This window comes from Zosterops lateralis, assembly GCF_965231275.1.
Source record: "Zosterops lateralis genome assembly, chromosome: 2".
In the NCBI taxonomy this organism is placed as follows: Eukaryota; Metazoa; Chordata; class Aves; order Passeriformes; family Zosteropidae; genus Zosterops; species Zosterops lateralis.
In genome coordinates this window covers 90,400,031-90,544,209 of record NC_139763.1, presented here as the reverse complement: position 1 = coordinate 90,544,209, position 144,179 = coordinate 90,400,031, and the positions used below count along the sequence as shown (strand labels likewise).

Genomic DNA, 144,179 nt, shown 5'->3' with positions numbered 1-144,179 from the left:
GCATCTCCCCATGGGCAAGAGAAATGGTAGATCAAAGGTACCAGAGCATAGAAACAGATAAATTGTAAAGGATGTTTCTAACACTAAAAAATAATTATAAACCATGAAAGTTAAGACTCTAATTTCAAAATATTGGGAAATTCAGAGTCACAATTGCCTTGGTGAGTCTATGCCTGCTAGTTGCATTCTGCTAAGGTCTTTAATTACATCAGCACACAACACAAGACATAAAGCTTGGAAAATATTTACATTACAGCTCTGGATTGAATATATTCAGGCATAGAAATGTGACGTATCTTGGAGTGATGCTGAAAGAAGGCAGAGATTGTTGTGGGACTGGTGTTCAGATGATGATGGATCATACAGCTTTTTATAAGCTGAGTGTCAGGAGTGTGCAGCATAAAGCCTGGACACAGCACAAAAGATTTGACTCTAGTTGACTTTGCATGAAATTACAGGAATCCAGTATGGAATTGCATACTTTGACCTTCAGACAGGACACCATAGCTAAGACCTTTTATTAAAAATGATAAGGCAGATTTAAGGTAAGATTTTCAGGATGGCTTCTGCCAAGGCTGGCACTCCAAGAGGGAAAACGTAAGAGCAGTCATCACTGCCAGTATCATTTATGATACAAGAGGTATGGACAGTGTTTGCAGAGGCCATATTGAATCACAGTGAAAAACTAGAACAGTGATTTTGTCTGGGTTTAGGATTAAGGGACTTTCCACTCATGTGGCTTTTGTTTTTTAGGTTGTCAACGGACAGGATAGTTGTGTCACTGAAATATGGAGATCCAGGCTTCAGAGGACACCAGGTGTAGGATTATGCACAACACCTGACTGCCCTTTCCAGAGCAAAGTGTTGACATCCCTGTCTGAGAATACCTTGGTCCAGTGTCTGGTTCTCTCTGTCCTTGAGGGAACTATCCTTGTTGGATAAGCTAGCCACATGTAACTGAGAATTGTGTCAGATCTAATGCCCCTTTAAGGTCTCCCTGAGGACTGCTGGGAGGCAGCAGGCCTATGTTTAGAAGACCTCATAGGAAACTTGTTTTGCCAGCAGAAGTGATGAGGTTTGCTGTATCAAAATTAGTGTGAGCTCTGGGTGCTGCCTTCCACTGGCCCAGAGACAGAGTCCTATATACTTGCTGCTTGTGACCTTCACATAAAATACCAGCTGTCTTCCCCTTCTCTTTGACTCTTCAAGGTCATGAGAACATGAGATTCAAGTCAGTTGAAGCCAATTTGGTGCCATTCCCACTTTCTCTGGTGATGTATCCAGAGCACCCCAGATGTGCATGCCACACAGACCCTCTCACTCAATTCTTTGTCTTCCATCTCGAAGCCTTTGCTGTTCTGTGTCTGTGTTTACTTAAAAGACTGTTCTGGCATTGATGCCCAAAGCATGTCAATGAGGAATGTTGGAAAACTACCGGTACATATCCCCAAAACTGTCACTGAAGAAGAGGATCACGGAGCCTGCTAGCACAGAGACCTGGTAATTCAGGGGACACTAGTCCTTTCATTTTTGTACCACATAATTCCAAAACAAATAGGGAAGATCAGCAGTTCTGGAATCAGAAATGAGTACAGGGAAAACTCCTTCCTCCTTCTCAGCTTGCTACCAGCCTGTAGTGGTCACGGAATGAAATAGGTCTGGATTTTGCATTTTAATAGTCATTTTGTGTTTTACAGGCTTGGATATGTCAAAAGAAGGGCATCTTCTAGAGAGATCCTTTTTTATGTGCCACAGTTTGTTCCTGAACGCGCACCAACTGGCTCCATGTGTTGCTCTGTCTGGCATCTCCCCAGAGGAGGAGGAGGAGGAGGAATCCCCCTCCAGTCCTCTCCCAGGAGGTGACCTCCATTCTTGAGAAAGACAGGGATCAGCTGAGCCAGCAGAGCATGTCCATAAGGCAGCTGGGGAGCACAGGAGGTGCTGCATGGCTTCAGCAGGGTCCTGTTACACAGAGCTGACCGCTGCGGGAAGAAGGGAAGAGGCCTGGAGAGCACAAGAGGGGCTGGAGCACACGAGGTAGTGCCATGCCTGGTGAACACCACCTTCCTGGTTAAAATAGGTGATTTAAATTAAAGGAAGGTAATTAACATTATTTTTAGGTTGATCAGTGTGTGGAATTGGTATCCTAGGCTTATGAAGGGTCTCTTAGTGCTGGAAAATAAGACAGGAAAAAGTGAAGGAAAATGGGAAAATTGAGTTGGTCATGATGATAATACAGATATAATTTATTGATGGGATATATGTAGATGCATACACACACGCAATAGCACATACAGAAGATACACATACAGATCCTGGATTTTATGCAAAATAAGAAATATTTCAGTTAGCCAAGTTGTTCTGATGGATCTGAGATATCCAGTGCAGATTGACTTACTCAGTATTTGTGCTTGCTAATGCCAAAAGCCCATATGCTGTCACCTGACTGTAAGCAAAACATTAATAAAAATAAAGCACAAAAATTAAAATAAAATTACCTTTTGTTGGAAAAAGATGAGACATAGCTCATACCTTGATGTTGCTACTAAAATTCTGTGTCTCAGGATGTGGAATTTTCTGGGAGAATGTTCAGTCTTGTAGCTGTGATTTGTGCACAAAACTGACCATCATGAGAAGAATCTTGATCAAAGTGGTCATTACAATAATACCAGGGACCATAATGTGAAGGCATCCAAAAACTGAAAAAAATATCTTCCTCTAAAAGGAAGCCAAGAGCCTGTGCAGTTCCTAGAGAATAAAACTTGGAAAGTAGCCCAAAAAAAGATCTATTGCATTGGTGTAGTGTACTGGTACATGGGGCACAGTCCAATGGTAGCTTAGTCAAACAGTAACTATGAAAGTCTAAATATCTTAAAATTAAATTATCTGACTACTTTGCAGACAAGGTTTTTTTTCAGCAAATCAGGGAGCTTTCTGAACACTGGATTTAATTTCTCAAGTTTTGAAGAATTGGAAGGATTCCAAGGAAATATTAAGAAGCTAGTCTGCTGACATTTTAAAGAGATAAATGGCATAACAGGGGAAGTTATAGGTCAGTTAGGGTGATATTGATGCTGGGAAAAAATAGCAGTGGGACACAGTCAAAAAACATTTGAGGTACAGGAATTCAATTAGTGTTGGTCAGTGGGGCTGCATGGAAAATAGATACTACTAAAATAAATTCACTTTGTTCATTGAAAAGATTGTGTTCCTGGCTGACAAAGCTAATTCTGTCAAGCTAGGGTTCCATTCCTTCAAAAATTGACTTTGAAATATTTTGAATTCTGATCAAAACTAGTAACCTGCCAAAGCACTATTCCACATAGTAAGGAAATCAGAAATTATTGAAGTGACTGAAAACTGTATTTACTAGTGGGGAAATCTTCAGTAAAGGTGTGTGTGTTTCTAATGTGGTCCCACAGAGGTCTGGGTTTGGTCTATCACTGTTGAGCATTTTCACTGATAGTCTCAAAATAAGTATTAGAAGCATTTTTAATTAAGGTAACTAATTGCACGAGATTTATGGCACAGTAAATAAGGATGAGAGCTTCTGATGGATGCAAAAAAAACTGGATACTTGTTGGGCTGAAAACAGCTGAACATACATGAATATGTCCAAATGTATATACAGCAACAAAAGTGTATATGATGACACAATTGTGAATCACAAGAAGAATATCATCCATGGTGGGGGCTGGGAAGTGCTCAAAGAGCAGCTGTGGTGGGACTATTTCAGGGAGTGTTTTGGAATTACACCTCTGGGGAAACTGCTAAGCTGGGAAAGTTCCTGTGTTGTACAAGGTCACACAGAAATCTCATGTCCCTGACATCAGCTGTTCAATTTGCCTACTGAGAGCCTCCTGGCAGGCAGGCAGGCAAGGGCTCTGCTCAGGTTAGCTGGAGAGGAAGCTGTGAGAATGCCTCCCTTGAGAGAGCACATGCAGTGTGAGAACACTGCCAGACACTTTCTACCTTCTTTAGCAGAAAAGTGGCCTTTGGATGTAGCTCACATTTTTAGGGGGAAAGACTGGAAATCCTGGAGGAAGGAAAGGCCAGCATGATTTGAGCAGGGATAATAGTCAGGTTGAAAAACTGGAAAGACTTAATTTGTGCCTCATAGAGCATCAGCATGAAAAAGGTCTTTGTTGGACCTATACTAAATATATATATACATGTATTATGCTTTCTAGAAAGCTGTGAAGTATAGAGGTGAAAATTCATTGTATCAGGCATAAGCCACCTTTCTCATCCTGGTGGTATCCACTAAAAGACCAAAAAGAAACAGGCAGGTAGACTATGGGAAAAGACATGTGAGCAATTGTTTTCTTGTGTGTGAAGCTGTCTCCTCATCTAGAGTAAAGTTGTTGAAGGCCCTTGGACCTGGCATTAGATTTGTGTCCCAGTAGGCACCAGATTCTTGAAACAGAACGGTTCTGTGCTGGCAAAGGCAAGGTGATTCCATTTCTGATGGGAGCCTGTGTTGTCACGAGCTCTTAGGAAGAAAAATATTATCTTTGGCTCATAGCCTTACATGAAGGGCCACATTTTAAAAGTGACCTTGACCTGCCCTTGAAACTTGCACCTGCTGTTCTGCAAGCACAGAGTTGCTGGGCAGAGATTTACTCTCTTCCATTCCTATAATTTGACTTTGCAGGCAGAGATACAGCCAGGCCCTTAATGAGAGCCATTAAAAAGTTCACAAACACACAGACTACTGTGCTGCTTGTCTGCACACAAACTTACTGTGTTTGAATTTTATGGCACTTTGGATTTTGATTTCAAAATAATGTATACTCCATACTTGCACATGGCACACCTGGGCATGTGAAAATTAACAAGCTGTTTTTGAAATGTCCTCCAATGTTTACATTTCATTCTGTCAAATGAACCATACAAGAATTTGCTGGTAAATCGAAATTTGGTGGAATGCTTTGATTTGCCTACTGTTGGACTGCTCTGTGACCACATGGACGGAACTATCCAGGTAAAATACAACTCTGGTTAACTTCTGGTAAAGGGATTGTGTCAGATGACAAAAATAGTTGTAAGCAAAGATGCTTACAAATGTTGTAAGCACTGACTTCCAGATGAGTAAAGAAACCAAATCTGTCCAGTATAGAAAGGAGAGATTGAGTAGGTGAAATGATAACAAGAGCAAAGGGCGTCCCTTTGAATTTGAACATCAGCTTCAGATTTGAAGATTAGTCTAAGGAGATTTTTTTTTGTCATGTAATTCTTAATTAATCTGTAGTGGTCACAAAAACCATCTGAGATTCAGCAAATAGTTAAATGAAATTCAAATGTGGGCATGCTGAAGGACAATACTCCCAGGCACATGCTGTGATTTTTGGAGATGGTTTGATGCAGGGCCAGAAGCTCGACTACAGGACCCTTGTGGGTCCCTTCCAAATTAGCATATTCTGTGATTCTGTGAAGTTATGGCAGAAGATAATGTTTACAAAACCAATAATATGAATTCCTTTTCTACTGGTAGAAACTAGGAAGGAATGAGCTTTTCTCATTATTGCATTTCATAGGCTTATCTACAGAAAGGACACCAGGGCATGTGTCATTTCCATTTGATCGGGTGTGAAAATCCTTTCTGGAGGTGTGCCTCCAGAAGCAACTAAAAAAGCAAGAATTTTAATAGCCAAGCGTAATTTTATAGATCCTTGAGATACTTCTGTCTGAAATATCCATTTGCAAACAAGCAGAATTCTTGCTGCCTCTGCTTTAGTTGTATTGTCATATGGCAGTCTTATCCAAAACTTTCAAAAATCAAATGTGATCAAAACAACAATTTTTTTGTCTTTCCATATTATACCTTATAACCTTCCTTCCTTTCAGAGCATTTTTGTGGCATAGCTGCAGATGTTAATACAGTTGCCTAAATTCTTCAGGCCTTCCCTTGGGATAGAGTTCTTGTTTTTCCAAAACAGACACAGTGCACACAACACCTCATCAAATAGTCAGCTACGCCTTTGATTTTATAGCAAATAACAGATCTTTTACTGGAAAGCAATCTCATCATATAAACAGTAGCTAAAAAACATATGTAACTATCCAAATACTTCAGAATTGTCTATTAAAGTAGACTTCTAGTTGCTGAAAGAGCAATACATAGAAATTCTGAGACCTCTAAACCTCTGGTGTGATTCAAACCCATTGCATGATACATACCAGTGCAATGTCTGCTTAATACTGTGGCCTTATCAAGTCTGTTGACCATTCACGTTCTCTGGAAGCCTGGGATGATAACAAAACATATGTGGGCATCTTTTCTGAGTAGCCCGACAGATTAAAATGTTGTCAGTACTGATACACATGTGCTATATGGAAGTTCAGAAAAGACCTTTGAGCAAACTATCAGAGATGTCACATCAAGCCTGCAATGACTGGTGCAGAAGATCAGTTCTTTTAAAGCAGAAGATCTGATAAGTTATGGCACTCTTACTGTAGAGTCACAGACCCTGCAGAGTGACATAGAGTTTGAAAAGGGAGGACCAACCTCATCAGGACTGCTAACAGGGTTGTGTAACAAAAATTACAAAAACAGCCCAACTATTCATGAGGTGACAGATCAGACTGTTGCACAGTAGGTTGTGGCCAGCAAAGTTATTGTCACAGTTGAGCATTTTCATATTTGAAAAGTTAAAATAAATTATGATAAACTTATCCTTATTATTATAAACAAATGAATAATGTAAATGCAAACATATAGCAGTGATACATAGCACAATGTATTTTATGTAGTACAGTAAGTACTGTAATAATCAGTAATACACTAATTACTGTAGTGTAAATAACTAGATTTACACTACCTTGATATAAAATGGGGTTTAGAAAATTTCTTTTATGTAATGCTATTGGATATCAAAAAGGGGAAGAAAACATGTGTTGTGGTTTGAAAGCAAAACAAGTGAGAGGCTCCAAGTCAGAGATACAATTTAATAAGAAAAAAGGTAAAAAGGTAAAAAAAAATAAAATAAATGCAATAACACAAAGGACCACTGACAGAGTCAGAATACAACCTAAGCAGGATGGTGGAAACAGTCCAGATGAGGTGGTCTTCCTGAAGCAGTGATCCTGTAGACAGGTCTGGGAGCTCTGGTCCTCTGGGAATCCAGTAGGTAAGGGCTGCTTGTCCTGTTCCAAATCCCAGCTTATATCCAGGTGAGAATGCTTGGCTCTTCCCCCTGGGTGGAGCATCTCACAATGGGATGATGAGTTGTGAAGTGGGTCCTTGATGGCCCATTAAACAGAGATAACTCCTGGAGGGAGTTACCTGCGAGTCATGGGCCAGGTGTTAATGGGCCATTAGCAGAAGACACCCCAACACTAGAGCACTGCCCCACTTGGTTTCAATAGTTCATGAAGATGGTGATAGAATGAATACTTTGTGTACATCCTACACTACAACCCAGGACAACATGATAAAGAGTCTTTTGCTGTGAGATGGAATAAGTCAGAAAGCTGCCTGAAAATGCTCAGAACTTAAAGCAACAGGCTGTGGAACAGAGAGGAAAAGTAGGGTAAAACTAGGAAGAAAATGGCTCACTGCAAGGTAGAAAGGAAATTATCTATTGTATGTAACAGCCAAATGTGGAAACAGTTTTGAAACATTTTCAGAAAAAGGTGAAGGACATTTATGACAAATGTTTATCTAGAGTGCCTGTTGCTTGTTCCAAATCTGTTTAGGTATCATAGATTGGAGATGATATTCTGTGGATGTTAAAAATTAGAGTAGAAAATAAATAGGAAGAACTGATACCTTCTGATGATGAAGAAAATAGCCATGTAGAATATGTCCACATGAACCAAAAGGCAGGCACGTTCATCTGTTTCTGAGAAGATCTGTATGTCTGACTGCAGAGTTCGTCACACCACACATCGTGAGGGACAGAGGAGCTTCTCATGCTCATTTTCACTCCTGTAAACTTTTGCTCATGATTGTGTGTGTTGCCATTTGAGTTTGTGTGCATACCAATCTCTCTAGATGTCTTGTGGACCTCCATAGCTTTTGCTGTTGTTGTTGTTCCTAGTACGGCATCTTGGTGTCACTTGTAGCGTTTGGCTACTTGTACCTGTAGGGTCAGTGAAACATATGACTTCTGAAAGAGAGGGGAAGAGTGGTATTCCTTGGTAATTAACCTAGAGCAGGAAGAGATTTCTCCCAAGAAGGGAGAAGAGGTTACACAGCACAGCTACATCTGATTTGTTCTCGCAGACATCTCTGTTTAAGCAGAAGCTTGGGCTGAAACTGTCAAAGTTGTCAGGATTCTGTGATTACAGATCATGGTCACATCTTCATCAAGGGACACCAATTTACAGCTTTCCAGGTTCCAGCTCCTGGGCACACTCTGATTATGACCTGATTGCATGTCTAGATGAGGGCTGGTATTCACCGATCCCCATCCAAGCCTGATTTCTTTAGAACAAGGGAGATGTGATGTGCCTCGAGTTCTCCTGGTCTACATAATGCAGGCAATTTAGGGACACAGGAGCCTTTTGCAGGGAGAAGCATTTGGAAGTGCTCAGCACCTCAAAAGCTGCTCAGAAAGGCCTCCCAAACACTCTTACTTCAATACTGATTCAAGTAAGGGTCAGTAATATTTGCTGAGGCTGAATTTGTCACTCTCACACTCACCAGGTCTGCTGGCAGTTCTGCCTGCAAAGGACCCAAGAAGAAACCTCTATTGGTTCACCAGAAGCATTGTTACCTCTGCGTGCTGGTGAAGATTAGGAAGCCAAGTGGGAACAGACAATACTCTGTCTTTGGCTCCAAAGGACCCTCCCAAGCATCTGAATCTTACATCTAGCCCATTTTCTTCCGCCCCTGAACCCCCCACCCTGACTACCTCCCATCCTCTGGCTGCTGAGCTCCACTGCTCCCGTGCAAAGCTGCAGCCCATTTAAATCAATTCTGACACCTAACACCTCTCTGTTTTCTCAGCCTGCCTGCCCCAAATATTTCCCTCCAGCCTTGACAGAACGGGTATTCACAGGGCAGCTCCAGAATAACAAGTTTCCATTTTTTGAGACGGTTGTATGGGGAGCTTTGTGGTGTGGCACCTGGCCAACTGGTGATCATTTAGCTGGGGTAGCTCACTATTGGGTAGTTAATTTGACATGCTGAACAGAGTGGCTGGGCTCTCTCTGAAGCCCAGTCAGACACTTCTGGGTTCCCAGTATTAAATTATGCGTGATGTGCAACGCCAAAATATCTTGCACTTGCGTGCAAACCTTGACTTCAGGCATGTTCATCATCCCAGCAGTGGCTCATTTGCTCTGACACAATCAATTTTCTCCAGCAGTCGCTGGGACCATTTCCTGGTTTACAGAGAGATGTGAGTTGTGTTAGGCTGTCCACAACCTCTGCATCACTAAGCCGGGAAAAATAAAAAGGTGAAGACATAGTGGCGACAAATAGTGGTGATGAACCCATAAATATAAGGCTGGGAAGAGCAGGTCCTTTCTCGTTGGTAACAGCCCAGGACTCTGGATTGACTGCTTTCCCAGGAAATCTATCAAGTGTAGAAATGAGAGCATGGTTGCAGAGATGGATTCCCACTTTACACATGCTTTTTCTCCATCTCGTTTAGGGCTTGGACTGAATAATCGTTATCACCACATGGTAGCTATCAGGGACTAGCTGACACATTATAAAAACCTAATGTAGCCAATGCACATTGGAGTCTTTGCCAGCACCTGAATTGTTTGCCAGAACACTTTTGAGATAGACTGTTCTTGTGGTATTTGTATCACTGGCAAGAACCAGAAACAGAGGAAATCTGGAAAACATTTCTCAGGCAAAGAAAAAAAAAATCTGTGAAATGCTGTAGAGTCTAAGATGGCACTGAAACTCTGGCTCCTTATTCAAATGGCTGTAGAGCTTGGGAGTCTTTTGGGGCCTCAGAACAGTATTTCTCACTTTCTGATTGTGTTAGAAGTTACAATTGCTTGGGCTTGGTAATTTATTTCCCCCACAATTTTTAGACCACTCCTTTCTCAAAACCTTTGCTTTGTGCTTTGGCATTGCTGTCCTCCTACCTGAGGAAACAGGAGAATTGTGCCTACTGAACTCAGCTGCTTCAAAACCAGTGGGAAAATACTCAGACTGTTAATGAAAAATGTATTCTTCTCCATCATGTGGAACTAGCCTATCCTGTCTCAGTGCTGTCCCCAAAATGCATGCGACATCCTGAGGTCTCCAGGGAGCATTTTCTATCTGATTAGGCAGTTGCATATTAGGATGACAACTGGAACATAAGCCAAAATAGCCATAAAGGAAACAGAACTGTCCCTCTGGAACAGATTTCCACCACCATTCATATCCATCTCTCACACAGAGCTAGTTGTGCAAAGTGCTGTAACAGGACTACTAGAGACCTGCAATGCCAAACAGAAATAACTGTCTCTCAATAAACACAGTTGGGGTCTGTAGCACCCATTCACCAGGAAAGTCTTATATTTCAGAATATTTTTTATGCTATTGAATGGACAACAAAATACAGTTTTTCACTGCACCAGAAATATTGAGACATCCTGACTGACTTCTGCCTGACATGGCTTACTGAGATGAATGCTTTTCCTCAGATCAAAACCATAGCTATTTTATAAAATAAAAAACAAACTGGAATGCTTCCACAGCAAGGACCAGTTCATCTTTTTTTGCAAGGCCTTAAGAGCTGTGGCAGACCTCTTGAGACCTTCTGTGTCCCCTGCATCATTTGTGGGCAAGGATCTGAGCTGAATTTCCTCTTGCCATTGCTCTATTATGACTCTCCCAGGCACTTTCATTTTGGTGAAAAAATACTTGATTGATTTGAATTGCTTCTCTTACTTTTGGGAATATTTATATTTTCTCTCCAGCCTGGGCAAAGAATGTTGCCAAATATCTCAAGCAAATTTTGTGGAAATGCTAATGAAAAATCCCTTCAATCAATTGTGTAGAAATGGATGGATCTACCCTGTAAAACTCTGTGGTGAGACAACTTTCAATGAGAAATTTGAGCCTGGCATTCCTTTGAGTTGTGCTTGATAGAGTTAAATACATAATTTTTGTTTCTTTAGCTTTTACTCACTTCATTAAAAATTTACAGTAGAAAATTCCATCTTTCATAATAATCCAATGGACCACTGGAGAGTCAGTAAGACTCTGCCTTCAAAAACATGCAAAGAACTGGGAATGGAAGGAATGTCTAATCAGGTTGCTACTAATGCCATGTGGCAAAATATAAGAAGGAAAGAGGGAGGAAAATGTGCAGGACTCAAAACCAGGAGGGTTCCAAGCAAGAATGGTGGTGTATCCAAATAGAAAATACATATATTTTGCTAGAAGAGTGTTAAATTCCATGCTGAGAATTCTTATCTCTTGATCCCATGGAGCACATGCATTTTGGCCACAGTGCTTTAGAATGTTTTGCTGTCATATCCACAAAAATTGAACCATGAAGTTTCTATCCTTCGTCCCAGGGCTATGCAGTCACATTTATAGCAGCATTCATGAGAATTACTGGAGCAGACCCTCATTCCTTTATGTAGGGATGTACCTGTGGCTCCTTGTACCCAGTTCAGGACTTTATAATAATTCTGTGATCACAACTGCATTAGCCTGAGGCCAGTGTTTCTCACCTTTGCAGGGAGGCTGCTTCACAGCCAGTCCTTTCTTCTTGTTTCAGATATTTGAATGGTCTCCTTCAGCTTCCTCTGTTCACTTCCACAAAGAATTTCCCATCCCTTTGGATTTTCCAGCTGCTAGGAAGCCTCAATAGGACTGGATTTTCCAGCAGGAAAAGTTAATGCCTCTGGCTGGTAACAGAGCTGTACCTACAAGGTAAGCAAAGAGTGAGGAGGTGATGTTTGGAGGAGGCAACATCCTTTGGGAGGGAGCTGAGAGAGTCATCAGAATGGACCTGCCTTGTTCTCCTTTTTCTATAACATCTTCCTTTAAGATGTGAATTAAATGGTGGTGGAAGTAGGAGTTGGGCTCTTGGCTTGCAGAAGAGCTGTTTGTGCTACTGTGTCTAACCAGGCCTGGGGGAAAAGGAAAAAAAAATAGTGTTCAGAAAACCCAGAAGGAAACCAGAAACTACCTGTGTCCTTAATGACTGACTGCAATTACCACGTGGGTCCCCTGCTGGGTGCTAAGTGACCATGGAAATGCACACCATGGTCACACTGAGTGGGAGCTGAGAAGTTGAGGAGTGCTGTGCTGACATGGCCCTTCCCCTGTGTGGCTGGAGGCATTTGACACCTAATCGTTTTTGATCCAAGCAGATCACCTTTCTGGGGAGTAGCTTTGTCACTGGCAAATAGGAGGCCATATGGTACCAAGGTGTCTGGCAGCCTGTGGACTTTGGAGGTGAATGGAAGAGCTGGTGCTCAGATGGAGGTGGAAGAGCTGACTCTTTTCAGATAAAGTGCTCTTAATGTGAGATTTTTGGAGCTCACTCTTCAGTGTCTCCTGTCACCTCATGACCTACCACTTCCTTTTTCCTCAGGATTAATTTAATTTGAACATCAGGGTCTGCACCTTAACCTTTCAGTCTGCAGGGAGTAGGGAGAGGACCTGCATCTCAGTAAAATGTTAGCAGTGGCTGATACCATAAATCAAAGGGATTTTAGAATCTGATGACAAACCAAATTCTTGTCAGAAAAGAGCAGAGCTGACCCCTCCCAAACTGTCATCGAAGCCGGGTCATAAAAATCACAGCTGTCACCAAAGCATGCCGGGCCTCTGGGGGACATGCCATCCTGGGGACTCATCTGCTGCTTCCATGGCCAAATTCCAAGCCCTCAGGCACATTCCACTTGACATTTTGTCACATCTCTTGCTGGTGCATCTGTTCGGGGGTATTAACTCTTACTAAATCACTTTATCCCTTTCTTTTTTTTTTTTTTTTCTTTTTTTTTTTTTTTTTTTCTTTTTTTTTTTTTTTCTCTCAGAAAAAACAAGACTGTGGGAGATGCAGAGGTCTGTGGCACAAAACAGAGTCCAAATGTTTAAAACTTGGCAGCATCTGGAGTAACCTGTAGGCCACGTTACTACAGCAATAACATCAGAAATACAACCTGTATTCACATAAACTTCGAAGAACAACTCTAGCTCACATTTGTACATACAAAGCTACAAGAAATCTTCCCAGTTGTGTCCCTTTGAGCTTTGTCCACAGATATATCTCTGTCTCCAAAGCAGATGGGTGAGCATCAAGTCAAATCATGGTGACTGTGGACTGTACACTCTGCAGTGGCAAAGTGCAAGAGCAGAGACATTGAGGCACATTTCTCAAACCATTTGGTGGGGTCCAAGCTCTGAGATGCCTCTGTGTGTGTGAATCAAAGTTTCTCTATCCTTCATGTTCATAACCATGCACAGTCAGGAAAATTCACAGCCACAACTTGTCCAGCAGGGATGGCAGCAGAGAGGCTGTGTCTCCAGGCATCAGAGGGGCTGTAATGTGCTCAAGAATCACTGTTCCAGAACCACAAAATTTGAATGTGTGTGGGATAAAGGTCAGCTGGTTTCATTAAGGATGGGAATGACAGCCATCTGGCCTCAGAGAACGTGGAGAGTATTTGCTGGACTTCTCATGTTACTAGTGACAAAACTTCTAAGAGTTTCTAAAAATAATATGTGCTAATTTCTTTACATGCAGTGTCCTGCATCCGGGATGAGATAGTTCAGTACCAACTCTTGTGCTAGATAAGAGGTAATAAATAACCTAAAGGTCTATATTAATAAAAAAATACAGTAATAATAATAATAACAGTAACGACAACAATAACAATAATAATAACAATGACAACAACAACAACAACTGAATAATAAAAGCTAATTAATAAACCAATACCTAATACTCCCCATACAAAGCCTTGTTGAGTATGGGTCTCTTTAACAGCAAAACTGTAAAGTCCAAAGTGTTCAGTGCACATTGTATTCCTGCTATACAGACAAAATAAAGTATGATATTATGCATGCAGTAAAAATTTGCAGTCTGTAGCAAAGTAATGTATAAGACAGAAGCTACTTAAGTTAAACAACAAAGTTTTTGAACTTACTGAATCATACTCTTTTCACAAATCATGTGAATCTGGGAAAATTTGAAAGTTTTGGACAATTCATTTGCTCATGGGGTTAGGAAAGGATAGAGCCATGAGAAAATGTTGAAACTTGCAAATGCCCATTTAGTTTCCAGGATGAGAGCCCACAGTTTGTAAATCAAGGGCTCAGAGTAAGTCACTTGCATTGAACTTCTCTGTAGAAACCTTACCTCCCTTTGCCCTCAGTGTGCTGCAAATGCCCTCAGTTATGTATAACTCTCTAAATGAACAAGAGCTGAAAGTGAATTCTCTTCATCTGGATTTTGCCTAGTTCCCTGCAGGTATCAGAAGGGTGTTTCTCTTTGGTCTTCTGATGACCAGACACGTTCTAGTGTGCTTTCAGGCTTCTGAGGTAAGAAGTAACATTCGTTTTCTTGCTTTGCTCTTTCCTGAAGGCCGAGAAATCACAAAAAATAAAAGGCAGCTCTTTGAGTGGGAGCTGCTGGCCTGTGCTCCAAAGCACTTCTGCTGCAGGTGCCTGGGGGTGATACCCTGTGCCTGTTTGTGCATGGTCACAGTCCCTGGGTTATTTGAGATGCAAATGGGGCTTCCCTGAGCTCACACTGGCACAGTCTCACCTTCTGCAGCGTGGAGAGCACTTTGTTAGCAGGACTGTGCTTGTGTTCAGGGAGGCTTCCCTGCTCCTGTTCGGTTGCAACAACAGGATCTTGCCCGAAGATTCTGCTATGCCCTGCCCTTGGCTTTGTTCAGGCTTTGGCCTTGAAACTGAATGTGAAATGATGTAGACAACGTGTACCACAGGTCAGTGATACACAGGAGGCCTCAGCAGACAGCCTGGTGGGCCCTTCTTCCCTGTCAATCTGTTTAAATACTCCCAAGAGTAACTTGAGAAGGTTCTGAACAATTACTAAAATTAAATATTTTAAGGTCCACAGACCAGGTACATTTCACTAAAGAGCTTAAAAAATACTTGCTGAAGAGGGCTCTGAGCTAATACTCTTGCTATTTCATGGGTCCTGGAAGAGTGAGACAGTTCCAGATAACTGGGGAAAAAGTTCATTGTTGTTCCTGTGTTCAGAGAGATAAATAGGATTGCTCAAGCATACACAGGCACATTAACCCAGCATCAATCCCAGGGAAAATTATACAAAGACACATAGGAGACATGGCTGGTAAGGAATTAAAGGATGTAATTAAATACTGATGCAATAAATTATGGTATTAAAATATTGAGAGCAAATCCTGTTGGAAAAAATTAACATCTCTTTTTAGAGAATGATTATGAAGTGACTGATAAAAGTATGCTTGCTGGACAAAGCACTTGATTTTGTGTGATAACTTTCTGATGTAACCTTCAACTTGTAGAAATGTCTACAATTGTTGGTAAAGAATCTCCCTCTAAAACTGTGTGGGTGGCTCTCTCTCTGTGTTTGTCTCTCTCTTTAATAGGAGCTTGTTTTGTACAGGATTTTTCCCATTTGGAGACTCAAAAACATATGTTTTCATTTTGGTGTATATTGAAATATTTCAGTTTGCTAAAGGTAGGAAAAGCCTAACCATAGCTGTGTCTGAAATCCCATTATTTGTGAGAAAATCATGAGGACTCTCAGTGCTTACTGGAACAATTTTGAGTTTATCAGTCTGCAACTAAATCATTCAGACAATGGATTTACTCAGCAGGCCTCTGGAGTTAGAACAGCACATCTAAAGAAGAAATCAATAGCTTTGAAAGCTTCAGGCCTCTGAAGCTGGAACCTGAACCAATCTATAACAAATGGAAAGAGGAAAGAAGATCTTACCAGGCACTTTCCCCAGTAGCATCTTATCTGCTAAGCCTTCTGCTGCAAAAACTCTCCTTTGAACACAGCTGTTTCAGGCAACCAGTGCAAACACCAGGCTAGTTACAGTAGCACTCTGCCTTCTTACAGCAGTGTGCAATGCCCTTGAGGATTAATAACACCCTCTCTGCTGGCACCACAGCTCGGTGCAGGTCACAGAGGTCTCACCCCTGGCAGCACATGCTGTGTGCTGGGTGGGTTAGAGCACTACAGACCAACACAGCACAGTGGAAGGAAGTGCTCTCACCCATATCCACATTAGCTTCAAGTTTGGTCTTTAGGTTCCATAAGTTTTCCTTAAGTTGCTTTCAAGGGGGAAAATGAGAGCATAAGGGTCCTTGTTCCTCTTCATCCCCATTCCTTCTCACCCCCATTGTCACCTCATTACCTCGGAGGCTTTCTCAGTCTTCTCCCTATCCTCAGAAACCCTGAGTGGCTCTTCCCACCTCATTCCCTAAGGTCCCTCCTTCCTAAACTGTCTTAACTCGTTTTTCCTCTTTCTTTTTTCCCTTTCATTTTCCTTCCGGGCCACCCATAGTCCCCATCTACCTCTGAGATTCCCAACTGTGGCAGGTTTCCACATTCCGCACCCTTGCTCCTGCTAACTACTGAGTTTTAACCTCTTGAAAACAATCTCTTACTCCCCCATATCCTTTAACCTGTTGCATCTGGCAGCTGGTGGTGACACAGCTGCAGTGGCAGAAGGGACCTCCAGGGAACTGCCCACTCCAAGGGCTGCCACTGCAGCCCCATGAGCTCTCACTCTGTTCCTCAGCTGCCAGGTCAGAGAGAGTGGGCTTCTTTTTCTTTGTTGGGGACAGCTGTGCGGGTATTTTGAATATTGCATCAATTGCCATTCACTGGTTACTCCTGAACTGCTCTGATCCAAAAGGAAAGGAAATCAAATGCAACTGTGTTGATCCTGGGTTTGCTGCTTTTATCCTTCAAAAGGCATTTAAGAAGTCACGCGCATATGGCAGTGAAGAACCATCACAGAAAAGGATCGCATGTTGCACAGTAAATATTGACAGATATGCAGCAGATTTCTGTCCCACTCCTTTCTTTTGCTCTCTCTCTCTTCCTCTCTTCATTCTTCTATCTCAACAGCCAGCCCTGTTTCTGCTTTCTTCCATCTGGCAGCTCTCACAATAATCTCACCCACCTGTTAAATGAGAGAACGTCAAGTTAAATTTACAACAGGGCCTGGAAACAGGATGCTACAGAAAAGTATTTTAATTAAAATCCTCTAATTGAATGCATGCTTCCTTGTGAAAAGGGAGCTGCCAAGAAGGGCTTGATGTCACCACCTCTACCCCCATTTGCTACGAAAGGAGAGCAATTGAAACCAGCTCTCAAGGTGGAAAGAGGAAAGGGCATTTCCAGGGAGTTTTCCAGGGTCACCCCTGCAAAACTGTTGGATAGTTCATGGGAGGCTTTTGCCTTTTCACTAGAATCAGAGGTGAAGATGGTACAACAGCTGCACTGCTTCTGTCAGGCACTTTGCAAAGTAAGAAGCTGTCGTGTGTGTAAGAATGGGGGCAATATCTGTGTGAAACCTGAACTCTGGACAGAAATATGACAAATATAATTCCTGTCTGATGCAGAGATCACCATTGCACAAACAATGTTTGTGTTCTCCTGGGAACACTGTGCTCTGCCTCGCTAGGCAATCAAGTGGAGTTTTAAGACCTGGTTTGCTGCAGTTGTTGGAATAGACGCAAGAATGGAGAGCAAAGGGTTGATATGGAAAGGAAGGTGGCAAGACACATCGAGAAACAAATGTCTGGGGTTCCCATCCAGAGAGTCTGGATGACCATACCTGTTGCAGCTGTTTGGTAACTCCAGACGTGTCACAGGATGAACAGGAGAAGAAAGCCACTCACTGAGTCAGTGTCAGGGAAAAAAGAAGAAACTTTATTGAGATTCTGATGTATATAGTCTTTGGAATTTGATCAGCGATTGGGGGACAAGGCTAACACCTCTCTGACCTGACAGGTCAACCCAGAAGTCCATCAATTTGTCCTTCCCCCTGTAAAGGAATGCATATTTACAAAACATCACTCTTTGTTTATTTTTCAATGCGTGAGAAAGCTCCAGTAGAAATGTAAAACATCAGAAGGCAGAAAAATCAGGGCAACACAGACACAGCCCAGAGAGAGAGAAATAACAGGGTGGGTAGGTCTGAAGAGCCAAAGGTGGGAGGCAGGAGGAAGTATTTAGGGAGAAGAGGGAATTAGCAAGTGCTGTAGAACTGCGTCACTGCCATGTAACTCTAGCTCTTCTAAATACTATGCAAATCCATCAACACCATATACTTCCTGTAAGCACGAAACCTCTGACTTCTCTTTCCTTGTTAGACAGTGGTTAACTGTTACAAAAAGCGAGTTACAGAGGATAAAATGCACAGCACATGCCTGTACGTAAAGGCACAGTGATACTAATAACAATTAGCGACATTCTGCAATATTTACAGGTTTTTCCATTAAGCTGCCCACAGCACGTGGAGGGGAAGTTTGGCACCACCTCATTCCTGTGCCTCCAGGCTGGTAAAGGTCATTTCCCGCAGGCCTCAGGTCACAGAGCAGAGAAGTTCCCGGCACCCTCAGGTGTTAGCCAGCCCTCCTTCCTTGACAACAGAGAATCCTTTCATAAAACACATTTATTTTACATTTTGATATTTTAATGCTTCATTGGCCTATTTAGAAATTGGAAAATCTTACATCCCCTCTTGAGAAATCTGGCAGGCACGTTTGGCTCACGCTGGGAAAGCAAAACCACTGGCAAACCCTCCAGCATTTGCTAAAATTTAAAAAGGACAGTCCAAGTGTTAAAGGCATTTTGGAAAGGTATTCTTTATGGGAGTGCTGGGGACTCAAAGAATGAAGACCTAGAGAAGAGTAAATTTCTTTTACACAGGAAACTCTGAGTTGCAAGGGTGACTTCCAAGACAAAAATACAGCTCCCCAAAATGGTACACAGGTCAGGAGTGTAAGGTAATGGAGAATAGAGAAGCCAAGACTTTTGCCCTAAGCTTTTTGAGTCTCACCTACATACTTAGCAGCAGCTCTGAGAAAGTGTTTTTGAGTGCAGTAACAGTTTGCACACCAGGAGCAGCATTTGCCTATTCTTCATCAACTCACATCACCAAATGTGCTCTGGAACATGCTCCGAGCATTGCTTTGGTAATGAGGAGCAGAGCTGGTGGAGCAGGAGAGCAGGGCCAGTACTGCAGATGTGGGTAGGCTACGGGTAGGGACAGTGGCTGGAGAGAAACTCTTCAGATGGTTTGGAAGAAAACTACTGGCAATAGAGATGGCTCTGCCAGGCAGAGCTCAAAATGGATATTTTTATACACGTAATATCTTCTGCAACCCAAGATAAAGGCAATGTCCCATAGATGGTTAGCATGTGTTTTAAAGGAGGACCTAGTGAAAATATTCACCGGCTGAAGAACACTTCTAGTCTTAAACTAGCACATGAAAATGGAGAAATGCCCTTGAGAACTGAACAATATTTTTGTAAAAACATTGCTTTATATCTGTATGAACCACAGTGTGCTACAAAAGGTATTAAATTAGCTTGGGAGTAGGGTTCAGATCCTCAGCTGATAAAACATTTCTGTAGTTTGAAAAACTTGCATTTTGTTTCCTAGGAAATCTCAGGAATTTGCCGACGTACAATGAAATAATAAAATACTGCCTAAAATCCTTTAAGTAACCTACAGCACCACCAAATCAGCCATTCACCTGATTTGGACCATATGAATCTTGTAAGTAATTTTCAAGCAGTCAGAAGGCAACAGCTCAGGAGCAAGAGACAGCAAAATAGAGCTGGTGCTACACTACAAGCCTTGCACAGTATGCTTAGAGTGCCAGGAATATCCTCTCCTGCCCAGTTGTTATCAGGCTGTTAAGCTGATATATAAAAGAGTGAGAAGTGTTGTCACTTGCAGCTGGGATCAACAAGGCTGACTGAGCTCCAGAGCAGTGGCTATAAGTAGGAGAGTCAGTGTCATTGTCAAGGAAGTTTTAAAAGTGGAATAAAAGATAGAAAGGAAAGAAATAATCAGGGCTTCAGAGAGAGCAAGACTGAAAGGAAATTCCCTGCAAACATTTAGGCATTCCCTGATGCTCGTGATGGAGAAAGGGTAAATGTGAGCAGTCTCAGAGACTGTGCAAGACCCTGTTGCTGCTCTAAATAAAGAAACACTCACCTGGGTTCAAGTAGTGCCCAGCTGAGGAACTGTCTGCAAGGGGAGGTGAAAAAGGTCAGTGGGTGGTTGATTTGGATTTCTTGGTAAATCCCAGCCCTGTGCTGCAGCTGACCTAGAGAAGTGGGGGCTTCTCTAGGTACTCATAAGAGGCAACCCTGCCAGCACGCAGGGAGGGCATCTGGCTGCCTTTTTGTGGCTTTTGGCAGCCTCAGTAACTGCAGACAGCATCTGAGAAAGAAGTGGCAACTGAGCTCGCCCTTCACTTCTCAAAGCTGTCACTCTGAGTTGGATGTGACACCAAGCTGTGTGGCCAGAGCCCTGTGTGGGTGTGAGAAGCTGGCCCTGTCTTTGTCAGCCTACATCCCTGGGGACCCAGCTCCAGTTTCTAATGCTGCCAGGCTGGTGTTCCTCGCTGCTCCACTGACTGCTTCTAAGGAAAATGTTAATCACAGGGATTAGTTACAAAGAAAAGACTGTGAAGCCCAAACCACTCAGGTTTGTAGCATTGCTACTGGCACACTCCCCAGCTTGAAGCATGATGGTAGTCTGAGTCACTACCATCAGATAAATGAGTGTAATATTTCTGCTGAGGGAGCACTGAATTTTGCAAATATTAAGGTTTTAATAGAAGACTCATCTAGTGTGAGTGCATCTCTGGGAATACCACATTGTCAAATATGGAGTGGAAGCCAGAGATAAGGGTGCTCTAGAAGACCCAGGAAGTCACCCACATTGTGACACCATCAAAGGGCTCATTTGAAAATATAAATCTCTGGGTTGCATACAGCTGCAAATGGATCTGTGCCCACTGCTGAAGTGTATCAAACTGCTTGAACCCCTGTTTGGAGAGGGCACGAGCACTTCCCATTGCTTAGCAATTGCTTATCCTTCTCCCAAAAAGTGGGTGCAAGCTCCAGAAGAGGGGGCTGGACCCATTATCCCTAACCTTCAGCTGTAACCACCCATCCCTCTGCCTGCCAATGATCATATCCTACAGGGATTAGTTTTGGAAACCTGATAATGTAAGGAAGAATCCCAGGTGTTTTTCAGAGGAGAGGTTTGACTCTTTCTCTAGCAAAAGACAGACAGAATGTATTGGAACTTTTGTCACATAGTGTAAGTTCACAGGTTATTTTGGTGATCAGCTGTCTAGAGCCAAGCTGTGTTGCTGGGTTCTGGGAACATCTTCCATTTTTCTTGTACTTTTGAAAGGTGATGAAGAACTGGGTGGTCCCAATTCCAAAGCCAGTAACTCTTTTCCCCCATTGGTTGTGTGCCCTGTCAAGTTCCTTGCTCCTTTACAATGGTGACAAAGAGCATGGAAGCAGCCCCAACCTCTCCAAGGCTCTTCCCTCACCTCTCTCACAATTTTCCTCAATGATGTGCACCCCTCATCTCCTCTGCAGCCATTCACATCCTCATTCTGTACCATTCTCCTCTTGCATCATGCTTCTCTATGCTCCATCAAACTCACCCACATCACTGGACTGGTTTTGGCCTTATCCCTCCTGCACTCTGGGCCCTCTTGTGTGCTTCCAAGCTGTGACCTTAGCTAAATACACCTCCTCATGTTGCCCTCTCTCTCTGCCCCTACTTCTCAGGCTCCCCCTAATCCCCTGTCTGGATTTTTAAGAAGCTGCCCCTTCCCTCTGCCTTTCGAGGCTCATTCTCCTCTACTTCTAAGTGACTGGCTGCCTCTTAGAGGCTTTTGTTTCCATCAGCATCCAGTCAGTGGAAGACTATTGACATCTTGGCAGAGGATGGTCTCAAATCAAAGTTACTGGGAAAAACTGCTCTGCTTGTCAAGAGTCTGATAGCAAATATTGGAAGATGGAGCTGTTTTACTTACTGTCAGCTTGTGTCAGCTGATCCTTAGGGAAAAAGATCAATATTGGATAATTCAAGACTCATCAGATATAGTCCTCTCTCTGGTTCTTTGCTTGGGCTCTCTGCTTTCTCCTGATGGTGGCTCAGCCTTTCCTCTCTCCTCAATGACTTTTGCTTTTCCTTTTCCCTACCACTATTTTCTCCCTGGTGTTCAGATTAGAATGAGGAGTAAATTATCTAAATTGAAAACAAAAGAAAAATAATGAGTCTCAAAAAACACCCTCAAGAAAATGTCCGTTTACAATTATAGAAAAAGCTAATCTTGAGCTGTACAAACCTTGGAGAAAGACTCAAAAACAAACTGCATGTGAAACTGCAAACAGGGTGGAGGGGAGAAAAAGGAAAATGCATGACAAATCCACATGAAGTGTCCCAGACAGCTTTTGTCTGCACAGAAATGGTTTTATGGGATTCTCTGCAGAAAAAAGGAACAAAAAAATTAAGGAGTTGGGTTCAAAAGATCAAGTTGCATTTTCATTGATCTCAGACTTGTAAGAGCTGCCTCATCAATCACAGTTGCTTAAAAATTCCTATTAATGGCCTCAAGTGCTGGGGCTGCCCATATGGTTCATCTTTGTAGCATTTGAGCAACTCCCTGGGAGCAGTATGAGATCTGTCAGTGTCAGAGCCAGGCACTCTGTGCTCATCTCTGCATTCCTGCAAGTGGTGTAAGGAGAATAACTATCACTACAAGCCTGAGGAGCTCCATCTGATCCAAGATACAAGTAACAACAGAGGATTAGAAAATAATGAAACCCAAAAGAGGATGAGAAAAGAATGAAACCCAAATTATTTGGCTCTCAGAGATATTGGAGAACTGCAGATGTGGGTGGAAGTCCCAGTCTGTGGTCCAGGGGATGTACAGGACAGCCCCAAGCCAAGGTGCTGCATGGCATTGCACAGCAGTGAACACTGCTTGCTCTCAAGGAGCTGAGAAGAACATAGTCGTTGGAGGCATTCAGACTGGACAGGAAAATTCAAAGGACGTTCCCCCAACATTATGCTGAATGATGTGGGTTAACTCTGGGGTAGGCTGGAGGATTTATCAGATACAGCTGGAGCTTGTATTGTCCTGAGCAGCAGAGTGAGTGTGGTGTTCAGACAGAGCTCTGCAGGTGTCCAGGCAGGAGCTGTGCCCCTCCCTGCTGCCTCCTGGGCATCTCGTGTGCTTTGACATTGGCTGCTGCCTTTGACATTGGACATCCATAATAGTATGGGTAGAATACTAGGAATGCTCTCGATGAGCATTTTCCCCTATTTCAGAGGACTACCCCATCCAGCCAAACTGACTTCACACCCTTAATGCTGTCAGTTTTCCTTGGAGATAATTCTGATCCAAAATTCAACAGATCTGTCTTTCCAATGGGCACATTTTTTTCTTTGTAGTAAGTTCTCCTTCTTTCTTGCATTGGAGAATTGTCATGAGGACAGATTTTTGAACTGGATCTTCAGCTCAAGTACACATTGGATTTACGTAACAACAAAATAACTCAGAAATGTACACTGAAAATAACTGTGCCTGACTTTGGTAAGAGCTAAAGCATTCACTTTGCCACTGTTGTCCCGAAAGCTGAGTTGTGTTTTCAGAGGCAGGGAACAACTCTCCTGTGAGGAAAGGTTGAGAGAGTGGGAGCTGTTGATTCTAGAGAAGAGAAGGCTCTAGGAAGACCTTATAGCAGCCTTCCAGTACCTAAAAGGGACCCACAAGAAAGGTGGGGACAGACTTTTTAGTAGGGTCTGTTGCAATATGAAAGGGGTAATGGTTTTAAACTACAAGAGGGTAGATATGGACTAGAAATATGGCAGATCTGTTGTTTATATTTGTTGTGGTTTTGAAAGCAAAATGAATGAGAGGCTCCAAGTCAGAGATATAATTTAATAAGAAGAAAGGTAAAAAGGTAAAAGTAAAATAAAATAAATACAATAACACAAAGGATCACTGACAGAGTCAGAATACAACCTGAGCAGGATGGTGGAAGCAGTCCAGGTGAGGTGCTCTTCCTGAAGCAGTGATCCTGTAGAAAGGTCTGGGAGCTCTGGTCCTCTGGGAATCCAGTGGATAAATGCTCATCGCACTGTCCCAAATCCCAGCTTATATCCAGGTGAGAATGCTTGGCTCCTCCCCCTGGGCAGAGCACCTCACAATAGCATGAGAAGTGTGAAATGTGTCCTTGATGGCCCATTAACAGAGATAACCCCTGGAGGGAGTTACCTGTGACTCATGGGCCATTAGCAGGAGACAGCCCAGAAGTCATTAGCAGAAAAACACCCCAAAGGCGTTAATGGGCCATTAGCAGAAAAGGCAGGGGGCTTGGGAAAACACTAGCCCACCTGGTTTCAACAGTTCATGAAGATGGTGATAGAATAAATACTTTGTGTACATCCTACACTGCAACCCAGGACAATATTTTTTTACAGTGAGGTGGATGAAACACTAGAAGAGGTTGCCCAGAGAAGTCATGGATGCCCCATGCCTAGAAATATTCAAGGTCAGGTCTGACAGGTTTCTGAGCACCCTTGTAAAGTTGAAGACGTCCCTGCTTATTACAGAGGGTTGGACTAGATGACTTTTAAAGGTTCCTTCCAACTCAAAGCTATGATTCTATGACAGGTATAGTTGAACGATTTTTGGAATCTGAAAAAAACACCAGGGACCAGCAGATTGCTGCTTTCATGGAGAAATTTTAATGTGAGCCATGACTGTTGACATATTTGTTCACCATTCTATTCTTACTGGAATGGAGTAAAGCTGCATCAGGCAAAATCCCTGTTCGATGTCAGGAAAAATTCTTCACTGAGAAGGTGGTCAGTCACAAGAAGAGGCTCTCCAGGAAAGTGATCACAGCACCAAGCCTCTAGAAAAAGCATCTGGATGAAGCTGTCAGTTATATTGTTTAGTTTTAGGCATTTCTGAGAGGAGCCAGGTGTTGGAATTGATGATCTTTATGGATCTCTTCCAAGTGGAGATATTCCGTTCTGAGTTGTGGCAGAGCAAGTAGGAGCTGTCAGTACTGCCTGGAGGTCCTTTGAATTGGCAGGGTCTTGCTGCAGAGAAATCTGCAAGGGGAGAAGAACATTCACAATCCCTATTCCCCTCGTGCTCTTGGTTGACCCCCAAAAGCATCACAGATTACTAGAAAAGGCTGAATGAGGCCAGTAGAGTGTCAGAGAGTGATCACTTCTTCTTCATACAGGCTGAGAGTTACATGGGATGCAAAGCTTAGCTCCTGCTCATGCCACGCCAGGGCTGAGTGAAAGAGCACCTCCTCAGGTCTGAGCACAGATGCCATGAGAAAAGTCATTTGCCCCAGAAGCAGCAGAGCTGACAGGTCAGCAGCATCAACTCCTGCTCTTCAGAGAGCCAGCCTGCCACAGGGAAGTGCTTCCAAGCAGGATTAAACTGGTTGGACTGAGGTCTGCCATGGCTCAGGGACATGCACACTCATTCTTTGTATGCCCCCTGCACATATAGACAACACACAGCTCCTTTACAATCAAGCTGTTTACAATGCTGAATTTCAGTGCACACCCACTATTTCACACTTTTTCACCTCATCTCAAATGCTTGGGCAACAAATTTTTGAGGGACAAAAGAGGTTGCCTGTCTTTTCTGGGTGTTTTTTTCTTGCTAGTTCTACGAAGTTTCTCTGTAGCTTCAAATAAGCCATTCTGATTATTTTCACTTGGCCAGTTTGATCCTGCATTGTGCTCACAGGAACAAGAATATTTTTTCTGGTGGTGGTGGCTGCCTCAGGATCCCGGCAAGATGCCATAGTCTGTGAGATGAGAAATGGTGACCTCATGGATAGGGGAAGGGAAAAGAGGAGGCAAGACTGATTTTTTGGTTTTCTACATTTAAATCCCATCAGGCTTTGTGTTTTCATTTCAAATTCTTTCCAAAATACTGTATCTATTTTCTTCCAGGATACTATGACTGAAATGACTTTATGCTTTTCCTCCAATGATTATTTTTTAAAACCAAAAGAAATTATTTGTTTTCTGAAGGATTTAAAACTTCTCCAATAAAAAGTACCCAGAAATAAAGAAGGAAAAAAGGTAATAATCAAGTGCCGTAGAAATCAGCAAGTCACAAAAGAGTTAAAGTTCCTTCCACGTGGCCAAGTTAAATAAGACCTGGAGGGACACATGGTTCTCCCCCCAGCACCCCCTGAGATCTGGGGTGTGGGCTTGTGAAATGCCTGGGAGGCAAAGTTGGCCCCCATTGTGTTTTGTTTAATTTGGCTGCTTGAAGTATTCACTTTTTTTTTCTTTTTTTTTTCTTTTTTTTGTAATTTGGCTCTTCCTGCAGCTCTCACACCTTCCTTCAACATAAATGTCCTTTACGTTTTCAATGTGCCTTTCCCAAGCCCTCCATTCTATATTGTTGGAGCAACTGCCTCTCTTTCTCTGTGCACCTACACGTGGCTGTGGGCACGGGGCTGTGTTTATCCCCACACAGAGGGAGAATCAAAACCAAACTGCAGAGCACAAGTGCTGTGTTTCCAGGGTGCACTTCTCAGCGCCACAGTCTTGTCAGGAGCCAGGAGTTGTGTCCAGGAGATTTCTGCTGGCCAGCAGCAGGACTGCTCTGGAGCAGAGTGCAAAGATGAAGTTTTCCTGCCTGTGCATTGCAGCCTCAGCTGGAAATTCTTCCCCTACCACCTTGCCATGGGTCGGTGATAAAATACTAAGCTTGGTCCCACTAAGCCTGCATGTCTGGGTTGTGTTGCAACAGGGGAAATACTGCTCAGACTTGACACCTGTGCTTGGTGGTGTCAGCCATCACACAGCATGCTCTTCCCCCCATCTGACTTAACTATTAAAGCATAAATCTAGATACATTACCTTCATACAGTGCCAAACTGGCAAAGATGGGGACTTTGTCATCACTTCTGCCAGTGATAACAGTTTTGCGATAATGCAGCAGCTGTTGGCACACATGGCCAAGGGCAAGTCTTTTTTTCAGTTTACTATCTGTCAAATGGGGATACAATGCAGGGACCAGCAAGGAAGCTACAGGGATTTCACAGTTATTCTCTAACTGTTTTGGCCATGAAAAGCTGAAGATATATTTTAAAATACTATCACAAAAAGGAGGTTACAGGGGTTTTTTTTCCTGACTATACAGAGCAAAAAAAGAGATGTTTAAAATTTAATCAACATAAAACAGAATTCAATAAAAATTTTGAGATTTTATTTTGTTGTTACATGCAAGTCTGTATTTAGACATGTATTTAGACAAATTTGCTGAAAAGCAGCCAACTCATTCTCACACTGAAGGAGATGAGTTTCCATTTGCTGCATTAGAGATGTGTTCACTCTAAAGCATGTACATGTCTGAAAAGACAAAGCCCCAAGTGGGTGAAGGAAATACAGGGATAGGAGGCATTCGAGCTGCTGAGACCTGACACCTTTGGTAGCACATCCACTCGTGTCACTGCAGACTCTCTCTCAGGAGCTGCTGGGTCAAGGACACCTTATCCATGTCTCAGGACAGTGTTGAGGACAGAATTTCCATTTTACTCTGTATGCTACCAAAATATTCCTGGGAAAAAGGCTCCGTCTTCAATGACTCTTTGGGATTGAAAACAGCAGCCGATAACATTTTTCTTACCATTATTGCTGTGAAAAAAAACAAAAACAAAAACAAAACCAAAAATAGTCCAGAAGGAAATCTGAAAAAGTGCAGTGAGAAACCAGTGAAACCAGGAAATGGAAATGGATGGCTGGACACTTTGGGATTGCTACAGGCAGCTCTGGTTCAGTGAGATTTGCTGGGTTGCTGCTTTGCTGGCCTGGGAGATACATTAGAAGATGATATTTAGAATTCATAAATAATCTCACTATATTTCAGCTGCCAGCATTCTGGGAAACATGGGTAAAAGTAGAGGAGAAATGAGTTAAGGAACCCCCCAGTGGCACAATTGTGGCAATAGATGAAGGGAGAAAAAACCATAGATATTACGCATGGATGAACACAGAGAATTTTTTAGGTTTGGATTTAAGCTCAATTGAAATTGAGCTTGCCTGTTTGCCTTGTAAGGCCAACTCATGGATGCCTTCACTCCTTCTGTTGTAGAACTGTTAGGCTTAGAAATGGAAAATAGCATCAGCAATGGGCATCCAGTCCACCCAGGTCCATAGTCCACCCAGGACTGACTGACCCCAAAGACTTCCCCAAGGTTTACAGCTGCAACTCTGTTCCACAGCTAAAATTACCTTGAAAAGCCACTTTATTTATGATTCCCCCTTGAATTTCCCTTGTATTGTTCTATCTTCTCTTCACAACTTGTATAAGATGAAAAGTAAATCACAGCTGAAACAGGGTCAAGGGATGCCCTGAATGTGGATCACATGGATTTGTATGAGGCTGTGATTGCATTTCTTATTTCTTGGTGCCAATACAATGAATGTGGAATAGCCAACCAGCTTAGACCAGAAAGAGATGGACATCAAAGGATCCCTTCACATCAGGTATCATGGCACACTCAGACACTCACAGGGTGGATATGGCCAGAATATTAGAAAGGAGAAGCCAAAGAACTAAGGCCACACGACAACTAAGCCTTGCTCCACCTCCCCGCCTCTTTCACTTTGTGCTATTTATAAGCCTGAGTTGACAGCTTGAATTATGGTCATGTTAGGCAGATATTTCCAGCCTCACATTTCTCTTATGGCATCAAAGGATCTCCCTACCATGTCCTGTGTGGTGGAAAACACAGGTTCCAAAATTATTTAGTTCCCCAGTTTGAATTTTTGCATGAGTGGACCTGTGACAGGAGTCAGGGTCTTCGTATTTTGACAGAAACCAAGCATGATAAATCAAGAATGACTATGAAATAGATTTTTATCTCCACAAGTTCTTTGGATCAGATTGTTTCCTTCCCAGATCATGGCAGTGATGGAAAAAATCTTTCCAAGTTACAGAGGCTGACAGCTGAGATAACTCCTAACATGTCATGGTGCTTTTGTCGCCCTAAATAAAAAAGAACAATTAGGTTTTGCCTAAAACCATTTATGTTGGTGCATAGGCAATGTAACCAGTTTTATGTGCTTTCAATTGTGTTTAATGGTAAATAGTGCCTGAAAATTGTTGTGTCAACAACAAATTTAATACAGCACATTTCACATTGAAAAAATGAATGTGTTTCCTTTCAAAGGTTCATTTTTCTGTTGATATGATTTCTTTTCTGTGTTGTCAAAAGCTAGAGCATCTCAGGCTTTGGATAAGTTCAAATTATCTATTCAAGAAGGAAAGCAGCTTATTATTCATTATCTAAAAGTAACTGAGCTATTCACAGAGTATCTTTTCAGACTATGTTGCTTCTTTTGCTATGTGACCATAGCCAATTCTCTCTTGTTTTGGATGTATGCACTTTATATTTCTCTTTTTTTTTATACAGGTTTTTTCATGTTAGATCAACCTTTTTTTACATAATCTTTAGCAGTTTATTCTTTCCTTGGTTCACCAAATTTTTGTGTTAGTTTCCTCTGTTCTTCTGTAAAACTTGAGTTTGTAATGTTTACAGAGTTAGGAGTTGGAGTATTTTATGGATAACACTACAGCTGTAGGAACTCATGTAAAAAAGTGCAATACTATATAGAAGTGGAAGGGATTTTGATTTAGTTTTCTAAACAAATATAACACTGCCAACTCACACATGGAACTCACAAGCTCCAAAATATATGTCTCTAAGTGTTCTGGCATGATTGCCATTGAAACTTCTTCATCTTCTAGCTTTCTTTTCACTGGTGATAATGTATTGGCATTTGGACAGATCTTGTATATATTTCAGGAATCACAGGTATTGAGCTTCGACCTTTGAATTTTGGTTAATTATCCACTGTAAATCTTGGGTGACATTGCTGCCCTTGTCTTCTTCCCCATTTTGGGTAGCTTGCTAGCAAAGCTAGACTTCTTGTTGGAGCTGGAGTAAGAGAACTGCCACAGCAGTGCACTGCAGTCTTGCTGCCACTCTCCTGTTGCTGCTTGCAGGGTTTCTGCTGGTGAGTCACCCATGCTGTGGTTTTGCTGAAATCAACACCTTCCTCAGAGCTTACCAGTTTCACTGCCATTGATCATGTCCCTGGCTATCAGTACAGGGCGTTCTTTGCACCCTTGCTCTCTTGTTCCTCTAGCACTTTTACACACCCCTCAGCATTCAACCTTCTTTCTAACTAATCTTCATGTTTCTGTGTACAGATTTTTGTGTGGCAACGTAATGTAAACCATGGACTACAGTGCTGGCCCTGGCTTGGATGGTTGGCAGGATAAATCCATATTATGCATAGTCAATTGTACTGCAACTTGTTCCAGCTTTACTGAGAGAGACAGATGCAGGTGATTACATCATGTCTCCAATCACTAAATCACATCACCTATTTAATATAGCTCAGCAACTGCAGTGTTCCTTTGTGCCTTTTCCTGGGTTGGTTACACCAACTTAATGCAACTGTATTCACATGCAATTACCTGACTGCACATGAAGGGAAATGTTATAAACCAGCTCAAGTAGGAAAAGAACCCAAGGCCGCGTCAACCTCCCTGAAAGTCACTGGAACCCCTAATTCTTACAAAGGAAACACCGGGAAGACTGTGGGTGCTGCAGAACGTCCCCAGGGCTGCCATCAGCATAGTCTGGAGGGAAAAGTCCCAGCCACAGGCCCCTTCACTGAGAATAACTATGTGAGTAAAGCTCCAAATTTATTAACAGCTAATCAGCTTCTTGGCTGAAGCAGCACCACCCTCTCCATTATCCTAAGAAGGGCAATGGCCTCTGCTGGCATCTGGGCCAGCTCTGTGTCTCTGCAGTACAGCTGCACCCAGCCAGATGGAAAACAGTGTCCTGGGCTGTGCACAGTGCTGGATGCTCAAGGGCAGACCCAGCTACACAGAGCCTAGGACTGCTCCTGGAAGAGTCTGAGGTCAGCCCACAGAAGTCCCCCTATCTCACCAGAGAAGGGCATTATCCAGCTCAGTGTCAGAGCTTCCAAAATGCTCAATGAATTCAGAACATTACTGTAATAAGAACAGCATCTCTAGGAACTTCAACCAGTCTAAAATTACATGCTCCTAATCCTTCTCCTCCACAGCATGCAATGAGTTCCACATTGACTCAGAAAAGAAATGAACTCAGTGCTCCAGAGATGGGTCATTACACAACCATCCCCACTGGGGAGGTTTATCACTCCTCCCAAAATCAGCTGGCCCTGACCACTGTCCAGCACAGAAGCCACGCTCACCAATGTGCTGTTGGAAGACAACATGTGCAGCCATGGGAACTGCTCTTTTCCAGCCCCATCCTCTATTCAGACAGGCTAGAGTTGTTGGAGGTCTTTAGAGCAGAAAGGAGCTGATATCTGAAGAGCTGTACATATGTACTCCTGTAATTTGTGGCCATGTTACACCTCTGGGGTGGTAAGCAACAGTGGGTGATGTAGCAAGTAACCCTTGAAAGGAGTTACATGGATTTTGGTTGTATTCTGTACAGTTTCCTAGATAGCAATTACACACAAACTATAAGAAGCAGTCAGAAAACTGAGTGAGCCACTTTTCCAGAAGTTTTGTGGGTCATCATCAGGCAATAGAAGCTCCTCCCAGCTGCCTCACAGAGAAGTTCTCAGAAATTATCCCATCTGTGGATTCAAAATGCTGGGCTACAGACTTGCCCAAAAAGTCTGCTCCTGCAGTCTGCTTCTCTATAGAAGAAAAAGTGCTGAAGGAGTCAGATGTTCCCTGGACAGGATGTCAGATGTTCCCTGGCTTATTTATAGCAAACTGTCCCTTGGCCATACCACCACCCTCCTCACAAAGTCCTGTCATTGCTTTTATAGCTGCATTTCTACTACATCTGTAAATGGGCATGGTCAGGCATTCCTCTGCCCAGCCCTTGGCTGCATTTTCATGTTGTTGCTTCATTTAGAATGATGTCCAACAAGCATCCAGCAAAACCAATCTGCCAGTGCTGATCTCACATGGGATACATGCTCTAGGTCAATGCACCTATTCAAGCTGGGGAAAAAAAAATAATCTGAAGACTTTTTAATTTTTTTAATGTCAAATGCCATCTGCCAGCCCTCACCCACCTCAGTAAAGCTTCACCCAGTATGCAATAAATGAGGCACTCTAGCAGATGATCTTCTGCAATTTTTGCTGTAGTGTATTGTATGGCCCCCAAAATATAAAACACTTCCCAAAGCATTAACTTGGCCCATTCAACTCAGCAAACTCTAAGCCCATTCGATTGTAAATTACTCAAAATTATCATAAGGGGCAATTAGAAGAAGAAAGAGAGAAAGACAGAAAAGACACAGAAAAAGACAAATACAGCCACCATTCCTGGTTCCTGCAGTGTTCAGCTGATAAAAATTACAAGAGGAAGTAGGATCAAGACATGTCCTTGCTGCATGCCCTTTGACTGTTCTGGGTCCTTCCCTCATGTGGGACTTCTGGTCATTTTAGGAGCTGGATTAGGAGCTCCAGAGATGAATGCATTGCCTCTGGTGTGCCAGGGATTGGCAGCCACTGCCAGCATGAGATACAGGCTCTAGGAATAGGGTGTGTGGGACAGGGCATCCCCTTGCCAGGGCAAGACCCGACCTGCCCTTTCCCCTCATGAACACAAAATGTTTCAAACCAGCAATGCTTCCAGCCTCTCACGTACTTCAGAGAATGTCACAGCCTGTGCAACTTAATTTGTATTTATGTTTGTGCCCTGAATATTTTGCTTTAGCACATAGTGCTTACATTACCTCTGGGAACACTATGTTGCATTGGTTTGTGGTGTTCTGGTATTGCTGAGCTGCACTGGCTGTGGTAATATTTATGTCCTGTGCCTGTCAGTGTGCTAAGGAATGACACTAAATAAAATCTGTAGAGCTTACAAACCCACCCTGATTATTTTGGTGCCATTCTTTTCATTTCTGTAACAAGTTGTCAGGTTTGCACTTGGAACAGCCTGTACTGTAAGATGAGGGATCTCCTACCATTGAGATTTCCACTACGATTTCTATTATTTGGATCAGGCTTTTAAAAAGGGACACTTCTTCAAAGAGATACATGACATTTGACCTTTTATATTTGCAGCATCGAACTGGGAGATGTTTCCCTTCTTACCTCCTGGAATGGAAACTAGAAGCCTGCATGGGCAAAGGCCAAATGGGCCACCCCAGGAGAGGTGGAGTTGAGACTCCATGGCTTCTGCAGCTCTGGGTAGATCCTCTGGTGTTTAATAATATCCATATGCAAGATGAAACTTGTGGATGGAGGCTTGAATGCAGGACACCTCTTCCTTGTGTGGCTTCTTTGAATGAGATGTTACACTGTGCCCTTCCCTGCACTGGGAAAATTAACAAGGTCCCTGCCCTCTTCATTGTCTCTTCTAAAGAAACATGTGAGAATTTCCATCCAAAAGCTGCTTAAAGCTGGCCAAAGCGTTCAAACGTTCGTTGTAAAGTAGAGAAGGAAGGAAGGGGACAGGAACCACAGCCCTGCTGCCTCTGCCACCCACACACACATGCTCTGCAAATGAGCAATCAAAGGGCTCCTGGATCGGAGCAGACTCTGCCAGGAGGGCTCTCAAGCCCTGTGGTCAGGGCAGTCACCCATGGAAAGGGGGTCTGCCAGGAGTGGCTCCTGTGTGTTCTGCAACCCAGGCTGCCCCCAGGCCAGCTGGACCCTGGTTGCTCTCCTGCTGATCCCAGTGCATCTCTCCCATTGTCCATTGCTATCACCTCTCCCGAGGAAGCTCCAGTAAAAAGTGGCAAATAGCCCAGGGCCTTGTGTCTGTGCGTGGGTGGCAGGGGGAGAAGAGCCACTGCTGTACAGGAGATTCCTGTCACACCTGGGTCCACTGCAAATACAGTGCTCACCTCATCTTTCTGGAGTGGTGTCAAGGCCTTAAGCAGGTTATCTGCTCAGGGGAGTGTTACCCTTGTGCACCTAAACAAGCACTAAATAAATAATTTTAACAACTTTGTCCTGTTATTTCTGATACTGCCCTCCAAACACTGCTGTGCTTTTGCTTTGCACAGTGACTGCCAAGGAAAAAGTGTAATATTTTTTGTCCATTTCAGTATTGGCTTGTTTTTTATCCTTAAGAGATGTCAATGTAATTTTCACAGCAGTGTAATTTTCACAGCAATTTATGTGTGCACTTGCAACTTTACATCTCAGAACAGAGAAGTCTCTCTCAGATTTTTTTCCTATTAGTTTTCACTTTTGATGCATATTCTGACCTTGCAGCAACAAAACACTGAGAAATAACTACTGTCCAGCTAACTAAGCTCTCTCATTTATAGATGCGCCCCATAAGAGTTAAATATATATGTCTTTAATATGGACCGTGAATGCTTGTCCTGGGGTCAATATGCTTTGTACTAAAAGCAACTTCAATTCATACTGATACAGTAAGATTTTCTGAAGAATATAGTTGAATCAGGAAAAAAGTATTCAATAACATGAAGGATCACACTGCTGAAGAGTCTGGGTAATCATTCTAAAGCTCTTACTCAAGAATTCCTACTAAAATGCATGGAAACCTAGATACCAGTCCCTCTCACTATTATTTAAGTTGTGACCTGCATATCTGTTTTGGTTTTTTGAGCTATCATTTCCAGTGATAGTTTTTTATTCTTTGTTTGTTTGTTTAGTCTAGATTAGACACATGTATTTTGATGCAGACAATGATTTTGATTTTGTTGAGTCTCTTCTAGCTGAAATACAGACCAACTCACAAAGAATTAAATTGGTTAAATAAGAAAGAGCAATCTAATGCAAAGAGCCAGCAGAAGAAAATACTGGTTCACAGAACATACTATTAACCTGTAGAAATTCTTGCCATAAAATGGAATTAAAATCCAAAAGCAAACATCAAAGCACAGGTTGAAGGGCATTTCTGAAGGATTCTGAAAGGATTTTAGAAAGCCTCTAAAACTCCCTGGTAAAGATTAAACCAATAATTCATTATTAAGAGTAAAAAAAAGACAACAAGGTGAAGGACAGATTTTCCCCATCCACAATCCCCCCCTACTCTTTTCAGCAGCATCCAAGGCTAGACACAGTAAAGCCAGAATACACCCAGACAGACTAGTACAGAACCAGGAATGGCATTGGTATATTTATCTTCCCTTGTAAAAACAAAAATAAAGAAATGCTTGCAGAATGGATATTTAAAGGTCTTTCTACCTTTCTGGTGTTTTTTCAATATAGGGGGAAAAGAAGTTTATTGACATAAGGAAAGCTGTAAACTCTGAAGCCATAATTTACAGCCAGGTTTGAGGGGGCTTCAGCTTCCCCACAGCTTTCAGTGTTAATGTCTCAATCTCATATTAGAAATATAGTGCAAATAAAAAAACCTGGCACATAGCCCCAAATTACATTTTAAAATTAAGTTTCAATGATAAATAAATTATATTGCTATCTTAAAGTACCATTGACTGTACTGACTGTGAAAAATGGTTCTGAAGAGCTTCTTCAATAGTCAAAATAACAGCTCTAGCTATTTTTAAGATACACTTCCTGTGAAGAAGGCAACTTACAAATTCCAAGGACTCAATTTTTCAAATTTCTTGGGAAGACAGAATTTTTTATTTTTATTGCAATATTGCTGGACTTCACAATCTAGCACCATATCTTCACACCCTCTGTTGTGCAAACACATGTGACAGTATTTTAAAAATGTCTGTCTCTAGAAAACCACTGAGGAAGCCTCACAGACACAGAAGAACACAGAGGGAACAATTGCAAAGATTTATTTAGCGCTTTCTGTGCTTGGCACTTAGAAACAGAGTTCCGTGCATAGGGCAAATCTTTATACAGCTTTTTCTTCATACATATTTTACATACCATTTTTATTGCCCTCTTTTATATTCATAATATTGAATACCCCACTAGGCATATAAATACATTTATCTACAACACCTCACAACAACTCTCAATAATATCTGTATTCTGTTACCTGGTATTTGCATTTTCACACAACTTATATGCATAGCTTGCACCAAGCTACAATTGTTTTCTTATTTTTAAAGGATTTGAAGAGAGAAGAGGAAAAAAAAAAAAGAACAAGGAAAAAAAAACCAGAAAAAATATTTTAAAAGGCAATGATCTATTTGGTTAAACAGAGACCATGTGGCAGGTGGAAGGTTGGCAAATACTCAGCCTCACTGTTTCTGAAATGCTAATGGTTTTCTACGGCAACTCTCGCATGCAAGGTCAGCTGCACTCCTGTAGAGCTCTTTTCTCATCGCCCTTCCCCATGAGCTCAGTCTGGACAGTTTCTTCCCACTGGGATGAATGCTGTGGGAGGAACACATTCCCCACAAAGGCTGTCATCCATTCAGTTTCACTGCATCACTTTCAGTCAAGTCAACAGAAGCTGAGCCCCCCTCCCCCCATTCATCCCTCCAAAGTTCCATCCCCACTTCTGTCTGAGGCTCGTTTGTGAGCTAAGACTTTTCTCTCTTCTCTCTCTCCCATCTCCACCTGCAGGCTGGGTGCTGGTGAGCTCAACCTTCATAAGGAAACAGCTGTTTGGGCAGAGCCATGGTGAAAACGAGAAACCTCTTCAGAAGAAGCTCCAGCCCAGTAGTGCCATTCCTGTGCTACAGTGGAAGAAGGACCCACAGGCCTTGCTGGTTTCAGAAATGGGCTGAGCCACTCCAGCTGTGAGGAACTGTCTGGGAAGGGGGAGGTCTTTAGAGCCATAGGCAGTGCAGCTTCAGAGGATGAAGCCCTGGGAGACTGCCCTTCTTCAACACTCGGAAGAGACAGCACAGGGAATGGGTCCCTCCACGCTGAAAGCTCACACTGCTTAAAGCTAATGCATAAACAGTAAATTCAGCTGCTTCTCTCCAGCTTCTCATTAAAGTCACGCCCTCTTCTCTGCAATGTCCAGAAAAAGCAGATGCTCTGTGCCAATCTGGAGGCCCTGGGCTACAACAATCTGTGATGGCTGTCAGTCAAGGCTCTCCAGAAGGTTCTGGGGCACACCCCTAGATGGCTTATGTTCTTGTTTATCATTACAATATTAGTTCCACTATAAGTTTGAAGGCAAAGGGATGGGTCCACCCTTGGGAAGGATGCAGGTCCGGCTGCCTTCGTGCCGAGGAGAGGCTTGTTAGACCATGTGCACGGACATCTGTGAGGAGGAGCCCTGCACCGCCCCGTACTGCCTGTTGTCACAGCCCGCTGCTGTCTGCTGGTTGCTGGAGGGAGGGCTGATCATGTGCATCCCGTGATCCATCCCCGTGGAAAGGTATTGCCTCTCTCCAAAGGCCCCGCTGGACGGGGAAGAGCAGAGTAAAGTGCTTTGGGAGGTGGTGAGTTTCTCTGGGCTCGCTGCCAGCCTGGGGGAAGCGGGGAAATTGTATCCATAGAGGTTGTAGGGGTTGTGCAGGGAGAAGGCATTGTAGGAGCTCTGCTGCATGTGGCCACCGCCGAACATGTGTGAAGAGGAGGAGGTGGAGGCAGGGTTGCCTGCTTGCATGACATACTGAAACTGGGAGCTGGGGAAAGATCCCAGCTGGCCACTGTACGCCTCCATCTTGCTGTTGCTGGGCAGGGAGGAAGGAGCTGGCATTCCTGAGATCAAGGAGGGAGTCCTCTGAGGCATGAAGGTTTCGGAGGGCTGCGAGGCAGAAGCGGAGCTGCTCTGCAGCCGGTTGTAGCCCCCGTCGCTCAGCCCTGGGTAACTCTGCAGCGCTGCCATGTTGCTCCTGGCACACGGAGGGTAATCAGACAGGTTGAGGTTGCAAAGCTGACTCTCCCGGCAGCCAACATTGAAAGTGTTGGGGGCCAGATGGAAGGCTGGAGGAGAGCAGGATGGAGACAGGAGGTGAGAAGAAGCGGATGGTGATGGGGTCCCCGTGCTGGAGGTGGTCGGGGATGTTCCTGTGCTGCCTCCTGCAAAACAAAACACATGGGAGAACGTTCAGCACCCAGAACCACATCTGCAAAGTGAGACAGCCTCGCTGAAAAACAGCTTAGTTCAATACAGAAGCAAGGGTGGTAAAATGGCCACTGGAAAACTCAGCCTTTCTTGGCAAGGGCCCTCACTTTATTAGTAGCATCCCTTGGTCTTTCCTTCTGCTTTTTTGTTGTGACTTTGGTTTTCAACAGATGTTTTATCCCCTTTTAAAATGGAAGAGAGAAGCAAGCCTGCCACACAGTAACCCAAGGCCCTGGGAAAAGCTGTGAGGAAAAAAGACTCCATCAGTCAAGAGATCTGCCATTTCCAGGCATGTTTATCTAGTTCTTTTTAGGGAAGAAAAGAAAAAAAAAAAAAGAAAAAAAAAAAAAGAAAAAATAAAAATAAAATAATAAAAAAGGTAATTTCTCCTCTTTCCTGGTCTGCAGGAAGACCACCAGTCACTGAACTGTATGGTCCCACTGCAAACACCCTTTATCATCTGCTCAGGGGCTTGTGGTGGGAAGTGGCTGAAATTGTGTTGGACTTCTGCACCATTCAGCATTTTTGTCAGCTGGCTCACAGTGCAACAGCGCTGATTCAAGCCAGAAGTAACACTAAAATGAAAGGACACAGTTTCAAGCCATATCCTGCTCCACAGAGCACAGAAAGGGGATGTGTCAGGATTTTCAATCATGTGCTTAAAATTTCAAAGGGATTCCATATGTTGTACCACTGATGTTAACAAAATATTGATATATATGCATGTCGGTAGTATCAGTGCATTATACAATATTTATGCTGGGAATGATGGAATTGACCATTCTGCACAGCAGGGATGCTCACATGTTCTGACCTGGGAAAATAATACTGTGTAATACTACCAAGAATGGTAGCAAACTGAAAGTAAATGTCATGAAAAAGATGATAGCACAACTCCGAGCTTAACAAGAGATTATTTATGGGCAACATTCTGAATTGGAGGCAGTTTCCTTGAACAACCAGGAAAATCTGTGCTTAAAAGAATTCAGTTTTCTGATGTGAAACCTTTTAGTTTCTTTTGATTATTCTCTTTGTATGAGATTCTCTTTCTCCGCTAGGGCAACCAACACTGGAGAGTCTTGTAAAAGGACCAAAGAAGTGCTGGTGAAAAACTTTTCACCAAGGCGGTGATTGCACACTGAGGATAAAAAATAAGGGACAACTTTTTCTTGTATCACCTTATGGAAAAAAATCCATCAGGATTTTGAGACCAGTCTAGGACTGCTGGAAAGGAGAAGAAAAAAAAAAAAAAAAAAAAAAAAAAAGGAAGAACTTAATGACTTCATGCAGTGTTGCTTGATGAAAAGAGAATTGAGATGCACTAAAAAGACATGCTCTGTGTCAGTATATGATGGTGAAAATGAAAATGAAATTATATCTGATTCTTTCTGACACATCTAGGGTGAAACAGAATGGGGAGTGAAAATGTAACCTTGAGATATTAATAATATTTGTGATTTTTATTTTTTTTTTAACCCAGATTCAGAAAAAGAGAAGAAAAACAGTGCTGGGTAAGCACAGCCTGGAGTGATTGCTGTTGACCCAGGCAACACTAACAAAAGGCAAATTTCTATGTTGCTAAGTCAAAGCAGTCATTCCCATTACCAGCCATGGGGAGGGATGCTTGCCAGTCATTGCTGAGCCACTGACTCCATTTGTCATTCATTCAGAAGCATAAAAGAGAAGCATTGCATCAAATCTCCATTAAAGCAAATGAGAGAAATTGAATTTTCAAATGCCACCATGGACTCTGCATTCACTTCCTGACAATACTGAAATGCTCAAACTTGCTCACGTATTTTGGCTCCAGAGTTCAAAGACTTGTTATGTAAGTTTCTAATTTAGCATTTATTTTAAAGGCTACACTTCCCTGGTTCATTTAATTGTCTCTGTCAGACAACCTCGGGCTATTTTGGCTGTGGTAAGTAAAGATGGTCCCTCCTCCAGCCTTTCTCCCTGTCTCTCTGTTATGGGTTGTCGACACTCCAGTAGGGTCAGCAGAAGGGAAGGCTGGCCTCTCTACACAAGGAGTTCCATTCCAGTCTGTTTTAATTGTAATTGCTGATAAAGGCAAGATAGAACACAACTACAGACATTGTTTTGGTAGCTCTGCTTTAAAGAGCACAACATCCAACAGGGAGAACAGGCAGACTGCTGAATTAATGTATCATCTTCTAGTTATCCAAGCCCAAACTACAGAGATCAAATGATCACAAAAGAAATACAGCACAAAGTGACATTTATTTAACCCACAGTAATCCTGCTTTTGACTCTTTACACCATTTATTTCATGAACAAATTGCAGAAAGTGACTCCCTTGCTGACAGTGTCTGGAGAATAAGTAAAAATGCATAGGTATGAGTATTTAATGATCTGTTTGAAATAAATCACATAGAATAAATTATTAAATACAGTGTATTAATTCCAGTCTTCCTTTGCCCCAGAGCTAAATTTTATCAACTCAGTAGCAGAAAGGTTACAATCCAGTCATACCCATAACTGAGGCTTTGGCTACACAGAGTAAGCTTTGCTTGTTAGCAGTTTCAAGAATTGCACATTTCAGGTCACCTCCAAAGAGGGATTGGGTGATTCTGCTTTGAATAATCCCTATTTTCAGGCCAACAGGAAAACCCTGAAGTGGCAACACAACAGTTAGGAAACAGAATAAAAAAGATTTTTTTCTTTTTCTCTGTAACTTAAAAATGATAAGGAGGTAAGACATCCATCAATGGGAGCAAACACCAAACCTCACAATTCTCTTTCAATTCTCTTACAATACCAATGCCAACCACAAGCACAGGACACACCACACTTCTGCTGCAACAGAGCAAAATGCAGAAGCAGGAAGTTCCTGATCATGTGTAGAGTAATCTTTACACCTTTAAGCGGAATAGGAAATAATACAAAGCAAGGCCTGTCTCAGCTCATTCTCTTCAGACCAGCTCCACTCTGCTCTGAAGGACATTTCTTAGCCATCTTTGTTGGCAGCCCTAAGTATAGGGCATACACAACCTGGACTTTTGTGAAGTTATAACTTGGTCTGTAGTTGTTACAAAGTCAGCCAAATCCCCCTAGAGATGGCAGCAAGCCCAGCAAATATATCCACACCATACCACAGCCTTGGATACACAGATGTGTGTGTCATTTTAATGGAAGGCATGGATACAAACCAATCTAGTTAAACTGACACACAGAACTATGTTAGGTCTGGCTTAAGTCAACTGAAACCACATTTAAGCAAGAATAAAATTAATCTCTCAATAATTGTCCTCTGTTCCTTTTCTCTACCCACCATTTCCCTTGGAAATAGTTGCCAACACCACACTCATTTACCAGCAATGTCAGAGTATCTCTCACCTCCACACTTACCATGATTCCAGAGTGATTAATTACTATTTTGGGCAGCCCCCGGAAGATAATTGTTTGGCTCTGCAGACATTGGTCCCACATAGGTGCAGTTATTGAGTCAGATTTGTATAAAATAGAAGGTTCAGATTTTTAAAGGTCCCTCCTTTGCATCTGAACCCTGGCCCACATGGCAGGTGAAAGTTTCTGTCCTCACAGTGTCCTGCTATTCTGTCCAGGGCTTAGCCAAGCAGTGGTGTCATCCTGAAAGAAGCTTGCTCTCTGGGCATACAAGTGATTACTAAGTTGACCTTATCAAAAGCCAGAAGCATTTTCAATGAAGGGAACTGGAGAACAACTAAGGGCAAGAGAAGTTAAAATCTGCCAGCTGGGACCAAGAATTAGGGAAAAAGAATAATGAAATCATGGTGGAAGACAGGGAGACCATGTGGAAAGGGTGGGATGTAAAGACCAACCCTCCCCTTCTTGTCAGTGTTTCCTCTTGTGACACCAAATAGAAATTATCTGTTTACCAGTGTCAGATATATGCCCACAAGGCTGAGGGAAGAAATTACAGCTTTTCCTCTGGGTATCAACATGAAGTGTCATTAAATTATCATCTCAAGTAGCTTATGACTGGTATTTCCTTCCTGTCATGTGTGTCAATCTAAGACTCAGTAATGGTGCTGTTTTCCTGTAGGTTCCAAATAAACCTTTGCTTTTGCTTTTACCTAGACTCAGCTTGTGTTAATGAAAATTTCAGGCCAAACTTCAGCCCAAACATACATAGTTTTTAGGCATGATGTGCCTTAAAATGAAGGCTTAGAGAATTCTGGAAACATTCATTTTGCCAGGGCATCTGAAATGCTACAGGGACCTCTTCCACAGAAGGTAGGTCACGTAGAGAACTTCTAACACTGCAGTGTAGATGGAAAATGCATCTGCCAGCAGACAGCATTAGCCAAAGGAGCTTTCTGGCAACAGCAAGACAGTGGGGAGAGCGTCAGTGCCAAGGGAGTCTGAAGCAATTGTGCATGGAAAATTTTCTGGGATCTCTCTTACGAATGACACCATACTATTCACTTGACCCACAACTTATCCCAACCTCCTTTATCTGAAAGGTGCACATAAATCAAACTTTGGACTCCATTGCAGCATATTTTCCTTGCTAAAGTTTCCAGGCATTGGATGCTGCCATCACCTGCAGGGCCTCCATACAGACCTCTTGGTCCTTGACGTCCTTGCTCAGAGCAGAGCTGCGGTCAGCACAACATACCCAAACATAAATGCCATATCCTGTGCAATGGCAGAGTCTCACCAGGCAGACAAGAGCTTTAGAGAAGTTTAGGCAACTTGGCCACAGCCTGCAGTTCTCAGCATGGCTGGTGTCACACAGAGGTGACCTGGTATTCACTGTCACATTGCAAACAGATGTGTCCTCAGTTTGTGCCTCACTTTCTAACAGGGATGGGAACAGCAAGGTGGTTTGTCTTAAGATTTTACGTTTTGATGGGTTAGGCAGCACAAAGTTACTCTTTGAGTGCAAGTGCTTCTCAGAGAGCTTAGCCCACTCCCACCTACAGGCCAGCTTAGCTGGTGGCCAGGAACCACAGGGTCAGCATGGCCAGCCCATGGCCAGCAGGCTGTGCAGAGCCCACGGGACAGTGTGCAGCCCACAGCCTCAGCCAGGCCATTTCCTTCCACCTCCATATGTGAACAGGCCCTAATGCTTGGATTGGTAGGTGCACAACCTCACCTATCCATCTCCTGGAGGAGCCACAGCCTCTCTTGTGACCCCTGCCCAAGATGTTGGCATATTCATCATGTGATAGGCACGTGTCCAAGTACCTGGGGGTGCAGGAAAAAGGGACTGTGGCCACTAGTCATTCACTTGGTTCACAACTCTCCTCCTGGCACTTAACTTGAGTAAATAAGTCCTCATGATAGGTACTTTATATTCACTTGGGCACAGATCCATGATAATGCAACTCTCCAGCCTTCCAAATGAAGCTGGCCAGGAGCTGGGATGTGTCTGGCCAGCAAGGACCACAGAGGAGCCTATCCATGCAGATGTATTCCAAGTCATTTCTGAAAGGTCTGGTTTTTGTGAGGACTCTACAGTATTGGACACATAGGGTCCTTCTAATGCACAGGAAAGAACAGCTCTTACTAGTGTTTTGCAGTGCTCTATCCTCAGACACAACAGTAAATAAATGTAATGGCATGCATGCAGGAAAACAAATTTGAACAAAAAGGTAAATCCTGGTCCCATCCTGTGCACTTGTACACACATGCACACTGAAAGTATGGCATATGAAATTTACTCTCTGCCTTCAAAGTTACTTCGCCTTTTGTCACAGAACAAAAATTAAATGTGTGAATTGCCCAAGGAAGTGAATCTGAAGGAGTAATGAGGTCAGGAGGAAGGGTTTGTGCAGATTGTCAGGTGGTTTGACTGATAGATTATGAGGCCAGAGTGTGCCACTGTAACTATCTGATCTCATGTCCTTTTGGAGCCAGGCATAGCACAAACCTGGATCCATTTCTGCTTCAAGCAGCACATGCCTCAGTCCTGCTTGATGTCTTCAGACATCTAAATGCCACAATATCAGCTGTCACTCCTGCTCTCACCTATCATGGCAACTTTTTCCTTGCAAGTATAACTGGCAGACCAAGGTCTCTGCTCCCATTCCTAGCTTTTCAAAGTTCAAACCTAAAACATTCAGGACTGGAAGATTCTTCATCACCATTACTACCCCTCAGAGTTCCCTCTTCACTGCCTTGGAAAACTAAATGGCTTTGATGCTTGTTCCTTTTCTTCTCACTAAGGGCAGGGTCACCTGGCCGGTGACAAGCTGGACACTCTCTTAACTCCTTCCCTATTTTTAGGAGTGAGAACTTCCCACTTTCATGGGAATGAGAGCCATTTCTCTCTTCACCAAGTGTAGCTGCCTTTTTTCTCTCTAGAGCCCTTGGCCAATTATCAAATTATGAATCCACTGGTAAAATCTTTAAAAGGCCCAAATGAGACTCAAAACCTACTGTGTGCCAAGTTGCTGGGTTGTAGAGGAAACATAAAGAGTGCTTTGTAGTTCTTTGGGACACAGCTCACAGAGCTCATAGAAAAAAAGATAATTACAGCAATAGATTTAAGGGGGAAAGTATGTACTGTATGGCACAAAAGTGAGGAATGAAAGGAAATTTTGGTTAAGGTTAGCAAATTATAGAGAAGGACTTTTTTAATAAGTTTGCCTCAAGTTACAAGAATCATTGGAATTAATGGTAGATCTAGAACAACTCAGAATAATACTTTACTTCCCTTTACATCCTACAGATTTCTGCAAGGCAAACTGAGCAATCAGCAAGTTAGAGATAAAACTTGTCTTGGTCCTCCAAGATAAAGTATTGTCAAGATCTAATGGTAAAAACCAACTTTTTCCTAATGTGGACAAAAAGTATGATTCAGGACATGTGATTTCCATTCCCATCCATACCCAGAGCACCAAGACAGCTGAGGAAAAACATCAAAGCACTGTGGCAAGTTCAAGGAACAAGTAATTTTCTATTAATAAGAAAATTATGTGCTACTCTTGGGAAACTGTGAATTTTCACAGTATCATTGCCCACCTCTAGCCATTCATGTAAAATCTGATCACCACTCATCTGATAACAGAGACTTCAGTCACTGGAACTCAAGGTAAACACCTCTGGAGTAACAGAGCACTTCAGGCTCCTTTCAGGACATCAGGAAGTGGCACAGCCTTTGACTTCCAGCTTCTTGTGTCACATCTGGGAGGGTATTTTTATTTTCCAGCGAAGCACCAAAAATGTCCCTTCTCTAAAGGAAAACTGTCTTCAGCTCAGCCTAGAAGAAGCTGGAACAGTTTGTTCCCTGATGCTTTGTTTAAATGAGGCAATCTAGGAGCCATTTGAAGTATGTAGCAGAAACCAGCTCTTGATCCCAATAACTCTGGCAACAATCACTCTGTTTCCAATCTCCTCTTCAAGGTCAAAAGAATCAAGCAGATAATTGAGTCCACCCCCAGCTCTCTGACCTCTGCCAATAGCCTAAACTGTTTACAATTGATTTCCAAAGGGAAGCAGCATCCAGATTATCTTGGTGGCATTGCTGACAGAACTGATGGCTGCCTTTGGGAGGCAAGGGGCCAGTCAGATAAATATGTAGGTGGCTCAAACTCCCTAAGCATGAGCAGCTCCACTCTTTTGGGAGACACTATTTTTGGGATCTAGGATCTCAGATAAAGCCAAAAGGATCTTAATAATTATTTACTTCTTTCTGCCTCCAGGAGCCTGTGATGCCTTCAGATGAAGTTCTGGAGGGCTCAGTCTTCCTGCCACTTGAAACCAGCAAACATTTGTGTATTCAGGATTTTGTTTTCACATGGGTGCAATTGGGGCAGCTCTCTGAGCACCACCCTTGTGGAGGAAGAGTATTATACGGAATAAGTCACAGGCAGAACAGACAAACTTTGGCAAGACAGAGGTGGTGCCTGCCCAGAAAGGGTAATGTTTACAGAGAGAGAAGCTAGAAAAGCAACAACACCTCAGCTCGAAGTATCTGTCTCGCTTCTGCTGATAGCTGGTGCAGACTTAGGGTCTGTCTGGAAACATCATTACTACAAGAAAACATTGTTCCTTTCCAGCAGTAAATGAGACCTTTGAATCTCTTCCACAGAGAGCAGAGGGAGCCTTTCGTGTGTATCCTTGTTGACACAAGACTCCAGGATTAAGATATTCTCCTGTCAGAAGGAGACAGTAGGACCTGTACTCAGTTTGTGCATGCATGCTGCTCTAGAGATAGCAGCAGTTGTTTTACCAGCAAGGAACACACCCCTCTTTCCCTCCAGTACCCTTGTAGACAATTTTCAATGCTAATCTCAGGAACCATTAATGCCAATTTTGCAGACCCTCTAAGAGGAGGACTCTACTCTACCTGCAGTCCAAGATCTATGTAGATGCTCAAGTTGATGGAGAAAGGTTGCATCTATCCTTTGGTGGAGTTCCTGGCAAAAGCACTTATTCAAGAAAAGAGCCCATTTGAAAGGAAAGCTGCCTTGAGAGGTGACCAGTCAAGTTTAAGATGTTCGACTCATGGGTTTGGTATGCAGGTGTCAGGACAGCAGTTTAATGACAAAGTGGATTTTTTTTGTGCTGCAAGCCTAGTGATAGATCATATCATGTGACTCTCATATTGGTCCTGAAATTCTGCTTAGGAGGTACTTCTTCCTACCAGCTGCCAGGGTACCTTTGATTTCACTTCTTGATAAGTCACCAGCTTTTGTAGGAAGGAGCACATACTGATCACTCTTCGAATATTGCCCCAGTGCCTTTTTAGCCTCTATGTCCTTGCAAAACGTAATCACTGATGGTGATCTGTTCATCACAATATCCTGTAGGAAACTGGATATCACAAATGAGCCAGCAATAGCTCTTTTTACTCTTAGTGACATAATGCAGAGTTACTGGAACTCCAATTTTCATTTTTCCTCTTTTTTTTTTTTTTTTTTTTTTTTTTTATGTTCCCTTTTAAAATCAAGAAACTGGGCCACAAATTTTTAATAATGAGAATCTGGATGAGGTTCAATCTAAATTTTGAAAATATATCCCAATTAAAGACTTTAATAGATTCTTGGCTTTCCGTGTGTCTCACTGCCATATGCATTCAATAACCCCAAGCCCCCTTCCCCCCTAGCAGTGAGCAGACTGTAGTGTGGGTGATACCATTCCCCAGAAGGTCAGCTGCTCCTGGACTGCCATTTTCAGAGCATTTCGTGCAAAGGTTTTTCCCAGGGGGGAGACTTCTTTCTTCCAAAACTGGCTGCAGACCTGCTGTGATTGTGTCCAACATGGTGCTCACTCTTGCGAAGCTGCAGATACTTTTGGATTATGCGCTCCAAAAGAAAGGTTTTGTTCTCAAGCCAGGGGATTTCACTAACAGAAGCATCATGTTCTTTTCCTTGGTAGGACAACATGGTGACCACTCAGATCACAGACCTGCAAGGACTTGCTGATGTGCTGTCCTTCAATGGCAACACGTGCAACTAAAGCTCACGGACCACAAGATTCAGCTGCACCAGACATTAAACTCTCCAGTTTGCATGGCAGCTGAAACCTATCATTGTGCAGATTAGAAAGTTATTCAATCCCTGCATGAAACAGCTGCATCCAGCACACCAAGTATCAATTTTGGTGTGTCGGTGTAGCCCTTGCTCCACATAAAGCTTGGGCCAAACAAATGAGCAAAGCACTAGGATGTAGGTCGAATGGCAGGATAATGTGGAAAAATTTGTAAAATCTTTAGATAGTTGTATCACATAGATGTGTCTGGAATACTCTGTGCAGACTTATGTTTAAAGAAACGATTAAGAACCTGGAAAAGTTCCCACTAAAAGCAAAATTAAACGATTGGTGCTATTCACTTTGAGAGGCACAGAAGGGGGAGATAAAACCCTGCAAAACACATAAATGTATGGAGAAGGTGGATGAGAGGAAATATATTCTTAGCTCTTAACACCCCACAAAAAGGGATAAACGTTTAGTTAGAGCAGAAAACTTAAAGTCTCTTGCATGATTGCAGGGTACCAAGCAATCTCTATTGCCCTTGCTACATTTGTTCCCATCACTACTGACCACTTTGCAGTATTCTGGGGATTTGTACCTCTTAGGAACTACACTAATTGATTTAGCTCTGGATAAGTTAGTGCTGGAACCAGAGTAATACAGGGATTGTCCTTACTGGAGGGCATGTTTGTAGTTATCAGCTTTGAGATCAGTCAGCTCCTCATTTCAGAATACACACTAACTTTTCCAAACTGGCAGGTGTGGCTGTAAGTTAAACACTCTCCAACAAAAAACCATCACAGCTATGCAGTTTTTATCATTCAAATCTCTAACCTGGCCAACTAGTTCAGTTGGATTTGTTAAACAAAAGCATCTTGGAAAAGTCAGGTAGCACATTTATTTCATGAAAAAATTACCAAGTGACAAAAGAAAAGGCAAAAATCTGTAGAAATCCATAGCACAGAAAAATTTAGCTTGAAAGCAAGGGAGACACCATATTTATGCTACTGATGCCCCAAGCTTTTGCCCCAGAAAATGTAATTTTCCCTATTACAGTAGGGATGTATGGATCTGTCTCAGAAAATCAAAACTGAATTACATAGTTCCTACAGAGAGACTCTTACAGCACATCCTTAAACTTCATGTAGCTATGGAACCTACTTTATTTTTTCCTATCACCAAAGACATATCTTATTTTAGTATTATTATCTATTCTCTCTCTCTTCACAGGCTGGAAAACCATGGCTTGCTCCTCATCAGTCCTAGGCATGTGGCCACTCTTGCTGCCCTCATCTTTTCTCTCTGCCCTAAGAACTCACTCTTCTTCAGCTGCAGTGGACACATATACTCTCAAAGGTTTCCTGTAGCCCCCATGCAATTTCCCAATAAACATTTCAGGGGATAAAAGGAAAGGTTGCATTTCCTCAAATATTTATTCAGAAATGGCACATATTCACCCAGCTTTCATGAAATCAGCAGGATCTAGAATTAAAGTATCAGTTTATTAAAAAAAACCCTGAAAGCTTCTAATTAATAAATACATGAATTAGAATGAAATGAGATGACACTATGCAACTCACAGCACTGAAGCTCCAGAAGAGGGAGAGAAGGAAACTGGGGCAAGTCACATCCATGTAAACTCTCAGAGGATCTGAGGTTCAATAGTTTATGCTGATCTCAGCTCTTGAACAGCAGTGATTTACTCACCTGGCACCCAGTTCATGTGCTTGAAATCAAGGAGACAAAGAGGTGTGGGCGTGATATATCCTAGTTGTCCTACTGGAGGAAGGAATCACATGTGGCTTAAAGCCACCTCAGCATTTTTTGCTCTTTCTGCCAGCAATTCCAAGGACTCCATACCAGCATGTTTGTACTTGCCTTTGGGGGCTATCCCAGCAGCCAGAAATTAAAATAGAGTGTTTGTACCTTAGCTTTGCACCTATTTTTGAAACCAGGAGTCAGCTTGGTATGGCAGTTACTAGAGAGATGAGCACTATGAGGGTTGGGATACTTCTGATTTATTACTTCACATGGCTAAATGCAGAGTTCAAAAACCCTTTTGTAATGAGTTGTTGGGTTTTGAGATCAACCTATGAACACAGCTTCACTTAAGGGCTGCCCTAGGCTTTGTTGTCTCTGATGCAGTGGTGGTGGTCTACACAGGCCCCACTGGTTACAGGGTACTGGCTTACTTCCTGGTTTTGCAGCTGCCAAACTATATTATAACAAGCTAAAAATACATTAAATATTTTCCTTTCCTAATATTACCTTACCACGTAAGCAATAGTTGGACTTGCCACTAGGATGTTATCTGATAACTGAGGGGAGGGAGGCAGGCGAGCCCAAATAGGGGGTGAGACATTGGAGAGAGGCTGCTTCAGTGACTGTGACCAGGAGGAGAGGCTGTTATGTTTCTATTTAGGTGGGTGATGAAAACATTTCTAAATCCCTGCTTTAACCCATCTCTGACCACATGCCCCACCACAAGTGCTCCTCAACACAAGCCCCTGAGCTTGTGCAAGATCTCTCTGGCCCCATGCTGTGCTATTCAAGAAGAGTTGGGTGGTCAGGTGAAGACCATGCATGGGGAGTCTAACAGAGCTGACTGGAGTATGCTCTGCCCTACTCCTGTGCTGTGCCATCAGAAAAATTATTCAGCAGGTGACCTGGGCCCTGGGGTGTTGCACGTGGAACTGGCATGGGGGACAGTCAGCAAGCAAAAAGAGATTCCTCCGCTGGACACATTTCTGATTCTGCCTTGGTGATGGGGCAGCTCCAACAGCCACCACTGTTCCCATGCATCTGGAGGAGAACACACCATCCCCAGGTGGATTCAAGTTCTGGAGGGAAGTTTTGAGGGTGGTGTCAAGCTTGAATCTGAAAGGCTGGAGAATCTGCTACACAGGGCATGCATTTGGTTTTGATTGTTTACCTTTGCTGGTGTCACATTTGAACACCATTTTGAATTGTTTCTTTTCTTACATGTATGTTGGAATTTAAAAAAAAAGTATCCGGCTGCTGCCTTGATATCTCTTTCTCTGTGATCACTGTTTTTAACTAGAAATAGCTGCACTGAAGCAAATGGGAAAGACTTACCCTGCAAAAAGCAAAATAGTAACATGGCCTGAAACTAGAGATGAAAGCCCTACTTAACAAATGAGATATGTAAAGGGCAGAAGCTATGAAAAGACACAGCATGAACGCCTGGCCTATCCAATAATTCCTCCCAGATTCTTACTAGCAGGAAGTGTCTCCAGCAAGGCCACTGTGTTTTGAGATCAAGGTAGCATGACCCCAAAGGGAGATACATCCTTGGTCTCCTAAAGCTTCCTGAGGGCAATCCACTCCCCTTCCCCTTGTGTTTGCATACAAATGGCAAATGTAAACTGTAAGTGGAAAACAAGATGTCTGACATGGTTGAGCATTTCCTCAGTCTTTCTGTGCTCTCTTCACATTTAACTCATGCTGTGTTCTTGAGCTGGTTTGCCCAACCCTAAAATCCTTCCTGCTCCTTCTACTAGCTCTTAAGACTCTAGCTCTAGAGAGACCAGGGAACCCAAGCAATTCCATTGCACCCCATAAGGCATGGCCTGTCCTCTGTTTCCATCCCCCTTTCTGCTCTGTGTCCTCTCAATTCAGCCAAGAGCTCAACAACATGTGTGACATCCCCATTCCAGTCGCTGGACACACAGCAAAGAGCATTGCTGCTTTTATGCCCTCTTCTCCTGCTCTTTCTACAGGTCTTTACAATCTTTGCTAGCTCACCTTGCTGCTTCTGCATGGTGGTGAAATCCTCAAAGGTGAGAGTGCGCACAGGGGGCCTCCAGAAGGCGTAGGTCTCCATGATGGCCTCCAGCCCCGTCCTGTGCAGAGGAAAGAAAACAAGGAGTGAATATCAATCAGCTGGGGATACAGGCACTGAGGAGAGAAGGCTCTGACCTTGCTTAGCAGGCTGTGAGCAGCCACTGAAAGGTCACCTTGGCATCTGTGAATTCCTCAAGTGAGTCTTCCTGCACAGATGCTGACCACGAGAGTAAAATGAAATTTCCCCAGCCCAGGATTTCAAAAGCTCCCAACAATCTCTCAATGACTTTTTCATTTCTAGAAAGAATCTCAAGCTTCTGTCTGCTTTCAAGGGGACACATGACTGTTAGCTCATCAAAGCATACATCAATTTATCATTGGGTGGCTCTCCACACTTTTTGGATGTAAGCTGTCATGCAAATAAAGGAGGCCTGGGATTCAGACTGTAGAATCAGAGAGATTTTGTGAATTGCCTTTCCCTGCCACTTAACAGTTCTGGACACTGTTCTGAAGGGCTACAAGAATCCATTACAAAGGGAATATTCTTGGTTTTGGACTTCAATTAGAAATGTAGAAGATACTCCTTCTAAAAGATCAGTTTTATATTTGCTTTGGGTCTTTAGCTCACCAAAAAGACATATCAAAGAGAAAAAGCCAAAAACTGAGTGAGAATTTTTCTTCTTGAAGGGCCAGGGCGTCAGATTTGTTCTTGTTGTCACCACAAACTCCTAGCTCTGCTGGAAGTCTCTTAGTGCCAAAGGCTCAGTGAGGACATAGGTGTATTATCAAACTGGAGTTTCTTCCTAGGAAAAGTTCTCAGTGGAAGCTGCACACCTCTCTGTTCCCCATTCCTCACCTTCCCCTGCCTGTTTTCCCATAGTAAGTTACAGCCCTTGCACTGACTGAATACCAGTAGAGATTCTTCATCAAATGTGAGAACATATCTCCTTTCAATGCAAAAGGCTCAACATCCCCAGAGCCTCTCATCAGATGTTGAGCTGACACTGGAGCTGCCTTTTGCTTCTGAAAATGTCTTTCTGCACGTGCCTCCACTCACTCAGTTAACTTTCCAAAGTCTCCCCGGAAGCTCGGATGCTTTAAATACATTGGAGTTGGCAAACCAAACTCTGTATTTTAAGAGGAGGTTTAGAAGAGAGGTTGTTGCATGGTGTTTATTAGCTGCTAAGCTGTTAGAAGTAGAAACAGAAGACATCTCTGCATAGCAGTCTCACACTAGCGCTGAGCACATTACAACAAAACTATTTGGTTAATACAGTGGCCTCTGCCAGCTCATGGAGCTCAGAGGCAACAAGGCAGGGCAGAATTTGAACCTGTCAACTAAGCCGAGCTCTGTGTGCAAAAGCTGCCCTTTGACTACCAGTACCACTCCCAGGATTTCCTCTGCTCCCTGTGTGTGAAAGTCACACATGTTCAGACTCCATCTGGTTCTCAACACACACAGCCAGGAAGAGAGCAGTACCTTTTTTGCAGCCTCATTAAATGATTCCCAGCCCAAACACTGAGGGAAGACGTTTTGGTACTGTATATCCAGGGGGCATAAAATGCCCTGAGCAAGCTTGCAATGCAACTAGACCTGTTGTTGAAAGGAGCTGCCTTGATGATTAGAACCACGTAATACATCAGAAATGCAGACTGAAAGTTCCAGCTGTGCTCCTCCAGCTGCTCTGTGTCTGCCACAGGATCGTGTGGGGAAGCAGGGAGGCCAACTTACTGAAAGCAGTGGACATAGTCTGGCTCAGTCATTAGATCCCCAGGTACACAACCCCACTCTGCACCAGCACTGGGCTTCTAGCTCTGGTCTCACAACTCCCTGCCAATAAAAGCCAGTCCCTAATGGGAGGTGGCTCATGGAGACACTAAAAGCAGATTAAAACTATTACCCCTGCCTCTCCCTAGAGCCTACATCATTATCACCTCAGCAACTGAGTCACAATTCAAAGTTTCTAGTTCACCATCTAATGCTTTCCCCTGTACCAATATAGTTCTCACAGGCACGGTGTAATTTCTACTTCTAAAAGAAAAGGAAAAAAAGAGACTAGCCAGGACATCATAAAAAGAAGAAATAAAATACTAAATTGGGAATTATATACTGCTTTCAAGGGTTGGACTTGACTGTGTCTGTGAGCTGATAGAGGGTAAATGGCAGCACTGAGAGTGCCAGGGCAGCTTGTAAAGCTGCTCTATTACTGCCCTGTATGTCAGGGAAAGGAAAGAAGCCAACGCCAACAGGGACCTACCTCCTCCTGCTCCAGGAAAGCAGTTCTGCAACAGCCCCCTTGCTGTGAAAGCTCCTGTCACCCTTCCCTTTCCACACTGTGACTGCTGGTAGCAACAGTGTGGCCTTGCCCTGCTATGCTGAGGGCAGTGGGATGCCACAGGTACCTGAATAATGAATGTCAAACTCCACAGCTGGCCCTTCCTGCCCCAAATGTGAGTCTTTACTCCCCACAAGTTTGCATATGTCGAACATGTGTGTAAAACATCCTTTCTGAGCATGTGGGTGATAAAGCTCAAACTTATGTCCACCTCTCCTATGCACAAATTTAAGCCTCTATATACTAGACCAATCTTTTTTCCCCATTAGTTAGTGGGTTTCTTTCTTTTTTTAATCTTTGATTTCTGCTTTTGGGACTCTTTTTCTCCATGCAGAAAAAAATGTTGTGGGTGTTTTTGAAATAGCTTCTAAGCAGAACACATCCCTACTGAATTTTCACATCCTTCCAGACAAGATCCATGAGACAGCAGCTTCATGTGCTAACCTGCTAGAGACCTACTACACTACATATGGAGTCTTGCAGAGGAAAAGCATGCAGTCATGCTAAAATCAGCTCTTGGTGAGAAGGCACACCACCTTTGTGTACTGATTTCACAACCCTATCCCCAGCCTTTCTTCTGTCTGTGATGTACTCCTATTTTTGAAAGAAACTGTTGAGGTGATGAGGTGGGAATCAAGAAATCTAATCCCTGTCAACTCCAACAACTGTCTATGCCATAGCAGTTTGACATTGGTGTGCTCTCCTAGTCAGCAGAAATCCTGGTGTGCGTTCCACCCTCTAACAAGGAAAAGAATCCCCACCTGGCCAATGAAGAGACATTTTGGGACAATAATAAATGCTGAAAAAAAAAATTGTTTTCAGCATTTCTGAAATGTCAGGAAATTTGGAGAGCCTTTGCTGAGGGTTGCTATCAGCAAGTGTGCTGAACATTATCCATGTGGCATCTACTTTCTCTTCCAAAGAGCTCCACTAAAAAATTAACTTCAAACTATCTATCAGGCCATAAACCCTTCCCTCTCACACCATCTTTATGAAGGAAGTAAAAAAAAAAAAAATAAAGTATCAGAAGAGGTCTCACTGCCAGCATTTTTTTAATAAGGTCAGTCCTTTAAAAGGTATCCAAAATTTGCTCTCTCTTTTTCATTCATTCTTTTATTTTTAGTGCTATAAAATTTTAATAATAGGCAATAAATGAAACAGTTCCATTGTCTGAAAAATGAAACGAGCTATCTGTGCACCTCCATAATCCATCCCATATGGCTGATCTTGCCATTCCCACTGCACATAGGATTCAGGACATCATTTCATTGTTTGCTGAGGAAGCCAAACTATTGGCTCCAAGTGCCCTCCTGGCTCTCTTATCCTAAACAAAGCACAAAGAGCATTTCTAACACAAACAACTTTTATTCACCTCAGCTGCCCACATCTGAAAGGAAAGTGCTGGTTTTCCTTCAGCCTAGGGTTTTTTTCTTCCATCACCCTGTTGAGTTTCCTGACTGTTTTCCCTTCTGACTTCCTCCTGGATAAGGAGCTCCTGCAAGCATCCCACTGTCAGATGAACTTTACCCAGTCTCTAAAAATAATCTCCGTGGCATTAAACCTGCACCCTCACTACCCAAACATTTGGCTAGCTATGTTCCATATGTCAAAAACTGGTTTCTCATTCTCTTGTAGTTCAGGAAAGCAACCAAGTCATAACCTGCCTCATTCAGACTTTATGTGGGTATCCTTTGACCACCAGGAAGCTTCTCTTTCAACCTCAGGAACTTCTCTTGTTGCATTTCTACAGATTCTTTATTTGCTTTTGCAACAAGTGAAGAAGACCCAAAATTAAGGTAGAGAGAATCTCTACTAAACAGGAACTAAGATGTGGCCTTCAAGCACAAGCTACCTCTGCAATCCAACAAGGCTGATGGTTGGATTGCTGAACACCATTACTTAACATGGTTTGAGTGCTCAAAGACTGCAAAACATTGTCCAACTGCTGACTTGTTTCCATCCTTCCCTCTGAACCACCTCACTGCTCCTTCTCTCAGCTCAAAGACTGAGGCAGTAAGGTCTGAACAGAGACACTCATGAAAACAACTGAAAGAGATTGAAGAAAGGATCTGGGGAAAGATTGCTCCCCCATATGGATACAGTCGGTCACATCACAATGGGGTGTCCCCAGAGCAGTAGGGTTTTTAAGCAGTCTCTTGCACTGATGAAGAGAGACCACAGTCATAAGGAAATAAAGGGGGGAGAGGTTGCAAGCTGATAGTAGTGAGAGATCTAAAATGGAAGCTAGTTTTAAAAACACATTCACCTCCATATTTTCTGCAGCAGGAGACAACAGTGAAAAAATAATAATAAGTGGAGGGAAAATATCCATCTCCATTTAATATAAGAGCCTCAACATAAAGCAGAAAGGAAATGTCCTAGGAAATAAGTGGTTTAAGAGTTCCTTTTCTTCCACCATGCTCTGTTTTTAAATGGAGTTCTTTCCTCCATGATTTGCTGGCAAACTCTAACTATGGCTCTGACTCAGTATCCAATGTCACTGGAATAGGATGTCCTGGAGCTGCCTCAGAATTCTGTTTCTCTTGCTGCTGCCACATCTTTATTTACTTTTTTTTTTTTAAGACCTTATACATAAACCTCTTGAACACATACTACTCACTTGCCTGATTCACAAATGGCCCTTCTTCAAATTACCCTATTTCTTTTGCAAAGGAGACCTCCATTTTCAGTGGGACCTTGTCCAGCCACAGTCTGATGCACTGCAGTTGACTGTAGCTGTGGGAAGGACGTGGGAAGTTGCAGAGTATCACAATTGTTTTTTGACCAGTGATCCTAATGAGATTACACAAGGGAGAGAAAACCCATCCAGCACAAGAGAGCCCTTTTCACACACAACTTGGACTTTAATGCTTTCCTCCCTCCTATGGGGATATCCGTGTAAGTGTCCTCTGGGAAGGAGGCAGCTGAGCATTCATGTCCTCCCCTAGCTGACAACAGCAGTGCAACTGCAGCCAGACCCCTGCTCGTGAGGCAGGCGCCTGACTGCTATATATGCTTGCAAATACCTTTGCCTGTTTTTTTCTTCCTAAAGCCTCAGGCTGCTCCCTTTGATGTGTAATACCTTAAAGATTTTAATTCCTCTTTACATCAGCAGAGAGCCTTACTGAGCCCTCCCCACAGCTGCAGCCGTGTAGCAATTTCCTGCCCTTTCTTAAATCAATGAGCTACAAAGATCAGTAATTCCCAACCTTTTTAGGAAACTGTCCAAATTCACTGAGCTAGGACCTTATTAATGCCTTCCACATTAATACAGCCCACCATGTACCTGGAACTGCATCAATCCCTCTCCCAAACCCAGCCCCCAGTGCAGCTGTATCTGTGCACACAGGGAAGATCTCGTACCCGGGACACACACTGCTTTCCCCACACAGGAGAGGAGAGCAGGATAAAAGTCACATATGCCTCAAGGAGAACTGATGATCACAGCGGGGATTAAATGAGGGTGGCAACATCTTTATGCATAACTTCAGTAAGATGAGAGCTAGGAGGTCTCTAGGTCAGTTAAATGTCTCCTTTGTGATCAGGGAGGGTGTAGCACTAAAGTGAGTGGTGGAAAACAAAGGGCAGTTGCCCATTCATGAACACTGACCTTACCAAACCTCCTTGGGAAGGAGACAACAGTCCTGGTAAACACACTCAACAGGAGCATGCAAGTAAAACTGAATTACAGCGCCCATGGGGACAGCAAATCAGGGCTATGCACACAACTTTTACTCTGGTCTGCACACTCAGAGCTTTGCTTTACAAGCCCAGGCTTCTTGTAATGTAGTCAGATATGTCTAATTGTATAATTAAGGTTTAAAGCCTTTGTTACACTGATTTAAAGGATACCTACATCATTTAGATCTGCTGCACATTCTGCTGCAGGATTCATGAATGGCAGAAAAAGTTGAAACTTTTTTTTTCTTACTCTTTTTTTATAAGTCTGTAATGTCTTTTATTAATACAATTGATTAAATCTCCATTTTAACTACTGTGCTGTTAAAATATAATTTCTTCTAAATAATATTTAAGGTGTTCTACTTAATTTTTTCATTAAAATCATGACAAAATTAAGCAACACAGTCAAGGTGAAAGAATTGGACATTGCTGGAGAAAAATTTAAATTATTTGAATCTAGAACATTTTTATCCTGCACACCTATGAGAAATTCACTTTTTCTTCTAACATAAAGCAAGCATTTCCACTCCAAGTTTTGGCATTTCCTGTGAAAATTAAAACTTAAAAATGCCCTTCAGCCAACCCTACACGTAATAAAGAATAGTTATTTTGCACAGTGTTAGACTGTGACCTATTTGTCTGTTTTACAATCTGCAATCTCCCATTTTTCTATCTCTGTTCTTTGTTCTAATAAAAAAATAAAATTGCCTTTCCCAACCTTAGACATATGCCCTGTGCACTCATCAGGAAAAGGAGGGAAGAGATCAGTGAGGAAACACAAACAAGCTTCTGTTACCTGTTTCTCCCAGAATCTCTGAAACCTTTGGCAAAGGGGTTTCTGTCAATTTTTAATCTGGTGATCTAAAAGGAGGAAAAACAGAATTAGTTGATATCTTCAACTTTTTTTCTTTCAACAAATGAAAATTATAGATGATTACCATTCTTGCCCAAGCCACCTGTACAATGATCTTTCATACTTGTTTCCCCAGACCTCTATTAAATTTGCACTTCCATTATCCATGAACAGATAACCTGCTTATCAAAAAACAGTACTAGAGACAGAAATCATGGTAGCATCAGGAAACCTGGCACAGTGCTGGGGCTGAAAAGTTGCTCCTGAAGTAGAAGTACACCAGGTACAAAAGCCCAAGAGCTGTAAATTATCAGTGGCCTTGTGGTTTGGGAAGGAGGCACACTGCTCGAGTTTGGCTTCTATCTGAGTTATCTCAGCTTCAACACTTCAGATATCCAGCAGCTGGATGCAACTCATAGACCTTCAAATAATGCTGAAAAGGCCAAGCAAAGCACAGGCTACAGCCCCCAAAGATGTCAGGTGGCCAGCCAGTCACATGTACAAGTTGCTGTTGTTCTGGTCAGCATCTGGGTGGCCCTCAAGAATTTTCTGGTCTGGAAATTTTCTTTTCCTCCTCTAAATAAAGGAGGTAGCAGCCATACTGAAAGCTTTGGGGGAATCTTCCTTCCTGCTTTATTTTTAAGCATGAATTCCATGTTGGTAAATGTGAAATATAACACTGGGATTCTGACCTTGCAGCCTGTGGTATTATACTCCCTGTTGGCTATTCCACAACCTGGTGTAGCACAAGAGCTTCCCTCTGCCAGCCTCAGCTTGTCCTAGAGATTCTGTCTTTGGAATGAGTGTGAGATCTCCAGATCCCACCAAATTTGAGGTGGTTTTGCTGAAACTGCTCGAAAGGGACTAGTTTAATACCGTCTGATCTGAAGGGGATTTGCAGGTGTTTTGCTTCTGTCAGAACCAAGCCCTTACTCTGGATATTAACCTCAGATCTGGAATGCAGCTCCTATTTTTGCAGAAGCTTAATTTGTGAACTTAATTTCCGCTAGCCTGACTTTGCAGCTGTCCTGGGACTTGTGTGTACAGAGACAGATATGTTCTGTGGAGGATGGAATTACAGCAGAGGGAATCCCTGTGGTGGATTTGCTAACATTTTACAATTGTTTCCAGAGACGCTTCCCCCAGTAAGGCAAAGCTCTGCAGCCACTGGAGGGCATGCAGGCAGATTCAGGGGATTTAAATTTGGTTTTAATGAAAAGGTTTCTCCAGCCCACCAGAATCTGCTTACTGGTATTATAAAAATGTGATTATATCCCAATTTTTTTAAACTAAATCCCAAAATATTTGGAATTCAGAGACAGAATTGTCAGTGCTTCTTTACAGTGAGGCAGTTTATGCTGGTCCCTGACAGGGATCCCTCCCTTAGCATCTCCCTCCCTGTGTAATTATGTCTTGTAAGTCTGGTCATTAAGGAAGAATGACAGGCTTATTTCCTGTCATTTCTTCTCCTTTCCCTATCCTCTTTCCTTGTCTGATCTCCAGTTAAGATTTGTGGAGTATCTGCTTTTGGATGAGAGGGGGCAGGAAATTTCCCATACTGCAATGATAACAAACCCACCAGTGTGTTGCAATATTTTTGATCCATTTTGGATCTTATTCAAGTCAGTTCAAGGGGACTAGACTGAGAAAAGAAAATTGGGAGTCATGGGAAGAAAAAGAAGCAGTCATGAGAACACTGTCTGCACCTGTGCTCTCTTACATGCTGCAAAATAAAAAACTCTATAACATTTCAATAAACTGTTAGAATTTACAACTGTTAAAAATTGGTTAAATATTGCAATCTGCCTCAATCTGATTTAGTATGGGTCTGTCTTTCAGTCCATAAATACTAAATGAGTCTAGTTTAAGTGAAGTGTAGACCACTAACAAAGTCAATGTCCCTAGAGAAAGAATCCTGCTGCAGCAGCATCTTTTCCTTATGGTATCTAAAGTCAATACTAAGTCTCATCACTGGGAGCTATGCAAGACTTGAATCAAACATAAATTATCATAAAAATCACAGAATGGTTTGGGTTGGAAGGGACCATAAAGACCATCACATTCAAACTCATCTGCCATGAGCAGGGACACCTCCCACTAAACCAGGTTGCTCAAAGCCCTATCCAGCCTGGCCCTGAACACTTTCAGGGATGGGGCATCCACAGCTTCTCTGGGCAACCTGTGCCAGTGCCTCACCATGGTCACAGTAAAGAATTCCTTCATAATATCTAGTAAAGGTACTTTCTTCCAGTTTGAAGCCATTCCTCTTTATCCTGTCCCTACATGACCTTGTAAGAAGTCTCTCTGTCTTTCTTATAGGCTCCCTTCTGGTACTGGAAGGCTGCAATTAGGTCACCCCAAAGCCTTCTCTTCTGATTCTTTCTTACAGTGGGAAGCATCTTGCTTACCCTCCCCATCCTACACTCCATCCTCTGAAGATGTATGAGAAGACTAAGGTAAAAAAGTTGTTAAGTACCTCAGCCTTCTCATCAGTTGTTACCAGTTTTCCAGCTTTGTTTATCAGGAGGAGGTACAGCTTCTTCAATCTTCCTTTCCCAGCTAACTTACCTGTAGAAGCCCTTCTTGTTATTCTTTGCATCCCTTACCAGGTCTAGTTCCAGCTTTGCCATGGCCTCCCTCATCCAGTCCCTACACAAGCTGGCTGTTTGTGTTTCCACTCCCTGTGCATTTCTTCCTTTCTTTCCATCTGGTTTACCCAGCAGGTCCCTACTCAGCCATGCTGGTCTCTTGACTTTCCGGTCTGATTTCTAGGTTCTGGGGGCTTCTGGATGTTGGCCTATATGGATGACTTCCTTAAAGATCTGCCAGCTCTGTTCCATGCCTTGTTCCTAAGGGCAGGCTCCCAGGAGAATCTATTGACCACCTCCTTGCAGAGCTGGAGGTTTACTTTCCTAAATTTCAGGTGCATAACTTAACTCCTTAGCTGACCTCTATCCCTCAGGACATTCATGGATGACAATTTCAGTTTACATGATATACATGCATTCAAGGGCTTATTTTGTCAACAAATTGCTGAGATTGAGCTTCTTCAAAACTTTTTTCTTCACTGCTACAAAAAATACAACTTTTTTGTCTCTGAGATAAGTGATGTGGAGTAGCTGTACTGCCTTAAAATTATAGTGAGGACAGGATACTCCAGTTTTATATTGTGAGGTAGCAAGGAAATTTGAACACAACACACCTCTTTACAGTTGATCTTAGCTACTTATTTTACAGTAAAAGCTACAGCCATCTTATCTTCAGGGTGGTTTCCTGGCTAGATACTTCATGTCTATACATGCTACTTCACAGTAAGCATTTTCTCTTCTAGCCTTTAAAGAGTAACTTTTCTATGTTTCTCAGAGAAGTTAGTGTCTCAGTCACAAAGAGCACACTGATATTTTTATGAACACGCAACATGAAAGGAGCATAAAAGATTTACCTGCTGATTTTGGTAGGCTGTCACTGTGGTGAAAACAGTCTCAGGGAAGTTGAAGGTTTTTACCCCATCTCCTGAAGGAACTGGCTTTGTAGGAGAAAGATCACTGCTGAAATCCTTGCGGATGACATGAACACGAGGCTGGTACTTATGCATTGAATGTAAGATTATCTGAAGAGAAAACAAAAGAAAAAGGGTGAAAAAAATTTTTTTTTCTTCCCCCAAAAATATTTTACACAACAAGAAAGCAGGCATGGAGTAAGAGATAATATGGAGAAAATTATCTTTTCTTACAAGCATGTATGAGACAAAGTTTGTGCTGTGAGTAAGGAGAAAAGTGCTTTATAGGGTCAGGCAGTGTTTTGAGGAAAAGCACTGAAAGAGCAAAAAAAAGCTTCATAAATCTGGAAGCAACCACAGACACGTGTGCCCAACAGGACACAAGAGCATCAAAGCAGCAGCAGCACCCTTTCAAGTCTGAAAGGAGCAAGGCTAGGACAGCAGGCATTAGGATTAATTTCTAACTTACATGGCCTTGATCATCAAGCTCGTTGTTGGTCAGCTTGAGCTTATCAAAACTGACCACCTGCCTCATCCAGGTGTCTCCAGAAGCCAGGGAGTCAGGGTGGATGTAAACCCTTGGGGGCACTGGGGAGTCAGCATTGCCAGCCACCATCCACTTGGAGCTGTGATACACATACCTGAAAGAGGAAGGGTAGGTGGGCTAAGGGAGATTGTTACTCACTCACTGCAGGAACATGTCCAGGGCTCCCCCTTCCCTACCACCCTCATGCACCCCAAGCTCTCATTTGCAGTCAGGGGAGAATGTGCTTTATTGCAACCTCCTACCTTCTAAATGAAAGCCAGATTACCCCTGAGCCACTTGTTCAGACTTGATTCCTTATTAAAACCACCTTGCAGTTATTTTCCCTGTAAAACTCTGCCACATGTGCCTTCTCAACTCCTTAACCCTCTCTGAGCCAGAGTAAGAGGCTGGAAAATATGGGTAAACAATGTCTTCTCTGAAAATATTAATAAAAACCCTGCAATTTCTGGAAATCTGCATTTTATCTCATACCAGACTTTGGAAAACACATGTGGCTTCACCCAGAAAGGGCAATATCCAATGGATACCACTTAACCAATTGATAAAACAGAATTTCTGGTTTGAAATGTTGCAAAACAGGACACTCCATATAGTATTACATACATTGTTATTAGAGGAAAAAAAATATTTTTGTGTTCCTGATCTAGCCATCCTATATATGCCATAAATTTCTCTACTCCAGCTTTGCCTAGACACTTATCTTTTTTTTTCCTTGTCCTGCAGCTCCTTCCCTCTGAGACATTTCACAAACAGTTCCACTGACACCTCTGAGTTCTGTCCTATGCCTCCCCTCACTGTATCTCTACTCAGCTCTGCTAAGATGTTGCAGTTTTTACCTACAGTGACTCATTTCCTGTATCTTCACAATAAATGGGAAAAAAAAAAAAAAAAAAAAAAAAAAAAAAAAAAAAAAAGAGGAGTCTTTTCCTTTCCTGCTTGTTTGGTCTATGTGGCTGCACAAGCTAACAAGGACAGAAACAAAGGGTAAGAAAATAAATGTGTTTTCTATGTCAGCATTGTTAGAACCACACTCTTCAAAAGAGGAAAAACATCCAGCTGAGTATCAAACACTATTTTGCTGCTTCCCAGGAAAAGCATTTTCCTGATAAAACTTTGTACAATTTTGGACCAAATAGGAAGTATTTAGCATTTGAAGCAGAGGTTCAATTCTGAATCCTTGAAATGTGGTTTGGTCAAGACTATTTGAAGAAAAGACTTGCTCTCACGGGTCTTTTAATAAGAATACATAAATCACATCAGTCTGGAGAGTTTTCTGGGATGCAGAGAATCATGAGTTTTCCAGAGTATTTTTTAACATCAGAAGCTCATTAATATCAGAGAAATCTCTTCTTCCTGTCTTTAGCTCAGCAGTGGAAAGTTTCTCAGTGACTCCATACTGTAGGTCAGGGACCAATATTCACTGAGGCTGCTGTGCTGGACAGTGAGCACTTTTGAAACAGAAATCCAGTTCAGGCCAGACCTGAGGGGTCTGGCTTAATTCAGCTGCTCCTTGCCCATCCCTTTCTTGTAGAAGAAAATTTAGGGGCTGCAGACCCCCCATTGATAACTCCAGTTATTTGTTCCCTCAGACAGTCACTGCTAATCATGTCAATCAGGAAATGCATGACAGAAATCTCCTCAGTTAAAAACTGCTTCTTGAAAAGAGAAAGATTTCACTCAAAAATTGCAAGAGACTGTGTTAAAACTCTGGGTTTGTGTCTAAAGAGTCTGGTCAAATCAACCATGTTGGTGTAAATCATCAGGGTCTCCTCCAGCACACCTTTGCAATGGTGTTTAATGACAGATGTCTTTCCTAGGCTGTCTTTGTCAGTAAGCTCTTACAAGATCCCTACCTCTGCCCCTGAAAAGCTTACCTGTATCTCTTGTTATCCACAGGGACAATGTCCATGGCAATATAATACTGCTGGTGGGGATCCAAGCCTGTGATTTTCACCCTCATGGCTGGAAACATTCTCCTAGGAAAATAAGAGTAGAAATAAGGAAGAAAATGGTGAATAAGGAAACTGAGGAGGCTCCTTATACCTCTCTCTTTCACCAGAAGCATGCTACTTTACACAGACCAGTCCTTGGCGTGACTCCATTGAGCTTGCTGTGGGTAGAAAAGACCGTGCTGGCAGTGGTTTGAATTTTCAATTTTTTCCTACTTAGAAAAAGGGGTTACAGGATAACAACCTGTAAGTAATGATAAAATAGTCACAGTCAAGCACTCTATTCCCAGTTCCTAGGAGACAGTTCTGCTATGCTTCACACAAATCTTTCTCTCTAAGGCATTTCTAGGATGGGCAGTGTGCCTTTTACCTTGTGTTTTTCCCACTGGCCATCCACCTGTAATTCTCTCATATTCCATTAAATGCAGGATCACTTTAGTTCTCTCCTTTTTGAGAATATCACATTTCAGTATAGTTTGACAGTACTGAGTACTGAGGTAATATTTAAAGCAAATACATCATCCTGAAAGATCTTCTCACTCTTATGTTTATAGTTATTTAAGAAAAAACATCCCTCAAATTAATCTGCTTATTAAGAATGTATTTCACATTCAACAGAAATACTGGCAATATTGTCATAGTTTCCTTAAAATCCTGGTAGTTTTTTGTGCAAACTTTTTAATAGGTGTTGTCTTTTCTATGCCATATGATCTATGCCATATTAAGCATTTTCTCCTGATAGACAAGATATGGAACTCTACACCAACAAGAAAAAATCCCAGCCTTTTTCTTCTTATCTGAGCACAGATTAAGCTCTGATAAACACAGTCACTCTAGTAGAAGTGTTTGTAGCTGGGCAATTATTTCAGAAGAGAACAGATCAGAACAATTTTAACCTTAAAGCACATTAGTGTTAGTGTGGCTATGGCATAATTTCTCCTTCTTAAAATTTTTATGGTGGCCAGTAGACCAATTTCTATTCTACACCTCCCTCAAAGAGCATGCTGAGGGAATTACTTATGCCTCATTATATTTGCAACTAATGTGGTATTTTTACACCTTCATAAAATCTGAGGAGCTGAATGGAATGAGGTGCAGAAGGAATTGAGCAACACTGAAATCAGAGCAGAGCACTGAAAGAAATCCTGCATTGTTCCACTGACTGTTAACTCAGACCTGAGCTCTACCTGAGTGGTTTCTCAGCCTTTACCTGAGAAAAACTTAAGCTGAGGTCCTATAGGATGGTGTTACTCAACTGCATGACTTCTGCCTAGAAAATACAGAGCTTTGGTAGGAGAAAGCCCAAAAGTACTGGATGCTTATAAAATCTTATTCTGCTTCTCTGTTAAGTAGACATATCCTTGTGGGATGGAAGTAGGTGGATGGAGGGAGGATATTAAAGGACAATTTAAAATCACAATGCCAAAGTAGGGAAGTGTACTAGAAATGTTTCTAGGAGCCATCCCTACAAACCATCATGACACTTTCCCTTCTATTTAGCGAGAAGCAATGAAATGTCAGGGAAGAAGATTTAGTTCTCCTTTCAACATTTCTGTTTCTCACAGTATTGCTAATGAACACAGCCTGGAGGAGGAAGAAAACAGGAAAGGTTGTGTCAATATCTCCAGACGTGTCAAACTTTGCACAACAGGGATGTGATCCTGAGAATCTATTTCATTCTTTCCCAGCCAAGCCACATATAGCCACTTGCAGAAGAAGGTGGGAAGGAGGAGGAGGTTGATGCTCAGCCTTTGCTCAGCTCTTTCATTTCAGGCCACACTGAGAAGATAAGATCTGACCTATTAGCAGCTGCATCTGCTTTGGAAAAGGGCATATTTATCGTGGGGGGTGGGGAGAGCACCTCCCCACAGCTGCCACAGCAAAGCTAAACCCGAGTTATGAGAGACGTAAAACTGTCAGAAAAATCGTCTGCAGAAACCCTTCAAGGAGAGCAATTTGTGCAACTGATGGTGTGAGTTTGCTAGTAGAATGACTGGGGGGAGGTGGGGAAGGAATAATGGATTAGTCTTCAGTGGCTTGAGGGCATTACCTTGTTTCTGCCACAATGGCTCATTAAATCTGCCAAGCCAAATGGGTACAGGATGTGGCATTTTACAGTCCAGCTCTCTTTAATTAGACAGAGGTGGCTTGAGAGCAGCTAAAGAAGTAGGTCATGTTTCAGAGGGTTGATGAGAAACCCAGGATTAAATCAGAGTCTCTTTGGGTCTAAGTCTGCACACTGTGTTGGGAAAGTTGAATGTGCTGTGTGTCCTAAGAAGCTCTCTCCAAATCTCCAGCCTCGTGTAAAGTTGCAGTATAGCCTGTGGGGTTGTTTGTTTATGAAATACCTTGTAAAAGATTACCACAGACCATTCAGCAGGCTTAGAGGCTAATCTCTAAAATGATCAGAGAGAGCTCGGCTGATCCCACTACTTTCTCTAAAGTTTAAGTGTACTTTTAAAGTTTTGTAAATTATTACTGTTTTTCTTTTTCTGTGGGTATGAAAGGAACTTAGGTTTCTTTGCCATAAAGATGTGGCCTGGAAGTATCACAGCAGGTCTCCAGCAGCACTGCTGTGTGGAAAGAGAGAAATGGAAAAGGCAGAGGCTAACAGTGAGACTTAGGGATGTGCTGTGTATAATCCTGGTAAAGTCCCTGTTCTCTGCATTTCCTCTTGGCTGGATCTTGGTTGCCCAGAGGCACGAGCCTTATAGAAAACAAGAGGCTCAAAGGTTTGGAAGGAATTCAGGCCATTTGGATATGGCTATATTAATAAACAGTCAAGAATCTTTCATCTAGAAAGGTATCAGCTTCATAGTCAACAGCTACCGACACGAAGGCTGTCTGTTCTCATAGGGAACATGTGATGACATCTGATATATTTTAAGAGAAGGTTTTATATCAGCAGCAGTTTGAGATGATCAGGTTATTTTTGTGTTAGCTTTACCACTCAGCAGGAAAACAGTCTTCCTAAACTTAGACTGTGAACTTACACACAGTACCCTTTTAGGGGAAATAATATGTGATATGAAATAAATTATTACAACTGCTTTAGGACCACTTAGAAGTGTTTTTAAAAGTATTTTATTAACAACTATGTGCCTCAGTTTACTCAATTTCTGTTTTCCTCCCTAATGAGGTTGAAGTTTATGAACATTAAATGTGAAGAAAACTAATGACAGATAAATATCTCTAGAACTTGATTAAAATAGTATTTGCCGGCACAAGAGTGTACTCATATTAAAGAACAATGTTTGGGAACTTTCAACAAAAAAAGAAGTAGTTGGGTTGAGGCAGCTAGCGGTATATTTTTTGGTGGTGGTGCTGGTTAATATTTTCTTTTAAAATATAATCTAATTTTACTTTGTGAAAAGTGGTCAAAGGAGGAGGATCACAGGTATATCGCCAAACTGGAATTTTTTCCCCAATAGAATAAAGCTTCAGTTTTTTATTCTTAAGTTAGGAACATAGATAAGAGTAAACTACCATAAGGGTGACATCTAATAAATGCAAAGTCTAATATGAGGGGATGTGCTCTTCAACTGTAGCAAAAGAAATAGATAGAATAATCATTTCCAAGGCATAAAATAATCCAATTGAGAAACTCTGCAAAATAATCTGATTTAGATCTGTGGATTAAGTATGCACAGTGTTTACAATCTGTGTGAGTTAACAGGGCAACATGAAGTTATCCTTGTTAATTCATATCTCATATTTCCTTGCATTTAAGACTGATGCCAAATGTATATTTCTTTAGAGAAACAAATGTGTAAGGAGTGAAAGAAAGGAAGTCAAGGCAAGGCAAGGCAATGGAGGAATGCCATTCACTTTCTCTCTGCAGTATGGGATCATGTAGAGATGTGTGTTTTCAGGGGAAAAGCTGAGGGCAGGGTTTGGTAGCAAATAGATTTATTGTTTGTGAAGGAGAGGGAGACCAACAGATCTTCTCTGTTGCTCCCAAAGGGGACGTTCTTCTGGAAGCTGGAGCAAGTTTATCTGGCCTAGGGGGCCAGGAACTCTAAAAATCAGTTTGGTAGCTGTGGCCTGCCAGCCCTTGCTCTGAGAAGTCCTCTTCATGGCCCCCTTCAGCATCAACAGAGCTTGATTACAAAATCTCTGTTGCTCTCTCTAAGTGAGGAGCACTTTGGAACCCATCCTTCTTTTCACTGGAAAGAAAAGATAACACCTGGTAATGTAAACAGCCCTGAGTACATGCTACAAACAACTCAGGTTCATGATTTCAGGGAGACAAAAACACTGCAGGCAAAGTACCACTTAATCTATCAGGAGGCACAGAGAAGTCAGGAGAGGACAAGGTCACATGTTTCACTCACTGATGGCTTTTTCCAGTCTTACTACCTGATCCTGGCCATCAGCATTTTGGTTTGAGCCATCCTGCAGCACAGATACAATAACTGTGATATGACAGATGAGATAATTTCCTCCATGGCTGAGATGAGATCCCAGCTCTGTTACAGGTAGAACCTGTGTTCCCAGAACGATACCTCTTGGATGTGCTGGCATACATGGCAGCACTCATAAAACCACCTCCATAAAACATAGGCAGCCCTTCCCTTCCAGAAGAAGACTTCAAGCACTCCCTAGAGTGTATTTCCCCAGGAATAAGTGCATTTTTTTCCACTTTGGGCAGCACTTCAACACATCAGTTGCTGAACAGTTACCCCTGCAGCTCAGGTGATCATGGACATTAGATAGGGATTGTAAGGATGTGGGAATGGTTTCAAATTCCTCCACTGATGCTGCTAGTGTGATTACTGTTAGTAAAGGAGAGTAGAGCAAAAGAGTTAAAAAATTATTTTAGGACTAGTTGTTCAAATCAGTATGAGCTGGGGCTTAAGATGAACTTATTTTATTTTGTACAGAGTCCAAGATTGCCTTTCAAACAAAAAGGAGATAAAGGTAAATTCCAGATTTGAATGACTGCAGCTGACAGCCATTTGCATCTTTTACACAAGGAACAAAGAAGTCTTTTTATTAGCATCTGATTAAAATCTAAATAATGTTTTGATAGAAAGGAAAAAGGAAGGGTTATAAGAGGACTGGAGTAACTTAGTGGAAATGGACAAAAAAAGAGACATCTGTAAATAGAGCATCAAGAAAAGAAAAACAACAAAGCAGAATTAGAAGTGAGTAAGAGTAGGAATCTGAAAGTCAAAAAGTGTAGTGTGCCTAACACAGGCAGGATATAGCCCCAAAAATACGTTTGAAATGAGAATGTAGGTTAGAAATTAGCATTACACAGCAGGAGCAGAGAGACATTGTGGGGACAGGCAGGAACCAGGAAGGGCTTTACAAATCATAGAAAATTAAGGAGCAGCTGTAGTTATAGGCAACTGAGTCTGTAATTATAATGGCTTTCAAAACAAGAAGGCCTTATGGGACTCAAAGTTTCCAAAGAGAAAGCAACAAGAGCAAAATCTTCTGTGGGGAAGGAAGAAGATGCAAGTTACACTGTGTGTCTCAAAGAATTTGAATAAATAGTAGGAAATCTTCAGGTAATAACCAGTTCTGTATTCATGCCAGAAATAATAAAATCTAATCTCTGGAATGCATCATATATCATGCATCCCATATGGAGAAATAGACCCAGATAGACTCAGCTCTCACCCATTACAGACACATCTTATCTGAGAGAAAACTGTTTAACTTGCTGAGCTGTTTAACCATTTAATTTGCAAATTCTATCACACCTATTACCGAAAGAAACTGCACATCTCTTCACTATGCTTTGCAATGATTAACCTACAAATGCAGTCAACAGAAAAATAAAAGAACAGTAGCCCTCCAATATCGTTCACATCACTTCTGGAGAAGAACTTCATCAAGCAGAAAAAAACACATCTATTTAGTAGTTACATAGGTTTTCTGTGGGCACTAATGTGACAGTTGGCCATCAGTACTCTAATAATTACATGCATTTCAAGGAAAAAGAATATTATTTCTGATTTTAATGAAGATAGGATTTTCCCAGGAAATTATGACTCTATTGTCATACATGGTCTTCTAAAAGTGAAAGAATTATCCACACTGGAGCTTGTAAGGTGTCAAAAAGGTCAGCTATTTTATTCAGAAATGTGCGAGCTGCCAAGATCCTCTTCATACCACTAAGTTCCAGCCATTTTCCTTTGAGCTCGTGGGCATAGAGATATTCATGCTGCTTTTAGGTCTATCTACTCCATGTATCATCAGAGAATTAATTATAGTTAATCTAACAGGTAATCATGTATTATTTTAGGTTTCTGAAATAGCATGGTTCAGGCACCAGGACAACAAATCCAGAAAGAAGAAAGTTGGTTCTTCGAGTGCCATATTTAATGATGCTGGACAGATCACTTAATCTGTTTAGATCTCAATGTCACCACCTATGAAAAGAGGATAATAATGATTTTCTCTGTATCTGCTTTAACATCTCCAGAGAAGAGGTGTTGCACAATAGCAAATGATATCATTCCTGTTACTTTGCCTCTTCCATTTGAGGCAGGAGTTCAAAACCAGCAGCCCACTCTGTACTGACGAAAAATGCTTCCTTTGCCACTGAAATCTAAAACTGGGAGCTACTCTGTCTCTGATAATCTTTTTCAGGAATCATCTGGGTTGTTTGTCCAGTGTCACTTTCCTTGAATTATCTGGACTTTCTGGGGCTAGAGAGCAATAGCACTCACTTCACAAGAATGTAAAACAACAAGTTGAGCTGTTCTGGCAAATTTTGGAAGCACAGATATGAAACAACGCAGTAAACAATAGAGCACCGTGGGTTTCCCCCAAAACTCGGGTAAAATTTCGCTGCTGCATCTCTGCGGCACAGTCGGGACAGCTCCCGGGTCGCTCTCGGTGTTTGCTCGCTTGGCGGGCTCTGTCCGTGGTGCTGACGCCTCCTTCTCCGCGTCAATTGGAATTAAAACTCAGTTAGGTGGAGGTAAGAAACGGCCTGCAAACGCAAACGTGCCTAAAAATCCTAGTTTGAGACATGGCTGTCAGCAGTGAGGATCTTCCCCTTGGCTAACCTGTCATGGTGAGGTTTTCCTTTAAAAAGAATCTGGCTAATTAATGTCTCTTTCTAACCTCAGCTACTGTGGTATCGCTGCAGTAGCAAAGGAAAACATTAGGCTTGCACAGTTTTTATACTGGAAGTCATTAGCTGCATCTGTTTAGAGCTGCAGGAAGATGTTCATTTGGTGCAAAGGTGAGTTTGAATTTCACTATGTTTGAGATTAAATCAATAAGCTCATGAAGTGCTATGGAAACTTGAAAGGAAACTCAAATGGCTCTACCCCAAATTCATAGCTCATCTTAAATTCAGTACAGCCAACAGTACAATGATTGTTTCCTGGTTTATTTGCTCAAAGGAACAACTATCCTCAATGGTTTCCTGCAGCTGCCAGTTCTCCTTTGGAGCCACTTATTCAAACAGTCATATGAAACAACTTTACTTGTCTTAGGAAAGATAATAGGAGATGCAGCTGAGAAACTCAGACAGCTGTTTAAATTTTCATGCATTTTTATCCCTTTGGGTTATCAAGAAGGGAAAAAAAATGTTTCTTTATTAAAAAAACAGTGAAATAAAAAATGGTTTGTTTGGTCATGATTTCTTTTTTAACTGGACAGAAAGCCAGAGATGTCTTACCTGCCTGCTTTTGTGATGATCATCTCTGTCCCAATGTCATGAAATCTTTTCCAGAGGTCCGCACACTGCAGCTCTACTTGGATCTCTTCCATGGATGAAGGTGGAGGAGGCTGAGGGCCTGAGCCACCAGAGGTAAGGTCAGAATGGGACCCAAATGAGCAGGATGTCCTTTCTGCCAGCACCTCTGTGTCAGATCCAGTGCTCTGTTCTGAGTCTGCAAAGGAAAGAAGCCAGATAAGACCCTTCAGTTCTACCTGCTGTGAGGCGTAAGAGGAGGGAAGAGGAGGAAGGTCAACACAGGAGGTGCTAAAGAATTGTACAATGGCATTTTGAATGGCATATATTTGTATGGGTTTTTGTGATCTAGAGCCTGATTTGGGGCTTTGGGTTTCCAACATAGTATCTGGCTTCTTTTGTAAAATTTTAGAAACTGCTGAAAAAAAGAACCTCGACATGAAATATAAATAGTAGCAAGCAATGCCAGGAGTACAAAATATAGATGAAAAACAGAAAACAAAAAAAAAATTAATTCAAGCTGTTGTTTCAAGCTAAGATAAGATGGGCTTACTGGAAAACTATATTCCATTGAATTGAATATTCTCCTGCAGTATTAATAAAGAGTTGGTTATTTTTAAACAACACAGTTTTTTATTTCCTTTAATATCTTTGTCATCAAAAACAACAAACTTTTTTTTTTTTTTTTTTTTTGCTATTTGGCAGCGCTATTCTGAAAATGTGTTTTATTTGATCCTATAAAACTTTCCTTGAATAATCATATTTCCTGGAAAGATAACCACGAAGCTTTTGGTGAGGAAAGTGCTCTAGGCTACTAAAGGACAAAAAAAGTTGATAGTAAACATATGGAATATGCTACCAAGGAAACAACTGAAGCAAACTGCAGAAAAGATCTCATGACACAATCACCTGTATGGGGGAGAAGGAGGTTTGCTCAAAAATAAACAAACAAACAAAAAAGTGAAGTTTGACTGATTTAAAAGTCCAGGCTGGCACGTTGAGTCAGGTGGTAATTTCTTTGAAAAAAAAAAAAATAAATATATATTTTAGGTAGATATGCTGTATATATTCAGTCCTCATTTTCATACAGAGGGCTAAGAAATTTTGCAAATAGCAGTGTTGCACACTCACATTGCATCAAAATAATTCACAATACATTCTGCAGAGCAATATGCTTATGTTTCAAACCTTATTTTTAATAAATTTGCATGGGTATTTTATAAATTATTAGGAAAATAATAAAATTACATTAGACAGTCCATCAAATGGCTCAGGAAGAGCTCTGTGGATTTCAAAGAACACAGAGAAACATTATTTTAGAGTGTCCTCATTGATCACACCAGTAAAAGCTTTCTAGTGAATGAGCAAAACAGCTATTTACATGTGTTCTCTGCACTTGAAGAAAGAAAGAGGTAACTCTGTCTGCAAAGGAAACCTAAGGAGACAAAAAGTAACAATCTGTGCTAAAAATGTGATTAAATCATGGCATGTAAAATTCCTTCTACACCAAAAAAAATGCCAAAAAACTCTTTAACAACCCTGAGGTCGTGGAGGCTGAATCTGAGGTTTACAGGTTGCACATCAGTGCAGAGGGCTATGAATAAGAAGGAGGCAGTGAAGATACCACCCACAGAACCACCTTCCTCACTTCCTGCCACATGGAAACATTTCTGGAAAATCCATTTTGCTGTGGTATGGACATAAACTGTTTGACTGATGGTTTATGAGAAACTTCCAATCCCGAGTGTCATCAGGAAGCATTTCTCTTTTATAAGAGCCCTCGGTGACGTCACTGAACAGTGCATATTTTGCTTGAGGGGTGTTTTCAGTAAGCTTTGTCAGTTATTTAGACAATCTACCAGTACAATGTAGAAATTCTGCAGTACATGACAAAGGTTCAGTACTTATTGCTCCCAATCCATTTTGAAAAGAGAGTTTTTTATGTCTCCCATGGATTCCCAAGTTAGGCTGAAGCAATAATAGGTCCATCCCTCTAAAGAAGTGGCACAAACTTATGCACAGAGGATTGTTACATGGAGACCAGTCCTACATCCAAAATTAATATCCAACACTCAAGGTGATTCAAGATAATATGGGATAATCTTCTGTAGTTCTGTGGCCACAGGACACTTAATCAATCTGAGAGTACAGAGAGGCTGAGACATTTGCACTCTGCTTCCCTACCCCAGTGATACAGGAGGAAATCTTACTCTAGCTCAAATTATTCCACCTCAAAGCACTGGAGAAGTAAGCATGAAGTAGGGGTCACTATGCTTAGGTCTCCCTAGGAATGGTTAATCAATTTTTCTTTCAACAAAAAGAGAGAGGATACTTCACAAATCACAGTAAGATCTATTTGTGTACCTGCTCATGTACCATTAGCCAGGTGTCTTAAATCTTCTCTGGGACCACAGAATCACAGAATCAATCAGGCTGGAAAAGACCTCTGAGATCATCAAGTCCAATTGATCACTGAACACCACCATAAGATATGGTGGCAACCAGACCATGGCACAAAGTGCCACATCCAGCCTTTCCTTAAACAGGGACAGTGACTCCATCACCTCCCCGGACAGCCCATTCCAATTCTTTTCTGTGAAAAAATTCTTCCTAATGTTCAACTTAAACTACACTGGGAGTCTGAAGGGACTGGATCTAGGGGAAAGTGGAGTCCCCCTTCTGAAATGAGGTGCTAAACTGTAGGTCTGAATCTCTAGAGATGGGTTTAGACCACATCATCTGTACTTGGTTCAAGCACTCAGAAACTGTCCTCTGAGGCAGTATGGTAAACGGCCAACAGATGGCACTTGGCTAGGTGCTGTCCCCACAGCATTCCAGCACTTCCTGGACAACCTTCCAAACTGGGCATGTGACTGGAGCTTTGGGAATCCCTGAGAATTAACTGGAATGACATGCTGCAAAAAAATTAAGTATTCAGAGGCTTAAGTCTCCTCTCACTGATTTATACTGATATCATCCCACTGACTTTACAGACATCTGGAGGGGCCTTTCTTTAATTATGGAAGTCAGAGGAGACCCATAACCTTGAATATAATTTTCCATGCTGGCACAAATCAAAAATTGCAAAAGGAGTTCATTAATTACTGATCAGCCAGTATCTACCCAAACATGTGGTACCACGCAAAGGAGAATAGAACTCTTTTTTTCCCCAAGGATACTACTTTGTGCCCTGAGTTATGAACTATTATTACCCCCAAGTTAGTGCACAGAACAGTAAATACCTCAGCTTCTTCTAATTTTGGAAATGGAGAGTCACTAGTGTTGTTTCTCTTAGTTCAGACTCAATAGGAACTGATACATGTTTTGTGTTTTCTTCAGCCTTTCCTGAGCTAAGCACTCTTGAATGTTGTCATCAATGGAGACACGTAGTCCAGACTCAGAAAATTCAGGAGAGGTTAAGTGCAGCTGACATACAAAACTCAACCCTAGTGACAGCCAGGTCTATAAGACTCTGTGACTTTTAACTAGAGTTCTCTCCATGTGCTAGGATTTTGAATTAATCAAGAGACAGGTGTGAACATCTGTAAGTGAGCAATCTTTAGAGGGATGCAGAGTGAACCAGTCTCCATGCATAGTAATTAATTGTGCCAGCTGGCAGCTAGCACAGTTCAAGCCACTCTGTGCACATACTTGCTGAAATGAAACAACCAGGAAGAAGATCTGAACATTCTTTTGGTGATCAAACTGGGAACTTGATTTCTTCACACACCAGCTTCAGTGGGGTGCAACTTTGCTAAACTAAAGAAATTTTACTTTCCATTGGTGTGAGTAGAGGGAAAGCAGGCAATAGCTCCTGAAGCACCAACATGATTTATAAAACTGTGAGCACCCAGAGGTGCAGACTGGGGTTGGTACTACATCTTGTGTATGACTCAAGGACAAACAGAGGGATTTCTGAGGAAGATAAGCTACCTCTGGTTTCTTCTAGCTCCGAAGGGACAAGATAAGATCATTTCTCTCTCCTTTAAGAGGTGCCTTATAAAAAAGTCCACATTCTGAACTCAGGGTCCAGTCAGAGGGAAATGCAGATCTCCCAGGACATGGCTTCCTTTCAGATACCTTCTCAGAATCCTGCCCCAGGAATGCTGACTGTCTTGCACTATGTTAGGCTACAATCCTACTGTGTCTGGTTGTAGCACTTAGAGATACAGTTCAGGGATGATTATGGTGGTGCTCGTTTGACTGTTGTAGATTATTTTGAACATCTTCAAGCCTGATGAATCTGTAATTTGTGCCATTTTAGGCATAAGTTAAACAAGCAGCAATTAAAGTAGTTTTATGATTTTCTCTTGCTAGGTTACAGTCCTTGAGAAATAATACTTCACCACCAGCTCATCCATCACTGACCACTAATAAAAGTGGGAATAGATGCAACTGAGATTTCTAAACCTACAGTATTTCATGGGAGTTTCAGTTGGGACTATCTCAGGCCAAAATGTTCCTTAATAATTTTACAAACACTCACGAACTTGCACTTTCTGATCTTAACTGCTTTTCTTTACAAGATCATTCCTCTCACCTGTCTGCTTGAAGCAGGGCACTTCCTGCCGCACCATAGCTATGGAGGTGAACACCTCCAAAGCTACTGCTGACTGCTCCGTTAGTATCAATCTGCCTCCTTCATTTCCCCATTCTTTCAAACCTCTTCTAAACCTATCCATTTCCACTCTTGCTCATTCTTTATGTTCTTTTTTCTGATGTTTCCACCAATTATTTCTGCTGGTCCATGGAGTGATGTGTAGACAGAAGAAAAGACAAACATTTTGGTCTTTGTGAAGACAGACATAGTGACCACAGGGAAATGCCAACGGTTAACTCTTCCAGACTAAGGAGTTTTTCCCTGCAGATAATACAGAGGAAATACTAAAGCACTGTCCTTTGTTATAGGCAACTTGCTGGACAAACAGATTGACCAAGTGTTTTTGACCATGGGACCTGGACTGATCTGTACAAGTCAGACAGGCTATTGCAAGAACTGCATTTCAAGGAAGTTGAAACTATCTAATGGGAAAATACTGTAAATTTCATGGAAAAGGCCCCCGGGTTCAAGATGCAAAAAAATTCTTTAAGGCCTGAAGCATAAATCACTTTCACTGTCACTGTGCAGAAAGACAGTTCCTTTTTCTACTGCCCTGCTGGGTGGCTTCCAACCATCTCTTCTTATCACACTGGCCATGCATCCAGCTACTTACTGCAGGTTAACAGAATTGGGGGAGAGGAAATTTCTCAGCCCTTTTAGCAACCTTTGAGTATAATCAGACCACAGGATCACTTTCAAAGTTTCCAGGGATAACTTTGGCCCTTTCTGAACTTGTAGAAGAAAATTAAAATAGTTCAGATTTTTTCTTTCTTAATCCCTTTCACATTTCTACTATCTCTGTATCACCCTGAAGATCCTCAACTTATAATTTTTTTCTGCTCCACAAATCCCTGGTCTTCTTGTTGGCAGATAGGAAGGAAGACACTATTCTGACAAGCATGGTGACTCTGAGTTCAGCATTTGCACTGAGTGCCTCAAGATGACAGACAATAACCCCAACCAATTTCCAGCACCCGTGTCCTGGGATCAGAGCTGTCCCACACAAATCAGCAAGATGCTACTGCCTGACTCCTTTCTGTGACTCAACTGGCTGGTATTCCTAAATGTAAATGTAATGTAAATTTCCTGGGTTTTCATCAATTTGGTACAAGAGATAAACTGGTATGTGAGATATTAAACAACTATTTTCTACGCATATTCATAGATGAATCTTCAGTCAAATTTTTGCTGCAGCTGGAACACAGCAGGGATACTGCTCCCCTTCCTTAACCAATAAAAGACATAGAGCTCGGTTTAGTCCTTGGCCATATCATGCAGCTTATGCACTCAACAAATGTTTTACTTCAAACTATCAAAAATGTAAACTGTAGGAGTGGGAACAATGACAAAAGACTTACATACATAAAACATCACCTGGTCATAGGACCTCAACAGATTTATTCTTTCTCTTGTGACTTTTTCTTCTTTTTTTTTTTTCCCTTTTTTTTTTTTTTAAGTTTTTTTTCCCATATGTGTAGATACCTAATGTAGATCCTGTCAGATTCCATTAGCATAAAGATTTCTCTTGGGTGGAATGTGGCAGCTGTTACAAGCTGTTAAGGGTTTGGTCTTTTACTGTTTATTTTTGTTTGCAGGGTTTGTGAATATTTAGTACAACAGGTGGTCTTTCCCTCTCCCCTGCAGTTGATTTGCTGGCCATTAGGACCTGCAGACTACAAAGAAGGTATAAAATCTGGGACATGCATGGACAAAGAAAATTTGGGGTACTTTAGTTTTTGGGGTTTTATTTTTTTCCTATGAACTCAGCTGAAATTAGCAGAGTGGACACCTTGCTTTTGCAGTTGGTTGCAGACAGATCTCATAGTTCTTTTCAGCCTTATGATTTTCAAACTGGCTACTGCCACCCCACGAAATCAGCAGCCTAAGAACCATGCATAAAGCAGTGTGACATTACTGGAATTTAGCAACAAGATGTTGCAACCCCATAAAAGTGAAAGAACAGAAACTCACCAAGTCCAAACAGTTTGCAAGAGTGGAAATTTATCTGGCTCTGGTGTGGCGGCTGCTGGTGCAACTACTGCAGGTACACAACTGTTTTCCCTCTAACAAATCAGGGAGAAGCTAAACCAAAGACCTCAGTAACTTCAAAAACACCCAAGAAATCTGACTGTGGCAAAGGCAGCAGGAGCAGCAGAGGTGAAGCAGTCTGGAGTTCAACAGAGCCGTTCAAATTAGCACGGTGTGTTTTGCACAGCTGATCTGGCAATTGCTCTTGCTGTAGGCAAAGGTTTCTAAACACTTGGTGATTGTAACCATATGGACATACTGCACACAACAAATAACACAAAGATAGTTCTGCAGGTGTTCTTATAGATTATCTTATCCCCCTGAACTTTTCCATTCACTCACAGGCCCTACTACATTAATCATCCCTTCTTCCAGCATTAGCCCATTATTGACTACATGCAGCTAGAATTTATAATCTGTTTATGATTGATAATAGAGTCATAGAATGCTTTTTTTTTCAAAGGAACCTTTTAAAGTTTGTCTAGTGTATCCCTCAGTAATATTTATTAGTATTCCATTTGTGACTGCAACTTGCAACCAACACCAGGATTTACTGATCTGGAGACAGTATCAATCTGTCCAAACCAAGAACTTCATCTACTCTCATGCTGCATTGCAATCTCAGGCAGCCAAAAGAAGCATTCAAGTAATTCATTTCTAGCCTAAGACCATGAAACCAAGGGAGGACAAAATAGCATTCATATCAGCAAGACTCAAAAGGACAAAACTGGAAGATGTTATAGAGATGGAGAAATGTGGCACAGACAAATGGAATTACCCGATGCCACCACTAGTGGTACCAATAGAGACAAGCTGATTCTGAAGTGAAGAATCCTGCTGGCACTTCAACCTCAAAATCTTCTTCATCCTCCTGATATATAGTGCTATAAGGTGTTTTTGTAGGATCACTTGAGCCAACAAAACATGCAAGACCCACTCAAAAAATGCTGCACTTACCAAAGCTGAGTTTAAGGCCAGCACAGTTATCACACATCTATATCCCCATGACAAACACAACTAGTAGGAGAATATAAAAACAAACAGAAAGACACAAAAACCCCACGGTGGCTTTGGCTCTGAACACAAGTCTTGCATCAGTCTGAGTGTGCCCTGCCAAGAGCTGACTGCCTCTGCCTTGTCTTATTCCATGTAAGACTGAACAAAGAGACACAAGACTCAGCAAAGAAAAAATCACCCTGATTCAGGGGTATGCTCCAGCTGCTCTACTCCACTCCAGCAATGCAAAACAGCTGTAAACCTGGTTTAACCAGAAAGTTAAATTGGGTTTATGACTTCTCAGTATTGGCAAAGAAGTACAAAGCAGCTGGAGTTTACTAGTATACTCAGCCCAGGGGGTTTTCCCTTAAAAGTTAACTTTTGCTCCAGCCAGAAGAAAGAATATCAGCCACAGTTAAACTTTAAAGTGGGTTTTTATCTCACAATCTATTGTAATTTTTCAAAGAATGCTGAGAAGAAGAAAACACTATGCCAGTATTCCGTTTAGGACCAGATATCCAAGACACCAGCTCCAGTTTTGAACTGCATCAGCTGAAGATGGAGATGCTGATTGCTGGGCTCTGAACTCATCCTTGGCAAGTACAAATTCTCATTACAGAAGTGTAAGCTAGGTGACCAAAATTGTTCTGAGTAGTATCGCAGCATAGGATTTCTTTGTAGACTTCATACCAAATCCCATCGTATTCTTTGAGTAAAACTGCCTGCAATTCATCAATCCATACTTTAGACTATCTACCACAACAAAAAATATCTCATCAGATGTCAACCAGAAACCTGTTCTATAAACTCTCCCATCTGCAGATGGTGGTATCTTGTTTGTTTAAAATAATTTTATAGGCATAATTTTTCCCAGCAGAGGCTTCTGGCAATCATATTTCAGGAGAACAAAATCCTCTGAAGCAGAAAAATTTGGACTGGGGGTTTGATGTTGTATTATTGTCTTCTGGAAAGCAAGAATAACTTGGGCCTTCAGTATGTCAGACTAGCTTTGAGGAAAACGCAATTTGAAATTTCAGTATAGAAGAAACTAAGAGATTCCTAAAATCCCCTGAGGAGACCCTCTGCAGCTGTCATTCAGATTGGACTTAGGACAAGGAGTCACCAGTACAGCCTCACAAAAAGACTGCTGAGTAGTGAATATTTATAAAGACCATATTTAAAATATTACAGGACTTTAAAAAAGCATGCAGAAAAGTAAGATTCAGTTAAATCAGAAGAAAAAATAAGACAGTATAATATTGAAGAAAATACAGAAGAATGCAGAGAATGGCAACCTTTAAAAACATGAGAGGTACAAGGGAGAAAAGTGGGATGTTATTAAAAGGAGAGGGAGGTGAAATTGATGACAACTTTAATCTGGCCAAGATCCTGAACTGTGCAGACTACAAAGAATTTGTCTGGCCAATGTCCAAGAGTTTGTGTAAAATTAAAGAGTGGAAATGCACTTGAAAGTTAGAGCAAGCTAAAAAAAATAAGAGACCAGGCATTAGATACATTATGTGCTGTAGCCTGTAAACATAGAGTCATTATTCTTATAAATAAAACCATACAACAAATATTTAGAGACCAACTAAAACCAAAATGTTGGCTCTAAATAACCACAAATTGTGCAGGAGTTTGAAACTAGATCCCAGCTCTGTGGCAGGCCCTTCCCTGGTGGAAAGGGGCACCAACTCTGGGACAGTCTGTTTCTGGATTCTGCGGCTTGGACTACTCTCTGCCAGACAGGAAAAGAAAAATTCTTCATAATAAAAGGAAAACATGACACAAGATTAGGGCTGCAGAGGTATCCATTCTCCTTGAGACCAATGTGAAGTTGCTGGGAAATTTAAAATGTCTGTGAAGTCCAGAAAATATTAACCTTTTCTGTAGGCATAAACACAACTCAAACAGAAGAAGTTTAACATTTTAAATATTTGAAAGCCGATATTTGGTGGCCTACAAACCATGCAGAAAGAGACATTTTATGTGTTTCCCTATACTACAGTGGTTATCATGACAGTAGTATCAGGGAGCCAGATGGTATCTTAATAACAAGAAAGGTCCTATATTTCCCTTAGTCCTTTTGAACTCTTAGCACTGCTGTCACACAGCAGTGAGTCCCACCATGTAACTGCGTGCACAAGAAGAGTACCTTTTTTTTTGCCTTTATAGTATGGCTGTCCATTTTCTGCAGTGCTGTAACAAGATACATGCTACTCTTTGTATTTCCTTTCTAAATTTCAAAAGGAAATCTTGACTATTTCAAAAGGAAATCATTAGGAAATTTCCATGGGAATGGTTTCACAAGAAAAACGCAGCTCCATTATGCTGAAGTTTCAAGTCTGAGTTGTTCGTTTCATTCACAATCTCCAATTTTCTTTAGGGAAAACAGTAATTATCAGGCTAGTCCTGTTGAACTGATGTTTGGGTTTGTAATAGTTCAACAAATCATTAAAGTGCATTTTTTTTCATCTACATGCTACATTAGCCAAGTTGTCTTTCAGACCTCCCACATCCCTTTCGGAGCCAGACTGTGGAAGACTATCTGCCCTTGTACAATTTAGATTGCCCTCTATCTAAACTTCTTGACTGTAATCCAAATCCTTTCAGATTTCATTCATGAAAAAGCTTCTCCTTGACTCTAAACACTCCAATTTCTCGCTTGCTCAATCTGTCCTATTTTTATTGCATACATGAGTGCACACACACACACACACACAAAAAGACACATAAATATATGTATGAGAGTGAGTTCCTAAAAATGTGTTTGGGGTTCAAATCAGTGATCTGCCAGTGGCTCACACAGCAGAAATTACAGTATTTTCAATGGTATTGTCTATTGGGAAGCTTCTTGCAATCTAATGCTCTGTTTGCTGTTTTGATCACCTCTGCAGAGTCACCAGATGTTTTTCCTAAGCAATGATTCTGGGGAATTTTCACAAATTATAAACACATTCTTCTTTTTATTTCCTTCACATACAACTGACTTGCATCCAAACCAGCCAATATTCCAAGTCTGACTGTGTAGCCACACAGGTAGGATTGAGAGAAAAGATTCTCCAGGAGAGCCTGAGCACAGTTCTGGTTTTATTAGCTTCTAGCATTTCAAGACCAAGCTAGGAAGAAAACAAATTATTTTTAAAAGTAACAACGTGGTGGATGGGGTTGGTATGAGTTCATGGGGGACAGAACCACAAGTGACTGAATAGGTCACAGGGCTGCATTACAACAGTATGGTGCATGGACCTGGAAAAGATGTGTTAAGAACTTCAATCAAGCCTGTGCTATGAAAAGCAACTGTGTCATATAAACACAACTTAATTTGAAATCTGAAATATCACATACACATGCCAAGGCATAAATTGAATTTCCCCTCAGAATTTTTCAAAAATCCCACAGCTCCCATGTACTTCCACGGAGGAAAAGCAGCACAAAACTGGTGACTTAGCCTGAGGGATCAGCCTCAGTGAATGCATTCTCTCCTTTTCCCTTAACATTCCTGCTTTTTAGATGTGTATCTGTGGCTTGGCTTTTTCTCTTTTCTTTTAGCAACTGTCTTCAGCTGAAGCTCCCCAAGTCACATCCTGACACACTCTGCCAACCGCAATCCCACGAGCCCAAGTCCCCACATGCCATCAGACACGCTGGTTCCAGGAAGCGCACGCTGCTGGACTTTGTTCCTTCCACTGAGCCACCCTGATTTACGCCTGCTGAAGTCCTGGTCCCAAGTGTCATAACACCTACACTGCACAGTTGTCCCACATGTGTATATATCCTATTATCCAAACAACAGATGCACCAGCATGAATTCACACACATACTCCAACATCTGGTCATCACAAGCTCACTGTAAAAACTCCATGGACTTCATTCATCTTTGCGGAACTCACAAACACTTCATCTGTACAACTGAAGAGGTGCATAACCTTTTTCACTTCACTGAAAGAAGTATGGGCTTTTAACGTGGCATTTACAGGCACACACAGGGAAATACAACCAATCACTTACACTTACTCTAAAAGCACTTAGTTAGTTCTTCTGAAAACAGGGTATGAATGGCTCTGACATAAACACTTCACAGGTGTTGCACACGCAACAACTTTATATATATACACCTTTCTATTTCTTAGTCATACCTGTGCCTTTGCCTACATGCCTTACCTACTGTGAGGTTCACTTTTCCACTTTCTGGTTAGAAGCTGTGCCACAATAAAACTGATAAAAGGAAATGGAGAATCATATCCAGCTAGCTATTAAATTAAAAACATCCCGCTGCTTAAGAATAAAATTGATGATTGCATAATTCAGCATTTCTGAATGCTGGAAATTTCCAGTCTGTTCTCCTTTGTTTCTCTCATCCACATTTAATATAAAAGATATATGCAAGGAGAATGTTGGCAAAACATTCTGATAGTTTGGTATTTTATAAAAAATAATTCAGAAAGCTCCTTCCTGCCTGACTCTCAGTTCAACAAACTAGAAACAATAGGATGCCCCACTGTGATGTCCTCTGGGAAGTGCACAGTCTGGAAGCACTGAAGTCACAAGGGTCTCAGGTTTGCCTGATTCCCCCACCAGTGATGTCAAAGCATCAGTGGTGACCTCAGAAAACAGTTGGTTTCTGTGATTTCAGATAGCACCCTTTAGGGATGTCAAAAACAGGGCTAGTAATTTTCTGTGCAAGAATACCCACACATTTTCAACCATGCAGAACTAAACTATTTCATAACCCATTCTTTTAAAACCTTTAAAAACATGTACTACACTTGGAAAATTATATGCATATTTTGAGCTTGCTGAGGGTTCTTTCCAACCATCTTTTCTCTAAGAAGTTGGCCTTTTGGCAACAGAAAGAATGGCTTGCTGTATCTTGCTGCAGAAGAGAAGAAGAAATATGAAGCATTCAAATTAATTACTTCATTTAGAAAACAAGGATGAACATTTTCATGTGGAAATGAAATCTACAAAATTCTCAAAATTTTCAATCTCCACTACAATTAAAAATGAAAATATTCCATATATTTTTGAAGTTGAAAATGAGAATTTACATCACCATTAACTTCTACTTTAGCCTTCATGATATGAATTTAAAATAACTTCAACAGATATACAGATAGCACATTGAATTTGCAGTCTCATCTCTCCCAAAAAGCCACTCTGCCATCCAGCTTTAGAGCTTGCACACTGAGACACTCTTCTCTCAGTTAGGGGTTTCTATCACAAACAACTGTGGCACAGAGAAAGCTGAAGGTGTGCTACTGCAGAATATGCAGAGAATGGAAAGTCAAAATCACTCAAACTAAAGCCCAGAGATGGAAAGTCTCCCGTGGACACCAACACACAAAGAATTCAGTGTCTGTCAGTCCTACCAGTACTCGTTACCATTTAGCATATTCCCTATAAAAGGTCTTAATGAAAAAGTGTGTGACTTTTCTGACATACAGATAGTTGTTCACATCCTTCCCAGACGCTGCTGCAGATTTATCTTACTGCTCAGTTCAAGAAGAACACAGAGGAAAAGCAGAGTTTAATTTGTCACTGGACTTTCATTGGGAGTGGGGCATAATTGCACAACAGCCAGATAGCACACTCCTTATTGGGTTTCTATACAAATTATTTAATCACTTAATTTATTATCTCTGGTACTCTTGTGCATCCTCCCATGCCCTCCTTATTGCTGAAATGCTGCCATCTGTGGCTCAAAGCTTCCTTTCAGTCCTTCCCATACTAGAGCCTGAAGAGGTTAGAGAGAAGCACTGAGCTAGTAAAGGATCCACCAGTTCTCATGGAAAAAGAGGAGAAGAAAAAGATTTTCTCAGAAGAACATACTTTTCCCCCCTCTCTCCACCTTTCCTTCAACCATACTTCTGTCGCCTTCTTCTTGTGTGGTAAAATTTGATGTGAAAAGCAGCCCGGACTTGTCTCTGATGCTGCTGAGTTTGACCATGTGGCTGTGGGAGGAGGCAGCAATTTCCTCTTCCAGTACAGTTTGGAAGCCCCCCAGGGATGCTTCAAAGTGAAACTCTGACCCAGCCCTTCCAGCCTGGAGCCCAGCAGGGTCTGAGATGCAGCTGGGCTGCTCTTCAGTGAGATGTGCCAGGGAAGGCGGAGAGGGAGAGGGAGGGAAAGGACAAGGCTAAAACAGAAGTACAACAAATGTATAGGGTAGGGAAAGAGAAGGAAGAGGCTGGGGATTAGGACAGCTTATTGGGTGGAATTGGGTTTTTGGCACCAAATTCTATAAAGAGAGGACGGTCCAGGAGGCATTGCAACCTTCTCACAAAACTCTCCAGCAGAAAGAATGACAGTGAGCCAGGCTGATGTTCTCAATGCCACACTATTCTTTCCCTTCCTTTCCACAGCTCATGTCAGTCTGGCTTTGTACTGCTGGCTGCAGGTCTGATCTGCTCAAGCAGATCAGCTCATTTCCTCCTGTGTGCATCAGCTAAGGAGGCACCTCTTAACCCATCTCAACAGCTTTCTTGCCCACATCCATTTCATGATGGAGGAAAAACATTAAAGCAATAGGGAAATGTGGAGCTGCTTCAACAGAACGCTCTTTGTTGCATAAAGCACCAGAATCCTGACTGGCATTCTATTTTTGACTCCTGAGAGTCTGGTTTTTACATAAATTTTATGGCCTTTAGGGGTAAAGAAACTAGTACTAAAATGCTTTCACACATTTGCACAGAGCAGTTGCAGGCAAGTTCCACTGAGGAATAGAGAATTTAAAAAAAAAAAAAAAAAAAAAAAAAAAAAAAAAAAAAAAAACAAAAACAACCCACACACACACAAACCAACCAAAACAAAACAAAAAAACGCCATCAAATAAAGTAAAAGAAAAGAAAATATAAGTGGCTGTCTGAAATTAAATGGCTATTTCCATGACTGAATTTTAAGATGTCTTTGCAAAATGTCAGTTTTGCAGCCACAGTTACCTTTCTGCTGCTAAAACAAATCATGATATTTATTTATAGAAAGGTAAACTAATAAAATTTGTTGGCCTCACTTGAAAATAGGAGCAATGGCTTTTCCCCAGAAAGCAGCAAAGCAAATTTAACATTGCGTCTATTACATCCCCTGCCTCTCCGTACCTTTCTCTACAACCAGGGCAAGACAAACTCATTATATTAAATACTTCACAGAAAAGCAGCTAACATGATTTTTACTCTAAAAAGTGTGCTTTTCTTAAAAGGAAGACACAGCTGGAGAACAAACCAATTCCTCTGCTACTGAGGGGGGGAAACTGAGAAGGTCACATCCATGGGACATGCTTTGTGTAAGAACTGTAGTGTTTCTAAATCCAGGAAAGGCATCTCCATGTCAGCTTATAGGGTTACTCAGCAAGCACAAGTTTGTGGTTTTTATTGAATAAAGAATTCGTTACACTATTGTCAATCAAAAGAAAAGTTCAGTAAGAACTTCCTGTGCAGAGAAGCCCTCAAAGCACAGGGCAAGTGTCCTGTGCCAGATATTTCTGGGATAACCTATAGTATCCCACTGCCTTCACCACACTCACACAGAACTTGTTTCTCTCGGGTGCCTTGTGTTTCAAGCAGCAGCAAGAGGCCAGGCAGCCCTCTCTGGAGGGACAGGTGGCAGAGTGTGCCCCATTCCCCAGCACAACCAGGAGACACGTGCTGTCCCCTGCATTGAAACCTGAGCCACAGCAGCCCCCTCCTCCTGGAAAGGCTGTGACAAAGAGCTTCCCTCATCCCAGGAAACATCACGGCTCTCTCCTGCATGTAGCACAGGGTACTGCTACCCTGCACATAACCCCTCAGACAACAGCAAGAATTCCCTGCTATACAGAGGCACAGGGAGATGGGAATTGGGGTTATGGTCAGTTCATCGCATTTTGTTTCTGCTTCCTCCTCGGGATGAAGCCCTTTCCCCACTCTAACATGAAGTCTCTCCCACTGGAGACAGTTCCCCACACACTTCTCCTACACGATCCTTCCCACAGGCTGCAGTTCTTGACAAACTGCTCCAGTGTGGGTCCCTTTTCCACAGGTACAGACTGCTCCTGCATGGGTCCCCTGCAGGGCCACAAATCCTGCCAGTAAACCTGCTCCAGCATAGGCTCCACTCTCCGTGGGACCACAGGTCCTGCCAGGACTTCCTACAGGGTCACAGCCTTCTTCCACGTATCCTGGTATCCTGGTATTGCTCTGACTTGGGATTCTGGACTTGCTGTAAGTGGGTCTCTGCTCCCCCATGTACCTCTGAAACTCAGCTCTGGTACCTCTAGCACCTCTTCCCATTCTTCTTCACCAACCCCAGTGTCTGCATAATTGTTTCTCTCACATGTTCTCACTCCTCTCTTCTCTGGCCACTATTACTTCTGCACAATAATTTTTTCCCCGTCTTAAATATGTCACACTAATGGCTATTAGGCAAGAAGATAATTAAACAATTTCATGCAATGTGAACAAATCCTGTGACTTTTTTTTTTTATGATAGATCACCACCAGTGATGAATATAAGATTCGTCAATATTGCTATGTCATTCACTGCAAAATCTTTTTTTTATTTCTGGAATCTAGCACAATCTTGCCACAGTTGCATTTGTGAACATTAGCAAGGATAAACTTGGGGTTCCCCACTCTTGCTGTAAGCAGGACTGGGCAGAGCAGCTTGGGAGCTGGCAAGGAACTAAGCAGGAACTCCAACCACAAAAATCTACATGCAGTGAGTACTCCTTCTGTCCCATCCCCACACACTGACCCACTAAATGAGTTCTGCAGACTGTTGGTGTAAGGGCTGTGTGCTGTTCTTCCACCCAGAGAAAGAGGGGCACAGCAGTCAGCTTCACAGGAGCTAGAGTGTGTGTACTCCCAGCTATAAAATGTTTGCTTAACTGCTAAACTGAGCTGCTGCAGCAGAGCAAAAAAGTCTTCGTGGTGCTTAACACCTGACCTACTGGTTTTTCTGATTTTATTGTATCTCTTTTACAGTATCACTGCTATTTCACATTTTATTTCTTTCACAATCCTGAGACAGTCTATGCACTCCTGGTGATTTACTGTATCTGATTTCCTCCCATTTATTTACTCCTCAGCTTTTTATTTCGAAGATTTGAAAAGTACTCAAAAGAATCTGCCAGAAATGTAGAGCTTTTGAGTAAAAAGTGTATTAAAGTTCATACAACTCATTCACACAGGCCAGCACAGTCTTTGACAGTCTTAGCACTGTCTAAGAAAGTAGAGCTTTTAAACTTTATAAGGCAGCATGGTTGCCTTGACAGTACAAAACATCAGAAAGCAAAAATCTCTGTGGTAGCACAGACTGTTTCAGTACAGATCCCAATATCCCAATAAATGCTTTGTTTTCCACATACAATTTAAAGCAATTTTATCCAGAATTTTTAACAGAAAACTGTTATATTCCAGCTTCCTCAATGAGCTCAAACAATTTTCTACTTATTTTAGACCAAGGTTGTTTTGAGGGGGGTTTACATAAGGGTTACACATGTGCAAGAGCAAAGACACAGATCTACTTACATACAATGTCCTCAACCTCCCGCCAGGAATATTTCCCTGAGCCTGTGCTCAGCTCTGCTAAAAGCATCCTGAGGAAGACCAAGCTGAATCACACTTATGACAATTGCTCAAACCTGAGCCATTCCCTCATAGAGGCCATGATTAATTCATGGTTGCTATCTCAAAGCAGCAGCAATGTATTAACATTCACCACTGAGCAGGCTGCCTTCCTGCACAAACACAAAACCCTCACCCAGAAGCTGGGCTCACTGACAGTGTCTGAGGACTGGAAGACAAGAGAAGCTGGTCAGTAAATCCTTTCCCTTCACAGTCTTCCATTTATCCTTGTCACAGGCAATGGCAAGTGGCAACCACTGGTGCTCTCTAAGGCTGGACTCCACCTGAGTTCTCAGTAAAGAAAAGACCCCTCAAGCAGTTTCTTTTCTCTGCTCTCAAAGTCAGGGCATCCAGCAGAGGACATCACAGGAGAAACACAGGTGAATTTTTGGGTTCAGTTCAGTTACTGTCTTGGGAAAGGTAATCTTCTGACCTCCTAAGCCAAACACTCCAAGTTTAATTTTTAATATCATAAAAGCCTGTTTCTTTAGAGGCATAGTGCTCTCTGCTTTCAGCAGATTAAGATGGACCAGATAAAATCCGTTACGGACAATAATAGCAAGAAGAATGCAAGGAGAAAAAGACTACAAAAAGGGAGAAGAAAAGGACCTGGAAGGACGCAGAGATGGAAAGAGATGATGTGGTGAAGTTATGGGGAGAAAAATAATTTAGGCAAAAAAAAAAAAAATAAAAACAATAGGCCAAAGACTTAATGAAATAAAGGAATAGTGGAAAAATAAAGCAAAAATAAAATCTGCCCACGCATACTCAAAATAATTCAGTGTCTGCAGACTTAGTAACCAAGAAATTAAATCACTGAAAACATTCTCAAGAATTTCCTATGTGGCTTGGTAGCTAATGCAAACATTCAGGAGCCACACCTCTCCAGTCACAGGGAAGGCTACAATACTTTTTATTTACTAAAATTAGGGCTTTGACTGTAAGTTTCCCTAAAAGATCTGTTGACTCATAACCACCCATGAAACCCTTCAGACCATTCTGAGTCCAAATGTCATCAGAGGAAACAGGTAGAAACTCTGTAGTAAGATGGGTGAGAAAGCACAGGAGGAGAATGGGAAAAAGCTAAAGAAATCAGTGGGAGAAAAGATTAGGAGATGAAAAGACAGTAAATCTGTATAACAGCACAGCTTTAAAAAAGCATAGGGCAAGTAATAAAGCAAAATAAACATAAAGACATTAAAAGGACATTAGAAAGGCAAAAAAACTTGGAAGAAAAATAGGAAGAGGAAAGAGATTATGGAAAATGCAAGTCAAGCTGAAATTCAGAAATTGCTCTGACCTGCTAAAGGGTTTGAACACCTCACCAATGCTCCCCAGGTATAACTTTTATTCCTCTGTGAGATGCCCATATTGCATGAAACACACAACCACATGCAGGTGGGCAGAAAACCACATAAACTGGAGTACAGAGGACATCTATGAAACTCCTCTAATACTGAATCTTAACCCACTACTGTATTTCTCTGTGTGTTTTTAATTCAGTACAAATGAATCCTGGCTCTCACCTCAATCACAACAGTTACATTATCTTCTCATTTCCAGAGATACTAGAGACTTTTAATTGTTCTCTATTGTGCTCTTTTTCTGCACAGATATAGCTCAGACAGCAAAATGAAGGAGAACAAGCTCTGCAGTGTAATATACCAGAGAAAACACTCCTGAACCTCCATCTCAAATTAGACTGGTCTTGCTGAGGACCTTGGAATAGACTTGCAGACAGCCAAAGTCAGGAATTTCCACACCACCCCGAGGAAGCTCAGATAGAGGCAATTATGGATTGATTGGGAAAACATGCAATGATTATATGCAAGACAACAGATGACATCCCATAATCACTATTAAATTATTTGGCCCCAAACTGAGGTATGAATTCTCTTTTCTCTACCAACAGAGGCCTCTGAAATCAGAAAGTACACACAGGAACCCAGGGATTAAAACTGCTGAGCTGGTCCAGTTTTTGCAGCTGTTAATCCAGCAGAGGAACAGGAGAAAACATTTTGCACAACCTTCAAAATCCCCCTGATAGTAGAGAGAGGTCAGGTCCAGCTGCCTTACACAAAATGAATATTAACAACAGAATTTACTGCATTTATATCCATGTTGTTTCTCCCATTTCCTCATCCACCAATACCTCTTGATCAAAGGAGGTTGAATGCCTGCCAGCAGAAGGTTTGGCTGGGTCCCATGGTCCTGTAATATCAATTTCTTGAGGAGAAGCTTATAATCATGGTGTCTTACAATGATACAGGGCAAACATGACCCCTCCAAAAATACCTTCTTCTTGCACCATATGGGGACTCTCAGCAGAAGAATTATTTAGGAGCCTTTGTAAAACACAGATTGTGACTGACACATCCAGGATGTCTAAAATGATCTTAATGTATCCAGGCACGTTCAGCACTGTGCTGAGCCGTGGACCTGAGGAGCACAAGGACCCTGTTCACCCTGCATAGCCACCATGACACGCAGTACCAGAGTAAACTTGGAAGTCCTGCTCTGGCCCCAAGGGGAAAAAGTGGGAGGAATACATGACATGCAATTTCTTCTTTGGCTTTTTGCTCAGGCTGGGGAAGAGCTCTGTAGGGCCCAAGCAGTGTTCCTCCTGCAGCGCTCCTCCAGGTGCCTGGGAGTGCACAGAGTGGAAGATGGACGTGAGAGCACATGGACCAAACTCTTGTCATCAAGCAAGACCTAGAGTAGACAGACTTTGGCCTCAGGGTTGGGTGTGTGGGTATGTGTACATTTGTACTTGCAGCTTAAGGACCCACCAAGAGGAGAAGAGTAGCAAGGGGGTCGGACATTCAAAAACACTAATTAAGTAACACAAGATACTAACTTTTTTTTTGACTCTTTGTTGTTCTGCTCTACCTGAGAAAAAGATGGACAAATGAAACTATGAAGCTGGTCAGAACCTGCTGATGAAATAGTTTTTCTTTAGAAAATGCTATTTTGTGAAAGTAGAAGTGCATCCAAAAAGTATTAACATTGTTTCATATCTGACACGATGCCTAATTCTCCATTGCATTTTGATTAGAATCCTCTTTATACATTTCCAAAAACTGACATTTGCAAAAATATTAAAATATCCATATATAATTTTCTGAAATGTCTTGCATATTCCCACTTCCTAAAATATTTTACCCTCTACTATGTGCAGTGATGCAGGAAACAGAAAAAGAATGCAGATACTGGGCATCTGTAAGAACAGATGATGGAACGATCCCACCAATGGAAGGAAAGGTGACCAGCCCTTCTTCCCTTTCCACAATTCAATTCTGCAGGTGCCCTGCTCTGCTGCAGGCCCTATGTGGTGTGGGAAGACTGTACAACCCTACGCCTGTTACAGTGTAAAATATCCAGACAAAGCACAACTGCTCTGAAAAACTAAAGAGTCAGCAAGGACACCTTGTCTTGTCCACTCTTCAATCATGTCTAGGAGAAATCCATTCAATATCTCAAATGTTTTTTGAAACTTAAGCTGAGTACTTCCAAGACATTCGCTTCCACTGAAAAAGACATTATTCTTTCAATTCCAGCAATACCTTCCTTAATGGAAAGTAATCTCACTCCCCTCTAAGAGCAGCCCTCCATAAAATAGGGCACACAGTGCTCCAAAGATTACAAGAGAATTTTAATTTTAGCACACATTTTTGTTTGTTTGTTTGTTTATTTGTGGAGGTGGATTTTGTAAGTAGCAGTTTTGCTCTCTGACTAAGATTCACTCTTAAATGTCAGGACATAACCACAGAAGAAAACAATGTTTTAGAAAGTACTAACCCAACTCCTCTAAAAACCTGTGAGGCATTACCTTAAGACAGAGAGTAACTATACCCTAATGTAATCCAAAGTCTAAAAAAAGCACTTTCTTTGCCATTAAGGGTGAAAAACAACATTTCAGTGTCATTCACGGTTGTTTTTTCAGGATTCCCTGAGTGTTGAATCCAGCTCCTTAAAACTCCTCCTATGGAGCAGGCAGGCATGAGCCAGCTGAAAGTCATCTGCAGCAATCTTCTGTCCCGCTGCCTTATTTTTGTTCGAGTTTCGTGAGGCTGGGGTTTTTTTTAGCATGAGATTTCAACGGAACTGAAAATATCTCGTAGCACAAACTCTGCAGCATGCTGTGAGTAATTTACAGCTGCCAAAACCATCTAAATCAAATCCCATGAGGGATTCTTCTTTCTTCAACCCATGCGCGTTAGAAAACAAAAATGGCCAGCAGCCATTCCCCTTCTCCTCCTCCTCTTTCACTGAGCAGATTCCTGCAGCTGGAGCAGTGTCATTAGAAGCTGCACTTATGGACTCCAGGGCAGAACAGAAACATGGTGCAGTTTACAGCAAACAGTTCAATTGATAACAACAGCTTCACCTCTTTTTTTCTTTTTGTTTCTTTTTTTTTTTTTTTTTTTTTTTTTTTTTTTTTTTTTATGAAGTGAGGTGAAGTGAGAGAATTTCAGAGGCGAACACTGTGGTCCGGATTCTGAGCATTGCACATTGTGCTGGCCATAAAATTATTTCTAATTGCAGTTAATCTAATTACATCCAAAGGCAGTCAGACGTACATGAGGATTTAATATCTAATCAGTGTTCTGCCTGTACAGCATTTGAGATTGCATTTTTTAAGGCAAACACTGAGAATTCTATAAAACACCATGCAAAGCAAATACACACAGAGCAATTCAGGTTTTCCTCCAAAAAACACCACAGGCAGTTTTGAAAAATGTGTGCCATGATTTATTCATTGAGGAAGTTGGTTTTGAAGAGGGTTTTCTCCCTCATTTTTAGATTTTCAATCTCTGAAGAGAAGCTTCAGGGCTATGTATGAAGGCTAGAGTATAAAAGGTGAGGAGTTTACCTTCCATAAAACAGTGGGGAGCACCTGGATGAAAACCAGCAAAAGACACAAAGTATTGGATTAAGTCCTCGGACATATGGAAGACAGAGAAAGCAACTGTTAGCCAGGCTGACAAAACACTGCTTGAGGTACCCTACCAAATGGAAAGAGCAAATCAAGAGTGGGAAATGAACAAAAAGTAACAATACCATGAGAGGTATTCAGAAAGGAAAATCTGATTGCAAAGGGACTTGTTGAATTGCAAATGTCATGTTTCATTAACGGTGGCCAAAGATCCCCACCCAGTATCATCACTGGCCTTGCTCAGTGCAAAGAAGCCAAAGGGAGACATGCACGATCCAGAACTGCGTGGGGGCCTGTGGAAAGGCAGATGGAGGTGGCAAGGAGGATAAACAGAGACCTTGCTGCCCACAGGGCCTGCTCAGATGCTGTTTGGTACAAAAGAGACTGTGAGGCCTGTAGGTTCAAAGTAGTTCCCAGGGTTTCCTTCCCTTCACTCCTCCCAGCCACTTTCCTGCCTACTGCTTGACCTGACTGTTCACACCACGAACTGAAGTCTGGGTTTAACTGCACATTTAGTTACTATACAGTAGTTGTTTCAGATAGCTTTTGCTCATTTTAAATGCCAGTTATAGCTCCTCTGTGAACACTGGCAAAAAGTATTGTGTTCTGAAAATCTACATGGGGAATTCACTGCACAGCCTGGCTACAAACTCCTAGTTTCCTATTTTTCCCAGTGTCACGGTGTTTTCCCTACCTCTAATGCAGTAGGCAGGGTTTCCTTTGATTTTTTTTCCTCTTCTAGAAGACAGAAGGATTCTAGTGTTTTACTTTGTCTTGGAAAGCTGAAGGAGTGAAGCTGTCCTCCCCTTGCAGAGCAGCCTGTGATAGTCCATTCACTCAACCCTCCTTGTTCCTCACCAAAGCCTCAGAAAATACAGGCTCATCTTTTGCTGCACAATGCAAATCTGTTAACATGAGATGCTGGCTGTGTTTCTGTGTGGGATGATTCCCATAACCAGGTCCTATGGTCTGCTCCACAACAAAATGCAAACTAGATTGGTTGGGGTTTTTTTTAAAGAAACTCCTCATTGTCTTCTGTGTCCCACAGGCCAAAAGCAATTTTCTCCAACATTCTTTGTACCACGGCCTGCACAGTTTGTGGTAGAATTTCATATATTTGTAAGGTCCTATTCAGAGATATTTTCAGCACATCAGAAAATGAAAAACATTTTAACAGATGAGGGAAAAAATAGCAACGTATTAGCTAAAAGTGACTTCCAATTTAGAGCCATCAGAATCCTCTGCTATAGTTAGTACAGAAAATGTTTCCAGTTCAGGTTTGGGTTTAGTCAGTAATTCATTTCTACAAAGTCACCGTGACCTGAACTATGCCTTCCTGATGCTTCCCTCATGCAGAAGCGGTTTTGCCCTTCAATCTTCCCAACCCCCAGGTTTCCACTATTTTTATGATTACATCATTTTTCTTCCCCTGATGACCTTTTTTTCATTGTGAAAACTTCTGTACAGTGGTTTTCATGCCTCCTTTATCAGGACAGTTAATTGCCAAGTGGATTCTGCAGAATATCTCATTTAACCTCTTCCCTCCAGCACCAAGCAGTCTGAGTAGATTCCCATCTTGCTTATATTAGCCCCTATTTTATCACCAGAAGCTTGCCTGGGTGTTGTCTGTGTTTGAAGAACTCCTTCTTTGGCTTTAGATAGATTCTATTAGAAAAATTATTTAAACAATGTTTCTAAGCAAGCCAGCACTAAACCTTACTGTGACCTCTTCAAACTAGGTAAAGAGTAAATTATTTCACTTTACCTTAAGTAATCTTATTTTTTAAGACAATCTTAAGAAAACTGAAAAAATATCCATGCTGCTTTAAAATTTCTACCTTTACGGGAATTCTTCAAGCCACTATCTACACAGAGATATTCAGGAAAACTATACTAAACCAATGAAGCTGGTAATTTAAAGTGGATTTTCTAAAAGGCTATAAGGTACTTAAGAGAAAATCCCTACTGAGAATTAAGATGATGCTGACCCAATTTAATTTACTTCATTTCTAAAAAATCGATACCAGGAATTTCTTGTAAATCAGCTAATGGTTTTTCAGGAAACAATCCCAGAAAATCCACGTTTCCCTATATTTCACTGTTATGTGAAAATGCAAATGTTTGTATATTCATATGGCCCTGACACATATCCAGTTCAAACCAAAGGATACAGAAGCAGCTCTGGTATCACCCATTTTCCCCTTCTCCAGTTCTTGCCTTCTCCTAGAACAAGGGAAATGCTGCTGCATCTTCCCAAGTATCTTCCCATGCCACAGTAAAGGAATTGTAGGGCTGGAGTCTGCCCAGCAAACCAGTGAGTTCATGGGACAAGCCTGGAGAAACTTTAAATGAACATGAGTTGGTGTTAATCTGTGCCAAATCTGAGTGGAAGAATGGAAATACCTCTCTGCAAAATGTCCAGTTCTTGTTCTAACCTACAGGCTTGCAGGAAAAGAAGGAGATTTCTGCTTTAGGATTAGAGATAATGATGCTACCTATTTATTTATACATGACATTTCACACAGTCATGTGCCAGCACTTTGAACTGTAACTCTGTTCTGTGTTTTATGCATGTTTTGATCTTTTTACAGCAGACATACCTGGAACCCTTGCTTCATTTGTGATCTCTGCTACATGCACCAGGCATTTTGCTCTTAAATGTGTCTTCCTGGTATTGTATTGCAAGAACCAAAAAATTCACCTATTCATTTGTTGGTATTTATCTTTTCTCTCTACATTGAGTAGTTGTAATTTTTCAGTCTCCCAGCCTCTGGAGCCTTGTATGTCAAAAATAATTCAGGATGACCTTTTTTTTTTTTTTCTGGGGAGGGGACTGAGCAGAAATTAACATGCATCCCTCAAGTGGTTGTTTGTTGTAAGTGGATGTTGCACCTATTTCTTCTTTTCCCCTGTTATTTTCTTCTTACACTGACCTGAAGAAAAATTATTCCCTCCCAGAAAAGTTTAAGTGTAATTGTAGCAGTACCCTGATTCCCAGTTGCGAGTTGGAAGAGCAGGCTGAGGAAGAATTCGAACATATGGAAATGATGTTTTGTTCATCTAAACATCAAGATCTCCTCCAGAGATTGAAGATGGAGGTGGCACCCTGAAATCTGACAGCAGTGGCCTGGTAGCCACCAAGCCAGGTCCCAGGAGCAAATAGTGAAAGTCCTGTGTCTGCATGAATGGCAGCAGGACCATGTCCCAGAGCAGCTGCATTTCTAATATTACAGCAAACTATCACCACGCACCAAGGCTTCCTGAGAGCAGGTGGGAGTGCTTCCATCGAGATAATCACTTTCATAAAAATAGTTTGCTTGGTGGGGGCAGGAGATTAACACTTTTTGTGGTTAGCAGTTGAAGGGTCAAATTGTGTTCTCAAGCCTGACCCGAAAGCTGATTAAAAGTCCATGGGTATTTGTATTCTGAAACAACCCATTTCAATGTCCCAACACAATTTTGGAGTAAGGGTCCATAGGAACACAAAATTTGCAGGAAGCAAATGGCAAAGGAGACCATTTTGACAGAGTTTTAAATTATCTGAATGAGTCAAGCCAAAACCAGCAAGAAAGTCAACATTAGGAAGTGCTAAAAGTATCAGGGATTTACAGGCATACCACTCTTCATCAGAAAGCAGCAATAAATATTTGCTTGTAGCCTATAAAACTAAGAATGCTGAATTATTGAGATCAATGCACTCAGATACATTAATATAAATACGAAATAACAATTACTCATGTCTAGGTCTCAGAAGTTAGACAGCAACATGTAAGAAAGCTGAAGAACATTTACATTTATTAGTAACAGAGGAGGATGCTACATAAATTCAGATCAGCCCCCTAGGAGTAAGCATATTCAACTTGGCAGGCCAAGGCCACTTGTGCATAACAATTTTGAGAGACTTGGCTGGAGAGATCTCTGACCTGCTGTGATGGTCTTGAACGTTTGCTGGAATTGCAGGGGAGCACTGAAAGACTAGAACAGTGTCAGTGTTAAGTGAATGGGATGAATAGAGGGGCTCTGCTGACAAGTCTTGATATTTCTTCTGGGCAAGAAAAACGCAGAAGTTGGGAAGGGATCCCATTCATAAAAAAGCCAAAGAATAAAGATATAAATAAAGCCATACCCTATATTTCAATGGAACATAAATCTTCTTAAATAGGGCATGCTAAAGCAGGCAAATGTTAAGTTGTATGTTTAGGAACAAAGACTGGGACCCAGACCAGCAAACTGAGGCTTGTGTTTTGAACAGTGGTGTGCCTGAAAAGGGATAAGGTGTCACAGTGACAAGAACACCATGTGAACTTCCAGTGTAATGCTTTGGAAAAAAAAAGTAACTGTGTTTAAATTGGGGAGTATTGAGTGGGACTTGAGTTTAAATCTAGACTTTCAAAGCTTTTAAAGAAGAGGTACTGCTACTAGACTACTGTATATAGTCCTGTGCATGTATTTTCCAAAGGATAGTGAAAAGTTCAATGGGATAGAGAAAAGAAATAGCACAATTACTTCTCATTTTGAGAAAAACGTGTTTCAGAGGAAGATGCAAGGAGCTGTGCCTGCTACATATACCAAGGGAAGATAAGGGTGAGTTTATTACGATGTAGGAATATGCTTACAGTATAAAACATGAAATATAAGACAATTCTTTAATTTCCTGGAGGAAGGCTTGACAAGAACCAATACAGGAAGCTGAAGCTCCTTTCTGAGGGGAAGAAGACACATGTTCCTAGCAGTGGGATATCTCCTGCTGCAGGTTGTGCTAAATTCTGCTTCTGAACCTTTCACAGGAAGCCTATGTGCTTTTCTAGAAGATATTCTTTAGCCAAATAGTAAGTTAACTGAATAAGATGCTGCAATCTCCGGTAGATGGAAAGGTAATGAGGCAATCTAAGAGTCTCTTTGGCCCTTAAACTCCATATATCTAAACTGCTGTTCCTTATCACAATTAGAAGATTGTCAGGTGTCCATGGATTTTCATCAAAGTAAACAAAAATGCCAAAGCCTATTCCTTACCCTGCACCAGGATATATGTATCCTGGTATCTAGAGGTATCTCAGATGATCTCACCAAGAACTAACCCTTTTAGTCCTTGTGTTGATTGAACTTTAAGGCTTTTGTCTTAAAGCACTGAACAAGGAAAAAGCTTTGACTTTGGATAATGATGATGCTGATGATGACTTCATGGGGGTTTCACAGCCTCTTTCCTGTGACCCTCTTAATATTTAAATAAATAAATAGAAGTTCAATATGTGTCTTTCCCCTATCATATGATAGCAAATATAAAAACAGTGAATACCACTTTACATTGTAAAGCAAAATGCAAGCTGCTCTTATTTATTGGTAGAAAACTGTAAAACACTATAGCTAATCAGCATAACATGAAGAAAATCCTACAAAGGTCACTAGGACCCATCAGAAGGATATGCAATCTATGCTCCTTGTGGTTTACAGCATATCTCTACTGCTAGTAGGAAAAGTGATCTGCAGTGTTAAAGTACAAATACTTATATTTGTATTAACTAAATAAAGTCACTATTGGGGAAAATGTTATCAAAACTAGAAAGCCAAAAGCACTCACTAAGCTTCACTACAAAGAGCCTGCAGACATCACAGGAGGGATCAGTTAGTTGCCCTACCCTACTCCCTACTCAGCTCCTCTGAGCTTCAAAAGCATAGGCAATTTGAATCAGAAGTAAAGCTGGGGAAAAAAAAAAAAAAAAAAAAAAAAAAAAAAAAGCAACTTCCTTTTTCTCCAGTGCAGATGGGCCAAATTCCATAATGCTGAATTCCATAATTCCCTTCGCTTTCCCTGCCTGTAACAGAATCCAGAGGATCTCTGTTGAGGGGAGAGGCATTATCGGGGGGACTATCTTCACCCATTTCCACACTAAACAGCTCTCCAATAGCTGAATATGACAGTAAATTTGCAGTAAAGCCTGTGAGAGTAATCTAATGCTTGTATTAGGTTCTGAATTAGGTTTCTTTGCTATTTCCTTTAGCTTCCTGTATTTTTAACTGTTCTAGTCTATCCTATGCTCTCCTCTGTAGGCTCAAAAGTAAAGAACAGGCAGAGGTATTTCTGTTTGTACATTTGTCATGCTTTACATCTTGCAATGTTTATGGCTTTGATGTGACTTTTTAAGGAAAAGCTTATACTGGGCTTTGTGGGGGCAAATTTGCCACATTCTCCCACTTCATGATTTCAACCAAACTTACTCCAGAACTTCTGGTTTTAATATCCTAGTGCATTTTTTCAGTTCAGAATCACAGAAAAATCAATACACAGGAAAGCAACACCCTCAGATTATACAGAGTTCCCCTGTTAAATTACCATTTTCAAGCTCTCTTGATCAGGTCTGATTTCCTCTTTAAAGCCCTTTAAAATCTCTTATGAGCCCTGGATATCACTGTAGAGCATATCCTGCTTTCAAACATGCTTTCACAACTGCTCCCAGTTTCAAGAGACTTAATAACAAGCAGCACTTCCCCCGTCTGGGCAGCAGAAATCTCTCCAGCGAGGCAGGGTGCCTTCCTTGCCTTGACTTTCAAAGAGAGCAAAAGCTTTGGGGACACCCAAAGGCTTTTGTGCTGCCAAGTTACCCTGGAGGGTGAGGCCCCCTCCATATGTAAGAAATAAAACTCCTGGTGGACACCATTGTCTTGGCAGTGGACATGCACGACACCGTCTTGAACAGAACCATCTTGAACATTGCCACTTGGGTCCAGGCAGTGTTTTAAACCTTGGCCTTCATTTGATTTGAATGGCTTGCACATATTGGCAGGCAAACAGCTGCTTTTTGTGTAGGCTGTCAGGGATTATAGTAATTAACCCCCCTGGCCAGGCCGGCAGAGTTTTTGAAAATAATTATGTCCTCCCTTTCCTGCTCTCCCAGCATCTCTCTGCTGCAAATGCCTCCCACTTTAGTGGTCAGTACCTTCTGTTAACGAGTAATTTCTGGTCACTTGAAGTCGCATTTGTGCTCCAAAGGGCACAGGACACAGCAGTCCTTGGAGACCCAGAAGGCTAGCAGTAAGTTATTTAAGATGGGAGAAGATCAGAATGGCTAAAGCTAATGAAAGTTAGGGCAGTGGTATAGTATAAAGCATATAGCAAGAAAGTGAACTGAAGCCTGAAAAGTTATCTGAAATTTTGTCATCTCCTCTATTAATAAAAGGGGATACTGGCTATTGCAACAGGCAGCACTGAACTGTTTATGAAAGTATCAGCTAAAAGGACTAGAATAAAATCTTGTAAGTTTTACTGCTTGGAAAGCCAACAGAACAGAAGAAAAAAATCAAACGATGTCTTTAACTGCTTAAAGATTGATCAGCTTAGGTCAACAAGTTTTACAAGCAATTAAAAAATTAAAAATTAATAACGCAATTTGCATTTACAAGAAGCTCCTTTGCAGACCAACAATGAAAGCTTCTTGAGCTGCAATCTGAGAATATACCATACTGCTTGTCAGGCCACCAGGAGAAGGGGTGGCAGTTTTATTAGTCAAATACCTCCTTTTCATCCTAAAAGGTTGGTATTTGAAAATGGCAGATATATTCTGATCAAAGACTTCTAAAATGGTAACTTGAAAGAGTACATACTCCATACTGTTCCATACAGGAACAAGCTTCTTTAGTATCACTTCCCTTTTTTAAAGAATTTTTAATAAAATTTAGGACAGAAGAGAAAATTGTAGTCAGTTCATGAATCCAGCCTTTGGTAGAGGAAAATGATAAGGATTTGCAGATCAGTAGGCAATTTAAATCTAATCACCTTATTAGATACAGGTAATGTTCAGGAGGTGGTAAGGTGTTAACTTGGGGGACGCTCTTACTTATGTCAACTATGTGATGCAAATTCAGGCACTGATGTGTCTCTTATCAGAATTACCTAAAAAAACCCAGTAAACTCATTGGGATAATAAACCCCTGCAGGTTGCTTGAAAGGTGAGGATAAATGGCAAAGGTACTGGCAAAGCTTTCCATCTTAAAAAAAAATCAAGAATCAGTGAAGAAAAGGCCTGGTGAATCCCTTTCAGTCTGAGATAAACAGAAAGTTACTAAAAGGTTTTGTTAAAATATGTTTAAATCCACAGGGATTGGAGAACTGGATTTCCTGCAAGTCTGTTAAACAGAACCAACCCAAAAATGCATAAACCAAAGCATTATGTAAGGGAAAGATGGTGGGCAGGCTTTTGAAAAAGTAAATAATATGGCAGTTTCTTCAAAAGGGACAGCAAAGGACATGTGGTAACATGCTGAGAAGAGACATTGGGTGATTTGAGACCAAAAGGTTTTATTTATTGCTCAACTCTCCAAAAGCCAACAACTTTTAAACTCCTTTAGGGGCTTCTATCCCACAGAACCACAAAATCAAAATCAAAATCAAAATAAAAATACAATATATATATGTGTACTCTTGGATAACACACTTCAAAGGAGGAAGTGAGTACTAGCATAGAAAGTCTGAATGTAAATAAGATAGCAGCAACAGATGGGTTTATGACCAAAAATAGTGTCCTTAGACTTATTTATCAATATCATGCTCAATAAAATGGCATTTTCTCTATGAGAAGTAAAATAAGTAAAATTTTAAAACTCAGGAAATTTCAAATCTTGAAAATTGTATGGGTCAGACTTCTTGTCTCTGGATGTAGAAATAATTAAGCAACAGGACTTCATAGTCATGGCAGAAACAATATGATTTTGAAGAAATGTCCAGGACTGGCACTTATGCTCTATAAATGTCCTACAGCTTGTCTGTCTTTGGATTGTTGGATTGAATGTCTTCAAGGGGAAGACAGTTGATGAGGCCCTGCTGACAGCTGACAGCTGTTCATTTTGGCCATGAGAAATTAGGGAGAATTCTCAAAACTGAGCAAGTGAGGGACAGATCAGAGGCGGGATGTGCAATAACTCTCTGGGAAACATTGAGCACAGGATGCCTCATAGTGCTCAGCTTCCACATCAAAAATCATTAGATAAGAGAAAAGAAAGTTGTTGGATTTATGCATTTTAAAACAAACAAATAAACAAAACCTCCCCATTAAAAAAAACAAACAAACTCAGAAACTACTGTGGATTAAAGATTCAATGAAATACCTGCACGTCTCAAGTCCTCAGAAACTTCAAGAAATGAAGTAAGAACAGAGGTTTCTCAGATGGGCTAAAAAAAAAAAAATTCTGAAAAAGAAAATTCTCCCTCACATTCTTTTCCCGTTTCACCACGTACTTGTGTGTGTACCAGACAGCACTTTAAAGACTTGCAAAGCTGTTGTCATTAATTTCATCTGGCAATAGACAGAGCCAAAACCAAACAGTTCCATACTATTAAGGCCTCCCACAATGGGAAATCTTACAGGGTTGAAAGGGTAGCACATTGTTACAGAGCTCAGCTGAAACAAAAAGCTCGGCTGAAGGATGCTTTATACTTGAAGACAAAGCCATATTTGTAGACTAATAGGGAATGAGAATGGTGTGAGAAAATTTCTGAGATGAGTACTGCATAAGAAAGGGATTAAGAAAGAAAAAAAATAAAATTAAAGCCACTTCTTTATTTGGCCTTCCTTGAGTAAATAGGAAAATACTCTTTTCCCTTCATCTTTCTCTCTTTACCATCTGAGTTAAAAATAAAGGATTCGTCACTCAATCCAATGAATATTTCTCTTTGCCTTATGACAGCTGTCATGCATTTAGATTAACCCTTTTGGAGGTGAATATTAAATACTATTTAAAAATTTGTGATAATAAATCAGTAAGCCCTCCATTCTATCAGCAATAGCAATCAGCAGTAATCATATACAAGCTCTCATCTGACCTTTTTGTGCTTTGGAGCAACTGATGTGGATGAACTCAAGGAAAAATGAAATTATTTCTAAAACACACATAATTTTAAAGAGAAATAGATACCTCAGCATAGGGAATGAGAGAACACATATGCTACTCATCTTCCAGGTGTGATTTGGTCAAAACCAACTTTAATAAAATAATATTTCTACCTATGTGTCTGCTTCTGTAGCAATTCAGTGTATATTCTGTGTGGTAACTTTTCTTCCTGGAGAACCTTTAGAGATGCAAGCTGCTTTCCTCTCATCCTGGTTGCACCAGGGGCCTGGGATGACAGAAATGTTCTGAGTGTACTAGACCATAGATCCCCTTGGATCTGCTGGGCTGCCCACTGCCTGCCCCTCTGGTGGAGTTCACTTGGGGCAGAAGGAAGAGAGGAAATCCCTGTTGCTGTGAGACCCTACGTATGGAATGATCAAACCTGGAATATATCAAGTCTCATACTTGAACTGCTCTCTCCTTTCCTCCTTAAAGCTTGCTAATTCTGGGACACCTTGGCACCAGATGGACAAGCCCATCAGGTCACTTTTCTAGAAATTAGTCAGAAGATTAAAAAGTGTCTTTAAATCCAAGTTCTATTCTTTACTCAAAAAGAAGACAGAAATTCATCAGGGACTAAGCCCAAATTCCTAGTCATAATTTTTTTTTTATCAGTAATATTGATTATTTACATATTGCACATACACTATTCACATCTTACTTTTCTTAGAATTTGTTAACAGGCATAACACTTCCATTTAGTTAAATGTATCATGTTAATGCTCTTGTGAATCTTGAATATCTTGTTTTACAATTTCTACATGTTCTAGCTTTGTTTGGACTGGAGGCTTTTAGTTGTCTAAACAGAAAATGGTCTTTCATTTTGGTTTGGGTTTTTTTTCCTTATTTATTTAATGGAAGGTAAATAGCTTAGGAAGTGCCTGGCCTCATGATCATGTGCCAGACAACATCTGGGGAGAATTATCAGCAGTAATGTTCCTGTAGAGAAGACAATCTAAGAGAATGAGCATGATGAGTTTTCTAGGGAAAAGCAAAGAAACAGGCTTCTGAAACAAAAGGGAGAAGCTGGAGACTTGGAGAAAAGATAGCAAAATATCAACTGAATGGAAAGTAGCTGAAAGCAACCAGGAATAAGCAAGAAGGAGCAGGGTTGATATACCCAAATAAACTATTATTTCTTCCTACTCAGGGAGATATATCCCTGACAGAAAAGGTGTCTCTAGACTGAGACTTTCCTCTATGCTTTCCATCCCAGTTTGCTTCTCTGCAAAACCTAGAGTGACCAGGAGAAATCCTACAGTGTCTTAAAAGACCAAGGAAGTAAAAGGCTACAGATGTATGAGATCAAATGAGATCAAACTGAGCCCCTGCCTCAAGCTTTTGTAGATTATTGACAGGCAGTCACTGGCACACAGCAAAGCTGCAGACCAGTCTGACCTCTGTATGGTTTGCACTTTGCAGTTCTTACCTTTATTGAACAAAAATAAAATTAATTTATCTCAGATTGCACAGATAATGCTTATCTCACTAGAGTTCTCCCCAGTTGGCTACTGTATTCATCCTTCTGTCTTGCTGGGTCAGCCTCACGTAGTATCAACAAGGGAAAATTCACTCAGGCCACTGGAACTGATTTATACCCACAAGAATGTGGATTTTGACTTTTTTTCCCCCTTTTATGCTACTTCCCCTTTACAGTAACTTTTAAAGGTTTTGTCCTGTAGTGTTCCAGGGCTACATGTGCCTGTATCTGCAAAGGCAGATACAGCTAACTTCAAAGGCCAGTCCAACTGCAGTCATGGCTTGCATGGTGCGGGTTTGGCCTGCTGAGCTCATGAAAGCAAAGTTTCATCTGTTTTGTAGATTGGGCTCTTGACCTGCCATAAAAATAAATGCTATCTTCTCCTGTTATTAAATGGTAGGCTGTTTCTTGTTACTACTGTGGTATACGCGTCTCTTCCATATGCCTGTCATTAAAAATAATAAATTGGGTTCCCTTATCTCATGGAGATCTCTTATTTTGCCCTCCTGTTTTGGTCTCCTGTTCATTTCCACACAGTCTTGCCGACAGACTCACACAGTTTAGATTAAAACAAAATGCAGCAGCCATTTCCCCCCTGACACAGAGACACGGGCAGTTTACACCTTCATCTCATGCTCCACTTAAGCAACAGCACTCTCTGAATGCACAAGGGAAGCAAGACAAAAAAATCCTACACGGTAAAAGAGGAAATTAATTTGTGTACAAAGGTTGTATTCCCACTTCACTTCAACATTGTTGAAACATTAGCTGATTGTTTATCGTGCTGCCATTTTGTGTTAGTCGTTGTTAATTAATTCTGTGTGTATTTTTCCTGTGCCATGAAACTGCAAGTGTCCATTCATACTCTGCTGACCAGGATCTTGAGTACTTTAGAGATCAAACACTTTGCTTTTAACAATGTTGCTCTTCTGACGAGTTATCAATTATCACTAATATATTCAGCACAGTCACTTCATTGACATTCTGCTGATACTTAATAACAGTCATGGTCCTCCAGACTGCATCCCTCATGCTTCCTCCAGTGAACAATACACTTCTCTGTGATTGCACCACAAAACACAGAATTATTTTTCTGTCTAGCTCCTCAGCAGGTAAGTGCATCAAAATATCAGCAAACTTCCTTTTATATGTAAATTAACTACTCTAATTTTGTTTAGTGAAGGATGAGAATTCACATATTTTCTTGCACTAGAGATGTGCTTTGTCCTATCCCACTCCAAGGACCTCAAACACCCCACTGATTTTATACTGTTAACAGCCATTGCAAATGGTATTCACATACTTTTTTCTCGATAACAAATCATCAAACGGCATTTTCTGTCTTGAGGATTTGTTCTTTTTTATCCCCCTTTTGCTATGGGTAGCTTTATTTGTTAGCCCTAAATTATTCTTCTGTTGAAAAAGGTAATTTTTAAAGCCCTTAGTTTCCCTCTATTAGAAAAAGTTCATTGTGTTACATTTCAGACTACTTTTTTATCAAAGCAGCATCAAAATACGAGAAGTAAATCCTTTCAAGAGATACTACTGATCACTGTGATCATCTTTTTCTTTCACACTAGCCACCACAATTTTATTTTCTTGTCAGGAATTACACTGTGTCTGAAGTTCTGCTAAGTATGACACATGAAGACGGGCTGAGAAGTTGTGCTGATGAACATGATGTGAATTCATTAGACGTGTGTGTCTTCTGAGATGCCCTCCAGGAATATGTCTCAACCATACCAGGGCCACTTAGACTCTTTGGAAATAAGAACCACTCATGGGCCAAACCAGATGATGCGGCTCAGTGGTTTCCCCCTACAGTCAACTAAAAATTTGCCAGAGAGCAAAGCTAACGTTTATTCACTACTTTCATTTTCACACATTGTTTTTTGCTCACAGCTCTACTTGTGTGCATTTTCAGGGTGTTTCATACATGACCCCTAAATTCAGTCCCACTACAACCCAGTATAAGCACAATAAGCAGTGCTCCTATTAATTCTAATCCTTCTGACATTAACTGTAATATGCTTAGAAGCTAGCCTAATCACAATTACATGGAGAGTCATTTGGAAAATGTATAAATTACCTTTATCAGTGGTTTTAGCTATGTTTATATTGAATTCATCTGCTGAGCATCTCTTTACATTCCCTCCATGGCATTTCCATGCATTGTTCCAACCTCTCCCCAGTGTTCAGCTAGAAGGACAATGGGAGAAAGCAGTTCCACATTTCCATCTATCTGTACACAAACGGGCTCAGCCTCTGCATTCTTTCTTTTCTTATTTTTACCCCCCAAAAGAGCTCCCAGGGCAGAAAAGGAATGCTGGATCAGGTCTGTCCATAGTTGTGTGTTCCCCAGCATCCCACAGAGGGATGTTGTTGCTATTATTTTAACAGCAGATCTCTGCTGTTGTTTCTATTTTAATGGCAGATTTTAAAGCTTCCGCTGACATTGGTACAGGCCCTGAAGCTCAGCTAGAGAATCAGAGGTGGTGAGCAGATGGTGATACAAAGGAGGAATGTTGTATCTATAAATATTCTGATGAAATTCGTATCCAGTGTTCCACACAAGAGCAACCAACTATACTGAAATCTTAATATGGGGTTTTAATTAGTCTTATGCGGTAAATGGGTTCTTAATCTGGGTTCCCTAACAGGCAAATCTTTACTCAGAGTGTGTAACTATTTATGTCAAACCATTGAAAAAAATTATGAAAGGTTAATTGTGTATTAATTATCATTTAAAGATGTTACCATTTACTAAATAAAGGGTAACATCTCATTCTGAGTTGTCAGGGCTTCTAAAATATCCCAAGAAAAGGAAAAGGGGCAGTAGATGAGGCACAGCAATGAAATGCTCCTGGATAGTTTGCCATAGCCAAAATTAAAGTAATGTTACAGTACATGAGTTGAATGCTTGGCAACTCAAATCTCCTTCTGGAAAAATTAGGTGCAACATCATTTAAACCAAGGTGCCAAACACTACAAACCACCCTATGGACATCTGTGTGAATCAGCAATCTCTAAACCAGCAGGACCTTCAGGTTATAATTTGTTTGCTAATGGTGATATGCCAATTTTTGTTAGCTACCTCCTTATATGTATTTTGGGAAAGGAGAGGAAGTGTTGTTTAAAAGACCTATGTCAGGAACAAAGGGGCACAGAGAATCAGCACCTCTTAACAGCATGTGTATAAGCTTTATGCAGTTGGGTTTGTTTCCTGAAGTGGCACTCGGATCTGAAAGCTGAAGAATGAAGCTATACAAATTACAAAAAATGTGTGAAAGTGTGGAAAATTATTTTTTCATCATCTTTTCATAGGCACATAAAATAACTCTAGCCTAAAGCATCTCTTTTGAACATTGGGCTGTAAAATAAGGAGACAAATTGCCTGTCTACATATCAAACATTTTAGCTGTATTTCTTAGGAATTTCGGCTCACTGAAGGCCATCAGTTGGTAAATTTTCCTTTTCCCCTTAATATTCTCACCCACTGGTCCAAACTGACTCACTGGTCAGCTTCTAACAACTTTGACAGAAGGATACCAGTGTCAAATTAATTACAATGCTACACATTTTGTGAAAAGGAAAAACAAATTAGCACCTTCACTGAAGAGGCTGTCTTGACTACTTTTTCTATATGCTGAGCCCAGGAGAGCATCCTCAGACAGGAGCCAGATGGAGAAAATGTTTGCCTGCACCTGGGATGCTGTGAGATATTCAGGAAAATGTATGGGGAGCTGAAAATGCTGGTAAACAACAGGATACAGTCACTGGGGAAGGGGCAGGAAGAACTAACATTTCTGGTGACATCAGAACATGATGCAAATCATCCATCCAGCTGCTTGCAAGAGCTTCTTTCTTTCACAGAAATACCCTCTAAAAGTCCTCAAGAGTTCAGGGCCCAGAGGAAATGCAAAACTAGGCTTTTGGGGAAGAAAATTATTATAAAATCTTCCTGAAGTGCTGGTATGTCCTTATTCATAATTTATTTTACAAGATCTAAATAATGCCATCTCGCCTGTGCTCTGCAGACCACATTCAGTAAAATAGCTGTACCAGTGTGCAAGAAGACAGAAGAAGAAATAAAGATTACCTCTCTTCTACATAACTTTCCTGCAACTGAAGTCCAAAAACTGAGTAATAGCAAGACACCTTTGCCCAACTTTTACCACAGGTTGTCAGCCAGAAAAAAAAAATAGAAAAGAAAGAAAAATAATTTCTCACCTAACAGCTCAGTGTTCTATCTAACAGCTGTTTGAGCAGCAGCTTTACCAAGCTCTGTAAGAGGCCAGCAGGTTTGCAGTCTATCTCAGCCACCTCAAGCACAAGGTAAAGGTAGCCTATTATGGCTAGGCTGGAATTTTCAATTATGGTCATGCATGCCAATACCATACTTTAAAACTTGATATACCTCTGAAGGCATGTAAATAATTTAAGCACACTCTCCTTCCCCCCACATACATTTTCAAATGCAGTTTAGGCTCTTAGGTTCAAGTAAATGTCTAAATTGCATCTGATGTATTTTGCAGCTCCCAGTGGCTTCAGTGAGACTATTTTTCTGAATAAGGGAATATAAGGGGTCGCAATTTAATTTTGTTCAACATTCTGTCTTCTGTTGACACTACATAAGGTGATTTGATAAATACTGCAATTTCTGAATGGACTTGCCTAAGGCTCCAAAATCAGAACTGCTAAATGTGCAAAACAAGATCATGCAGGAGGGAAATAAAATCAAAGTCCCACTTTAGTTCCATGGCAAGCAACAAAAGGACTTGACAGTTTTACATTGAAATGAAAATATAGGATGAAAACAAAGAATCTGATTCCTCACCTCACAACTGAAATAATTTCAATATCTACTATTTTAATAGATATTTCTGCTTAAAACTATATACTTAGAGGATGAAATATTACATTTCTTTCTGAAGGGATTTCTTACTAAAGTTACACATCACATCTAGCACGTCTATAATTGAAGTCTTAAAGAAATATACTTTATTCCGTAGCCTCTATTGTTTATTTTGTGCCACAGACAAAACTCTGTGCAGTTTCCATTTCCCCTACAATTAGGCGCTGCTCCTACAAACACATAAGTGTGAACTCACCTTTCCTGCTGGGAGGGATTTGGATGGGGGACCCACTGCAATAAAGGACATGAATACATTTTGGCAGGATCAGGGCCTTAGATAGCAAGGAGGAAACGAGCTAACAGAAACCACCTTTGCAAATATAAAAAAGGGAAAGATCCCATGAAGAGAAATTAAAGTTTTATACACTTTTAAGTGCCAGACAGAGTATTTAAAAGGAGAAGAAACTGGAGGACATCAGAACTGATCTTTTTTTAAAATACAAGTAGAGAGTGAGAGTGTCCCTTTAAGGGTTTGTGACATGGCACAGACCAGGGTTTGCTTCCTTTGGCATTGACTGAACTAATGTTTTCTTTTGCCAAGACATTCAGTGACTGAAAGTGCAGCTTTTTCTTCCTCACAGCCGTTTCCTCGCCCATTATCAAATATTTTCCCTCCAGCTTTTGCCTTCCTCACGGGATGTAAATGATGCAGGAATTTCGGCTGCTCTGCTTCAGTTTACCAGAGTGATAATCATAGGCAAACGCTCACAATCTGTCTTTCATTAGAAGAGTTTTTTGCACTTCTGTTTAACACGGGGAATTTTTTGAATTGCCCTTTAAAAGAAGATTTCACATCCACTTCTGCCTGGAGGGAAACCCATGCTGCCACAAATATATCTGCTGGAAAAAGGGGAATGCTCTCGTTGAGTGATGATCACCAAAGACAGCAGGCAGTTCTACCTTCAAGTCACAAACGTTATCTACTTGCTGCAAACTTAATTGGACAAATCTATGGTTAAAATAATGCTTTTCCCATTAAAAAGCAAGGCCTTTTCTTTGCTCCTCTATGCAAAAACCTGTGAAAATTCCATTGTAAAGCTAAAGTAGCTTTCACTACCAAATGCATGAAACCTCTCTCGCAAAGCACAATTCTCTGATTTTTAGGCAGCAAACGTAACACTAGGATCTAACACATGTTGTTAAAAAAAAGTAAGTGCAAAATGGGGATGGAGAAGAATTTCTAAAATACCTAAGATGTGTTAAATGTTTAAATACAATGTTTCAGTGTCCCTAGAAAAAGATTATACTACATTCTTATACAAAACCCATATAAAAAAATACTAGTATTATATAGAATATATTATATATATTATAGCAATAATTTAAAATATATAGAATATATACATGTACATATTATAAATCTATCTAGAGAGGAAGAAACTTATACAAGCACATGATGTGGAGAAAGTATATAGCAAGTGAAATGGGATTCAAACTCCATCCAATATTAAACAGTCACTTTTTCTGAGTTGGTAAGAGTAGCGGGAATGTCTTCAGTGAAAAAAAAAAATCCTAGAACAAAAGCAAAAAACGAGAGGGAGAACTACATTCACTAAAAATGGGGATAATTAAAGTGTAAGTCATCATCACTGTTATGCTTTTGTTTAAACGCAGGAAATGGATGGGCTCGAGTTCTCAGTTTCTTGCTGAATTTGGCCCCAAACAAGTATCTACAGACTCTTCTGAAGGAAAACAAACAAACAAATATTTTATAATAAATTTTGAAATTCATGTCCTCATTAAAAAAAGCAACCTTTTTATCAGGGTAGTCAAAATGTAATTGAAGAAAATGAAAATGTTAGATCTACAGTTTGGGAAATCCCTTGTGCAAGGAACTTACTCCTCTTCTTTCCTTATTAAACTAGGATGCATTTTAAGCCAACAATTTGAACTGGAAATCCTGATATGTTTAATTGCTCTACAAACTCTGCAAACTAGGCCTCAAGCTTCAGATTCCTCTGCCCTCACAAAGGAGAAATTACTTCTTTCTATTCCCTTGTTTATTGTTAAGATATACAAGAATAAAGTGAGTTTTTCACAATATCTTAGACAAAGAAGAAACATAGTTCAGGAATTTCTGGTTTGTTTTTTTATTCCCACAAAATGCCCCTTTATAAATTGATATCTCACCTGTAATCATTGTGCACTGAAAAAAAAAAAAAAAAAAAAAAAAAAAAAAAAAAAAAAAAAAAAAAAAAACCAACCAAACCCACAACCTCAGGACCTCTGCTCTATTTCACAAAACTCTACTTTTATTATTTCTTCATTCTTCGTTTAGGGTTTCCCCTGTACTGAGATTTGAGATTTGGTTTCCTACTTAAATATCATCAACCATTCTTTCAAATTTATTAATAAAGTATATCAAACTCAGAACACAAGTAAAATAATGACAAATCCTGATGGAAGTCCCCTTATGACAGAGATATCAGGGAAGAGTTAAGAGCATTTGACCTGCTGTGCCCAAAGAGGCAATTCTGGCACATGCAACGAGGATCACATCTTAGTGAATACATGGGGGAAAATTTGAGCCAACCACAGTGTAAAGAGCTGGGGTGAATGTTATCTTATTAAAGGAGGTGACTGAGCAGCAACACCTTCAGAATATTACTCTTTGTACAGCTGCAATGTCCTGAGGCCCTGGATGTGAATTGGTGCTCTGCTGTGCTGTTAAATGTGAGCAAAGGACAGCACTGGGCTGTCACCAGGAGTCACCAGTCAAAGTACGTGCAACAGCCCAAGTGCTGACAATGAATCACCTCCTGCTTTAGAAACAGAGCTGGACAAACTCCCCAACTTACAGGAGAAAAGTCACGACTCAGACAGGTCAAAAATAATACAACCGTGAATGTGGAATAAAGAAAAAGAGGGAAGCAGAAATTGGGAGGTGAGGGGGGAGAAAACTAAAAAAGAAATGCTTAATTTTCTGTGAAAAAATGCAAAATAAATATTATTCACTTCATTAGATGACCATAATAATAAGCTTCTTCTTCCCATTTGTCTGCACAGCAAGCATCATTGTAAATGGTACAGCAAATAGCAACTACCTGAGACGTAATTATTTATATCTTAATTCATGACTGTTCAAGCAACTTCATGAATACTCAGTAATTCTTTGAATATTCACAAATAAAATGATCGAGAGTCAGTTCTGAAACACATATTCTCATTGAACTGCAAGTAATTGCAACAAGAAATGACTGCTACTATTTATAATTCTTCATTTAAATTTGGGGGTCCTAGCCAGAATGGCATTTCAAAAAACTTTCATTGGCCTGCAGAAAAGCTGGTCCCTCTTCCTTCCAGCCATGCCCCCAGGAAAAACATGCAAATAAACAATATAACAAGTACAAATTTTGAGGAGAGGGGGAAGACTAAATTGTCTGAAGTACTTGATTATTATAAATTGAGTTTAATTATCACCTTAACAATCAGAAACGTGGTATGCATAATTTAATTAGCAATTAGAAATTGCCTCTAGGTATACCTGTAGAATAAATAACTACACTCACTGCAGTAATGTCTAATATAGTCTTTCTGGCACATAAAAAACTTCTGTGTACTGATAATTTAAATATTAATACTATAAAGCACTGAAATATATGATATTTATATCCAATGAAAATCCATAGACTGAACTCCATGTATAGCATCTATTGATTATAAAAGGGACAAAGACCAGAAGAAAGTAGCTAAAGTTTCAAACAGGATTTTAAATATTACTCAAAAAAAATTCCTGTGGAGCTGACTATGAGAGAAAATATTTCCTCTAGAAGAGTTTTTTTTCATTTTCCCCAGAATTCCTAACTTTTTTGCATTAAGCCATGGAGAACAAAGACCATGGGAAGAAACTCTGCTCTTTTTCATGAAGGCTTCTGCTTAACTGAGAGGTCTTTCCTTTCCTCTCTCTTACATATCTGAACTACACCAAATTATTGCATTTACTCATATAGTGCCCTAAGTTGTCTTCAGAAACCATCTTGAATAGTATATTTCATGTATAGGAACCATGCTATTCATTATTCTGGGAAAAAAAAAATAAAAACAACACAGGAAGGTACCCAGATGCAGGGAGAAAGTCTGAAAATAGTTTCTAATTTCTTCTCATGCTGAGAGCAGCTGGTGAGTAGGAAATGAAGCCCTGAACCGCTCCCTTTCCCACCTCATTTCCCTCTTCCTTCCCAACAGTGATCCCTCTCTGGTTTTCTATCAGTTTTCTGGTTTTCTACTCCTTTGCCATTATTAACTCCTCTCTTTCTGATTTCACCATCAGTTCATTCCCAGGAGGATAAAGTACACCTGTGACTCAACATGAACACAAGGGTGACTCGGTTCATTCCCTGGTGCATTGCATCCCTTGTCCCAGCCAAGTGAGCCCCTCAGAAGGATTCAGGACACTCAGTCCTCATCCAGCTAAGCTACAGCACTATTCTTCTTGATTTGCTATTTTCCCATCATTTCTCAGCCCAAGGACAAGTCAGCCCCTACAGAAGCCTGTGGATTCTCCAATCCTGTGGGTGTCTGAGAGCACAGCCAGGAGCAGGGCATCTGACACTGCAACAGAACAGAGGCAAAAAATCCCCAGACATTTTCCATTCCCCTTTGGGGCTGAACTGCTTTTCTGTGGAAGGCTGTAACCATACTGGATTACTTTCTTACATGTCCTGTGTGTACTCAATCCAACCCCTTTTCATTTTTTTTCTAAATCAATTATTCCAGCATTACCCTGGATAAATGATGCTCAGCACCTTAATGTAACTTGAGCAAACAGTCCTGAAATCTCTTAATAACCATACAATTCACAATCAGATCTTTCATTCTGAGAAGCAGGCTGAGGTGGCATTTTTTATTCCTGAAGTTGCATTATACAGCTATATTTTCACAAAAGCTATTAATTATTGTCCATTTCTGTAACAGCACGTTGCTAGGCACTTCCACAGCTGCCTTCCCTTACCCCAGCTCAGGCACAATTTCCTGAGTTATGGAGTAAACAGAATTACCCTGCACAGAATAATCCAAGGAGTCTCTAATGGGGCAGTGTGGGCTTTCTGCCGCCCCGTCAGCCTTGCAGGGACCTGCACAGCAGTGCTGTGATGTTACGGTTTATGTGGCCAACACTCCCGAGCATTGAGGTGAGTAATGTTCCTGCCTTGCCACTAGCCACAGGGAGACTTTGCTAGGCTTGTTTGATGGTAAATGAGGACTTTTTTTTTAATTTGCTCCAAAGAGCTTGGCACAGGAAACCCTCAAATCCTACCATAATAAATCTTCTATTTATCTTTTAAAATCCAGAGCAAAATAAAAACCATTAAGCACCCAGAGTCATGGGCTGAATTCTGTATTTTCATAGCTTGCTACAATCTTCTGGCATAAAAAGATTAAGCTTTATGAAGCAAAAAAACCCCAAAACGTTTCAGTGTAAAAATAACAGCCTGGTTGCCTTCTGTGGAGCTCTGTATTATTGTATGACACAATTAAATGGCAGGAGCACTTAGATATTGCAAAGACGGGCACAATCCAGAAACCTGCGTCTGATTCAACCTGATTGTTTTCACACTATCAGGCATTTGCACTTAATCTAAAGAGGAGGCATGGTCCAGCTATAGCATAAAATGATCACTCAGGTATTAGCCTCACTGTCATAATTATTTAACTCCTACAGACTGACACGGTATTGAAGCAGAATAAAAAGGAATCCCCCCAGAATTATTCCAATCCTGACTGTTGTGCTGAGGAGGAGCCTACTTTCTGGCTATCACAGCCTGTTTAGGGTATCTCAGAGCAGAAATCAAGGGAGAGGTTAAGATCTCCATGGTGATTACACATTCTTAACGCCACTGAAAATAAGGTCACAGAAGTTGCACCGTGAAAATCATATAGTCCTTTGAAGGGCAAATACTTGGCGTGTCAAATAATCAGCCCCTCTTTTAGCAATGCTTCCACATGCTAGGATACGTCAACTAAAAATTTAGCATTGCTAGTCCCAATTCTTGCATGGTTTTTAATTACAAGTTAAGGCAGCAGCAGAGTCCAGCACAACCTGAAGGCTGAAGTTTGCTTTTAAAAAAGGCAGTGAGAATGTTTTCATTAAGTCTGAGAGGGTATAAGGAAATACTCAACAGGTCTTCCATGATTTTTTTACCCTGGTGAGAAAAGCTGCTTAAAGCACAATTAAAATTCATTTGCATTTTTTCTGTGCAAAGTGCAAAGCTGAAAAAGGGGGTTGACAGGGAAGGACCGGGATAATTACTTCATAAAGAAAGTGATTCTTGTAAAAGTCATTAAATGTGTTTACAGTAACACCTACAAACATTTAGTAATTGACCTTTCAAAAGAATCCTCAGAGCAAGATTGAGGAAAATCCAGTATGGCGATTAGGTAAAAAAATAAAAAATCTGTGAATCTCCATCTATTCTCAAGCTTCCTTCTTCCTCACTTAACTCAGACTTAGAAAACCAATCTACAGGCATTTCAGAGGTAAACCAAAAAGAACCTATTTCTAAAGCCTCCCTAACCCTACGCATCATATTCACCATACATTTCTAAATGTTATAACATGCTCTCATTGGAATTATTTTCTCTGCATAGGCATCCACGCAGATGCTGGTATCATAAGAAAGCAGCACTTCTGATATCTTATTTAGGGACATTGCTCTTACTAGTGCAACTTCTTAAGAAGTCTGTGATGTGCAGTTCTTCACTCTTATTAAAAGCAAAGACACTTAAATTTCTTCAATTTTCTCCTTGGTTTTGGGGGAGATTTCTAATCAGGGAGTTCTCTATTTCCTGAAGCTCCTAAAAGCTGAAGCTCGGGTTTGTTAATTCATTGGTCATGGAAAAATGTCAGTGTTAGCCAAGAGTGCATCCAGCCCCTGAGTAAAGTCAAAGAACTGTAAGTCATTCATAACTATTCTGTGTGCCCTGGCCCACTGATTTTAAAACAATTTTTGCTGTGGCTGCATTCATATAAATGTGCTGATTATTAATATGATTTGTGTCAGCTTTTAACCAGTTGGTTAAGTACTCTTTAGAAACTCTAAATTAGTTCTTTCAAGGGTGGTTTGCAATAATTTCTTCCCAAGCTCCTTTCCAAGAGCTACACATGGACATAGTTGGAAATGTCCATTTAACAATACAGAAAGTCTTCTTTCCCAAAAAGCAAAAGCCTTGAGAAGAATGAACAGGTGCAGTGGCAGTGAAGTGAAGCTATCCACTCTGACAGCAACTGAGTTCTATCATGCAAGAGTTTAGCTGAAGTTATTTTTAATTATATATATATTTATAAAATTAAGCAAGAAAATCCAGCTTCAAAGAAATGAAAACTTCATTAAATCCTTCAGAACTTTGTAGCTTTGACTTTTAGAAATTAAAAAAATGGGAAGCAGTTTTGAGTGCCCAAATTTTGCATTTGAGTAGTATATAAATAAAAATGCCTTATTCTTTATTTGCTAATTCATTCTATGATCTATATTAAAACCACTTTTTAATTAATTGAAACAAGGAGACTTGAGATCTATTTCTAAAACAGTTGCACGACTTAAAAACATTAGGTAGTTTAATGATACAAAAATAAATACTTAAAGACTGGCCAAATCCTAAGTTTTCCCGATTCTCCATAGTTTTATTTTTTTTAAAAAAAGCTTAACTAAACTAAATCTGAGTGAATCCTCACTGTATTCACTTTTTTTTCTGCTGAGTCCCAGAATGAAACTCCTCCTCTGACTTCCTCCATTGCTGCAAATCAGTTTGTTCTGGCCTAAGCCATTCACTAGGTGAATCCTTCCCCCTGACAGCTGAGAGGCTGCATTTGCAAACACACAGCAAACAGTGGCCAGCCCACTGTCACTGGGTTCTGACTCAGACAAGCCTTTCACCATCTTCACAATACTCTCAGATCAATAACTCAGTTTAGCAAAGGATATATGAAAATATTATTGTAAATATTATTGTAACAAGTGCTTTTATCACTTCTGGGATTGATTTACTGATTCATTGTTTTTGGACCTTGAAGAATATGCAATTAAAAGCTGCCCCCAGGATGCAAATTGCTACTAGAATTTCAATTGGGACTCATTTCTTCTCAGTTTCAAAAATCCTCAATCTTCTTTCAAAGATATTTCAATTTAATTTTACCATACCACTATGTTATCTCTCCCTAGAACTTCTCACCAGAGCACACTACAGCTTTTAACACAGGAAATGCAACGAGGTTATATTTTGAGACAGCAGATGTTTCACAGGTGTAAAGGTTGCAATCATAACCTATTTTCAATGATAGTGAAAATAAGGAGCAGAAAGCTACACTTTTGGGGATTTTTTTCCCCTCTGGACAAAATAACATCTCAGCATTGCTGCATGGTACTCTCTATCTGAGGAAACTGTAGCTTGAATAAAAAGCTATAGAAGCAAAATCTTTCAATGTCCTGCTATGCAGAGTTGCTATGGACAGGATTAGGAACTGGAGAACTGGGAAGACTCCACTTGCCTGCATTTTCCCTACACCCAGGTGCCCACTGCTGCTGTCCCCAAAGGAGCCACACAGCTCCCAGGCTGGCAGACACTGCCCATTCCTGTGTAAACCCACGACGCCTTTTCTGTCAGGAATTAAACAGAAGGTGCCATCCCATTACTGACAAGTAACTGCACTATTTAAGAGGATGTCAGAGAACTAAGAGTTAGCACAAAATCCTGTAACTCTATCAACGGGCACTAGCACTCTCAGCCTCTCTGGGAAACACTGTCAATCTCTGAAACGTCAAATTTAGAAAATTTATGTTCCTTTAACTGAATTTGATTTTACATCACCAGTGTAAGCTACAGATCTCAAAATAGGCACTTGGGGTGATTTAAATCACAGCTGAACAGATTTTACTAATTTTACAAAAAGGACAAAGTAAATGCCATCTGATCCTGTCTCAATATATTCAGGATTTTTTCCAGTACTCTCAGACTGCTTTTAGTGCATTATTTAAACTTTTGTAACCGTATTAATCTAGATCAGAAGGCAAGAAAAAGAAACGTTGGGGGGGGCGGGAAATTGGTCTTTGAAGACCTAAAACTGCAAGCAAAGATTCATTCTGGAATCCAACGGATTACAATAGGAACAGCAATCTGTGTGAATAGAAGTGACTCAAATGGCACCGACTGTGTTGTAAAACAATGTAAATGCTATTTTCTGAATGCAGTGCTCTTGGAAGGCATCTTTCAACTTTTCCATCTGAAAAAAGCATCAGTTTTCCTTAAAGACAGATACGGATAAAGCAGGACACTCCTGCCTGAGGAGAGGCTAGCTGGGCTGATATTTGATATAAGCACTCAGTCCCAAATGGGAGGAGGGAGAAGTGATTGATGGTTCGTAAGGAATTACTTGACTTTTGCTTGTAACAGAAGCTTTTTGGATTCTCCCAAAGTTCTTGTTGAAGACAAGAAACATCTTATGAAACAGCAGCTTTCCCCTTAGCAGCAGGTGGAATAAACCTGTGTAAAAAATGCTGCAGATTTAAAATTCATATAAAAGAAAGGAAGATATTGATTGACACACTGCCCTTTTTCTAATGCTCTGCTGTTCTTTAAGGTTTGTCTCTATTTTTCTGTTACCTGCCCTCTTAATAGTGTGAGTAATTCACCTCTCTGCAGGAGGAGTTTGACACAGCCAGCATCAGGAGTTCCCCAATTCAGTAAGATACATATTACCACAGGGATAACTCCTTCTCGCTCTGTGTCTCCTGGGGCTCCAAGGTCAGGGCTGCATGAACTTGACTAAGACAACCCTTTCCCAAGCCCCCACAGGGCTCCACTCTCCTGGCTCTCATCTGGACAACTCCATCTGCCTCCTGCAATTGTCTCCTCTGGGAAAGACGAGAGCATTAGCTCTGCTGCTGGACTATGGGGGGAACAGAAGTATTAGGAGGGGCAGATTTTCACGTTTCCTTCCATCGTGTGCACAAGGGAGCAACAGATCCGAGCTCCGCACCCCATCTTAAAGAGGCAGATCCCATCTTAAATTCATCCCAACAGGTGGAATGAATTCATACAATCCCAGTCACACACAAATTCGTTGGGAAGACTTCTCATCAATAACGCCATCTCAAGGCAAAGGCAAAGCTGACACTGTCTTACATCTCGTTGTCACAGACTACGAGCCCCGTGCAGAGGACGACGCAAAGGACAATGTTCGCCAATGTGCTCTACCTCGGGAAAGAGACAAGAAAAATTGTTCTGCCAGCGTTTGAAATCTTAGCCCCATCCACCGAGCGCTCAAACAAAAGCTGAAGTGAGAAACCGAATTAAGTCACTCCCTCTTCACGGGTTTAACATCCACTGCTCAAAGAACGGACTCCATCAATATAAGCATTCAGAAGCAAGGGTATTAAAAAAAAAAAAAAAAAAAAAAAAATTAAAAAAAAAAAAAAGGAAGTAGAAGAGTCAATCGCATTTTCTCCTGCTCTTAAAATCTCTTTACCTCTCCGGAGGGTGGGCGGGATGAGCGGCTCCCGCACCGCCGCCAGTGGAGGGGGTTTGCCCTGGGCAAGGAGGAGCAGGAGCCGGGTTGGGATGGACATGGATGTAACCCCCCAGGAGACACAGGAGAACAACACACCGCGCCAAAAGAGCTGAAGATTTTACTCTTGTCAGCCACTAAAAGCTTTGTCAAACTCTCGGGTCTTAATCTTACGGATAAGCGTTTGTAATAAACACATCGAGGGTCTTAAAATGTGCGCCGGGTTTTTTTCTCTTTTTGCAGATGTTCGCCAGTGTAGATTCAGATAAACACAAGGAACGAACAATTAAACGCTGAAAAAAATGCCTTGTTTTCTTCTGTTTAATTTGTTGTTTGGGGATAGTTTGTTTGTTTTCGGGGTTTTTTTAACCGGTAGGTGCCCTTTGAATATATGCAACCAAAGATACCGATGGGATGGACGTGTGAAACAAAGACTGCGCTGGCAGTAAAACTGGTTTACAAAATCGCTTGTGTGTTTCTTCGCGAGGAAAAGCACGGTCCCAAAGCAGGAAAAATCTACCTATTTAGCGGCCGCACGATGTTGTTCTGCCTCTGGAGCGCCTGTGCCCGTCTGGCCGTGAGGACACCCCGACTGCCCGCAGGAGCGGCCGTGTTTTTGTCAAGGACACGTTCCACCCACCCTCTCCAAAAATTCAAATAAATCTTTAAACTTTGGAGGAAGAGAGGAGCGCGCTGGGGTCTGTCCCCGCGCCCTCGGGCTGGCGAAGGGACGGGCGCAGGATGATGTACAGGGCGGTAAACAATACACACAGCGAGGGGGGCAACGCCTGCGGCCCCCGTGACCTTCCCGCCGCTCAGGTTAAATCTATAAATACCCAGAAGACACCCGAGCCCATTGTTTTGCTGCCCTCTGAAACCGAACCTGCCAAGGGGACGGAGGGGCGTCCCGCCACCCTCCTCCTCCTCCTCCTCCTCCTCCTTTGGCCTGTCGGCGGCGAGAACCGAGCGGCCTCCCGGAGCCCCTGGGCGAGCTCGGCCTCCCCCGGCCCGGCCGCGGCCCCACGGGGTGGGGGAGAGAAGGTGAGAGCCGCTGGAATCCCCAATTCCTCTTCGCTACTTCGTGGTTAAACCCGCACATGATTAAAATCCGGATTTATCCCCTCTTTTAAATGAGTCTCGTAAAAAAAAAAAAAAAAAAAAAAAGCACATTAACTCCGGCGGCAAAAAAAAAATCACGGCTGAGACATAACTCGGATGCTCGGGAGATGTTTTTTTTTTTTACAAACCTGGCGGATTTATCCGCTCGCTTTTCTCACCTTTGCCCGCGCCACAGCCCGGGCCGGCAATCTCCCAGCCTGGCACCTCTCTTCTCCCAGGAAAACGCGGCCCCGGAGGGCGGGGAGGTCTCTCGGGGAGACTCGGTCTCGCCAATACCGTCCCCGAAGGGTTTGGGCGCGGCTGTAAGATGGCACCTAAAGGGTCAGGGGTTCCGCCAAAGCGGGGAAAGGTGCAGCGCTGCCTGCCAGGCGCTCCCGAGGCTGCAGTGTGTACAGGGCCAGCACAGACCCGCACCGAGCCGGGGGGTGAAGCGGGGCCGCCTCCTGCCCTCAGCCCCGCCGGGGGATTTGTCCCGCGCTGGGGAGAGAAACCCTCCAAACCCTCACACCCGCCTGCCCACAAAAATCTGCGAAAAGGAAAGCGAAGCCTTACTCCACTCGTGGCCGCGTTTAGCTCCCCGCACTGAACGGTTTTCAGAGCCTCCCGCTCTGAATTGCGAACAATTTAGGCTAAAAGATCGATAAACGGGGCCAGACCGATTTAGGCTCTCCCACAGAAATCAAGACATAATTTCTGTACGATTTGCGGCCTCCCCTCAAGCACCCGCGTCCCAGCAATGAAGGAACAGCCCGTCCTGCTCAGGGCAGCGGCTTTGAGTGTTGAACCTTTGGGACGCTATAAAAATTCCCTTCTCTAATTTTTTTTTTTTTATTTTTTTTTTCTGTATCGCCGGAGATTTGGCGAGTTTAAAATACGCGTAGGTGTAAAGTTTGTTCTTAATTAGGTCTTGTAAAGACGGAATTTGGTGGTCATTATAGAGCCGCTAATCAATTTTCGCCCAGCAGCAAAAGTGCACGGCGGAGGAATTAGGTTTAATGAAGTGACTGCGCAAATTACAGTCGCGGACTTTATTTAAAGTCTATCAACCTCCTAAAAAAATGATTTCTCAAACTGTTCTTGATTTCCTTTGCTTTATGAAAAACATCACGTTTACTTTCTGAGGTTTTCAGGCATCAGCCGTTCTCTCTCCCCCGCTATCCAATCGGGCGCACGGAGAGTTGTCCAATTTTCCCAATTCAAATTCAAGGAGAAATAGGCAAATTAAGCTTTCAGACCATACAAAAATATATCAGATTTCGGCTAGAAATTTATGAGAAACGGTTCTTGAAAATAATTTTTAAAAAGGTAAAATAAAATAAAATAAAATTAAAAAAAAAAAGCCATTGATGCACAGATACGCTCTGTTATTAGAAAGCGGATTTTTGTCTTTGGTCGTGTATTTATTCTTTTGAATTTAGGCTATTTTTTGACTGGTTGATCGCTGCCGTGCCCTCATCTTTATGTCCCTCCGCTGAGAGAAATGACCCTGGCAGCAGATTTTACCTACTTCTCCTTAGGATCCGCACCGGGAATCGCTTTTGCTGCTGTTAAAAGCAAATTGAAATGAGGTTCCTTGAGGGTGCAGAGGGGCGAGGTCTTCATGGTCTTTAGCTCCCTTCAAAAACACCTTAATTTATTTTTTTTTACAGCAAATATTTTTGATACTCCGATATAAAATTCTTTCTCTTTTTTTCCCCCCCCCTCCTTTCGTTTTTATTTTGTTCTGTTGGTTTCGGGGTTTTTTTTACTCTGAGTTTTGGGCAGCTTGTGCTAATTAATAGCTCAGTGCACGCCACCCAAAATAAATAAAAACAAATTTTAAAAGGCGCTTGCTGTTCCAAGCGCAGCGCAATGGACTTGGCAGAAGTGAAGGATATTTCTGCCCTTTTTCGTTTGACCTTTTTGCCCCGTCGGAACATTAAAATCGAAGAGAAATCACCTAAAATTCGCTTTTCCCCCACACTGTTCCCTCTGTCCCGCGTTAAGGCCCCGGGGATCGGGCCGTGGGGACGGCGGGAAGGGCGCGGGGGCAGCTCGGGGAGCGAGGCCCGGAGCCTTTTCCCCTCAGGATCCTCCCGAACCCGCGGCCGCCTGTGCGGAACCCTCGTTTTAGGCCGGGGGGACACAAGAGGAGACCGAGGGTTTGGCCTGAGCCAAAGGAGGGCTGCGAGCTAGCGGATCCCTTTTAAATAAAAACAAACAAACGAGAGTTTAAGATTAAAAGTACAGACACCGGGAGGGGAGTGTTGCGCTCCCTCTCCCCTGACCCGTCCCGGCCTTGGGGCGGCGGGCCCGGCGCTGCTCCCGGGAGGAGCCAGGCTGGGGAGCGGGGCCGACTCCTCGCAGTGCCCCGTGCCCGCCGAGATCCTTTCCCCTGGTCCAGGTCCTTTTCCCTGCCGGGGGCATTTTCCCTCCGGACAGGGCGGGTTCCCCTCCCCGTCCCCCCCGCACCCCCGCGGCTTGTGCGGAGCGAGGCCGCCCGGAGCCAGCGGGTCCTTCCCGGGAGAAGATCCCGAGCTGAGGGGGGATACTGCAGATCCCCATCGCTCCCAGGAGCCGGCGACCCTCGCCCCGGAGCAGCGGTGATCCTGGATGCCCATATCCCCCTCCTACACCGAAAGCTCCGCTTAGGGAGGCACTGTCTCCACGGGGGTGGCCGCTGACTCGGAAAAGAGGAGAGGGGTGCATCTCGCACTCCACTGCTCTGCCCCCGACCCACCCGCCTATTCCGCCATCGGGGCTTGGGAAACTCTGGGGCAAAACGAAACGCGTGTCCCGAGACAGCCGGGAAGGATTATCGCGACCGACAGGCACGGAGGGAGTGGAAGGAGGGAGCAATAAAAAGGAAGCGGAGGGGACACAGACCATGAAGCTCTGTGGGGGGGAAAGGGACACGGCGAGTAAGAGAAAGTCCCCGTAAAACGAAAGGAAAAAAAAAAAAAAAAAAAAAAAGAAACAACAAAAAGAAATCCCCGCAAAATTCCCGCTACTTTTTTTTTTTTTTTTTTTTTTTTTTTTTTCTGTACTCCCAGTGTGGAACGTTTTCTGGGACGCGCTGCCCGGCGGCAGCTCCCGGCAGGACCCAGGGAAGAGGCTGGGAGGGAGCGGGGCAGGGGGTGGGGGGTCCCGGAGAGAAAGGAGTCGCACTAACCGGGGTTGAGGTCCAGGCACTGAGTCGGATCTTCATTGTCCCCCAGCTGGCCATTGGGGCTGAGGCTTTCCATGGACAAATCCAGCCCCTTGTCCTCCCAGTCTCGCAGTTTCCTCTTTTTATTTGTCCCGATCAAGGCTTCTACTGAGAAAGCGTGCGCTCGGGAGCTGAGGGCCACCGCCGATCTTCGCCTCTCACTCATCTTATCCCCCAGCCCAGAGCCTTGGGCAGAGGAGCGACCAGCGGCTGGGAGCACACAGCCCGGGGACCAGAGGCAGAGCCTCTTGCCTCTTTCTCCCCCCCCACCCCTCCCCAGCTGCACCCCCAGAAGAACCAGCCCTCAGTCTCCTGAAGGCTCTACATGAGGCTGCAGATACTCCGCAGGCAGAGCCAGGAGGGTGTGCTCAGCCCAGGTCCCAGCACTTGCTCAGAGGGGCTGCAGGCTGGATTTCTTTTTTTTTTTTTTTTTTTTTTTTTCTTCTCCCCTTTCCTTCTGTCTCTCTCTGATTGATCCAAACTTCTGGGATTTTTTTTTCCTGCAAGAGTTAGGCAGGCTGCGTGCGCCTGTCAAGAAAAAAAAAAAAAAAAAAAAGAAAGAAAAAAAGGGGGGGGAGAAAAAAAAATGTCCCCGGCCAATAGGAGGGAGAGCTCGGGAGAGACCCAAAAGCTGCGACCCAATAGGGAGGAGAGGGAGACTCGGGCTTGAGGGAGAGGAATTTTGGCCATCTGAGTCCTGGAACACCGGCCGGGAGAATTAACTGTTTGAAGAACGGGGAGCCAGTAGGAAACCCATAACTCTAAACACAGAGAGGTAACACTTCCCGCACTTCTCTCGGCCGCACCCAGCTTTCCCAAAGGCTCCTGCTGGCCAATCCCCACGCAAAGTACCCCAGAGAGAGAGGCGCTTTACCACTCAGCGGTGCCGGATCAGGGGCTCTTTTTAAAACTGCATTTATGCCATATTATTACTTGCCCTTGCCGGCGGAATCGGAGTTTGGTAGAAGCAGAAGCAACGTCTCAAGGGGGTGGAAATTTCACTTCAAAACGACGCGCGTCCGTGGAGCGGCGGGGCTGAGCGGGCGGCGTGGGCTGCCTGGGAGAGACCCAGATCCCCCCGGGCACGGGCAGCGCCTTCTCTTCGGGAAGGGTGTTTCATCTAAATAAATACCTTTTTTCCCCTTTTCCCGCTTCTTTCTATCACTCTACAGCGAAAACAAAGCCGCTAGGTACCTATCCCGGCTGGTCGCCTGGATAATATTCAGCATTTTATTTCTGCTCTCTTGCTCCCTGTGCCCTGACATCCTCCCGGCTGAGGCGGGTCCGCAGCTGCTCCCACGCCCCTCGGCCACGCGTGGGGCGGGGGGGGACCAGGGAACAGCACCAAGGGCTGCTTTGGGGAAGGTGACAGCAGCGTGTGTTTTCATCACCTGCAACCCCGGAAAAATAGGTGAAGTCAAGCGAAACACGGAAAATACAGCGGGGAAAGCCGAGGGGGGTTAATTCGATGCAAGTTCAAAATAAAATATAAATAATTATAAAGTACGAGGCAGGATTAGCCCGGACCGAGCCGCGGTGGAAAAGCGGGCAAGGAGACAGGCACATTTTCAGGGAGGGATTATTTTTTGCCCGCTGTTTCTCAGCTGCTCCCGAAGGTGCAGAGACGCTTAGGGCAGGTTTTTCATCGACGATTTGTTTTTCCTGTGGGGCTGTAAACAAGTGAAAGGGGCACGTGTGGGAGCGTAGGCGGCAAAGACACTTCCTTTTGCTCCCAGAGTGAATTCATGGTCAGTGCGGTACGGGCTCTTCAGCCCTCTCTCCCCGGCCTAAAGCGCAGACTGACAACAACCCGGGGCTCGGATGGAAAGCGGGAAAGAAACCATTTCTTCGGCAAGTCCGAAGAAAAAAAAGCTAAACCCCGTTATCTAGGCCGAGGAGCAGGTTTTGTAGGGCTCCATCACCCGCCCTACACCCCTCATCCCCCTCCCCGCCGCTCCTTTCCCCTCCCCTCCAGCACACCTCCTCGACAGGTCACTCTCAGCCTCAGCCACGGGCACGGGATGTGGTGTATTCCCCACCCTGGCACTGCCCCGCCGGGCAGGAGAAGCAACAAGCAGGGAGCGACCAGGAGGAAGCCGACAGCGGGAGAGAGGACTCGGAGGAGGGCACATGTGTTTCCCCCGGCTGTGTGTCTTTTCCCAGGCGAAAGAATGTCTCAAAAAAAAAAAAAAAATCCCCCCCAAACCCCATCAAAACAATTCTTTTCCCTCTTTCCGAAAGCCTCAGAAACACTTGTCCGGGAGGCAGACACCGAGGAAGGCTTTTAAAGAAGCTGGAGAGAGATTTTAGCAATAGAGCCCAAGAAAACAGTGGATTATTTTTATAGCTTTTTAGTGAAAAGAAACGCTGCTGGAAAGGCAGGGAGATTTTAGCGAATTTTGGGAACTGATGTAACATCTGAGAAATACGTTTTCCAGAGCACTAAGTGCGGTTTTACTGGCGGACAGTTTAAAGCAGCCCCGACCCTTTTGGGTCTCTTACCTTGGGGCTCTCCTGTGCCACCCGAGCTCTGCGAGCTGTGTCCGTGCTCTGGCAACCGGGCACAGCCTCTGCAGCAGCGACAAGAAACACAACGCACTTCCCAAGGCAATCCGGCCCCTAATTGTCAAACCCCGGGGAGCGGACCCTTTGGCCCGGGGCGGGAGAGCAGCTCCCCGTGGTCCCGGACAGGGATTCACGGCCCCGACGACTTCTCCTCTCCCTCCTCCCTGGCCCTGTTGGGGTGCCCTGTTGGGGTTTAGGACAGCTCGCCCTCGCTGCTCCCGTCCGCGCCGGGCGGTGCAGAAGCGATGAACACAAAGGCATCGCTGCTCCGCCGTGCGAGAGGAGAGAGGGCAGAGCCTGCAGCGACCTGCGGCCCCGCTGGATGTGCCGGGATCAGGGGGGCGGGGGGGACAGAGAGCCAACGCTGCCCCCTGCGCTGAGAACGCTCATCTGGAGAAAACCCCTTTTCCCCGAGCCGGGGGATGAGATTTCGGCTGAGCCTTCGAACCAAAATCTGACTGAGCAAAAAGCGCGTCCGCGCCGGACCCCGGGGCAGGGTCTGCTCTCCCCGCGGCGAGCGGGGTAAACATCGGGTCTACCAGAGGCCTGGCCTTAATCTGGATTCAGATCCGACTCCGACCCCCGGCCGCCAGAGATGAATGCGTCCCTTTGCCTGGTCTTTATTCCAGACTCTTACTCGCAGGGGTAGCTCCCATTAAATCCAGGAAACTGCTCCCTGGAATAAAGTGGCAGGAGCAAGGGTCGCAGGGCCAGGCCTCGGGGTTTATAAAGAAATCATTCACTTCTGCTTTCCAGTTGTCGCAGAGCGAGCCTGAATAATATTTGTTTATATATGGAAATATTTGGGGGAAAAAACCGAGAAATAAGGGGAGCCGGCTGCTGGGCGGGAGTGCTCTCCAGATGTGCTGTTTGCAGGGGCTGGGCCAGTTTCAAACCCTGCTCCACCGCAAGAAAAACCTTTCCGAAGGTCCTTCATCCAGATCTAGCCCGTGGATTTATTATTATTATTTTCTCTCTCTCTCTCTCTTTTTTTTTTTTTTTTTTTTTTTTTTTTTTTTTTTTTTTTGGTAAAGCTAGTGATTGAAAACAAGGTTAAAACCAGTCAGCGGGTGCGGGCTGAAGACTCTCTGATAACGGGAGCGAGCGATTGACTGGGCTTTAATACAGCGCCGATTATCTTTTAACGGAGCGGAGGATTTGGAGGCTGCCTGGCTCTCCAGTAAGGGGCGAGTTTAAAGCAAAGCACAAGTCGCCGCTTGGAAACACGAGCGAGGTGATGTTCCCGTGCTGCGCGGGGTCACTTATTGTGACTGGGGAAAAAAAAAAAAAATACGCCTGCAATTTATTTTTATGGTCTGCACAAACGGTATTGTTGCGTATATTAACTAATTCATAATTATACCCCTATTATGCTGTCGATTCGTTCCCCCTCCCCTTCCCCCGGTTTTCTCAGGCTTTGAGAATTGAACCACCGCAAAATATTTACAGTCTCAAGTGTTTTTAAATGGGCTTTGTTTGTGTTTTACAGAATAAAAATCTCTATTAGTGTTTAAACAAACACCATGCCAGTCTCTTAAGCCTTCCAGATGTTTGCAATAAAATGTCAGGTTTTGCCTTTGGGACTCGAAATAAAATTTAACTACCTTCACCCTGTAATTATTCTCTTAGCTCTCCCTTCCTAAATTTATCTGCTTTCTATCAGGACAGAAAAAAAAATCCGATTATACACTTGGACTATAAAAAACAGCCACTGCTTTCCCTCCATTTTACCAGGACTTCTCCCCTGTTTGTTTCGGCACATTTATTATTTTTGTCTCTCCTGTTTTCGGGGCGGCAGGAGGTGGCCAGGCAGAGCAGACACCCATGGGCACCTTTCATGGGCTTAAGGCAACAAAATGCCCCTCGTCCCCGGGCCTCTCCCCCGGTTCAGCCCAATCCCGACCCCAGAGTTCCCGGTGGGGAGGAGAATCGGGAACTTAAAATTGTCCCTGAACTTCCAGCAGCTCCGGGCGTCACTTTTCTCCAGGCACGAGTCAGACCTGACTGCATTTCGGAGCCTCCCCGCGGAGCTGTTTGGAAATAGGCAATTATGATGAATAATTCACACAAAGCAGGTTCCCCTCGCAAACAAAGACCAAAGTCCCGGCTAGAGACCCTTCTGCCTTCTCAGCTACTGACTTGGAACAACACAGGCAGGATTAAAAGCCATGCATTTTGTATTTACCGCGCCAAACTTCAGAACAACCCGGAACGATAAACGGGGGACTAGATGATCTCTCTCTCTTCATTTGCAGACTACAGACCCGCTTTGCCTGCTCGTCAGCAGGCTCGCGGAGTTTCTGCAGCTTTCAGGTCCCGCTGCTTGTGTGAAACCCGCAGATACACAGGGGTTGTTCTGCTTCACACTCCTTGTGCTGCAGCCCTCGGGCACAGCCTGGGGGCGCGCCCACCCGGGACACTCGGCTTCACACCCACGGGCTCCCCGAACCCAATCCCGCCTGCTCCTGCCGCCAGCTTTTTTTATAAGATATTTATTTTTTTTTCCTCCCTCTTCTGCAGATTTTCTCCCTGCCTTGTGCTGAGGTCTCTGCTGACAGGTGAATCCTCGTGGCTGCAACTCTCGGATGGCGAGGGGCAGGAGGCGGCTCCAAGGAGGGCAAAGACCACCGGAGAGCAGGACTGAGCCCCCCTCCCAAAAAAAAAAAAAAAAAAAAAAAAAAAAAAAAAATCAAAAAAAAAACCACCAAAAAATAACAACCAAAACGGTGCACCGCTCGACTCCCAGAGTAAGGGACAGAGGTGTCCAATCAGCCGTGCCACCCACCACATTACCTTCCTGACACCCTGGTTTGCCCCCACACACTCCCAGCCCTGAGAGGAGGTGGCAAAGGCATCTGGAGGGGCTCACACAGGGTGGTGGTGCCCAGGAGAAGGTGCAGCTGCGCTCCCGGGCTCGGCCGCCCCCCTGCGCGCTCCCCCGGCCTCATCTGCACTGGGGCGCTGAGGTTTCCTCGGGGCCTCCTTCTTCCTGCCCCTGCCCCTGTTTGCAGGTGGACTCTGGAGCGGTGTTGGCCGGCGAGACAGGACCGAGAGAGATTTCAGAGCGGTTCATAGGCCTGGGTTGGGTTTTTCGTTTGTTCGTTGGCTGGTTTGGGGGATTTCTCCCCAATACGTAAAATACCCTTAAGGAATCTGGGAGTTTTAGAGGGTTAGGAGACCTCGGGAGGAGCGGGGGAAAGCCGACAAACTCCAGGACAAGAACTTTAACCAGACCCCCTGTCCCGGGACACGCTTGGCCGGCGACCTTCTCAGGATAAGCTCTTGTGCCCTGACTCTGACAGGGGGTCTGGTTAAAGTTCTTGTCCCGGAGGCCGAGGGGCTCAGCTCTCCTATGGCTCCGACCCCAGATGGGGAGGATTTGCCTCCCTTAGCACCGCTTGAGGAGCAGCGGGAAAGCCGGGCCAGGATCAGGCGTGGGGCAGCCCACGGCGAGTCCCGGCAGGGAGATTTTAGTCTGAAAGGTGACTGTTCTCTGCAGGGAGCCTGACTTTTTTACTTCCCGCTTTTCCATCGGGAAAGTAAAAGAAATCGGTTCAAAGCTGGTAGCAAACAGCATTTACACAGCGGCGCGTTGAAGAGCTGCTCCTTGGCAGATAATTGCTGCTGTTATAATTCGGGATAGTTTGAGGGAGTTGACGTTTGGGGATTTGTTTCCTTTTTTTGTTGGATCATTTTTCCAGGCCAAATGCAACCCTGGGCTCCCACAGCCACAGGGCTGAGTGCGGTCAGAGATCCGGAGACACGGGGCCTGTGGTACCTTGTAGCTTCCCAGCCCGAGCTGAGGGGAGGAGGAGAGGGAGAAGAGGAGAGGGAGAAGAGGAGAGGGAGAAGAGGAGAAGAGGGAGAAGAGGAGAGGGAGGAGAGGGAGAAGAGGAGGAGAGGGAGAAGAGGAGGAGAGGGAGAAGAGGAGAGGGAGAAGAGGAGAGGGAGGAGAGGGAGAAGAGGAGGAGAGGGAGAAGAGGAGGAGAGGGAGAAGAGGAGAGGGAGAAGAGGAGAAGAGGGAGAAGAGGAGAGGGAGGAGAGGGAGAAGAGGAGGAAAGGGAGAAGAGGAGGAGAGGGAGAAGAGGAGGAGAGGGAGAAGAGGAGGAGAGGGAGAAGAGGAGGAGAGGGAGAAGAGGAGAGGGAGGAGAGGGAGAAGAGGAGGAGAGGGAGAAGAGGAGAGGGAGAAGAGGAGGAGAGGGAGAAGAGGAGAAGAGGGAGAAGAGGAGGAGAGGGAGAAGAGGAGGAGAGGGAGGAGAGGGAGAAGCCAAGCGCGCTTTAACCTCCCCCGTGTCTAGGCAGGACCCTTGTCCCACTCCTGTCCCCAAGCCTCACACATGTCGGAAAAGCGGCGTTCCCCAGAAAACTCTGCTCACAATGGTTCTCATATGGGGCGCTGCAGGCGGACAACCGGCCCCTTGTTACCGAGACGGGATCCAAAGGCCGCTTTTCCAGGGAGGAAAGCAGGAATGCGCACAGCATTTCAATGTGTGTTAGGTTAAAAAAAAATAAATATAAGGGGAGGGTTTTTTTCTCTTTGAACAAAGAGACGTCTCTACCTCATACATGATGTGTTATACTGTAAACAATCCCGTTTAGGGCCGAACCTAAAGCGAAGCAGACTTTAATGGGACTATTCAAAAGATCTGTGGCCGCCGGATGTAATCCTCCCACTATGTAAAACAGAAGTTGATCCCCCCCCATGCTATCAACGCTAGGCACAGCTACAGAAGGAGGAGAGTGGTCCCCGGCCTCCTCAGGAGATATGCTCGTGGCACAACCCGGGGACTTCAAACAGAGCTTACTTTGACTCACATTAAACACAACTGCTGTGTAAGGCAGGCACGCCTGGGCACGCAGCTCCAAGCCCCTCGGAAATGGTCATGACCCACTGGACCGTCTCTTTCTGCATCTCAAACCTCGCCCGCTCTTGCTCCGCGCCCGGAATTTTCCCAGATTTATTATTAAGCAAGCTTTTATTAGCTTCTAATACTGTTTTTATTAGTTTATAGTAACCAGAAAGCTGCCGGGGACCGGGCCCTCTCTCAGGGAGAAATTTCGGGCTCGGAGGAGGAATTTCTCCTGGTATCTGTGGTGGTGGTTGTTTTTTTTTTTTTTTTTTTTTTTTTTTTTTTTTTTTTTTTTTTTTTTTTTTTTTTTGCCGTGCGACCTGCACTCCTCTCAGGTGGAAGATAGAAGCCTGGAAGATAGAAACCTTAGAATCGAACGGAGGGCGACCAGCGATTACACCGTGGGATCCCCCCTGATCCATCTGAACCTTCATCCCTCCTTCAGCGCGGCTTTCTCGGCTCCCCACAGCCCATCCCGCTAATTCCCCCTAAAGCCGCAGAAACCTCCAGATATCCCCCCGCTCCCGTCTCGGTGCGGCCGCATTCCTGTCGGGGTCACGTTCTGTCATGATTCTATGGGTGAAATGATCTCCTCTTTCCATCCCCTGAGGAGACAGGACCAGGCAGTGTGTGCGGTGCTTCCCCCTTCCTCCGCAAGGCCTCTGTCCCCGCCCTGTGCTCGGCCCCGCTCGCAGTGGGCACGGTGTCGCCCCGGGTCAAGGAGCGGCGTGTGGCGCGCTCGGAGGAGGAGCCCGAGGGCCGCAATGCCGCCTTTCGGCCTCCCGCAGAACAATATTTTAAGGCGGGCGGTGAGCAGCAGGCAGAGGCCGAGCCGCAGGGACATCTCCGCCGCAGGGAAGAGCGGAGCCCCCCGGCCTCATCCCGAGGCTGCCCGGCGTGGGCGCAGCAGCCGGGAGGTTCCGTGTCAAAGCAGCGCTGGAAGCTCAGCCGCGACGGGCTCCAGCTTAGGGAAAGACAGTGAGACAGTGCCGGCAGCAGGCGCCGGCTCTCGCCCGGCTGGCAGAGGTGTGAGAGCCAAATTCAGTGGGGACAGCAGCTCGCCCGCGGGGGAAGGCAATGAAACAAATTGAGAGCGGGATGTGGCAGCTCAGCACAGATAGGGGCTTCATCTCCTCGGGAATGAGCAGTGGGCGAGGGAGGGAGAGTCGCTGCAGGGCAGAGGGGCGTCCAGCCGCCGGCAGCCAGCCCTTCTCCCGTGCGTGGGTGGCAGGAGGCTAAATAGGTGCTCCTGCCTTTGGGCTGAGTCAGGCGGGGCCGGCGTGACGACAGCGGCCGCACAGCAACCAGACAGAGCCAGCCTGTGCCACACTGCAGCCGCGCTCGGGGAATGGGAGCTCTGCCTTCGGAAAACAAAAACACAATAGCAATTAAGCGCTCATCTGAGTGTGACTGCTCGTTTGGCAGAGACTGACCGGAACCCGGAGGTTTTCCCCTTGCCAGCACACACATTCGCCCCCGTTCTCCCTCTTCACCATCCGTCCCGCCCAGAAAAGCTCTCCAGTTATGGGGACAAAAGTCTGGTTGTGGGTGCCCCCATATCGCCCGGGGAATGGGGGCGCAAGGGGGAGAAGCATGGCCTCTTCTAAAATAGCAGGGCCGAGCAACAGCCTCCGACTCAAAAGTGCCTCCGCAGCAGTCCTGACTGGAAGTTTTCTTCTTTACAGATGTTTTGTGGCATATTGGTCTATTTTTAAGATCCCCCTGTGCCTTGGTAATCCTGCCCTGCCGCATTTTACTCACTTTGCGTTGATGTGGTTTCTCCTCTTGCCTTTCAGGATTATAAAAATCTCTCCCTCTCCCTTCCTCTCTTTCCCCTCTATAGTCGGGTTTCAGAGAAATGTTGGTTAAACCTCATCTGCTGCTTTCTTTCTCTTGTGATGGCAAACTCGGCGTCATCTGTGGACTTGCCCAATGCAAACATTGCATTAAGAAGTATTTCAAGGCATTTTATTGTTGCTCTGCAGCTCTTTGATGTGGTCTATAGGCACCGATTGTTGATGTCTCCCTGCGACTCCTCAGTGTCAGCATCTCATTTCTGTCACTTCTTCCTCCTCCCCCCGCATCTCTCCTCCCTTTTAAAAATAAAGGATTTGAAGGGTCGCGACAGATCCCACCACCTCATCCTCGAGTCATTTCGGTCCCATTTCCCAGGGGAGGGCCACTTTGGCAGCAGGGGGCTGCCCCTAAGCGGGACACCACAGATTTCCCTGCCCGCGGGCTGCAGCGGGCGCGGCCGGGTGCCTGTCCGCCAGCCGGCAGCTCTGCTGTCCCCCACGGGCACCTCGCCTTGCGGGGGAGGCAGCGAGGAGCCCTCACCGCGCAGGGGAGCGGGGACTGCGGCAGCACCGGGGCGGTGACAGGCCAGCCCGCCGGGGAGTCACCCTGCGGGACGTGTCTGCCCCTCTGCCCGGGCCCTCCCGCCAGCGACCGGCGGCTGGAGCCCCTTGGCAGTAGCGGGATCACAGCCGGTCTCCTGTTGCCAGTGGCTCGCGTGGGTCCAGGCGGCCGCACAGCGAAATCCCGCTGGCCCGCGGCTGCTGCGGAGCCCTTCCCGCCCGCGCTGAGGGAGAGAGAGAGGAGCAGCCCCCGCGCAGTCTGAGCCCGGCTCTGCCCCAGGCACGGCAGAAGCAGAGCGCGGGTCGAGCTCTCTACAGCGCGGGCACCCGAGAGGAGCTTTGCAAACATCACCACGGGCTTCCGTGAAAGCGTGGTCTGCAGGGTCAGCAGCCTAATCCGGGTGGGTATCTTTGGAACGGATAAAGCAGGCAGCAGCGGCAGCGATTGCCCAGCAAGACAATCGTCAGCAGCCAACGCCGCTGATTCAACACGGGCCTGTGTTTTCAGTGGGAGAGTGATGGGGTCAGCGTCTCTCGGGTCCACCACATAAACACACTCCCCTTACCCTTCCTCCATTTGATTTTCCTTAGCAAAATAAACTCCTGACCTCCGCACGGGTGGGTCTCTCCCGGGAGTGAAGCCATTAGGCAGGTGGCAGTGCTGGGTCAGGGAGGGGGAGGCCCGAGGGAGGCAGCTGTCAGCCCGCTGCTTCCTCCCGGCCCATCTCAGCGCTGTCCCTGCCATCACCATGGGACCCTGGGGACAGGGCTGCCCCTACCAGCTTCTCCGCACAAGGAGGGAGCAGACGAGGGAGAGCAGCCCTGCTGGGCTCAGGCAACGAGTCGGGCTTGCTTTGGTTACTCCAGCCTATGGAGCGTGTCCCTGAGCTGGGAGCATTGCAATAGATGTAAAGGTCCTGGGTTTATATGCGGCGCTCAAAGAGGGTTGGCTGTGCACCAGTGAAAGGAGAGGGCCAGGCACTGATCTCTGTGGTGATCCGAGGGAATGGCCTGAAGCTGTGTCAGGGTATGTTTAGGTTGGATATCAGGAAAAGGTTCTTCACCCAGAAGGTGGTTGGGCACTGACTGGAACCATCTACCCAGGGAAATGGTCACAGCACCAAGGCTGACAGAGTTCAAGATGTGTTTGGAGAACATTCTCAGGCACACGGTGTGATTCATGGGCCTGCCGTTTGCAAGGCCGGAAATTGGACTTGGATGATCCTTGCGGGTCCCTTCCAACTCAGTACATTATACGGGTCTATGATTTCCCTCCTGCTCTGACGAAATTGGGTCGGGACCATTTGCCAAGCCGTGTCCTGGCCCTCGCGGGTTTTAATCTCTCCCGCAGCTCGACCTGTGCGCGGCTCTCCCCGCCAGCCCCGGGCAGGCGCATAAAAGGAAAGGTCCCACGAAACGCTCAGCCAGCCCCTTGTGCACTGGCGGACTTCTCCCTTGCGAAGGAGCGGGGATGTAAGATCAGCCCTGAGCAGATGTTCCGGGAAGCGAGGCTGGTCCGCAGAGAAAGGCCCGTGTTTCCCCGCCGCCCCATCCCCGCGCTCCCGGCGCTCTCCGGCTCCCGCCTCCCCGCGCGGGCCGATGACCTCATCCCCGGCATGTTTGCCATTACCCAACCATTTTTTTTAAAAAATTAAAAAATATAAATTGCTGCTTTGCGAGATCAAAGTAACGATTTCTGGTGCATCTGGAAACTGGAGGAAAAAAAAAATTTGAGCAGCAACAGTTGCACAACTTCAAAGTGTTTTTTTTAACAATGATTTTTCTTCTTCCTCTCCTCCCCAATCTTTCAAGCATCAGATAAAGACAATGGGCTCCGTGGCTGTTTTCCAAAGAAATAACCTGCCTAAAGTGCCGCACAAAATCTCAAGTAGACAGGAAACACCTTACACGGCTTTATTCTTTCCATCAAATGGAAATAGTGGGAGACTCGTCTTTCTACGAGCCCAATTCCCGTCGCTTCTAAACGGCGTCTGCGGGCTGTGTTATAACGTGTAGGTAAACGAGTTTCAGGCGCGGGCTGCCACTAAGTCTTTATTCTTTTATAGAGGTTTCTAACAACCCAGCACATGCCCCGAATAACACAGCGGCCGAGTGTAACCCAATAACTTTCAGGGAAGGAGGGAAGATTTCACCAGCAGATACCCTCGGGCTGACAGGGGATGTAGTGGATGGAGAGAAGCAGGTAGCGGGAGGGGCAGATAAATTATTATTTTGTTTAGCACTAGGATATGCCTGCCCCGGTACCGCAATGGATCCCAAGAAGACGAGCAGAGTGGGTGGGAAAACTGCGCTCTCCTCAAGCCCCGCTCTCCGCCGGGGTCATTCCTTTGGGCTCGGTGTCCCCCAGTGCCATCTCTTCAGTGTTTCCAAAGAGAAGCACCAGGATATTTCCCTTCCCCAGCCGGTATCCCTCAAGCCCCTCGGTCCTCTGCGAGGGGACGGTGCCCGCAGGGAAATGCCGAGGCCGTAAAGGGCAAGCCCGCAGAGGGGGAGGCTCTAATGGCCCCGACCCCGCGCCCCTGACCCGCTGCCTCCCCCACACTTGTCCCTTTTGCCCCCTGAACTACTTCAGGACTGTGCCTTTGAACTTGGAGCACAGAAGAAACCCCCTTTGGCAGGGCGAAAGGGAAAAAGCCGACCTCGACTCTTGGGTGTCAGTAGACGTATCTGGAGCCCCGGGAACAGAAACTTTCGTCAAGTTTTTAAAGTTAACGGACAAGCTTAAGGGAGTAAAGAGGGAGAAGGAATAACCCAAAGAGCCGTGGAAGAGAAATCGCAGGGAAAAGCAAGAGAAACCAGGCGTCTCCCGCCTACCAGCTGAAAAGGCCGAGCTGGGTTAGCAGAAGCCAAAAAGCGGAGCACGGCCGGGGCAAGGTCTGGGCCTTTAGCCGCAGGTCTGCGGGCCATCCTTCCCCTGGCAGTGCCTGCTGCAGCCGCGGTGGAGCTGAGCGAATCCCAGCTCCGCTTCACGGCCGCGGCCTCTGCCCGGGGCACCCCGGCCCAGGCCCCGCCGGCAGATGTGACACCTCGGGGTCGCGCCTTCGCCCTCCGCCCTGACACCGGGCCATGCGGGTCGGCCTGTGCACTGCAGGCTTTACTGACCCCTTTTTATTGTAGCTGCATCTTCTCTGGTTTTCGCATCGGGTTTTTCCTCCTTCTTTTGATTTTTAAACTCACGGCTCGGGCGGACGCCGTCTAGCCAGTGTTATGCGATTCATTCTCTTTGCGGCTGCAAAGATTTGCAGGCTCCCCGTTCCCTCTTTAGGTTTCACGACTGATCCCCGGCGAATTGGTTTCCAGGTCTGCACGGCGCGGCTTAAAAGTGACGCTTCAAAGGCCGCCTTTTCGTTTTAACGTCGGCATTGGAAAACAAATTTAGCAAAAAACACTTCCCTCTCCCCGAGAGACCGTCACGGCACACAAGCCCCAAAGCTCGCTGGAGAGAAGACACCACACGGAGCGTGGAAATCGAGTGTGTCACCAGCCCTTGGGAGCTTTACAGCACCGTCCTCACGGTTTGCGGCCCCGTGTAAACCCGTGCGGAGCTGCACTAAGAGCTCGACCCCTCCTGTCTTCTCGCACTCCCTATGAATAATCATTGTAAAGAGCCACAGAGCAAACTTTTCGGGGTCGGGATCTCCGCAGCTGCAGTTTCCCTCCTACACTGTTTCCCGGCTAAAGAAATGACCCTTTCGGAGAACACCTTTCCGTCAGCGTCTCGCCATATCCCAAAACATGTGTGTCTAGAAACAGAACTAGGTTGGCGGCATTAACTCTTCTGGTCCTCTAACCCTGATGGCAGATTTAGAAATTGCTCATCTCCCGTTTACAATGGCAGATAAACCACAGAATAGAGGGAAACCCCGGGGGTGAAAACGATTTCAGAAATCAGTTCATGTTTATTTCCGGAGAAAAAGATCCCAAACAATAAATCCACCAACAAAAAAACCGGTAATCTATTTCAAATATACGTAGGAGGTCAAAGTTACCTCTTTTTCACATAATCGGGGTTGACACCTCGTTTACACGCTGGCGCAGCTCGAAAGCTGTTTATGGGTGTGTTCGTGTATATAAATACAAATATATTTTCTTGAGAGAAACCCTCTGAAATTTGAGTACTGTGATTGAGTTTTGGTTTGGGGGCCCCAGGTGCTCAGGAGGGTACTGACATTTTCCTTGTCTAATTACTCGAATAAGAACGAATTCGGGGGAGAGGGAGGGTCGAGGGCAAACTCACCCCAAACAAACTGGACAGGACTGGACACAGACTTGCCAATCCGACCTGGGTTGCTTCCCCAAGAAAGGTAAACCCCAAAGGAAGACAGACGGACAGATAGCTGGACAGACTGTCAGGCAGGGACACAAACAGATTTTGCAAGTTAGAAAAGGAGCTTGAGTTCAGCCTGGAAAGGGGTGGCACAGTTCTGAGAGTGGACTTCACTCGGATTTATTTGTTTGGATGGAAGTATATATCGCCTTTGCAGGCATTGCTTTGATCGAAACAAAACTGCACCTACACTTCCCTGTCAGGTTCAGAGGAAGAAGGAGAACTCGGAGTAAACTGTTCTTTCTCAGCTGAAGATAAAGACTACACTCCATACAAGACGGCCTGGCAGCTCAGACACAGCAGAAAGAGGGGTCACAACCAGAGGCTCATACTCACCCCCTCTGCTTTGCCAGCGGGTCCTGTGGACACCGGAGACAACACTTCCAGATGCCTTCAAACAGAAAGCAGGCACGGACACAGCAGCCCGGCACTCCCACACACACCCAGAGGACGCTCCCACCCACCCACACCCACACACACAGAGCGATACAGGCGGCGTGAGGAGCGGGCGAGCCCCTGAGTGCCGGCTCCAAGCTGGGAGAAATTTTTCGGGAGCGGCGCGGGCAACCCAGACAGCCCCGCTGCTTTCCCGGGGCCGGGAAATAGGGGAAGGTTGCAGGGACCCAGAGACGCCAATTTGCGTCGGCCGCAGGGTTCCCAAAAACGCCTCCCCGGGCGGGGAGTCGCGGCTCCAGCAGGGCTCCGAGGAGGCCGCACCTGGGGGTGGCTGCGGGCCGGCTGCCAGACCATTTCCCCCCTCGCTTGCCCTCTGCCTTCACCCCTGCAGGGTACGCGCTGCACAGCAGACCCACGCCCACAGCACTCCCGGCTCTGCACACTCATCCTCCCCTATAAGGGGCTCTACATGTACCTTCCTTCTATATTTCCCCCCCCCCTTTATATATATATCTATACATATATATGTATTTCCCCCCGCACACGTGGTCTTTAATATTATTCTTGATCCGTTTGCCATGGCAATTGATCGCTCCACGTTTAGCCTGTTTTCAGCAACAGCAATAAAAATGTCCATGGGATTTTTAGCTCTGTCTTCTTCGAAATCGGCTTTAACAGTGCGTTTGCCTAGACTTAGTTTGATCTCTCTGCCCAAACGTATCTCCCCAACCATCCTGTACCGTTTCAGTGTATTAGAATGTGCAAGGAGCCAGATATGTGTAAATACGCCTTTCCCGGCTGAAAGCTGCCCGGCTCGCAAGAATCAGGGGGGAAGAAACTAAACCATATGTGCACAACGCCACATTCTGCATTGCTCTATAAGATAAAGGGCTTTGCCGCATCGATTCAATGGAAGTCATTAAAAGGAAAGCCAGTGAAGATTATACCAGTATTTGGGAGGCAAAAGGCTTGTTTAGAAAATTTATTTGGGATACAACGACGCCAGGTGAGAGCTCGCGAGGCAGTAGCAGAATCGGTGATGCATGAGCCTCACTCGCCTGGAATAAAAGAGGTCCACAAGGTACTCGGCGGGGCTGATCCCTGGGACCTCGGGAGAAGAGGGGAGCGGAGACTCCCCGCTCGGGGTGAGCACCATGGGGGCAGAGAGAGAGAGACCCGCAGCTCCGGGACGCAGGAGTGATGCGCTCCCCGCCCTCGGCACCGCCACGGAGCCTCCGACGAGAAGGCGAGGGATCGGCGGGACCCGTCGGGCTTTGCCGAGACAAGAATGAAAACGAGCAGCGGGATTTATCCGCGGCAGCCAACCCCGCACCCTTCACGGAACGGCGCCCAACGCGCAAGGCTTCATTTCTCGAAACGTACCAACTCACTCACTAATTGTTTCTATTCTCTTTTCCCTCCTAACGCGGTTTTCGTTATATGGAAATTGCTGCAATTTTCCCCACGGAGACGCTTGAAAAGAGCGAGCACGGCAGCCCACCACTGGTGCTTGCCCCACGCACATTGTCCCCGGGGCACTTCAAGGTGAACCCGGAGTTTTGCCTCTAACTCATCCCAAAGTGCTCAAACTGTGGGCAATGATACATGACGGGGTGCTCAGGAACTCACAGTTATTCCCTGCCTCAGCAAAACACGCTCGCTTTGCCCGTAACAGGATGAAGGCAATAATTGCCTCGCTTTAAACCCTCCCTGAAAGCCCTCGATGGGAACAGAGGCGTGTAATTCTGTCCAGCCATGGAGCCCCAGGAGGAGAGCAGATCCGAGGGGCTCTGGACTCGTCTCTCTGCTCCATCACCTCTCTTGCCTGGCCGAGGTTTGGAGGGTTTGGAGACTGGCGGAGGCGATGCAGGGCCAACGGGAGCTTTAATATCGCACTGCAAGTCTGAGAGAGGCTCAAGGTTGGGGTACACGGCCAGGAGCAGACGTGGCTTTCCAAACCCCGCTTTTATTTCGGAGGTAGCACCAGCAGAGGTAGCCGGGAACGAATAAAGGAAAGAAAGTGGAAAAGGTCGGCTATCGGAGCTCGTCCTGCAACAAAAGACGGCGGGCAGACCTTTCCTATCTGCCCGTGCCTTCACTCTGTTTTCTCTCCAGTAGCAGCATCAGGTGTATTTTGCCCTGTGGCTGCTATTGCCGACTCTCGAAAACAAAAGAATGAAAGTTTTCCCGGGCATCGTTAGCTCGCTTCTCCCTCTTTCCCCGCGTTACGGAGGGGGCGGCTCGGGCCAGCCTTCGTCTCGCCCCATATTTTCCGTGTTAGGGGGAGCGGGGAGCACTTAGTAAATAACCCCCGGTGAGCAGATCTGATCGCCCCTGCACAGTCCCCTCACAAATCCTTTTAAACCCTCGGCCACCGAAATCATCCCCAGCTTATGGCTCGCCTGAGGGAAAGCGCTGGGGAATTATCGCTGGGAAACGGACGGACCGAGTCAGCCTCCTTTTCCCTGCAGGGCTTCACTGCTCCCAAAGTGGAGCAGGGACTGCCCCTGTTTCTGCTCTAAAATGTGTTTGAGGGATGCAGAGCTGTCAGGACAGCCTTCAGTGCTGGGGGTGCATTCCGTGCAGTAAGCGAGCACCGGTCCAGACCGAGAGAGAGAGAGAGAGAGACTGAGGGGCTCAGAAAGGCCCTTGACGCCCCTCCTGCTGGCTTTTAACCTTTGAGAGGATGCTGTGAGTGCTCAGAGTCTTACGAGGGGACACAGCCCAGCCCCGGTGCAGAGCCGCGCAGTGTCCCGGCACAGGGCTCCTGCGATACTCCCGCACTCACCCCGCAATACGGGCTGAGCCGGGCTCCCTTCCCGAGAGGACTAGTTTGAAAGTCTCCTCGAACCCGCGGAGCTCGGAGCCCGCTCCCTCATCCCGGTCAGGGCAGCGGGACACAGGGAAAAGCAGCTTTCGGCCCTGTGCCATGAGGAAGCAGAGCGCTGTGCGGGGCAGGGGAGCACAGGACACCGGGCCGGGATGGGGAGGTCAGGCACCGGGCCGGGATGCGGAGCGGGGTTTGCTGCGGGCGCCCCCCGGCCCGCCGCTGCCCCCTGGCGCCCGCCGCCGCGCACTGCGGCCCCGCCCGCAGGGGCCCCGGGCTCCCCCCGCGCTGGGGAAGCTCCTTCCCGCACACGGAGCCCGGGCAAGGCTCCCCCACCGCCGCTTCACTCCTGCGGCACCTTCCCAGCTCTCTCCACCGGCCGTAAGTTTCGAGGTGGGGAGCGGGGAGAGGCCCGCAACAACAGCAGGCAGAGATACTCACCAGCAGCGAGACGGCCAAGAATGGAAGGACCACTTCCCTAAAAAAAAAAAAAAAAAAAAAAAACCAACACCCAAATGCCAACTCAAACTTTTTCCTATTCAGGAAATCTAGTAATTATTTTTTTCTCCTCCCTGCAGCAGAATTACCTTTCTTTTGATATGAGGTCCTTGGAGAGGCCCTTGTGTTCACACTGCAAGGAGGAGACAAAGATTAAGAGACACTTTCAAGGTTTTTGCAGCACAACAAAGAGTATCAAGGTAGAAATCAACAGTCTGCAGGTCCTTCGAAGCACACAGCTCGGATGCTTTCACTAAATGCATTATTTATTACTCTATACTGAACTGTCTGCCATTCAGCACTTTTCACTGTTTACTTACACCACAAGCATCACCAAAAGAGCACTTCAGGAAGAAATACTATAACTCAGTGCCAACTGAGGGCATTTTTGAACTAGAAGGCTCAAAATGCTTGGTAAATATTAGTTTAGCCTCCCAACATATGGGTAATGAAGTCTCCTATGCATCATTTATAGGGAAGAAATGGAGGCAAAGCATCTTGCTCAAAGTTAAACATCCTACTCAAATGCAACAAAGAAATAAAAAGTAAAACATGTTTTTAGATTTTCTTTGCTTAACTAAAGAGCAAAACTCATTTTGCAAAGAAAGTAGTAAAGGAACAGAAAACTGCAAGGCAGACAACAAAGGCTCAAATCAGATTAAAAACAACACACCAAAATGGCCTTGATGACGCACATTCCTTGATGATGCTGTTTTCTATGAAGCTGTAGCAAAACACTCAACAGGGAATATTCAATAATCTTTATTTGTTAAATTGTCATCTGCAACTACATTACACTTTTTTTTTTTTTTTTTTTTTTTTTTTTTTTTTTTTTTTTTTTTTAACTGAACAGAGGGAAAACATCCTCCCCAAAACCTTGCAGCATCTCTTAAATCTTCTCAGGCCACCCAGACATCTCCCTTGACAAACCACTCACCATCTATTGAGATATCCTCATAAGCCATAAAGACAACATTCACATTCAAGTTAATCCACCTCCTCAAAGGGAAGCAGAAAGTAGAGTGAAGCCCTTTGGGTCAGAACTTGGTTGAAGAAGAAAACTTGAAGAAGAAAAAAAGCGGCCTTTTTACTCCTGCCAGTGTGTGATGCTGGTAAGCAAAGTGGATTAAAACAGCAGCAAAGCTCACCACTTCAATTTTGTTGTTATGCTACACAGATATTTTGGAATGCTGAAATTTATTTTAACAATATCTCTGTAGGAATTAGGCCCATTAGATATAAGTCACCCAAAAAAGTACATTTCATTTTCAGGTGAGCCAGAACAACCCACATATAGATCAGCAACACATCTGAATTTACATAATCAGAGAATGGGTCAGGTTGGTAGGGACCAGAGTGGATCAGTTCCTCCAACCTCCCTACTCAAG

At 43.3% G+C, this 144,179-nt stretch overlaps 1 protein-coding gene across 1 annotated transcript; it reads right to left on the bottom strand.

The window, feature by feature from the left end:
• Positions 1 to 35,595: 35,595 nt before the first annotated feature.
• TBX15 (T-box transcription factor 15) lies at positions 35,596 to 125,714 on the bottom strand. The gene is made up of 8 exons (XM_083881495.1): positions 124,915 to 125,714; positions 71,693 to 71,906; positions 63,973 to 64,074; positions 62,021 to 62,192; positions 61,495 to 61,662; positions 57,996 to 58,060; positions 51,144 to 51,241; positions 35,596 to 37,906 (listed from the first exon to the last, which is right to left on the bottom strand). The coding sequence occupies exons 1-8, from the start codon at positions 125,114 to 125,116 to the stop codon at positions 37,122 to 37,124; spliced, it is 1,806 nt and encodes a 601-aa protein (XP_083737621.1). The 5' UTR covers positions 125,117 to 125,714; the 3' UTR covers positions 35,596 to 37,121.
• Positions 125,715 to 144,179: the final 18,465 nt, after the last annotated feature.

Coding starts and splice junctions, on each gene's coding strand:
- TBX15 (XM_083881495.1), bottom strand. CDS start 125,116: ATGAGTGAGAGGCGAAGATCGGCGGTGGCCCTCAGCTCCCGAGCGCAC. Junction 62,193..63,972: donor GTGGATAACAAGAGATACAG/GTAAGCTTTTCA, acceptor TTCCTCTTTCAG/GTATGTGTATCACAGCTCCA. Junction 51,242..57,995: donor AGAGATTCTGGGAGAAACAG/GTAACAGAAGCT, acceptor TCCTCTGCACAG/GACGGGGCTGGAGGCCATCA.